Genomic DNA, 129057 nt, shown 5'->3' with positions numbered 1-129057 from the left:
GTGGCATCAAAGTTCTAATTAAACTGCACCAGAAGTTGTACGTGATAAGTAAAGCTGTGATGAATTTTACAGATAAGCAAAACCTTCTTAATCCTTCCCTCCCTGCTCCAGGCGCTGCTCAGTTTTTATTTGTAAGGGTGTGTCGCAATCAATGGAATCGCGGATTGTTCCCTCTGTAAAATCGATGGAATTAGGGAAAAAAAAAAATTGGCACATTTTTCGCCGTTCAACAGTAGGGGACGCACCTGCATAAGGAAATATCCCACGGGAAGTGGGGTCTGGAATGGGACTTTTTCACACTTAAATCTATTAAATAAGAAACCCGAAGCTGCCACCTTAAATTATAGAATTTTTTAAATTTAAAAAATTTACTGACCAATCCTTGGATCATTTTGTTCAGGCTTCCAATCCAATCTTTCATATTTTGATTTTTTGTTTAAAGGCAGAGCTGTGTGTATCTCACACGTCCAACAGGTAAATTGTTAAGAAAAATACTGAACATATTTGTTGCCCTTTTGCTGAACTGGGTAGATGTGATTTTCTTATTTTATGGGTCAGGAAACCAAAGAAGAGCTCGAGAGGTTTTTTTTTCGCAAAGCTGAAATCCTGGCTAATGACCACTCAATTATTAGATTGGAAACCATTGATGAAGCTAAAGATCAGACTCTGCCAACAAGTGTTAAAACATTTGAAATGTGTAAGTTCTGTGTATATGCCCATTTTGACTTATTGTATGGATTTTATTATATTCTAAAAGTTGTTTTGTGATGTTTTGAAGGGTGGGTGTCCTGCCAGTGTGTTTTGAACTGAGGAGGTGCAGCATGCCAAGTAACCTTCCCATTTTGTGATACGCTTTCATACATATATTCATACATAGATAAAAACACACACATGCATAAATAAAATACATAGATAAAAACACACACATGTTGGCTGTTACACTAGGATCTGCCAGGAAAATCTGATTCAGACTCTTATTACAATTATTCAATCAGAATACAGATACTCCTCTGTATTCTGATTGATACTGGTGACTTCAGAAAACCACCATTATCTCTTAAAAAGTCATTGCTGTGTTTTTGATTAAGTTTTCGGGAGTTTTTCTTGATTTCCATGCCATGTTTCTCTGCTTTTCCGTCTAACACACCTGACAGGGGAGCGAGCTGCTTCGCTGACGTTACCACAAGGAAGTCCAAAATGTAAAAAACCCTCGGTGCTCGGCAATGATTAACCTTTCCTCCCACAGGCTACTTGTCTGCGCATCACAAAATCTGCTTTTTGCCTCTGCAGCCCTGCTGGGAGACACGAGGTTGGGAGCGCAGCTTTCCAGCAGGGCAGCGGGCAGATGCTTCAGCTCCCAACCTGCAGAACAGGTTCCGCCGATGCCAAAGGAGCGAAACGTCTGCTCGGCATCGTTACCACCCTCCCCTTCCCCCTGCCTCCTCCCACTCTGAACTTGTTACCCTGGAGCTGAACTGTTCGAGCCGGGGCTGTGAAGCTGCTTTGTGATCCGAGCCCTCCGCATGTGAGAGCGGGGCGGGATTTCGCTGCGGACTCCCCGGTCCCTCCCGGGTTTGTCCCGGGTAGGAAGGTTGGACACACAGGAGCAGGGACAGCCCGTCTGCACTGCCCGGCCGGGACAGACAAAGGTGTGTGTGTGTGTGTTTGCTTCGCTACTTTCATTGCAGCCGTCATTGGGGTGTCATTTTAACGCTTTTGTTTGCTCTTGGGTGTTAGAAACAAAGTTTAGAATACTCTACCCCAGCCTTTCAGCTGTAACAGAACTTGCTGCTACTTTTGCTCTTCTTTTTGGAGGAACAGGGAAAATAGAGCATCGTGTCTAATGCTTGTTTTATTTTGTCAAGCTTTCTCTCATTCATGAAAATGTTCAGGAACCTTGGAATTCTGTTAGTCCTAAATTCTTAGATTCTCTGAGCTTGTAGAGATGAAGCAAATCGCATCTGTGATTCAAGTTTAGATTTTTCTATCTGGACAACTGCTTTTTTTTTTAAATGAAAGATTACTGCATTCATTCAGAACTGATAACCTGAGCCTTCCCAGGTGTACGGAGCCAAAATGAAAACTGACTTGGATAAGAGAGGTTGGATGTAAAATAAACTTCAGGTATTTAAATAAAATACCAGTTTAGCAACAGAACGTGGCTGATTCTGGGACTGAACAGCCAAGTCTTAACTTGGGAGGAAAGACATGCACAACGCTTTGAAAAGGTATGCAAGTTTTTATTCTTGACAATTTTTAAATTTTAAAAAAAATCTAATTGTTTTGGGCTATAGAGAAATATTTTTCAGTTATTTCCTGGCATAAAAATGTGGGTAATGATTGCAGAGATGTGGCAAATAATAAGGATGGCTGGATTGCTGGGGCTGTGTATGCTCCAAATGCCTCAGGCCTCAGGGTTCAGATGTAGGTCTTAAATATACCCTGAATCCTCAGGGTGATAATTTCTAGAATCATGCTCTGTTTCATGGTAGGTTGTCTGTTATAAAATAAAACAGAAGCAGAGTAAGAGTTACTGTGGTTGGTTTGAGGTAGGAAATTGATGCCGTGTTCAGAACGGAGCTCAAAGTTAACTTATTGTTTCAAAGATTGTGGTGAAAGTTTTGTCTACTGGGAGAGATTTTCCTGTCCTTACTGAGGGTGCAGAAGGAGAATTCCTTCTTGCCCAGTGAGATTAGAGTGAGAAACTATTCAGTGCGAGTGAGGGGAGGTCAGCGAGTGCCGAGGACGCTGAGTTATCTGAGTGCTGTCAGTGTCACTGTGTTCTGGTGGCCCCAGGACTGCTGTGGGGACAGCGAGAAATGTCAGCTCGGCTCTGAGCACTTCAGCAGCAGCACTGCTTGTCACAGCCTCTCTGCTTGGGGCACCAAGGGTTCATTACAGAGAGCACAGGCCACGGCCAGATACAGAAACATTTGTCATAACAGACGAATATTAACTGCAGGCTTTTTTATTCAATAAGCAATATTTCACCAGAACTGCTTCTTTTTATAATATAAACCTGTATAACTGAATCTGGAAACACTCAGGGCTCACTGAATCTTATATTTAATGACTCTGTTGGCAGGATGATCTCCTATAATGCAGCGTATTTTGATTATTCTCAGCCAAAGAACAAGTTTATTCTGGCTTTGTAAAAAAGAATGATAGCATTCCATTTTATAGCCAAGCTCCTTCTACATTGTCTGAAGAGGCTTTTGTTTTCATTCATCATTTCTGTAATTTTTCTGAATTAAAAGCTACTCCATACTTAAATCAAAGTGGCTGAAAGTATTTTAGTGAAAGGTCCTGCAGAAATAACAGAACAATAAAATATGTGGTGTGCAAGGCTTTTCTAAAGTCCTGTTCTCATAGTTTCAAAACAACACAATCTCAGTTTGGTTTTGAAATCAATGGTACAGACCCCTCAGTTCCTAGATATAGCTCAAAGGGGACAACATACTTGTGAATATCAGTAGAATTTGTTTTTGTTAATTTGTCCAGAGCTGAGAAAATTACTGTATAAATGAATTTGAGTGGGTTAGAGGATGAGGCTGAAGAGATTTTTCAGCAAAGATAGTCTTGCAGTTACTAAGGACCATTTGAATTTACTGCAATACAATTTTCATGGACCCAGATATCTCAGTTCTGCATTATCTTTAAAATGACCCACTTCTTCCCTTGATAAGCTTAAATTGATCTGATCTTAATATTGAAATAGGTTCTCCAGTGTTGTGCCTGAATCTTCTTTCTCTTCCACTGTCTTGACCTCATTTTTGAGTTCACCTCTGCTTCCATTGCTCCCTTTGGGCTCATTTGATGAGGGCAAACCTTGTGTCCATCCCTTGTGACAACTGCTGGTGGCAGCTGTGACATGAGCAGTAGGTGCTGGCCATGCATCCAGGCTCAGCTGGCAGAGAAGGAAATGCATGACACGAGCCAAACCCTGTTCTGAGGGGAACTATCCATGGCCACAGTGTGCAGCCCCTCAGCTACTGAAATTCTGCTCTCCACATCACTGCTTAGGGCACAGACTCCAAATCCGTGGGGAATTTCCAACCTTTAGATTCATTGTTTAATCTGCCTTCATTTTGTGGGGTGGAGCAGTTCCCCTCCGCAGACAGAGTCAGTGGATAGGTACCTGCACACGGCAGGCTGTGACAAACCTTCACACATGCTGGGACAAAGTCCTCTGCTTCCTTCCTGCTCTTTGCCATCTGGCACATGAGACTGTGCAGTCCTGAGAGAAATGCTGGGTGCAGACCCCAAGGCAAGCATAGCCTGAGTGAGGATTTCAGATCCATTGGCATCACAAATACAGCATGAATCTTGAGAGACTGATTTTGGTGTACCTGGTTCTGGTCTTGGTCCTCATTTTTTATAGTTCATCACAGCCTCACTTGTTTCCATTTAATTAGGGAATGGCTCCTGTAGGATCTTCTGACATCTTAATAGTTGTTAGGGAGCTCTGGATTGCTTCAGACATGACAAGGGAGTTCAGGTGGGAAGGTGAGGGATCTTTCCATGTTAGCATTCCTGCGAGGGATTAAAAGTGCTGCACAAGCTCTGTAGTTCCCATTCCCTGAGGTGTTTGCCAAGGGCTTTTAGGTAAAAACTTATAACAGCACTTTTTGTGTTCACTCTGGTGTTCAGAGGATGTAATTTTTTGTGTTCAGTCTGGTGTTCAGAGGATGTCTCCTCTCAGCTCTCCTTGCAGGATTAGTTACTGTAAGGTAACTTGAAAGAATCTTCTCCCTGCCTCTTCAATATAACCCCCCTCACCACCCCTATACCTTGTTATTCCAGATTTCCTACTGCCCTTAGATGCTGGAATGGATTCTCTGGAAGTTTTCTCTGCCCTTAACTGAAAACATGTAATTTGTGCTTTATTTAATAATAATAATAATAATAATAATAAAAAACCCAAACACACACAATAAAACAACAACAAAAACCAGCTAAGGAATGGAGCCTGAGGAAACAATGGCAGCTCCAGTTGAGGTGCCTGGAAGAAGTTGTATGGCCTGCAGAGAACCTCAAAAACACAACTTTGGGATAAGTTATAATGGCATTATTTGGTAGGATTTCTTCAAGGACTATGTGAAATATTTTCTATTTAAACAACTTAACAGGTTTTTGTCTCCTACAGTGTAAAGTGACCTATCCCACTTCTTCCCCTCCTGTGAGTTCAGACTGAGATGAGGTTATTGAAGTAATGTTATTTATTGACTAACCAGGTGCTAAAGTCCATGATAAGGTGAAGAGCAAAGCAGAGCTGTACTTTGAAATTTATTGGATCAGGCCTAAAGACTTGGTGCCTTGTAATTCCCACGTGTGCACGTCACTGCCCTGTGTTTGACAAAATGAGGATGGATTGAGTGGTTCCCAGACCCATTCCTGCTAATAGAGAAGGGGATTCGTAATTTAAGAAATTGGTTTGGATTAAAAATTTAAACTGCAGTGTCCTCTTGAAGTTGCCAAGCAAAGCATGTTTTTCTTGTTTGCAATATTCTCTTAGTGTCTGTCTGCCTGTGCTTGGGCTCTTGTGCTTGGCCCTACCAGGCATCCTCAGGAGAAAGCTGATGTTTGGCTTGTGAAAGGTGACAAGTTTCCACTTTTTCTCTATCTCCCCCAGCATAAATTATTCCTTAATATCCAAGAGATTCATCAGTGCAGCACTAAGCTGCTGTACAGAATCAAAGCAGTTTGATTATTCTTAAAAGAAATTCCTGCTCATTTACATGAAACTGAAGAAAAAACTTTCTCAAAAATCAGACTGGTGGGGAGTGACCAAGCCTGCCAGCACAACTGACAGCATGAACATCATTGGAATTATAGATCTGATGACAAGTGGCATTGGAGCCCACAGTCTGTCTCTCCTCAGCATGACTCACAAATTCCCAAGTGCAGCAGAACCTTTTCCTGCAGCCCTCACTTTCCGTCTGTCTCCTAACAAGGAGATCTTCCTCCCTCCTTTCTTCTCTGAGGCTTTTTGTTTTTTGTGGTCTAGAGTATGAAACTTTCATTTTCAAAGTTCTTTTGAGCCGAGCCATTGGATGAGATTTAGAACTTTGCTTAATTAGTTCCTTTTGCCTCCTAATAGAAATTGCTCGTTCTCCCTTGCTAATACAAAATGCAAATTTTCTTCAGAAGCAAGAGGCTGCTGTGTTTCCATTGTCACTTCAGACAGGTCTGGGAACTGGCTGGTGACAGGGAATGATGGTGAAACCAAGAGGAGTTTTGGCGATTCAGGATAAATAGGGCAAAGGAGTACAAACAAGATAAAAATTGTTACAAATTTCGCATTTTGTTTCATAAAGCGAATGCTAAAGTCGTATGACACGGCTCATACAAACCTGAAATAAATAATTTGGGTTTAATAATAAGTCTGCTTACTTGCATAAGGAATTTTCAGTTACATCATTCAACAAAAATGCAGGGCTCCAGCTCAGGCTGTGAGGAGAAGCTGACAAATGTTAAGTGGGATGTTCTGGGTGAAGGTGAACACAGAAAGGAATCCTGATGTCCCCTTGTGCTTTTTCTTCACTTTCTCCTTGTTAACCGAACTGTTTGCCACGGGCCTCGGTGGCACCCGGTGCTGTGAGTGTGCCCGGTGCCTTGGGAAGGAGGAGAATGCGGGATCACACCCTAAGGTGTGTGCTCAGCCCTTGTTCTCGGGGCTGGAGCAGCCTCCTCTCCTCTCCTCTCCTCTCTCCTCTCTCCTCTCTCCTCTCCTCTCCTCTCTCCTCTCCTCTCCTCTCTCCTCTCTCCTCTCTCCTCTCTCCTCTCCTCTCCTCTCCTCTCTCCTCTCCTCTCCTCTCTCCTCTCTCCTCTCTCCTCTCCTCCCTGGCTGTGCTCGGCATGCCTGGGCGTGCAGGTTATCTCCGTGCAATTCCTGCTGAATGTAGCTGCATTCCTTCAATGAGCAGCGTGTCAGTGGCAACCACACTGCAGCTTGAAAGTAAATCCCAGCTCTCGCATTTAAATTCTTTAAAGTATTATTTTTTTGCCTCCCATTTGATGGCGCTTTGATCTTTTATCCATTGATCTGCTTCCTGATCAAACCATTCAGGTTTAAGGGATGGCTTGGTTTTTGTGTGTTTCATCCGTGGTATCAGTGTATCTGTCCTGGGAGGATATCAGAGATTGTCTGAGCTCTGTGGGTGCCACACAAAACCTCCCTGAACAAAAGCAGGTCTTGTGGGGTTAAGCTTTAAATACTACAGTGATATAAAAATGGCTAGAGAATTGTTAATGGTGTACACAGCTTTTATTGTCTGTGAGTGATACAGATCCTGCCTCTGGGGTTTTAAGTCCTTTTTTCCAAGGGAATACAGAACCTCACACAATAATCTTAGGTAGGGCTCTTAGCCTGAGCAGACAGCTTAAATCTTGTTCATGCGGTCTGAACAGATAGAGCTGCTCTCTTTTGGCTGTTTGATGTGTTCTGCCAGGGAGCAGAACTGTGCTGTTCTTAGAGCCACTGTGGTTCCTACTATAACAGAGGTGAGGCATTTCCAGACAGTGCAACTGAGATTTTCCATCATCCAACCTTCTCAACAAATTTTCCAGGAAAGCCAACGGAGCTTCTTTCATTTACTTTAATAGGAATTCAGGCCCCTGAATGTTGTTCTGAGATACCAGTCTGTAGTTTTAGGGATTCATTGTGTACTTTTCCATTGGCTGCGTAGGATTTGTGGGGATTGGTTTGGGAAGACACAGGTATGCTGAAGAGAGAGAGGGGAGGAAGGGAACTCTGAGGAAGCTGTGAAAGGTGGGACTGAGTGCAGGAAGAATTTTGCACGGAAGGTGAAGACATTCAGAGATCAGCCGCCTCAAAGCAGCTTCACTTTCAGATCATAACAAAGCATAAGAACATGAATTTGACATAACTCGAGACAATAAAATATTTAATAAGCCACATCAATGTAAAGCTCAGCTGCTTTCAGTGGAATGATGCTGCTCTGGCACCAGCAGGAGCACCCGTGCCCATTCAGTTCTTCCTCACCCTCGTGGTCATGTTCTTTGGTGGCTAATTAGTCACACTGATTGAACTTCCTCCAGAGGAAATGGCCTTTCAAATAAGCCCTGAAGCAAAGAGGTGAGAGAGTCAGCAAAGTAAATACCCACCAGCTCAGCTTTCCCAAAGGAAATGGGCTGATCTTGTCTTGGTGTTAGCACAGTTCCATCTGTCCTGTGAGCCTGGATTGATCCCAGGGTTAAACATTCAGTGCACAGGTACCAGAATTGGCAATTTGTGGCTGGTGGATATAAAACTGTGGTCAGGAGTTGCCCAGATGACCAAAGCAGATGATAACTGAGGCAGTGCCTGTCATCTGCAGTACCTATCCAGAGCATGCAATTGGGCAGCTTCAGAAATGCTGCTGGATGCAGTTTTGGCTTTTTCTCTGGACAAGTTGATTTAAACTCTGACATACCCCCTAACATCTACTTTAGGTTCCATTCTAAATAAAACAAGTCAGCTTTTTATATGTAAGTGTATTTTTGATATTGATTCAAGGATTAACCTAAAGAAAAAAAAAACCCATTTATTTTTGGATGCATAAAATGAAAACATGAAATGTATTAAATGAATACCTGAAAGTGTATGAATTGATTTTGCTCAGTCTAAAGCAGAATGCCAGCTCTGTGTTCTTTTACCTAATTATGTATATGCCAAGGGTCAATGAAGGAAGACAATGACAGGGACAGGTGACAGCATGTACAAGAATAAGTATATGGGGAGCACAGGATGTATCTTTGACAATCTATTATCTTCCTCCCCTCTCAATCCAGTCAGCTTTGAATCTGCCCTAAGTTCATAATTTGGGTTTTGATTCCTCCAGCTGTGCTCTGTAATACAGCTATTCTTTGCCAAATGAATGTCACTCTCTGAGATGTCCATAACGATTGCAGAGCCATAGGATGCCCTGTGAGATATTTCCCATTTAAATGTGGAAACAAATGATTGTAATGATGCTGATTTTTTACAGGGTAATTATTGCCAAGCACTGCTGTCCCTTAGACGAAGTTGCCATGCATTTGGCTCCACATAAGGGTGTTACTTCACTGTGATGCTCCCTCTGAACAGAGGAGTTTTAACAGCATGAGAATGGAGAAGGTGGGGCTTGGTGAAAAGATAATGGCAGGGAGGAAGTGACTTCCCAAAGAAGCTGAATGAGGGACCAGAGACAAGGAGAGAGGCACAGCTTCAAACAGGCAGATGCTCTGGCAGGGCATTTTCTTCCTCATTTTTTGCTACAAATGTCTCAAACCCCCTCCTCTATTTCTGATCACTGTAATTAATAGTGAGCTCCATTGCCCTCTCTCTTTAAAATAATGTCAAACTGGATCTGTGCTTTCACAACAAAACATGTTAGGGCAATGTTTCAGAGCTCAGCTTGTAATTACAAACTGAAGGAGACTCCCAGAGATTCAAACAGTTACCAGCAGCAGGTAGGATCCCAGGTTTCTGTCTGCTGTGGTTGCTGTTTTGGAGGGAGCCTTCTTTGACCCTCTTCCTCTGAGGAAGGTGTCCACTGAAAGCTTTGGAAAGGTGAGTCTTGTGTAGAAGATGGGGAAGGAAAGGGAAAGGGAAAATGCCAGACAATGCCAGAGATACAGGATGGAGACAGCTGACAACAGGTAAGAGGAGCAAAGAGCTTCAAGGGTTGGAGATGGAAGTGGATCAGGGAGCCATGCACCCAGTCCATGCACTTGTTGTGCAGAGTGACTGAGCTAAGTGTGTATGCACACGCTACACCTCTGTGTGTCTGTGTGTATAAATTAATTAACCCCAGCATGAGTACTTTAGCTTCTGAAGAAGTTGCTGCTGGCAAAAACGGAGCTTTGTGTGTGGAAAATCCTGGGGTGAGGGAAGGAAGAGTTGGTGCCTCTGTCTGCTGAGGTCAGTGCATTGCACATCACCTAAGTATGTTCCTGTGGTAAATATCTCACAGTTAAAGTAACTTCCACTGTTTTAAAAAAATGTCTTCTCCAGGGTATCCACATGCAAGAAGATCCAGGGAATGTTTGTAACTCCTGTGCTGCTGGGAAGGGCCCTCACACCCATCCTGTCAATACTGAGCTCCATGGTTCTTTCTCCACACTGATGCTGCAAATCCTGTTGTTCAATGAGTGGAATATGTGGCAAAAGAATTAAACCAGGACAGTCTCCTGAATGTGGAATTCCAGAGAAGGCACTCACTGGCACTTCCAAAGCAAGCAAAGCAGCAACATCCTGAAATTGTTGCTTTTTCTCGGATATTTTCATTGCTTGGCTGAAACTTTCTGCAGATATCAGCACTGAAGTGCTTTATTTGACTTGGAGCAAGCTGTTGCTAGGCCGCTCTGAAAGATTGAGATGGCTCTGACTTCTCCAAAATCTCTAGCAGGGGATTTGACACAAAGAGAAGAATCCAGCCTCCATGAGGGAAACTGCTGCCATTTCCTCTCTGCAAACATCCTCCCAGTAGGTGAGTGGAAGGTCCCATCCTTTAATCTCATGGTTTGGTATTGAAAATGCACTCTTTTCTTTTTCTCCAAATTTACTTTTATTGTGTTGATATTTCATATGGGACAGCTATTTTTCCTTAAATTTGAGGGAACTCTGCTTGCATATTCCTCAGTCCCTTTTTTTGGTATTGAGACTAGAGTTTGGGTAAAGTGTATTAAAAAATCCCCAAAACAACCATTGCCCTGTGCATTGAGGATAACTTAGAATCAATCTTTCCTCTGTCCTTGCTGTGCAGTCTGTGAGATTTCAGCTGTGTGAACAGACCTTCATGTGCAGGATTTGTAAAACCTGTAAAAAAATGTAGATGAGTATCCTGGGATGAGACTGTCAAGAGATTGCAACTTTTTTCCTTGATCCTTTCCAATGCTTCTGGAAAATGTTTCTTGAAGTTGATGAGGCTGGGATTTATAGTGCCTGAGGTTGTGGCTCTGTGCCATGGAGTTGTCTGAACTGAGCTGGGAGATGCAGGGCTCAAAGAATAACTATGGTTGGCTGCTGCTCTTTTTTCAGTGTTGACAGCTCGCACAGGGGAAAATGAGCTCTTCTCTTAGGAAGCTCTGGAGATTACAGATGTGATTGTGCACATCAAGTGTAGACTGGAGATTGGGTAGGAGGGGGGGAATTGTGTAACTGATGTCTGTGGCAGATGAATTTCTGCTATGGGAGACATCTGAGGGAGGAGGGACTGGGGTTTTTTTGCATTTAAAATAAATAATAAAAATATTATTTAGCCTAATATTTAAATCAAAACTTCATTTATTCAACACAGGACTCATTTGCTTGAAATGCATTTAATTTACTGCCTACAATCATGAAGTAGACAGCACTGAAAGTTTTGGCTGGGTTTTCATAGGACCTAATTTTGTAATTTTGATTAAATATCCAGCAATAGTGAGATCAATTTTGTTTTTTGTTGGCTTCCAATTTGTGCTGATAAGTATATTTTTTACTAGCTGAATGTATTTATATTGTAGGTGTACTAAACATAGCCTGTCAGTGAAATAACTAATCCATGATTGATTGTCATTATCCTAGTTCTTATCTTTCTTACACGTTTACTGATGTTACTTTTCCTGGTAGAGCCATCAAGCCATTATCATTGTCCCAGTGTGCTCCTTATATTGATTTGCAAGGAGTTTGAAAAAGTAAAGAGCAGAAATTCAGATGTGGAATGGGTGTATTGCATCATTTGTGTGTTCTGGCACGACAGAAGTGAGGTGATCCATTCCAGTTATGGCTATATCTCACAAACTGTTGGGGAGCTCATTTTTATTTGCAGGGTGATGACTCTGGATGAAGCTGTGTCAGTGTGCAGACCTAGGACAAAGTGCAAAGAGAAGGCAGAAATAGCTGGAGGGAGAGAAGGTCTGCATTGTGCACTTGCAGCATTCCAATGCAAGTGGGTCTGGACCTAAACAAAAGCTGGGCTCAGGAATCCCTTTGCAGGCTGCTTCAGAACACCCACTTGAGCCTGGCCTTGTCTCCCTGTTTAACTCTTTCCATGGCTCTGCTGAAGTGCAGCTCTGATGTGGCTTTGCCTCTGTCCAGTGACAGACACTGAGCCACCTGCACAGAGGTGACAGTGACAGTGCTGAGCTGCTCTGGAGCCTTCAGAAACAACATTGCAGCTTTGTCAGGCCAGCCTGCCAAGTGCAACGCCTCTCTTTTCATGTTTGGGTGAGTTTATCTGCCAGAAAACTTAGGGAAGGATGGAGCTGGAGTTAAACCACTGGTTGCAATTGCTCCACAAAGTTAATTAGTGCCCCTCAATTGATCCTTTGGCCCCACAGTATCACAGTTACCACAATCTCCTTCTCTGCTCACTCATCTTGGAGCTCTTGTGCAGCTTTCTGATGTTTCATTAACTGGGACACTTTTCAAAACCTGTTGCTTTTTTGCAGTAAAATCTCCACTTTTCTGTGTAGGCTGTACATGGATGAGGAAGCAGATTGCTATGTAAAAAGGAAATCTGAGTGGAATGCAATTAACTTTTACGTAATTTGGTTATATATAATGTCATTAGTCCTTATTACAGCAGCATTGGGAGAGTCCAAAATCAAGGAGGGATATGGCAAATTCAGTAATCCTCTATTTTTCAAATATGTTCTGGCATGTCTAGACTCACTTTTCCCTTGTAATCTGATGAAAGAGTGCTGTGCACAGACATGCAAAAATCCTGTTTGCTGAGATATGTGGTACATCAGATTAGCCTGGAGAAGCACTTGAGCTGCCCTTCAGCTGGGGCTCCAACATCTGCCTGGCTGTGAGCAGCTGCTGCCATGGCAGGGCTTGGGCTGGGGCATTACAGAGCTCCCCTCAACCCAAACCCCTCCATGACACAAACTGAGCTGAAGGACAGACAGACAGGTGACATTTTGTGAATTGGCACCAGCTGTCTGACAGGAACTTCAATTTGAGTTAGATTTCTGTGAAACTGCCCCGTTTCACTGGTTTTTCAGCCAAAAATAAAATGTGACCTGATGCTGCAGTTCTGCTTGTACAAGGCAGTGAGGGAAGGATGGGACCTGGTTTGGGTTTGGGTTTTGTTGGTCAGGTTGAATCCAATCTGAGCAGACACACTGTTATTTGTGCCTACAATGATTGAGCTCAAACATGTCATTCTCCTCAGTGTGCTGTGACACAGACAGTGGTGCTGCACAGCTGTGACACCAAATCCTGAAGGTTTTGCACAGTGTCAGCTGAGAGCTCTGTTTTCAACACCTTTTTTCCTTTCTGAATGGAGGGCAAGGCTGTAGTGTAAGGAACACTGAGAGCTGCTGTTTGTCCTCCCTTTTGCTGCAGAGGCAGAAATGCACAAGTGAGGGTTGCAGAATGCACAATTGTTTCCTTTGTTGGCAGTGTCAGCTTTTACTAATTTATGTTAATGAGTCCACAGACTGTTGTAATGAAGATATGAACCTAAGGACACAATACTGGACTGCTCAGATCCAGATTCTAGTTCTGATTCTGTTACTGCCTTCTTGTTCGGCTCTTTTTGTAATTTCATTTTATCCTTTTTCTGTCTCTTATTCTGATTACAAATGGGAGCTGCTGTTCCTGCACAACAGACACTTCTCAGTCATGTTTAGGTCTTTTTTTATGTGTTCTGAAATACAAATAATCATAATGTCCAACCTCAGCAATTCAGAACTGAAATAGCTGTGGTAAGATCTAGAGAGTGGCAATAGTGGGTGCTGATATCAGCTGCTTGGGAGCTATTCTGCAACATGCAGACCACAAAGGAGTCTGAGCCCTGGAGGTTTTTAATCTTGGTTGGTGGTGGCCTGGAGTAGATCTGAGGACTGGTGGAACAGTGAAACTGAATCCATTTTCATTTTGTGAAAAAGCCTGGTTTTGGACGTCCAGGCTCATGTAGAATTCTTTAATACTGTTCAGGTCTTAGAAGGAAAATTGTTTGAACGCATTCAGTCTTTGAGAATTTTTGTATCACATTAAGAGATGAAAAATTATAAGAAGGTGTCCCTTTGTGTGAAGCAGAGTGCATTGTAAAGGGTGGGGAAATGTCTTGGGGTCGCTGCAGGCAGAGGTGACCTTGGCTGGGGCTCGGCACCCAAGGGCAGCTCTCAGCTCTGCCCATTCTTTCACACTCCATAAATAATTCTCCTGCACCTGATGGAGGGCAGGGATTTGGGAACCATGTGTGGCACACGGTGCCTGGAGGATGTCTGGCTCCTCGCTGCCAGCAAAGGGCTGAGCAGGAAGATCAGGAGTCCAGGATGAACCACTGAGCCCAGGACCTTGAACTTCATTATGACTGTAATACTGCTTAAGTGTTTTGTCTTTCAGCTGATGTGACTCGGATTCCTTTTTCCTGTCTCTGAGGAATGTATATTTGTTCCCTCAATGACTTTAGTTTCAATCAAGTGACCATTTCAAGCCTTGCCATTTAGCCCATAGAGATTCAACAGGTAATGAAAATCTCTAAGGCTTTCTACAGTAACTTCTTTCTTAGATTTTTTTGGTTGGGATTTTTGTTTGCCTGTGCTTTTGGTAAAGTGCATTGTAATGTAGTTTTTGGAGGCTCTGTGCCAAGATGCCTAAAGGTGTTTAGTCTCCTAACTCCTATTCAGGCTCAGACATTCCTGCTGCAATCTCTTGGAAGGCAGGAGCCTAAATAGCAATGAATTGACACCTGCTATGGAGCAGGGAGGAATCTGCTTTGTCCCCAGCTCACACAGCCTCTGCCCTTGGTGGTGATTTTGTTTTAGAATCAGGAAATAACTCATAACCACCTGTCTGTGCCTCAGTGAGGTTTGTTAGGATAAAGGTGGTAAATGTGACACGAAAAGGAATGTGCCCCATAAAGGTGCTTCTGACAGAGCTCTGCTTTGTTCTCCTTCTCCATGGTCCACAGGAATATTGCAGTTTGGCCTCACCTTTCTTTGCTCTGTGCTGGTGAATCATGAGGCTGTAATAAAAAGGGCAGCGTTACCTGGATACTCAATTTATGTAGCAGCTCTGCTTTTCCTGTAAAAGTTAACTGGGGAAAAGGAGATAAAAGGCACTGACTGAACTCTGCTGCAGAATCAGGTTTTTTTTCCTGGATAAGAAACTCAATCACCTGAATGTTACCATCTGCTCCTTCTTTCTCCTCTGCCTCCCTAAGCGTTGCTGCCCTATCTGATGTACCTCTCCCTGCCTGTGAGGATTTTGTGTAGTGGCAAAGGGACAAACCCAGCAGAACAAACCGCACCGTGTGCGCTCCATCCCCGGTTCGGGACACCGCTCGTGCCGAGGCTGTGTCGCGGTTGCCATCTGCTGGGTGAGCAGTCTCACAGCTCCATCCTGCCAGACCCCAGCCTGGGACCTTCCCGCTGCCTCAGAACCACCTGGGTGCCGCTGCCCCTGGAGCTTTTGTACCTGGCATCCCTTGAGAGTCATTAACCAGGCTAACTTCTACTTGTAGCCACTGCTCCTTGCAGGGCTGAGTGAGAGTTCTTGATAGGTGTACCTGATAGCAGGGAAGTTACCCTGGTTTGACCCTAATAACAGTGAATTAGGTAAAAATCATGCTCAGTCAGATGGCTGGAATAAGTGCAGCATGTTTAGAGGTAGTAAACCAACTTCTGGGTTGACTGAAGCAGTGCTGGAACAATTAAAAATGAGGTCTTTATTACGCTGCAAGAGGAAAAATCTGTTCCTTTCATTCATTCATATGAGTGCTCAGCCTGTGTGTTGTCAGGGATGGGAGGGGTGGAAATGCAATATTGTTTAACAGAGTGCAACGATATTGGCATTATCTGTGGGAAGTTCTGGAGATGCTGCCATTAGCTGTGAATAATCCTGTCAGTCAAAGCCACTCACAGGGATGCTGCTCTGAGGCTCTGTAAACAAGAGCTGAGCCTCTCCCTCTTACACTTTCTCACAAGCAAATTATTTGTATCTGCTGATAGTTCTGGTGAACTTAACCCCCCTGAAAGCCACCAAAAGCAGGTCCAGCCAAGTGGTTACTAACCTGTGTGTCTTACAGCATGGCTGGCTTCGGTTTGCATTTGGAGTTTGGCAAATTGTGTTTTAAAATCATGACTGTGATACTGTGAACCTCCCGGGGTTTTGGTGTTACCTCCCCAAACATTTCAATGCCCTTCATCTCCAAGCAGTTTTCTATTTATCTTCACATCAGAATCTTATCTGTCAGTTTGATCTGAGGTTAAATGCTTCATCAGAGAGAGGAATGCTTTGTTTCTTGAGAGAACAAATAACTCCAGTTGTCTTCTGAAGCAAACCATGGTGGTTTTCTCCAGTTATCAAACTATGAGGAACCACTTGATGTGTGGCTGCTGCCATCTCCCAGGCAAATCCAGGATCCTTCAGCTGCACTGCTGGCTCTGTGGAGAAGAAATGAGAATATTCTTGAACTCATGATCTCAGAAGTACAAACCACGAGTTAAACCTGTGTAGCCACTGTGAAGGGAGGCTGTCCTATTATGGCCCTTTTGTGCTGAAAATGCTCTGCACACAACAGAAGAGCTGTGAATAGTTTAGAGGAGAGTGAGTGAGATTGTTTCTGACAATATCAGAACCACTGATGTTTCCCTGAAGTAATAATCTTTTTCCCTGCTGAAATGCTGCAGTTCCAGGCAATTGGCTCAGTGAAGAAGACAAAAGGTTCTAAACCTGTTTAGAGACGATTTTAATCCCCTTTACTGGTGTCTCTCTCCCTGAACTGAAAGGGAGGATGTTGGTTCCCAGGAGACCAGCAGGATTTGTGACTGGATCTGAGCAAGAAAAAGCTTGAGCTGGTGTCACAGTGAATGAGCTGTGTGTTGACATAGGCAGGAACTTAGAATGAGTGGGACAATCAGTGAAAATCAGAGGAAAGTAATTCCTCCACACAAAGGAAGTGTGCTCCAGCACCAGGCAAGTCTTTGGGACAGTGGCAGATACAGGAGCTGGGTTGCTGTCAAGATAATGCTCAAAAATCAAGGAATGAAACTTAATGAAAGTACAAAATGCTCATTTGCTAGAATTAAGTATGAAAATAGAAATGCATTAGAATCACTAGCATTCAGATCTATGATTGCAGAACAGGTTTTGTCCCCATTTACCAGCAGAAAAAAGGAAGAGATGGACTACAAAGTGCTGTTTGAAGTAAGGGGGAAAAAAGGTTTGTGCTTAATCCTGCATGGTGTTCTCTGGAGGAAAATGGGTAGTGTGGAAAATCTAGTTAATTTGACTAGTTTTTCTCATAGACCTCTAAGTAAAAATTTGCATCAGAGAGGTTTTACTGTGGGCAGGGATTAAAAAGTTAAAACTCTCTCAAGAGATGCAAATATCTACCGAGTTTTATATATATATACATACATATATTCATATATTTATATTTATGTAATAGTTCTCCCAGGAAAACACTAAACTTGGGGAAACCTTTGCAGACCTGGCTGAACGTGGAACTGGCTATGGGGTGGTGTTACTGAACTCTGTTTCTTTTTTAGAACAGGTGGTTGAGAAAGTGAAGCAAGATCATTTGTTGTTGCCTCACTGAAAATTCACTGCAGAGGAATGAACAGGATTCTGTTCTGTTACCTTGAAAATGAAAGTGTTTGGGGTGAACATGGTATACACAGGTGCATCCACATTTCATTCTTCTAGCAGCAGTGAACTTGGTTTTATTGCAAATAATTCCATTCAGTTTTGGATATTCAGGGTTAGAAGTGTTAAATGTAAACCTGAAGAAGCAGCAAGCATTAGTTGGTGGAGAATAAATCCCTACTGGAGACCTTTGTAAGTTTTAGAAGCTGTAGGGACTGAAGAACGACTTTGTGACCCTTAGTCCTTCTGGCATTATTGAACAGGGGCACCTTGTGTGGTTGTAGGAGATCATGGCTGTGCTGGAGTCTGAATGGAGTTCCAAGTGGAAGAGAAAAGCAGAGAAAACCTTAAAAGAAGCAACATGAGCATTTAACAGCTGTCAGAGAGAATCCCCTGTAGAAGACCACACATTTCAGTGTCATTTCAGTGACAGGAGACACACCAGCAAGGAGCTGTCAGCCAGGAAAGAGTTAATTGTTCCAGCAAAAAGTAGTTTAGATCAAATCCTACCTCTCCTCTCTCCCCCCCCCCGCTTCCTCGGTGTTGTGTAGGGGAAAGGAGCTTGTACATCACAAACTGACAGTGATTCCTCAGTGCCTGAGCTAATAAATGGGATGAAATTCAAACTGCCTTCTCACACAGACACAGACTTGCAGAAGAGGGAGCAAGACGGAGGGAAAATGCAGAGTATTTTTACTTCCTAACATAGGAAATTGAGAAAAACCCTCTTATCTCTACAAGATGATGGATTTAGGAAGCCCATCGCAGAAACACAGTAGGTGGATTTATTCTTTTTACCTCATCCACTAGAATTTTTGCTAGAAGGTAAATTGTACTTGTGCTTATGGGCTCAGTTGTTGTTCAGTAGTACTTTCATAGCATCACATTACTCTTCCTTTTCCTCACTTGCTCAGAGATATTCAGCCATTTGACCCTGTTTGTTAGAGGATAGTATTTTTTAGATCTCATCAGCTCACTGTCATTTCAAAAGATCTTTTATCTTTAAGAAGGCATGTTTTATTAATTATGGCCATAGTATCTAGATAAATACAAAGACTGCTAAGTAAATGAAAATCCATTCCACTTACAGCAAATGAAACATGCATTGCTTCGGAGAAATCATAATGCTGAGGACAGAGCAATTCCCAATTCTCTGAATGAATTGTTTACTCCAGAGCACTTTCAGCAGCTGTAGACATTGCATTTGAGTGTGCCTTGCAAAGTTTACTGATGGAGGAAGGGAAGGTTGGCTCTTAAACAGCAGAAACTCCACCACAATGCACTGTGCTAAACTCTGCCCATCATTTCTTGGTGTCATTACTCACTGCTGTGTGTATAGAATGATTTCTGCTGGCACGCAGTGCTGCATTCCTGCGCTCTCTCAGTGATTTTACAGGAGTTCTGCTGGTGTAGATTATGCTGCTCAGGTTGGACTGTGCAGTCATCTCATCTTTACCTGTGGTGCACAGTTCATTAGAGCCATTCCCATGTGCATTCTCAGGCGGTTCTGCAGTGCTCTGTACACACGTTTGTCAGCTGCGTGTCTCGTGGCAAAGTGTGTTTGTGCAGAGGGGGCTGTTCCCTGGCTCTGTGGCTGCTGGAGGATCACACCACTGCACCTCTAATGATGGTTGTAACACTTCAGCTACCCTGGGTAATGAGCTATTTGGAGGAGATAATTAATCAACTAAATGACTGACAAGTAAATTACAATCAGCGCTCGGAATGCATCTCTGTTAGAAGCACCTGCAGGCATTCAGGTGCTGTGCAAGCCAGGTCTTCAGCTCTATTCTGCATTTTCCTTCTCTCTGTGGGCTTTATATAACCTTCCCCACTCATCTCACATGCATTTGCACAGTCCTACTGAGATGATTAATCCTCAGCTGGAAGAGCTTTTTTAATAGTACAAGTACCAGATTTTAGACTCAAGCTTCTTACAGACAGTTTAGGGATAAAGTCTGGATGCTCTGCACTGCAAATTGTAGTTGTGACATCCTGTAGATGTGGCTGTGAGATCAGAGAGACTTTGCCAACAACCATCACCAGAGGGTCTCTGAGTTCTTCACTGCCTGCTTCAGAGCCTGATTTGCTCTCCTGCCCTGAGTTCAGGTGGCTGGACAGGGTGTGCTCTGAGCACATTTCTGTTTGCTTCTCAGTCTAAGTTGTGAACTGACTGCAAGCACCACACAAGATGTGCAGATTTCCTACCTTGGTCAGAGTAAAATTTAAGGCAATAATAAAAGTTAGAATTGTGAAGACTGAGATTGTTGTGAAGATTCTGGGCTAAGATTGAGATTGCTGTGAAGATTCCGTGCTTCCTTTTTATTGTGAAAGGTGCAGCATAAGCGGGTAATTTAGGGACAAGAAGCAATGCAGTGACAGACTGTGCCATTCATTTCTATAGCAGAAAAACAGCTTTTCTATCAGTCTCCAGCACCTGAACAGGTGATGCTTATCTCAATGGATGAGCTGCACTTACTTGTGAGAGGAGGAGGCTCAGTCATTTCTCTGGAAGATGCTGCCTGGCTTGGCACAGCTCTTTGCGTCTAAGACTTGTTGTTCATGCAGCGCCCTGTGCACTGAATTCTTGTGCCCATCAGCCCGGTGGGATACGTGCAGGTCTGTTTGCAGTTTCTGTGAGGATGGAACAGCCGGGGCTGCGCTGCTGTCAGTATCCCCTGGTGCCCTGGGCAGGGGCTGTGCTGCTCTCGGTGTCTCCTGTCCCCCTGTCCCCAGGGTTTGTGCTGCTCTCAGTGTCCCCCTGTCCCCAGGGTTTGTGCTGCTCTCGGTGTCCCCTGTCCCCAGGGTTTGCGCTGCTCGGGCCGGTCCAGCTCCGCCCGCCCGCTCCCCGCGCTCCGATGCCCGCAGCGCATCCCGGCGGCAGCGAGCGGTACCCGCGGGATGGGGACACCGCTGTCCCCTCCTGGAGCCGCTCCTGGGCCACACCGAGCGCTGTTTCCCAGCTGGGGCTGCTCAACACGCTCTCATGTTTCCAGCCTGAGAGTCAGCAGCGCTTGGAACCAAGTTGCAGTTCTGGAGAATGTGATGCACAAGCTCACTATAAACGCAGAAACTTCTTCAGCAGCCTTTCTTCACCTTTTTTCTTATTTGCAGGCTTTGTATTTTCAAATAGCATCTGTTGCCCTGACTGAGAACTCTATTAGTGAGAATTAACAGTGTATTTCTGGTGATAATTATCAATTCACTTGTGACCTTCACTCCCAGTTCAGGCTGACACAAGATAGCAAAGACGTTTGATACCCCGTGTGCCTCTGGCAAGATTTTCATTTGGTGTTTCGTTCTTTGCCCGCGTTTCTGGGCCAGCTTTCATGCCATGCCCCTGCTGTTCAGCCATTCATGTTCATAAGGTGCTCGCTCTAACCCTCTTAAAAAAGAAAACCCAGCTGAGGTCAAGCCTGGCAGTACAGCTTTGATGCTTGCTGCTGTAGCAGAGAATTCAAAGTTTAGTCCCCCACAGCTCTCTCCCCTCAGAGCAGTCTCTCCATTTATTCATACATTATTAACTGGTGATTTGAGTAACAGATGTGTATGGGGGGGCATCCATAATTTATTACAAGGATGAACAAACCCTGTGGACAGTGAGGACAGGCTGAGCTCCCTGCTCTGGTGGGGGCAGGGGGTTCCCTTAAGGACAGACAGGAGGGTTTATGCACCTTTGGGAGGAAAATCAGCTTTGAGGGAAAATTCTGATCCTGGAAATACCCTCTGAGAGGGCAGAGCAAGCATAAAGTGGGTGCAGGGTGTCACTAAGAGCAGTGAAGCTGCTGCTTGCAGGGTAATTTTTTGCTGCTCAGGCTGGCTAATCAGATAAACTGAGTCCTGTGCTTTCATTTAATCAGTGCAAACAGCTGAAAGGGGTGACTGTAATTGTAATTTAGCAGTGACAGGCAGAGATATGTGCAGAGAATTGACTTGCAACAAGCTCCTGTGCCAAGGCAAGACCTGCAGCGCCTCTGTGCTGCTTGTGGGACAGCCCTGGGATGTGACAAGGCCTGGGCTTGTGTCTCTTGAACCCTCTGATTTGCTCTGCTGGATTTTGGGTCAGGTTTATGTGATTTTTCTGTCTCCAGTCAGAAAACCTCATCTTTTAACTGCAAGACTCAGGTCCAGAAAAATTTTATACTGAACATCTTAACCAGAGGTGCCTGGAGCAACTTGAATGAAATCACTTACTTTGGCTCTATGGGGTTTCACCAAATGGGAAATGCTTTGTAGAATAGAATTTTTTTAGATTTTTTTTCTAAAAAAAGGTCAGATTAAAACTAAAAAAAGTATTTTACTAAAGGTTCAAATAAACCTATTCTGTCGGTTTTAGAACAAAATATGCTGATTTTAAAATTGATTTAAACCATGATGTCATGTCATGTCATGTCATGTCATGTCATGTCATGTCATCTCATCTCATCTCATTTAAATTTATATATATCTAATCTATACTACACACTACCAGGTACATCTAGTCTATAATATATATATAAATAACATATACTATGTACTATCTTATGTGCTTTTTAAGCCAGTAACTATTTTGATGAACCAAAACATGTTGATTCAAAATACATGGATTATTTTGGGAACTTTCCTTTGTAGAAATCCTTAAACCTTCCCATTTCCTTTCACAGATTTCTGCTGTAACACTGCCCACTGATGCTTGCAATACCTGAAAGAAATCTAAGCATATATAGTTGTTATGAGACATGAACTGTGACTTGTAATAGCAGTAGAATAAATATAATTGCTAAAAGAAGAAAAAGGACTTTTGGAACAAACCCTTCTGGTCCCATATGTTTTAATTCTGCCTGTGCCAGTCTGCATTTGTGTCATGGCTGAGTCTTTGGTTCCTTCACAAGGTGATCCAAAGGAAGACTTTGGCACCCTTAGTGGTTCTTGGAAAGAAACTTGAGTTTTATTCTTGAGTCTCTTCCATGTCTAACTTCAAGCCCATCTGTGAAAGCCCAGTATTCTGGGTTGGATTTTTCAGCACAGGTCTGGTGTAATATTCTGCTGTTTCTGTGCAGAACAAATGGCAATGGAGGCATTGAAGGAACTGGGGCACAGTCAGTTCTTTCACTGTTGGGTTTTATAAATAAACAGCAAAGACCGAAATGTCACTTTCCATGGCGTTCTCATGGCAGTGTGTGTGTGTGGTAAAACCAACACAGCTGAGTCTGGAACTGGAGCAATCCTGGCTCTATCCACACACAATATATGGCACAGCAGCTCCTGCATCAGGCTCTGCAAGGAATGTTCGCATCCCACACTGGAGAAGGACATAACACATCCCCTGAGCAGGGCTTTACCTGCTCCTGAGCACCAAAACACCTGAGGGGACAAAATCAGTGAGCAGGACACAACACATCCCCTGAGCAGGGCTTTACCTGCTACCTGAGCACCAAAACACCTGAGGGGACAAAATCAGAGAGCAGGACACAACACATCCCCTGAGCAGGGCTTTACCTGAGCACCAAAACACCTCAGCTGAGGGGAGAAAATCAGTGAGCAGGACACAACACATCCCCTGAGCAGGGCTTTACCTGAGCACCAAAACACCTCAGCTGAGGGAGGAAAATCAGAGAGCGGGGAACTGCAGTCCCCCAGAGGCTGTGACCTGGAACAGGGAACCAGTCTGTGGCTCCATGGGCTGGCTCCTGGGCATGGCAGGGCACAAGAAAGCAATTCCATTTACAATAAAATGCACTGGGTGTTTTGTAACAGTCTCTAAGTGACAGCTGGGAGAAGGAGGATGAAAGGGAAGGCAGGTGAACTGGCTTGCAGGTATGAAACAGAGCTCAAGGATTTGAGCTGCGTAACGCAGTTTAAATTCCACATCTCTTCGCATCTTGCAGAGAAACCTAATTTTTTTAAATCTCCACAGGCTTCTCGGAGACAGAAGATGCTAATTTTAGAAATGTGGCAGCTCGTCTTCTTCCCCACCCCCTTCCATTTGCTGCCAGAATGCTTAACAATCCAGTAAACAAGCTGTAGGAAAAGGGGGAATAACCTCAAGAGCTGAGGTTGGTGTTGGCCCCTTGTCCGTGGCATTTTTGGGGAAGGATTTGCCCCCTGCCCGTGGGTCTTGAGTTTGAAACCGATTTAAAAATAGAAGAGTAACAGCTGAAGTGACGGCGAAAAGAAGTATTTAAAGGTGCAGTAATCGTGGCTGGCAGGCCCTTTGCTGACCTGATTAATTCTGCACCAGTACTCAGGATAGTCTAAATTAAAGCATTGCATAAGGAGAGTGCTGGGAAGTAAAGGAACAAGCCTGAAAATTTCATGTAGAACTCGGATATCTCATTTTTGGTTTCTCCACACGCCGAAAACGTGACACAGAAATCTCACGTACCTGCTATGGGAGTTTGTTCTAATTACAAAATACAAATACACCACAAAAAGGTCTGATTTGAGATACCTTTCTACTGTGCAGAAAGGTTCCTCTTAATGAGTACCCAGAGTCCTAATTAGTGCAGATAGAGACTGATAATTTCCATACTCTGTTCTGCATCTTCATCCTCTGCTTCAATCTTGTGTGGGCAAACAAAGTTTGGACAATGTTTATCCAAACCCAAATGCATTAGGGTTGCAACCCTAATTATCTAATTATCAAGCCTTAGAGTGCAAAATGTTTTGTCCTCATTTTGGCAACAGGTGGAGTGATCTGAGTGTTTCATGATGAAACTTTTTTATTTAGGAGCTTCTGATGCAAAGCACCCAATATTCCTTTGGCTTAGGAAGACCCAACACTTCTCCACTATTATTATTATGCAAGTCTTTTATTGTACCTGCTCTTGTGGGCACTTGAAGCTGTGTGTGCATAAATAGATGGGGAAATGTTTAAAATTAGGCATTAATTGCTGCTTCAGAGCATCTGTATGACTGGAAGTTTTGTGTTAGACCTACACAAGACACACTTGTGTGCTCAGTCTACAAAATCTGCTATTTTTAAAGTAGGAAATGTGAGGCACTGAAGTGTTCATTGCATTTGGAACACGTGGATAATAAATCTGCTTAAATTTAACATGCATCATAATTTCAAACACCCTCAAGTGCCTGGAAAGTTTAACAAAGCATGAATGCCTCATCTACTTTGTGCCTCACAGAGCAATGCATTTATCTTTTCCAATTTATTTGGGACAATGGAGCAGAGTGCAGCACAGCTGTTTTCTATGGATGCAAGCATATGTGTCTTCTATTGCTAATTAGTAATCAATTCCACCCCACCGTGCCTTTTTCATGGCTCAACTGTCTGAGAACTGTGTCTGTGCTCAGAAATCCATGTCACAGTTGTGACTGAATGAATTGCAAGTTTTGATTTTGGGAGAAAATTAGCTCAGGAGATTTTGTCATATGTGTCAGAGTGCTGTCTGCTGAAAAATGAAATGATTAATTTATTTCTTGGCTCCATTCCTGTCTTGGGTATCTCATATCTTGTCCTCAGCACACACCAAAGATGTGATTTACCCTGAAGCAGGTTATTATCTGTTCACAGGGACAATCCATGTAGTTCAGCAGCCATGATTCTGCTCTGGTTGTGGCTTTTTGTGCTTTTTGCACAGCTCTCCCACAGTGCTGACATTGGATTCTCAGAGGCAGACAATGGGCTGCAGGCTGGAAATGTGTCACAAGCAGAGACAGGACCAGGAGCAGGGAGCTGTGAGCAGGATCCCTGACTGCCGACATGGAAACATGGAATAAAGCAACTGTGCAGGGCTGCACCTGAGCAAGAATGTGAATGCAGAAACATGGAATAAAGCAACTGTGCAGGGCTGCACCCGAGCAAGAATATGAATGCATTTCTGTTTCTAAGGGGAGAAAAAAGATTGCATGGAGCAACAAAGGGATCTGAGGTAATTGAATGTTAATCTTTGTGAACTGTGTCTCTGTTGCTTGGATGCCTCTGGGATAACCAGACTCACTGGAGTGACTGAGGTTTAGCACCTCACTGGAGGAGTTGACAAAACCAAGTAGAAAAGGCAGGGAAAGTATTGTGAGGGAGGAACTACAGTCACAGGGAGGGGAAATGATCTCCAGGATCATAATTCCAACACAACTCCTTGCTAGGACACCTGGAAGATCTCCTGCCTAAGGAGTCCAGCTCCCAGCTGTTTGCCTGCCAGCTGTGGCTGTACAGAATTCCTGCACTCTGCAGGGCAGCTCACACTGCTGCCTGTGGGCTGCCTGCAGCTTGTCACATATTCCATGACACCACAATGAGAGCAATTGTGCAGCAAGATATAACACAGGGTTTGACTTTTCAGTTATAAACCTCGGAGGGACAAAGAGCAGCAGCAAGCCAAGGGATTTTTATGTTTTCCTTTTAGTGATCTGAAAAGAGGTAGCAGGAATTCCAGCAGCAAGCACATCTGTCTGCAGCTGTCACTGCAGCACCTCCAGATTTTATCACCTGCACACAGCATAGCCACTTACTGAAGGGTTTTTGTCTAAACAAAGCAGTCCAGCCAATGATCTTTCCCTCATTTTCAGATTGTTAATCAGAAGTTTGAAAACACATTGAAAATTTGTTTATAAAACAGTGCAGGAAACAGAAGTGCTGCATGCAGAGAGCTGGTGGTGTGTGTGGGGCTGGGGTTGTGGTGCTGAGGAGTGTTCTTGTCACTGAGGTGGTTGAGAACTCAGGACTAGCTCAGTCTGGTTGGTAGCTGAGCTTTACTCCTGAAGGGTTTATAAGACCCCAGGATCTATTTGGAACTGGTTTTGCCTTCTTTCATTATTGCCTTTCCCCCTTTCCTGCTAGACACGAGCATCTTCCCATCTTATGTAACACAGATTTTCTTGGAAGAATGTGTGTTCCCTAAAAACCTCAAACAGCCAAGATGATTTATGGGTCTATAAGAAAATAGGCCACCAAAACACTTCAGTTCTTCCAATCTCCAAATCAGAAAAAAAGATCTAAGACTGAAATAATAAAGATTGTAAATGTTGTTTATTCCGAAACTGCGCGGTGAAAAAAAAATCAGGTTAAACCAGCTCAGTTCAACCAACTTTCTCAGTGTTCTCTTTCCTTCTGGTGCTCCGTAGAAGTTTGGGAGAAGGGGGGTGAAAGGGAGAGCCAAAGGAATGGTTGATACCTGTAAAAGCCAAAGGATGGTTGATACCTCTGAGAGCCAAAGGAATGGTTATTATCTCTGTGTTATAAACAGACTGGTAAGCCCAGGGAGGTGAGCTGGTCACTGGCAGAGGGTTTCAGGAGCAGGTCATTACCTTTATTCCTCTGCCTGAGGAGCAGCACAAGGCAATGGACAGCACACAGTCCCACAGTGTCTGATTTTATTACAGAAAGAATCACGAAACTTATTTATGCAAAGCATCTCTTTGGTATTTACAGCACATTCAATGCCAGTCATTTTGCCCTCTATTTGTGTTGACAATGGAGAAGTCATTACTTTCAAGCTGTGAGAGTTTTGATAGCAGCCTTCAAGTCAATGGTTGTTTTAGTTGAACAGACTGTTGGTGGTTGTTTTTACTGTTTCTATCCCACAAAGATAATTTTATTTGGAGAAATCTGTCTTGTATACAGTGTGCTGGGCCTCTTCACCTTTCCTCTGCAGAAAGTACATGGGAAGGTATCAAGGGGACCTAGGGAGAATTTCGAATTACAAAGACAAAACTATTGCAGCAGTAGATTGTGCAATCCCATGGCATCATCTGATGCAGGGCTGGAAATTGATCATCCCACTGGATGCTGAATTTTTTGTTAACTCAGGATTAAATGTATGGAAGGATCTTCAAGTTTTCTAATCTGATAGTGTCCATCTTGGTTACTGTCTGTAAACATTTTGCAATAAAGCCTTAATTTGAAACTTCCCAACTCTTCATATGATAAGAGAATGGAGATTTTGTTCTATGTCTTGCCACCTGCTGTTCTCTTCTGTGGTAAAGTACATTGGTAACTATGGGAACAAAAACTTAAGAACAGACACCCACATGTGTTGAAGTTGATTTATAGAAGGTCTTGAAGTGATGCCACGGATTGTGAGAGATGGAGCTCTCTGGATGAAGTTTAATGGCTTTCAAGGAGGGCTCAGTGTTTGACTTTCAGAAGTTATTTAGGACGTCCCTGATGTTGTGGATGTTCCATTCTCCACTTAACCATGGTGTAACGTGGTGGTGCTGCATTTCCCAGCTGGCTCATTCAGTGCCCAGCAGTGCTAACACCCCTCCCCTGTGCTGGGCAACGAGATCTCTGTTATTTCTGTCAGGAAATAGGTCTCAGAATGTGACAAAATGAGGCAGCTGCAGCCTAGGGATGAAGGATGTATGTGTAGGTGAATGTGTAGCCAAATTATAATGTAGCTGTGCCATCAGCTTGGGTGCTTTGGGCTGTTTCTCTGGAAGTGCCCTGCTCCTTTCCAGGCAGCCAGGATGGGGCTGGGCCCTGGCAGAGGGCTGGGACAGCTCAGGATCCTCTGTGGAAATGCAGCCACACAGCAAGGGCAGAGCTTTGTCAGGCCATGGCCCAGCTCCCCTAACCAGGGCCAGCTGCTCAGTGCCATCACTCTGGGCTTCCTCTGCACATCCTGGAAAGAGGGAATTGAGAGAAGTCCTGGAAAGAAGGAATTGAGAGAAGTCCTGGCCCCTTTTAGTCCCTTCTTAGGACTTTAAACCTTAGTGAAGTGACAGCATCACTCCACAAGTCACTCTTCTGCTCTGCTTGGTAGAGCTGGAGAGCGGGGGATGGAGGATGAAGGAATTAGGGCATGCCATGCTCTGTGTGATATGGAACTGACAACAGGGCAGGTTTGCTCCATGCCAGCACTGTGCTCTCCAAACTGGAGTGCTGGTGACCTTTCCCAGCCATGAATAAACTTCTGCTGTGAATCAGAGCCCACAAATACAGATAAAAGTTTGTCATTGGTTTCAAGAGTCAGCAGATTGTCTTTGCACAGAGAAATTTCCTGGTTTAGACAAGACATTACTTGGAATAAGAGAATCTTTTAATGTAAAATGCTTTGGTCTCGATGATAGCACAGTCTGTGTTCTCTTTATTTCAAAAAATTTGCATGTGTTGTGAAGGCATTCAAATGTTTCTCTGACGTTTGTTCTGTGACCCTGTTCTAACTGCACAGCAAAAAACTCCCAGAGAAACAAAACATTTCATTTTATGGAATTTATGTCATACAGTAATTAGCTACTGATTCTGAATCTCTAATAGTCTCAGATGGGATTATATTTTTCTTCTAAAGAAAGCATAGCCTGGTGAAGCCACAAGCTTTGCTCAGTTTGATGGGGTAATTAGTGAATTAGTTGATAATTCTTAGCTGTAATCTTTAAATTTGCTCTGTCTCTTGATCAGGCTGTGAGGAATAGGTGGTGTTGAATGGGAGGTTTGTGTCTAGCAGTGAATTGAGTGTGAAGATTTCCTGCCCTGGGATTCCCCAGAGGAATTGTCTGACAGACACTTTCTGGGCCTCAGCACTTGCCCATCTTCTCCCTTCTGATATGAGATGGAGATTTGTTGATAACCTGCACTTGCCAACAGGAAATGAGAACAGAAATGAGAGTTTTAGGATAAACCCGGCACATTGTGTGCAGTGCTCACCCTGATAAGCCTGTGTTAAAGCTGCAAGAGGAATTACCCAAATGAAAGTGGTGTAAATACAGGAGGCCCCAGAGGCTGCTGCAGTAAGTGCTCCTCAAGTGCTCCTGGATGGGTTGCTCAGGAGATGGGACCTCAGGGGACACAGCTAGTGCTGAAAGCCGCTAAGCAAATAGGATAATGTTTTATTGAAAGTAAACTTGAGCCAAGTCCTGGAGCCATTCCTTAGATGGCAATGACCATGGATTCGTGCCTAAATGAAAATTGCAGGGGGTTGTGTCAGATCTTGCAAAGATCTTGATCTTTCTGCAATAGTGACTGATATCTAAAAAGCAAAGTTGATGTGGGATGGAAGCAGCAGGAGAATGCAGCTGCAGCAGCTGGGAATATGAAGGAGAGTCAACATTCCCAGTGTGGAGAACTTGAGTGGGGTGGGAGAAAGGGACTCTGTGAGCATTCCTGTGCTGAAGCGGGTCAGGATGGGGAGGTGCAAGGCAAGAGGGCAACACCAAACAGCACAACCAGATTGGCTTCAGCTCCTGCAGTCAGGGGGGAGAGGATCCAGAGCTGCACTGCCTGATGGACCTGTGTGGGGTCACTGGTGTGCCCTGGCTGTTGGGCAGGATGCTGTGACCCTGCCTACCCTGCCCAACCCCAGCAGCAGATTCCTTTCCCAGAGGGGATTCTAACTTTTCCCAATCCTTTTCCCCTTTATCCTTTATCATTCCCGTTTAATTAGACTTCAGGCCCTCAAAGGAACAAATTGTTTTATCCTTCGTATTTCAGTGGCATGTAGGAGGGGCAGGAACTATTCCTGGTCGGAGTTTTTAGGCAGCACCCTCACACCAAGATGCTGAAATTTTCCTCCAGGATTTAGACAGACCTCAAAGGTTGGTGTCTGTCTCCTCCTGCACTGTGCTTTGGGACACAGGCTACAATAATGTGCATTGTTTCCTAGCCATATCCCATCAATTCTGCATTAATATTTCCTTGCAAGTTAAAAAGGTGGGAAATTTGTCATCTTTGCCAAGAAAAGGAGTTAGAAAGAAATCCAAAAAGAGCGGCTTGCCTATTTTTATCAGTAGCTGCAGACTTGCTTTCTAAACTTAAGCAAGTCTGGGAGGATCCCATAACAATCTGTAGGATGCTGAATGGACACAGGGGAGGCATTAACATAAAAAAGAGGTTGGATTTTTTTTCCCCTTCTTAAATGAAGTAGCACCTCACTGATGTTTGCTGCCTACTGCAGCACATCCCAGAGGAATTAAAAGTGAATTATCCTCCGTGCTGCTTTGCTGACATCCACAAGTTTTCCCTTCAGTAAAAGGGAAAGGAGTAAAGCAAAAAATCCATCCCCAGGTCCTGCCTGGGAGCAGGGAGGCAAAGAGTTAAGGACCAGTTATCCCAGGTGGCTGAACACTTGAGTTGCAGGGAAAGGCTGGGAACGTTCATTGAGCTCCTGCACTGGCTCCTACCTGGCAGCAGCTCCTGCACAGGGAATAAAGGATGAGGCTGCTCGGAGCACAGGCAGCAGGCATCCCCAGGAGCCCTCGGATGCTGCAGTGAAACAACGGGCAGGGCTCCTCTCCTCGTTCTTTGCAAGAGTCTTTTCAAAGATCAGGGATGTGCATATGGTCTGTGCTGCTTCCTCTGGTGTTTTCACTTGAATCTCTCACTGGAATATGGATGATGCAAGCACAATTAAATGCCTCAGTCCTGAAAAAGGTAAGGGGGAAAAAAATGTTGATTTTTACCACCTTTCTGAGGGAAATTAGTTTTGCTGTAAAGTGTAGTTGACAAAGCTTCCTTGGACACTTCTTTTCTGTTATTCAAACTTAAATGCCTTAAACAAATACAGCAGGTTCTTAAGGGAGCTTTTGCTGCACCTTTGCCTCCTACTATCACTAAAGCTTAAATAATAAATGTATCTCTAATGGCTGTTTCCTCCTGCATAAAGTGTGCAACGAAGGAGTGCACCAGGTATGTTCATGTTCCTTTTCTGCTCGCTTCACTAGCTGCTGTCACCATAAGAAAGGCTTTCTATTTTTAACCTGAGACCTTCTGCTACCCACATTAGAAGAGAGAAAAGAGACTCTAGTACTGTTGTGAGTCAGCTGTATTGTTTTAATTTTTCAAAACAGGTGATTTGCTACTCGTTAGATGTAGTTTCTTTACATCCATCCAGCAAGAAGAGTGCACAGAATCAGTTGGGGCTGAAGTTTTCCCTGGTGGGATTAAACCAGGGGTGAAGTCAGGGAAGTGCCTCGAGCTGGGAAAACTGTGCTGCAGTGTCCTGCATGCTGAACTTGGAGCTCATCCCTCCTGGGCTGATGGCTGATGAATCTATGAACCCAAGACCAATTCTCAAAAGCCCAATTTTTATTTTTAAAAGCTTTATTTCCTCCTTGATTAACTCAGGAAAAGCCCAGAGAGAGAAACCCTTCCCTGTGATGTAAATTAATTGACTCCAGTGCCTGGCTGCTTGTCTGTATGCATTCTGTTATTTTATGCCTGTTAGGCTTGTGGTTTTACAGGAGTTATGCAACAAGTCAAGGAGGATGTCTTGGGTTCTGTGTGCTCAAAAAAGCTGCTCTGGACACTGGTCTCACACCTTGGTGTCTTTGGGAAGCAGAGCATATCCCTCACTCAGCTAATCCATGCTTAGTGCCTGTTCCTCAATGCCTTTTGAAGGAAGCACTCCTTAAAGTTCTCTCTTCTTTTCTAAAAATCATTCCTAGAGGAAAACTTTACCAAAGTGGAAAAATGCTTGGCTCTGACTTGGTGTTTGGCTGTCAGAATCAAACCTCATACCTGTGAGCTCTGGTTTGGGTTTGCCTTGTCTTTGTTATTAAAATACCACAAATAAGTTCCAGTAATGCCATTCACTGAGAAAAGGACAGCAGGTAACTCAGGTGTGGCTGCTCCTGTGCAGTCACTCATCACTGCAGCAAATACTGCTCCAGAATCTGAAGAAGGATGTGGAGGTGAGAATTACAGCAAATTGACTTTAAAGGGCCCATTCTAGAGCAGAACTGTAATTAAAAAAAGAAAAGGGTGACCATAGAACATCACATAGGAAAAGCTTCTATTGTACATAGAATTTGCCATTGTTTTTTCCATAGTTTTATGACCATTTTGGAAATTGTTTTGTTTATTGGTGAAATTAATATACAATCCAATAATGCTTCTAGGCTGCAACAGATTTAATGAATCTGAGAAGTATGCAAACAATTCAGGTAATAATGAGAGAGTCTCCATGTGCATCACAACAACAGATAAATGTTACCCAATTTCCTTGGAGATTTGTTCAGAATGAAGCAGAGATGATGAGGTGCATTTGGGCATTGTCAATATTTATTTTAAAAGCAAAAAAACAGATTTTAATACTTGGCATAAGAATTTATTTACCTGTACCATATTGCTGGCATAGAGGCTGGAGATTTGGGAGCGTGGAAGCTTTAATTGAGCAATGTGCTAAATAGGGAGAAACTATTTCCTATAAGCAAGAATTTTTTTTTGTTTGAAGGAAAGAAGGTGGTTTTCTTAAATCTTCAGAATGTGCAAATCCTCAAGTTTTGGATGAGTTGGCTGAAGTAGTATATTATAGAATCCAGGAATGGTTTGGGTTTTGTTTTGTTTCATCCCTCTGCCATGGCAGGGACAACTTCCACCATCCCAGGGTGCTCCAAGCCCTGTCCAAGCTGGTCTTGGGCACTGCCTGGGATCCAGGGGCAGCCACAGCTGCTCTGGGCACCCTGTGCACCCTCACAGGGAGCAATTCCATCCCAATATCCCTTCTCACCTTGCCCTCTGCCAGTGGAGAGCCTTTACACACTTTTAATGATTGCATTTTCTAACAGAAGTGTTCAGGACTGAAAACCAGAACAGTTTGGTTTTGAAAAGGTCACGATGGGACAGCCTGAGTATTCCTGGTCCAGTTATTGTTCTCTGAAAATGCACCAGTGTGCATTTGTACTTTAAACAGACAAGGTCCTCAGGGAAGGTGTGATGGAGCAGGAATAGTGCCACCCAAGTCCTTTTGGCTTCTTCCTACTGGGTTCAGCTTCCAACTTCTGAAAACAGGAATGAGAGGGGGGCTCTCACCTGAGGATCTCCCTGGAGATCACCCAGGTAGCAGCTACCCAGGGTGATTCAAGGAGGACACTGCTGAGGCTGAGATTGACTCTGTGTTTGTCATTAAACCAGCTCGGTGCTCCTGCCAGATGGTGTCCTTCTAAGCCAGGGAGTGGAAACACCTGGAAAACAAATGGGCTCACTGAAAAGAGCAGGGCTTCCATGGGCTGAAGCACAGGCAGGGGGTGGCATGAAGATTCTTTTTAAGGGTTCCACTTCTTGCTGTCATCTGCAGCATTAAAAGGAAATGGGATTCTCTTCCCACTTAGATATAAACCAGTCATGATGCAACTGAAGCCAGTAATTCCCCAGTGTATGGAAGCCTCCAGAAGCCTTCACATGATGGTCTGTTCAAACATTCGTAGTGAGAGGCACCAACATCCAGGGTCTCAAGGCTTTGGTGTTCCACTGACTTGCCACTCCTTTTTTCAAGGGGTTCTGGCTGACTAGAGGCTGAGGAGTCATTGATGATGATCCAAAGTATTTCTTGTTCCCAGTAATTCTGAAATATTCAGCTATCAGTAAACAAACAGCTGATACTGTCAGTGCTGTTGGGAGGAGAATGGGCCATGTCCTGAGAGAAGCATCTTTTCAGGGGAAATCCTTTAAAAACGTGGCAGCTGGCAAAAATCTTCCAGTGGAACAGCTCATGGGATGTGGCTGCAGAATTTCAGCCTCCAAACTGCTCCAGACTCCCAGGAACATCATTTGCACAAAGTCTCTCACTGGGGAAGATCAATACTCAGGTGTTCTCTGGTTCTCCACATCACTGCTCCTGATTTTGCCTTTTACTGAAGATGTTTCTGCTGATCTAACCCTCAAGCAGAGATGGTTTCCAGATGCCTTATCTTCAACTAGATTTAAAAAATTAGGGAAACATTGCAAAGAAAATGTCATGTTAATGCTAAGTGCACATCTCCAAATTAACTGGTAGCATACGTGCAGATTGCTGATTCATATCCCTTCTGTCCCTGACAATCATTGGTGGGGGGAATGTGAATCCAGTCCAGCTAAATGGGAAAGCTTTCCCACTTCAGGGAATTACAGTGGGATAATCAATATTGGCCTCTGTAGGTCTAAAGACATTATGTGGCAGAGAGGAACTAAATTTTTGACATGATGTGATCTGCCATGGAGTGAATGTGGACCTGCCAGTACTGAACAAAGTCCAGAACTGCTGTTAAATGTGGCTCTCTGTAAAATATTTTCCTGAAAGCCCATTTTTCCAGTTCAGCCAGCGAGCTGACACTTACATCAGCCTTCAAATGCCTGCTTATCTTCTGGCTCTAAGCCCCGGGGAGAAATGAATCTGTCAGGATGCTTTGTTTCGGGCTGAGGTGGATATTGGAGGCCATAGCAAAAGATAGAAACAGATTTCCTGTAAGAGCTCAGGAGCAATTATTTTGCTTCCTGTACATTTACCTGAGCCCTGCTGAATGCAGGACCAGATGAAATTGGGGATCAGCTGTGAGGCTGCAGCCCCTGAGCTTGCTGTGGGCTCCAGCTCAGCACCCTGCACTCTCTGTGCTGCTTTCTGCTGGTGATTTTCCCCCCTGGGATTGCAGCAGGTGGTTCCTGCTCAAAGGAAACCACAATTATGGTCATCTTTCAACCTTCCAGAAGGACCTGCTGTTGGTTTCTGAGATTTACAGATGCTGGGTTCTGTTGAGTGATAAGTTTTTGGTGAGTTAAGGGAGATTTAAAGAACAGCCTGATAAGGCTGTCTCTTGGATGTCGCAAAAGCTGAGAAAAGCACTGAATGAAGACAGAGACTGAGTTATTCCTAGAGCCATTGCAACTCCTTTTTTTTCCCCATCTTTCATGAAACTGGTCTATATTTGAAGAAATAGGGAGTCTGTCACATATTTCAAAATGTACATGGCTCAAAAGGAAGGTCTGGAACAGTTCTCCATTTATACAGACAGAATACATTAAAATTCATCCCAAATACAGAAGTAAAATTTGTGAGTTAAAATCACTTTTTGGTGATGCATTTCAGTATTAGGTCTTTCAACATATCTTGCATTCCTGTGCCCATTTTTCCTTGGATTCTTGCATTCTTAGAGGGGTTTTCCTAGAAGGAGTAATCATATTGATGGATTGCTTTTGTCCCAACCTGCCCTAATCTCCCTCTCTGTGTTTATGCCCCATGGCCCTGAACAGATGGTCAAGCACTGAAAGACCTTTAAATGTAAAGGGTTTATGATCTTACTTCAATTAAGTGTGTAGGGACGTTTTCTTACACGAGTTGGTGGTTGGAGACAAGGTGACCTTAGAGCACCATTTATAGTCTTAAAATCCTCATTTTATGCTGACATTTTTCTACAACTGACAAAATTTGTTTGTCACAGCTTTGCAGAGAAAATACTTCAGCAGCTCAAATCACTGTTCTCACTTAATTAAAATAATTGCATCATTTTTGTCCAGATGAGCCCAAGAGAACTAAACATCATGGCAGGAGGCAGAGTAATTGTCATTAAATTAGTGCCGTTGTTGCTAATGGGTCCCCATTCCACAAACACTCCTTCAAGTGAATGAAGTCATTTAAGGGATTTCACAACTGGTTCATTTTAATGATGGGACTTTCCAAACGGTTTTGGGGAGTTCATGGTTGTGGTTGCCTAAAGCAGCTGCGCCAGGGTTTGCCCACTGTGAACTCCAGCATGGAAAGGAGCACCAGGAAAATGTGATTTACAGCCTCTCCCAGTGGATGGATGCTGAAGAGAGGAGGATTTCAGATAAGCTAAATAACTTGCTGAATATGCAGTGCACAAATATTACACATGGAGACCTGGTGGGTGAGGCACAGGGGCCATGGAATAACCTGAATTCCACTTGATCTGGGCAAGATGTGCAGTGTTAATCTCGAGGGGGGATTACTGTGCTTAGAGGTGCTGTCCAGATGGTCGGGCAGGCTCTGCCCGTGCCCATGGCAGAGGGTGGAGCTGGAACAGAATTAGGGAAAAGGCAGCTTATGCACAGTTGGGATAAGGCTGTGGCCCCAGAGCAGGTGCTCTGGCCTTTCTGAGCCAAAACCATCTGAAAGTGATTGATTCGGTCAATTCTTGATAGAACTAATACAGAAGTTTTCAGCTGAAAGACAAAAATAGAAAATGTAACCGTGAATGTGTTTTTTCCATCAGCATCTGCTCCCCAAATCCCTTTTCTTGGGAAGAGCCCACACTAAAAGCAGTGGGCAGCTGTTGCATGCAGGCACAGCTGTGAAAATGCAGAGTGCATTGGAAACACAAAGGCAAATGACTCCAGCAAGGAGAAGAGAAGCTGCAGCTGAGCTGGCTGGCCTGGCTGCCCAGTTCATGCTGCTTTAACCCTCTGGGAAGCAGCATTTCTGGGGGAAAGGGAAGGAACATAAATCACATGTTTAAAAGTAGTGAATGGGCATCATTCACCTTTGGTTCCTCAAGTGCAGTCATCTCTTGCTGCTTGAGTTGCCCATGTATGTGGGGTTTTGACCCTTTACCATAACTGAGAGTATTTCTGACTTTTATTTAGTGATGTTCACTTCAGTGAGATGTTTTTGCTTTTGGTATTTCACAAACATCTTTGCATTTAGTGCTTCACAAGGTGGTAACAGGCTGGCTAACTCCTATGAAGATCTTGGGCTGGGGTAGCTGAGATGTAGCTGTAAATGGAGTTTCTGCAGTTTTTACAGGGTTTTTTGACTGGTGAAAGTGCAACAGGAAGGGTAAAAGTGAGAGAGAGGTGTGCCAGAAGGAACTGATATCTTCTGTTTCCTCCTTGTATTTTATGACTGTCTTGCTGTTAATAATTCTCTTGTGATTCTACAACCATTAGGAGCGAGATTTCCCTGGGTGGGAAGTGGGGAATGGGAGCAGCTGTATCAAAGTTTTTGTGTGTATCACTAAAGCTGCCCATGAGCAGCTCAGTGTTTCAGAATCAGCCTCCTGTGACGAGGTCAGCTTGTCAATCTGGTGAACTGGGTCTGTAGTGTGTCCATGCAAAGGCAAAGGGAGTGCAGGGCTGGGAAGGCACAGGTCTGCTCCTGGTGGATTTGCAGGTCAAACACACTGCCAGCTCTGTAACATTTCATGTCTTTGGCAGTCAGGATATCGAAATTTCTAGTTTTGGCTTTTCTACTTTGAGGTCTGCAGCTGTTTCCTTTTGTATTACATAACTGTTCACACTTTTCCCACCCCTCAGCCGTCAAGTGAATCCCTCCATCCTGAAGGATTGCATTTATGAGAAACCCATTTGTCTTGGGAGGATCTCCATCCTGTTCCCTTTTCTCCATCTCCCAAACCATATGTGTGTTGTGCTCCTGTGTCTTCCTCAAGATGTTCTTTCTGTGGGCTGGAGTCTGGCTCCTCTGGCACTCTCCAAGAGACTTTCTTCCTCTGCAAGATTCTGACATCCCAGCATTGTTCAAGTGCTCCGAGTTCCATTTTTAGCCTGGAGACTCAGACAATGTTGGTTTTAAAATCCATTTTGTGGCGTGAAGAGCCTTTGTTGCACTCAGACAATAATAAGTTCCTGAAGCGCTGTGGAAAGAAGTCTTTAATCTCCCCGTTGGGTCAGGTGAGCAAGATTGCTCTGAGGATGTCAAGAGAGGCAAGAATAGAAACCCATTTCAGTAGGCTTAGATCCTAAGTCCTCAGCTCAGTGTGCTTAAGAGTTGGGAGAGGGATTGTGTCCAATTTAACCCTTCATTGTTCCCTGCTGCTTTTCCAGTGTTATCCAGTATAACAAATGGAGGAGCCTTCTAAAAGATTTTATTTTCCACAAGGATTTTCTTAGGAGGCCTGAAGGGGTGTATGGATAGTGAACTGAAATAATTTAAATTAACCTTCTCTGCGTGCTCTTAGGATTAAAAATCTAACTTTAACTTGAATATTGTAATAGTTCTTTTCCAGTGCTATAAATCACTGGCATTTCTATCTACTCAAATAAAACCAAATCCATATTTGAAGCCCTGCATTTGCAGAATTCTAATTATGAACCATGAAACCAATATCTTGAGCAATGCTGCAATGGGAGTTACATTTCCCTCTTCTCCTCCCTTCCCCTTGTCCCCAGGCTGATAACACATAAATGGTGAATGCAGACTCTGGGATGTCCTGGCAGAGCTGATATTTGAATTTTGAAAGGATCACCTTTAGCATTCTGTGCCAGCCACTGATTTTTTTGCATGCACAGCCTGGAAAACTGCAAGGAAAACCTGATTAGTACTGCAAGAGGGGAAAAAAGGAGCTGAACAGCTGCAATACTTTTGGTTTATGCAGAAATTTGCCTTAACTCTGTCTCCTTGTAATTGAGAGCCTCTAAAATCTCTCTCCTTTCCTAGGAGGAAAGTGACATTCTCACCATTTAAAGTGGTGTTTCTAAAGCATGGACATTACACAAAGATGTTTATGGGTTTATTTGGGGAATTCAGAGAAGCAGGTGATAGAGAAGACAATGAAACTCACAGATCCCAGCTCTCATCCTGGCCCAGGCTTCACGTGAAGGAAGGATTAGGATCTTTAGAACAAAGTTTCCTTTGTTCTTCCCTTCAGGGCAGAGTTTTCTGTGGGATGCATACATCCTTCTGAGCATTTTGCAGGAGAAGTTGCTCTTTCCCTGATGACAGTTTGCAGTCATCTCACTAAATTGCTCCTGAAAGATGCCTTAGGAGGGTGGAAGGCTGTGGTTGAAATGTTTAAATAAATAGTGGCAAGAGTGTACATAGCATCACTGCCTCCCGTGGTGCAGACCCAGTTTGGTTCTAGTTTGGAATTAATCTGTGGTTAAACTCTGAGTCAAGCCCAGTATAAGAACTCTGGGCATTGGAGGTGAAATAAACAACTTGTAATTGAGAGTGAATCATCTCCAGAATTAACTACTCCAAAGCTTTTTTCAAACTGTGAAAGGAAGAGTAGGAAGCACTTAATGAATGTGTTTTTAAATGGGCAATTTGTGTTTAGCTCATCAGGGTAGAAGCATATGAGGCTCCTTGTACAGATCACAGATGGCAAGAGAGATTGTCTATTGTACTTAAAACTTAATGTAGCTTAAGTGCTAACCTATGTGACAGATTTCTGTATTTGCAGCTCAACGGGTGCATTTCAAATGGAATGAGGTAGTGACTTAGTGCTCTTTAAAAATTCATCCTCACCTGCTTTTATCTGTCAGTCCTGGAGCCCCCTCAGTGCTCCTGGTTCTGTTCCAGCAGCTCTGGGCACAGGAGCTGCCTGGTTGTGCCCTGAGCAAGATCCTCTGTGGCTGTGTCAGCCTGCAAAGACATCCCTAAATAGAGGGTGACATGGGAAGATACTGGGGAGGAAGGAGAAGAAGGTAAAAGAGGAGAAGAAGATGAAGAAGAGAAGCAGAAGAAAGAAGGAGAGAAGAAGAAGATGAAGAAGAGAAGCAGAAGAAAAATGCAATTATTTGAAACCTTTTTTTTTTTTTTTTCAGTTGTAACATGTCACCTAAATCCCTTGACTGGATAGGGCAGGAGCACAGCTTTAGGATTAGTGCCTGTGATGGATTTAGGATTTGAAGCAAACATGTGTTGCTGTGTTTCCATCGTATCTAGTTTTTGCCGCCTAGAGAGAAATATTCTTTCTTTTATCAGAAATGCCCATTAAAATAGTGAGGAGAACCTTCAGAGAAGAGAAGAAGATTGGCACAATGATATTTTGAGGAGCTGTATGAGAAGAAAATGTGATTATTCTTTTTTTTCCAGCCCTGGAAAGAGACTGAAGAGCTTATGCACCTGGGCAGATCCACAGTGAGAGGCAAGGGTGGCTCAGGAGGGCAGAGAGGGGAATGGATTGTGCTGTTAACTGTGCATTATTTACTGCAGGGGATGTTTCTGGCTGGTTTTGAAGAGCAGGTAGAGCCCCAGAAAGAGTGGAACCTGCAAATCTGTTTGTGACCAAAGAAAGGAAAGGGTTTTCTCCTTGTGGGAATCTCTGTCAGGAGGAGGAAGTGGTGGAGGAGCCAACAACTATAAATTGCTGTAATGTCTTGATGATGCCAAGCAGTTGGGAAAGTACCAAAGGAAAAAGAAAATCAGCAGGAGGAAAAGAATATCATCAGGAGGCCTTGCTGTCCAGAAATGGTTTCATCTACATGCCAAATTGCCTCATGCTCCATCATGTGTCTTCTTTAAAATCTTGAACTGAAGCCCACCCAAGCCTCCAAAGTAGTCACAGGTAGATCACAATAAAAAGGATTTTATTGGGATCTTAATGTTCTAAATCTGGATTGTGAAAGAGGCTTAATTTAGCTAAGAAACTTTTCTGAAACAACCTGGAAAATACCTGAAAAATACCACTGGATTTTGGAAATCAATGGCTATTTTCTATTTTTCTGATAACATTTTTGTTCTGCTACATGGAGAATGTGTACTATAAAATTTTGATACCTCCCAAGGCCATCAGTGCTTGTTTCCAGTCCAGCTCAGAGATGGATATCTCCAAATCTCCCTTGCTTCAGAATAAGTTCTCAGTGGCTCGTCTGGCTGAAGACTTTTTCTGGGTTGGTGGCAGCATCGTCGCCTCTCCGAGATGGAAAATTGGCCACTTTGGTAAGACGCCAAACCCGTGCATTCTCTGAAATGGTGACACCTTTAAATCTTTCATGCTGAAATCTTAGTTAGTGGCACCTTTGTGTAGCAGCAGCGTGGGGAGCAGAAAAGAAGGAAGGAGGAGGCAGCCCTGGTCTGATGTTAGTGCAGTTCTTTTTGTCTTCAGCAAGCCCCCACTTATAATTTCATGATTGATTTATGTTCTTCAGGACAAGCTAGAGCAAAATTGTACATTTTGAAACTTGCTGACCCTTTTAAATATTCTGTTGCATAGACTCTGTCTCCTTCTCCTTACCCACAGCACGACAGTTTTGCTATCTGCCAGTACTGCACACCTCAACTCTTTAATTTTATTTGTAGTTAAGAGCTTTAAAAATGAGCATTTGGCAGTATCTGTGCTGTCTTGATCCACACCTCCTGCACTGTTTAGAGGCTGTTTTCTGAATACAGATACACAAAACTCTCAAGCTTCACTGGCTCTGTGAGAAGGATCCCCTTTGGGTGCTCACAGCAGACTTTCATTTAAATGGCTAATAAACCCAGCAAACCTAATTAGAGATGGCCAGAGAAAACAGCTGTTCTAGTAAAAGCACTTTAATAACAATCTTCTTGGGCCACTTCTGCATGGCCAGTGAGGAAATCTGCAGCCTGACCAGAGCCACCCATTCCTTGAGCACTTTTTTGTCCTATTTATCTGTCAGCTTCATCGATCAAAGATTTTTTTTTTTAGCAAGAAAGTTGGACACATAGATAGCTCAGCAAGCACTGGGAATTTTTGCAGAGGAGAAACACCATCCTACTCTGCTTCTGCATTTCCCTGGATGCTGGTGGCTGATGGAGGGATGGAGAACTGACAGCCTGACCTCAAATCAAGCCCCTAATTTCCACAGGATTAAGAACATCTCCCATTAACACCTCATTTATTAGTGGTGTTTCTTAAAGATGGGTTCAGTCTTACATCATCTCTTGACATAGTAAACATTGTCCCAACCATTGCTGGCAGAATCATAGAGAAATGTTCTTTTCCAAAGACACTTCCAGATTTTTTGGCCAATGAGCAGAACAGGAAAAGTCCTGGACTTCAGTGAAGCTTGAGCCACTGAGCCAACAAGGGGAACAAAGCTGTGCTGGGAATGAGATGGTTGGTTTAAAAGGTGAGAGGGACCTGTTCATTAGGCTGGGAGATGCAAAATGAAACAAATGAAGATTAATGAGTTTGGATGTGATCTGGTTTTTAACTGGATCCAATGGAGTGATGTGAGTGAGCCTCATGTACCTGGGCCAGGAGCTCCACAGCCAGTTGCCAGTTTGCAGGACTGGCAAAATATCTTCTGGACAGAATTCCCAACACACTCTGCTGGATAGGTACTTGGATACATTACATATTTTATATCATTATATTGATATATTGATTTTTAAAAAGATTTTATGCCTCCTGTCTAGAAAGCAAGCGATATTCCTGGCAGGAATAGCTGGAGCCAGCTCTTTGGTTTACATATTGATGAGCCACTTATAGCTGTGAAACCATTTCCAGTGAGACTTTAAAAAAATGGGGCAGTCATTATAATGTCTTCAATGGATTGGCAGTGCTGAATGTGTGACAAGTGTGGGAGTCCTCTGGTTGTGTGTGGGAAGGCTGTTTTGGTTTGGTGATATTTTAAGGGGATATTTTTCTTGCCCTTCTGGTGCACGTGTACTGGGGGGTTTCTCTGGGCTCACAAACATCTCCTGGACAGAAATGAGCTGCTGGCATCTGCTCTCCTCTCCTGATGTTGTTGAGGTGAGGCACACAATTGGGATTCACCCCTCCACGATCTGTTTTTGGGGCAGAGGGGTTTGATGCTCTCTGTCCCTAAGCCTGGATGGAGCAAAGGTGTGTGACACAACCTGCCTTGAGCCCAGGGATGGGAATATTTGACAAAGCTGGTCCATGTACAAAAATACTCAATGACTCAATCTCCTGACTTCTTTTCATCCCCACATGCTAAAATACTCCCACTCCTTCACATATTTATATCAAACTCAGAGACTCCTAAAAGACAATAATGCTACTGAACCATAAATAATTAATTTGCAGACACTAGAACATCTTGCTAACAATAGGAATGATATCAGTCTCCTTTTCCCCCCTTGTTTCAGGACAAATTGTAGGGTTTATGGTTTGTTTAGTTTTGCTATTTATTGTTACCTTAACACTTTGTGTAGTAAATATAAATGTTATTAAGAAGCATGAGAAATCACTGGGAGTCTTTTTGCTGCATCAGTCCCATGTGGAACTGGGTGTTCCACGTTTCTATTCCCTGCTCCTTTCTGCTCTGACAGTGCTCTGTGCTGCAGTATACAGAGATCCATCTTCTCTGCACAATTTTTTTTGTTCTGATGCAAATTGAGGCAACTCATTAGATCAGAAGAGAGCTGAACATAAGCTGAATTCTGAAAAAAAAAAAAGGAACTAATGAAGTGAAAAACAGAAAAGCTGTAATTCAGCCTTAATTGAAGATAGTTAAGAGTCATTTCTTCAAAAACCTGATTCATTGCAAGACTGGGGGATTTTTATCTGAAGTATAAGAATGAATCCTTAAAGAAGGAATGTGAACAATGGCAGGGAGAAGCAGTTCTACTTCTCAGCAGTGTGCCCTTTTCACTTACATGCTGTGAAAGACTTCAGGGAAAAAACCATATCATTTTCTGTTTGATAGAAGTACCACTAGGATTTCTTTTTTCTTTTTTTATTTTTTTCTTTCTTCCAGTCTCTGTAGTGCTCTAAACTTTCAGTCTCCAGAAGGGACAGGTGGGGAAATGTCCCTGCTCCATGTCCTGGCCCTTGCAAACACCTCTGCATTCCCTTTGGGGTTTTCCTTACACAAAATCTGCTCTCACAGGGGAAGGGAGAGATTTCTTGTGCCCTCCTGTGTCACCATCCCCAAAAACTGAACAACACTGAAATATTTGGGCTGGCCATGGATCACCCAAGCTCAGTCCAGAGGAGCTGGAACTGCAGCAGGCAGCTGTGAGGTGCTCAGGGTGGCTTTGGGGGAGAAATCCTGCAGCAAAATAAACAGCAGCATGGAAAAAGCAATCTAAGGATGCTTATTAAAATTTTAACAGCAGACAACGTGTTCCTGCTTCATGCAAAAGCAAAGTAAATGGGTGTTGCAGAAAGTGTGGTTTTATTTTGGTACTTTTATTTTGGTACTATTATCTTCTGCTTTGTAACAGGTGTGATCTTTGATACTTTCCCATTTCTACTCTTCTGATTTCTTCCAATAAGATTATTTACTGCTATAATTCCCAAAGAGGAAGTTGGAAATTTAATGTGATTTGAAAATTAATGTGATTTAATGTGATTTGAAGTGATTTGAACAGTGTGTGATTACTGTTCAGAGAAATTCTTTCATTAGATATTTTGACTGAATTTTTTTTTTCCAAAAACCCTATGAACCTTGTGAAATCAAAATAAGTTCAAGCTTCCCATAATTATTATTTCAGTAAATCTGAGAAACATTTCTCTTCTTCTGAATCAGAATGAAAGCAGATATTGAAAAGATTGAGTCTGGGAGAGGGCTGGGCTGAGTTTGGATCTGATGTTGCAGTGGATGTTTCTGGCACAGCTCTTGCCTTTATGGTGATACCTGCTGAATATTGATTTTCTCTAAAGGTATCTGTGCCTGAAGACAAGGGTCCAGCTTTAAGAAGTAAAATGTTACACCAGGGATTATCTTGCTCTCAATTCCACACCTTCTCTCCATGAATATTTTATTAACATGGACAATGAACTCAACAGAATTGTGCCTTCAAATTAAAATTTTCTTGTACCATAGAGGTCTGCTTTCAAATGAGTCTATTTTGCTGAACCTTTTCCAGAGTGAATTAATTGACTTTATCTGAACATGAGCTCTAAAGCACAGGGACATCAAAGCTTTTTCCCATTTCTTTTTACCTATCTTGTTTTGCCTCTGCCTGAGAGGTGGACTTGAATCACCCAAGTTGTTGTGTTGGTGTTGATGCATTTTGGAACACGTGAAATCAGTGTTTTCATCTGGACACTGTTTCATCTTTTATCTTGATGGCAGAAGATTGATAAAAGAGAGCTGACCTCAGAATCTCCTTGCATTTATTTCTGAATTAGAATGTGTACTGCATGTATTAATTTTCATTCTTCGATCCAGAATCTCAGCAGTAATTTTCACTTCTCATCTCTAGGGCTGAAAAAAAAAAGAATGTTGAACACAGTAATAGTTTTAATTTTACTTAAACGGATCAGGCAGAAAGTCAGAGGAAAATCAGGTCACAGGCTCTGCTCTGTCATCAGGGGAAATAAATGGGAGACTTGGCAGAAAATGTGAGTCTGCATTTATTGCTGGGACAGAGCCAGCCACTCACAGTCGGATGGAAGTTGTTGAGCTCAGTCCTTGCAGCAGCTGGATTCCAGAAAGGCCCAGCCTGGCTCCCAGGAAAGGGCAGGGTCCCTGCAGGGGCAGAGCAGACCCTTGCAGGGAGCTTCTCCCAGCACTCGTGGCTTTTAAGGCTGCACTGTCTGGGATTCTGCCAAACCCTCAGGAATGGAACAGGTCCTGAGGCACAGAGGCAAAGTACAACACAGGTGAGAAACCTCCTGCTAGGAAAATGGGGGTTTGGGAGATGAAAAGTTTGTGAGGTTCTTGCTAAGCAAATCTATAGGATCAGTGACTAAATCCATAGAAGCAGTAGGACCTTGCTGGCCAAGGATTCCAGTTTCCAGGTGAAATTTCACCCTGCGCCCAGCACAAGGTTTACATGTTGTAGGAGATCAGATTTGAGATGGTCTTGAGAAAGGCACATACCTTGTGCTGGTCCCAACATATGATCATTTCCTATAAATCAATATGGGAATGAAAACTTTCACGTTTACAGGTAAGTCCACAGCCACCAAGAATCTTCCTGATTTTTTTGATCTTTACACCTAACCTCTTACTACAGGAACCCTTCTCCTTTGACTTGAGCTGTTCATTTGGCAGCTGCTTGATGTGTTTTCATCCTGTAAAGACAATTCCAGAGGGAGCAAGGTCTGGCTCACTGCTCTCTCTTCATTCCCTCTCAGTGGAAAGATGTATGAGCTCCATGCAGGCGGGCACCCAGATGATCAAACTCCGAGGAGGCTCCAAGGGGCTCGTCCGCTTCTACTACTTGGATGACCACAGGTCCTGCATTCGCTGGAGACCCTCTCGGAAGAATGAGAAAGCCAAAAGTGAGTGTCAGCCACAGAACCTCCCCTCTGACCCCTCCTGGGGCCTTGTAAACAAAGGAGAATGAAGGGTCTGGCTCAGTGAGAGATGTTGTGTGGCAGTGTGGGGTTTAGATGGTGGATGGTGTTACCTATTTCCCAGCAAGCATTTCCTGTGGAAAAGCTTATTGGGAAATAGGTAACAGCATCCATTATCTTGGGTAAGCATTCAGGGAAAGCAGTCAAGTCCACACAGCACACTCACCACAGCTAGCTCAGCAAAGAGAGGCAGAAGGGCCTTTTGTATGATAAATTCCAGTGAAGTTTTTCTCCAGCACACTGAAGGGAAATCAGAGACAAAAGACAGGAGCATGTGCTGTGCACAGACTTAAGTACGGGGTCAGTGGCCAATAACCTGAGGGAAAAGGGCTTGGGCAAAGGGCAGCAACCTGTAGGGGCAATGAGGGATGAATAATTGGGGTGGGCAGGGTCATCTGGCCAATGGGGGAAGCAATCTACATTAATTGGCAATAGTGCTGCAGAGCACTATGGGGAAGGTCCTCTCTTTCAGCCTAGGTGGGGAAAACTCTATCTATGGTACCTGCTTCACAGGCAAGGCCCTTGGGGTTTTCCTGAAGGGTTCAAAGGATTCCACAGTGTTGTAGTTGACTTTAAAGGGCAGTAAATGATTTAATGATGGGTTGTTTATGAAGCTGAAGGTGCTGCGGTTGGCTGTGCAGGTTCCAGGGGTGTAGGGTGCTGTAAATGAGTCAGAGGCAACCCCTGTATGAACTGGGGCCTTGCAGGGTGGGGTTTGGGCTTTCCCTCCCTGGGATGTCTCTGGGCCTGCTCCCAGCCATTGCTGTCCCTGCAGTTTCCATCGACTCCATCCAGGAGGTGTGTGAGGGGAAGCAGTCGGAGATCTTCCAGCGCTATGCCGACGGCAGCTTCGACCCCAACTGCTGCTTCAGCATCTACTACGGGGACCACATGGAGTCCCTGGACCTGGTGTCCTCCAGCGCCGAGGAGGCACGCACCTGGATCACAGGGCTGAAGTACCTGATGGCAGGCATCAGTGACGAGGACAGCCTCTCCAAACGCCAAAGGACCAGAGACCAATATCCTTCCTGTGCTGCCTGGGACAAGCTCAGGATTCCTTACAGTGTTTGCTTTGCTACAAGTAAGCACTAGGCTCAGAGCTTCAGAGCAGTTCCCACTGTATTCCCTGGTTCCAGAGACAGAGTTCCTGAAGAGGATTGCTCTGGAGATGGAGATGACTGAGTGCAGTGGACTGAAAAAGACACAGGTACATTCTTCAGTCTCACTCCCAGTGTAAAACCATCCATTTAATTTGATGATGTAATGTAGCCATGATATTTTCTGAAAAATCCTTAAGATTTTTTCTCCTGAGAAGCTGAGACGCCTCAGGAACAAAATGTAAACAATGGTTATCTGCTGCTGTGGAATGCAACAGGTGCATCTGGGATTGGTCTCATGTGGTTACTTCTAATTAATGGCCAATCACAGTCAGTTGGCTCAGACAGAGTTCGAGCCACAAGCTTTTGTTATCATTCCATTCTTTTTCTATTCTTAGCTAGCCTTCTGATGAAATCTTTTCTTCTATTCTTTTAGTATAGTTTTAATAAAATATATATCATAAAATAATAAGTCAAGCCTTCTGAAACATAGAATCAGATCCTCATCTCTTCCCTCATCCTAAGACTCCTGCAAACACCATCACAATGTAACACTGAGATTCACTCAGAAATTTTTCTTCTGTGTTGTCAAATAGGCACAGAGCACATGTGGCATGTTGAGCACAGCAAGCCTAGAAGCTCTTCCTGAACTAACACAAGGAGAGTTAGATATTAGCTTGACCCTTCATTCCCAGTCTCATTTGCAGGGTTTCCTAATGTGAAAAAAATCATATGTCCATGATGTTCAGTAATATTCTTCAATATTCCGTGCTGTTCCTTAACTCCTGTTCAATGTGGTTGAAGCAGACATTTGATGAGGCAGATAAAAATGGGGATGGCAGTCTGAGTATTAGTGAAGTGCTCCAGCTCATGCACAAACTGAATGTGAACCTACCCCGACAGAAAGTCAAGCAAATGTTTAAGGTAAGAATTATGTTTTTTCCTGAAAAAGTAAGGATTTAACATGAAATCCAGTAGGAGAGATAGCAAATACTTCAGCAGCTGGTTTATTTCCACTGTACTGAGAGATACTACACAGTCCATTTGGTAAATTGGAAAGAGCTCCAGAAACACGTCACAGATAAGTTGTTATGCACAGAAAAAGGCAACACACCAGGTACCTTCTGGTGTTACATAACATGAAGCACACAGTTCCAAGATTGCCCTTTTGCTAGACTTTTTAGGTCAGAAACCCAGTCATGTTTCCTCCTCCAATAATGTTCTCTCTAAAATTATTATCAAATAAAGCATCCAATATCTTCTGGTAGCTGGTACTAATAAAATACCCAGCATGCAAACTTCTGTATCAGTCAGATTTTTGCACTGCTGAGAGCTGTTTGTTTAACATTGTGTTCTGCTGACCTTGGCCCAATTTAGTGAGCAACAATGGAGATGTGTAGCTTTTGTTATCACAAAGTCCCTGCAGGGACCAGCAAGCCTTTATGTGAAATCCCTGATGATTTTTTTCTTTGCTTGCAAAATTAGTATTCTTCCAGATCTTATTAGTTTATGGCCATGGATTTTACAGATATCCTCTCAAATCCTGGATATAAAATTAATTTCAAGATGACTTGGGCTCCAATGATATTCTGAAGATGTGAGTGGGTAATTCTGCCAGACACACACGTATTGTTGGAGGGGAACTTGCCTTCACTTAATTGCCATAGACAGAAGAAATCCTTCAGCAGGGTTCCCTGTGGAACAATTAAAACCTCCAAAGTTGTTTTTGGCATGGATGTGTCCATGGGAGAGGTTCAAAGCTGTGCAGGGGATTCCTGTGACAAGGCTGATAGATCAGTCAGTTCCAGCAGCCACATCACGCAGCTTCAACCTGCACTTAATTCCAGTGCTTCACTCTCACACACGGGTTTATTTATCTAAAATTGGTGCAGTCAGTTGGGTTGTGACTGTGTGGTTGCTGTGTGCTGCAGGAGGCTGACACAGATGACAACCAGGGCACGTTGGACTTCGAGGAGTTCTGTGCCTTCTACAAGATGATGTCGACGCGGCGCGATCTGTACCTGCTGATGCTCACCTACAGCAACCACAAGGACTACCTGGACACAGATGACCTGAAACGCTTCTTGGAGACTGAGCAGAAGGTAGGCCCAAGCCAGGAGCAGGATTCCAGCTGCAGGACTTCCCAGGGAATGAATTTAAAAAGGATTTGGGGACTTCAATGCTGTGCATGTGAAAAAGAGACAGATGTCTCTTGATTTTCATCTAGGACTATTTCTTGAATTTTCTTGCTCTCCCTACCATTTTTTTTCCTGTAGAGTCTTTTAATGTGCCTCTAAATATAATCTCTAGAATTGCTTTCTTTTTTCATGTGTTTCCCTTGAGCAATCCCATCAGCATCTGTCTGTTCCCAGTATTCAGTACCTTGGAGCAAAGCTGGTGTTCCTGGCTCTGCTTGTGAAACAGCGCCCAGCCCATGATGAAACTCTGAATTACTTTGTCACACTATCTCAGTGTGTAAACTGGAAGATTATCTTTCAAGGAGCAGTTGAGAGGATGATTAATGTATAGGAGAGTTTTTGAAACACATTGTAGTACCTAAGGAATTTTCTCAGAGTGATTTAAGTCCAGTGCTGCAGGAACAAATGTTTTGACTTTTCTTTGCCCTTTTCCTCTCAAGGTCTTCTCTGAAGCTTCCTGCCTGTAAGCCATAAATGTCCATGATTTTCAGTCATTGTCCATGGAAGGAATGAATAAAAAATCCACCTCTCTGGCAGTTATCTTCTTAGATAAGTGGGCTGTGTTTCCATTTCATTGGTCAATTGATCCTCCAGATGCTGAAGGGAAAATGAACACTCACCACAGGACAGAAATCAACTCAGCTAATTACTGACATGGCCAAATCCTGCCTGGGGGAATTCTCTCCCTTGCCACCCTTTCTCATACAACATGGACAGGGAAAACATCTTTACTCCATTCCAGGCAAACCTGGTGTTCCAGAGCTTCATCTTTTGAACCCAGGATCATCGATGTTCAAATCCAGAGTTAGAGATTTTTGTCTTCTTCTTTTACTTTTATTTAGTAGGTTTTAAATTACCCCCAGAAAAGCCATTGATCTTGCAGCAGATGTGCTGGTGGTTTCATTTTCCCCCAGGCAAAGATTCTGTGTTGCCAAATTGATGGTCACTTTATTGCACTCTGATGACAAGGGCTGTGTTTTCATGTACAGCATCTAATAGAAAGGATTTGCTGGACCATTCAGGGCAGGAATGTTAAATAATATCAGGATAATAGAGAATACATCAACAGTTAATAGCAGGAGTATTAATTGTGTTAAAATTAAGTCACTAAAACACTGCATTATGTAAAGAAAGTTACAGCTCAGCATTAATGACCCTGGTTTCATAAATGACAACATTTACAGACAAATATTTCCCTTTGTAGTCTTTTCTTTTCCAGTTGAGAATGCAGAGCAACCTTGAAGTTAGCAGATTCCCTGAGAACATTATGTCCTGTTTCTCTGTTTCCCTGCTACTAACAGATTTTTCTGTCTGCTGCATAAAGATGAGACATTTTCTTGTTTTATTTTAAAGGAAAAAAAACCCTTTGATAATGCAAACTAATCCTCTAATCCTACAAGAGAAGAGATCCCATTGGTTTGTGGCAAAGCTCATTCTGTTTGGACGCTCTGTGGTGCCTAACAACAGATCTGACCTACAAAGCAGAACTCTGGCATCAGGCAGCTGCCAATAGCACAGAAACTTTTCACAGAGAGCTCCCCTTCTGATCTGACCTGACACTGATTGACAGGAGTGAGAATCCCTCTGGGGAACTGGAAATCCTCAGTCCCACCGTGGACAATCTGCCCAGTTGTTGGATGGAGATGGAGAGAGCTCAGAGGAGCTGTGATTAATGGTTAACACTGCATTTCTGCTGCTTTTCCAGATGACAAATGTGACTAAAGAACATTGCCTGGAAATCATCAGCAAGTTTGAGCCATGCCCAGAGAACAAGAAGGAGGGAGCCCTGGGAATTGATGGTAAGCTGGCTGGTGCAGCTTTTGTGGGGAAAAGGGAACTGGCTCAATGCTCAGGAGAATATTGCTGCTGCTTGCAGAATATAGAGATGTAGAATTTTGTCATGTTGTATAAAGTATGTTTCCAGCCTTTTTGCTTTTTTAAAAATATCTACCATTTACTGAGAAACCAAAAAAGCCCAGATCTTTTTGGAGGAGTTTTGAAAGGTACATATCAGGATGAAGAAGCAGTCATTGAAAGTCAGCTGGAACTGGAGGTGTCTCTATTTGTGCTTTTGGAAAATACAGTTGAATTTAGTTGCATCATTCCTGCAGGTATTTTTGGAAATCAAATCAATTTGAAAATCAAATTAAGTCTTAATATAAGAGGAGTGATGTGATCCAGAGTAAATGTCTGAGTGGGATGATAGATGAAATTGGTCCTGCCTTCCTGACCTTTGCTGCTGAAGCCTTCTCTCTAAATATACCAATGCTGCACCACCAGGGTGGTAGCTGTTATTTTGGGGGCTGGCTGTAAGTCCTTTCCCCTAAATAGTAAATCTTCAGCCAGATTTATTGGCCCCAAGAAGGGAGCACTTTCCTGAGGAATTAGGTTCTGTGCAAAAGTTCTTGGACGTTTAGAAAATCAGCCTTGTCCATTTCTGTGGGTGTGTTGTCATCCTGAAAAGTGGCAGAACAGAAGTTGTTTGGTTTCCTGCAGGAAGAAGTGGGTAGTTTCTGGTACAATGTGTAAGGTGGTTGCTTAGGATGGGTCAAGGTCTGTTCTACTTCCAGACTAAATTTTCAATTTATTTTAAAGCTTATGCTAATGCCAGTGAGGGAGCAGATGACATTCTTTTCATTTTCTGGTCTTTACAGACAGTTGCAGTCACATAAATAATGAATAAGCAAGTTCATTATCTTTCTTTCCTCATACCTAAAAAAGTAAAGAGTAGGCTTTTCAAAGTATTGTAAGTTTCCATAGAGAAAAACAATAACAACAACAACAAAATCTGTACACTTTCTTTGCCTCAGAATGGGTAATAAAACATTAGAGAATTTATGGGTTAAGGTAAGAGAGAGTCCAGCATGGTGACATTGTGCTGGTGTCTGCTCCTGATCAAGGGGAAGGAGAAGGTGAGATAATTTGGAGACAACTGGAAAAGGTTTTGTGATCTTAACCCCTCCAGTAACTTGCTGCAAGTGCAGCAGAACAAAGCAGACCTTATCTAGAGCTTAATTAATGCAGGACATTTCTGGTAACGCCCAAACAGAGGTGACTGAGGAGCTGACAGGGGCTCACTGCTGGACTGGTGCTCACAAAGGAGGAAGAGCTGCTTAAAAATCATAAATCTGTGCAGGTACACCATGTATGAACATATGTGCACACACACAGAGGAGTTATTCCTCTCTTGTTTTTGTGTGGAGTTGAGACTTGAGATGTCTCCTGTCTCCCAGAAAACAAGTCCAGTGCTGCCCTGGGGACTGAAATGCAGCCATGGAAGCTGAAGCTGCCTGATTATTCCTCAGATTGGTGCAGCCCTGACAGAAGCATCCTGCCCACACCTGGCTGCACCTCAACAGTAGTGAGATAACAGAACAGTGCTCTTTGTCCTTTCCTGTTCATTCACGTGCCTGCCCTCAGCTGTGCTGGCTTTTGTCATGGAGCACCTTGGACTGGCCTGTGACCATGGGCTCATTCACAGTCTCTAAAGAAACCCTTTACCTTTGTGTGCTGATCAAAGTGCCACCGTGCACTTCCCTGAGTGCAGTCCTATGGGGCTCACTGCCACCAGCACCTTCCTCCATTCCTGTTTCTTCCTTGTAGGACTGATAAATCCAGTCAGTGTGAACTCATTGCAACCATCATATTTTACCAAGAGCTTAAAGCAAACAACGGTGCTGCTGCAGCAGCTGCCCTCCCAGTGCTGGGTGGAATTAACCTTGCAGCAGCTGAATGGTTTGCAGGAAGAGCTGATTGCCTGCCACCAGTGGTGGCTGTGTGTTTGCTGACACACTCTGTGCTCTGTCCATTTGCCACAGTGGCTGCTCTGCCTTGGTTCATCTTTTGTTTTCCTGCTCTATCACTGATGTGCTCATTGATCATTGGTGCTCCAAGAGATTCAATATTCAGCTGGGCTGGGTTGAATTCCTTGGCACTGTGTCCCAGTGTGCTGTTCAAAATGTTTTGGCTGCTGTTTGTGTTTATCAGCTCTTTTCCTTCAATAAAACTTTCATCAACACCAAATGTGTAGCCCAGAAGGACCATCATAAAGGTGACATTTTCTCTTGTCACAGTCAAAGTGTGTTAAGACCTTTGGAAGCCTGGCAGCATTTTTGCAGGGGCACTGATTCATTTATGGAATGAGTGAAATGTCAGCAGAATTGGAAGTCTTGAAGCAGAAACCTACTGACCAAAGGCATCAGCACTGTCAGCAAAGCCAGGGTGTGAATGGGAGTCTGAGTCTTTCCCTTGGTGGTGAAAGAAAAACCTTTGGGGGAGATCTGAAGTGGAAGTTACAGTGTTTTATGTCAGTCTGAATTGTGAAAGTGGCTGTGATATGTGCACAAATGTCTGCTGCAGGTCTGAGAGCAGCAATTTCACACAAAGATTAAATCATAACTTGCTAAAACTTTGCTTCTGAACAAGAGTAGTGATTGCAATACACAGAGGGCCCAGGTGATGATGCCTGCAGGATATACAAGCATCCCGCTGCTCTGGAAAATAAATTCTCCTGGTAGCATCAGTGAAAGCCCCACAGATAATTGATATTTCAGTGTCAATTCTGGAGTGACATTAGTGCAGTACTGCAGAGCTCCCCACTCCACAGGTTTGCGGTGTCATTTCCAAATTAGAGAGTGTAGCTTGTACAAGCCAATGTGCACTGTCATTATTTTGGTGTTTTTTTGGGAAAATACTGCAAGAGGAGAGGAGACTTTCTTCTTTTGGGCCATCAAAAACTGTCTCTATGTATCGCAGTACTGTAGATCTTACAAGATTTCATGAGGAGCAGCTCCAGGATATGCCTGCAGATCTCTGGAGGCTTTTATATGCCATGTGACCCAATGTCCTAGCAGAATCTTTTGACACAAGTTATAAGTAATTTGGATTAAATAGACATATTTTTCTCAGGAAAGGCAGACCAGGAAAATGTACAAAGCAATGAGAAAAGCAATAATTACACTTGGTCATGGTGACAGTTTGGGTGTAGTGATGCTATTTATTTATCTTAAACATGCTGGTGAATATAGGGATGCATTTCAGGCTGGATTTAGGAATGTTACAGCAACAAAAAGGATGAAACTGTGAAACATTAATGAAACCTTATTTAAAGTGTTGTTTGTTGACAGGTTTCACCAATTACATGCGGAGTCCATCGGGGGACATCTTCAACCCAGAGCATTACCAAGTGAACCAGGACATGAGCTACCCCCTGAGTCACTACTTCATTACCTCCTCACACAACACCTACCTCATGGGAGATCAGCTGATGTCCCAGTCCAGGGTGGACATGTATGCATGGGTGCTGCAGTCTGGCTGTCGCTGTGTGGAAGGTAAAGAGCAAAAAGGAGCTGCCAGTGCGCTCTGTGGTCTTGGTTCTCCTCTATGAAGAAAGATTTGTGACTTCTGCAGAAGCATGGTAGCTGGGGAGAGGAAAAATCCTGGGGAAATGGTGTTTTCCTTTCATAAGGAACAACAAAATAATGTTGTGATAGAATGGACAAATTTTCTTGAGACAGACATTTAAGGAGTGGTATTGTTGTAGTGAGGAAAATAAATTGTAAAGCTCCTGTTGTAGAGAGGATGCTGATGTCCCAGTCCAGGGTGGACATGTATGCATGGGTGCTACAGTCTGGCTGTCGCTGTGTGGAAGGTAAAGAGCAAAAAGGAGCTGCCAGTGGCCTCTGTAATTTTGTTTCTCCTCTCTGAAGAAAGATTTGTGGCTTCTGCAGAAGGCATGGTAGCTGAGGTGAGGAAAAGGCCAGGGAAAATGGTGTTTTCCTTTCATAGGGAACAACAAAATAATGTGATAGAATGGACAAATTTTCTTGAGACAAACATTTGAGGAGTGGTTTGTTGGTAGTGAGGAAAAAAACCTGTAAAACTGTTGTAGAGAGGATGCTGATGTTGGGCAGAGTGCACTGGTGCTTGTTCTGCCTTAGCCAAGTCTGTGACATCCAGACTGGCAAATATGGCAGAGTTCCTGCCACACCTGAGAGGAAAGTGGGTATTTCTGCCCAGAGAAGCATTCTGTGAAATGGTGACAGTGTCTGCAGTGACCAGGGGACCTTTTTGTGCAATCCCTTCTTGTGCTGCCTTTCTGAGACATTGCCTCTTTCATAACCATCTTTAATGTTCTCACCATTAAAGTGTTTGCACAGTTTTTCAAAAGGCAGATATGGTTTGCTTAGATTGTGGATGTGCCATTGGGTGCTTCAGGGGAGTAAAACATTCCATGGAAATATGATAATAGACAAATAATATAGACAAAGGCAGAATCCAGGCCGGGCTGGGGATGGGCAGGTCCTGGCTTGGCCTGTGGTGTGAGCAGCCTGGCTGAGAGTCTCTGCTTTCCTTTTCAGGTTCAGCAGGAGCACAATGACAGCAATGCTTTTCTCTGTCACCTCTCTCCTGTCATAAAGCCCTCAGCAATTTTTAAAAGAGTTTCTTTGCTTGGGGCTCTCTCAGACAGTGGGAACAGTCACCTGGTGCCAGCACGAGGCCTAGTTCAGAAATTCCTTCCCAGGAGGGATGTTCAGCACAGAGAGGAGGGAGGGCAGGGTGGGAATGAACCTGGCTGGGCTGCTGAAGGGAATTTCAGGGTTTTATTGTCCCCCACAGAGGCTAGCCCAGCTGCTCCTGCTCTGATGGTGTCTCTGTTTCTGTCCTGCAGTTGACTGCTGGGACGGGCCGGACGGGGAACCAATTGTCCACCATGGATACACCCTGACTTCCAAAATCCTCTTCAAAGATGTGATTGAAACTATCAACAAATATGCCTTTATCAAGAATGAGTATGTATCCAGCCTGCCAACCTCTCAGTCTCAGGGCTAGGAATTGGATCCTTGTGCATCCCTGACCAGAATTCCAGTCAGAATTTGGAGTTGTTTTGTGGTGGAAATCCTTCAGAAAAGAAACACCAAGGCAAAGCTGAGTAGGGACACTCTGCACAGAGGTGTGGAGCTGGATTTACTGAGCTTGTACAACACCTGAGGAACAGCAGGTTTTGCCAGTGAAAGCTTTTAGTGGCAGTTAAACCACTTTGTCTCTCTGCATGAGCACTCTGGTGCTGCCAAGGCTACACCTGGGTGCTCCAGGGATAGGAAACAAGTCAGGGAATAAAGGATCCAAAGAGAGAGTAACCTGATTGTGGACAAAGCAGAGTGTTCATCAGAAAGAGGTTATTTTCCCTACAGGTACATTGTTCAGAAAATCAGCATTATTCATGGGAAGTTTCATATACCTTGGCAGTTGCTGTTCTCCTCCTCCACACAGTCAAAATGTGTGTGGCAAAAAAACCTTTGGTTTTTTTTAAATAGAAATTACTTTATCACTGTAAAAAATTTCCAGTAGATCCCCCAAAGCAGCCCATCTGCCTTTACAAATAGAAAATAAACTTGCACTAAATTTTCAGACCAGGTAAACTTCTTGTGAGCCTGATACTTTTTGCAGTTTGCCTGAAGTCATGGTAAACAAATCAAAGGCAGTGCTTCTGAAATGGTTCAGCTTTTAAACCTTTGCAAAAAGGGTAACTGGGACCACAGAATCAACGGGGAAAGTTTGGTCCTGGTGTGGCTCAAATCCTGATGAGGAGCTAATGAAGGCCAGATGTCAGGATTGAAATAATTGATTTTTAATGAATGAATCCCTGATAGTTTGATCCTGCAAAACTCCTTTATAAAAGGCTGTTGTGCTGATCTTAAAAAAGCATCACCTCTAAAGAGAAATCCACCATCAGTGTGGTTTTACTGGCACTGACCACACTGGAGTAGATCCTCCACAAGTCTTATCTTCAACCAGGCATTGTTGTTCCTTGGCCTTGGTCTGGATAATCAACAATAAATGAGAAAAGTGAAATTAAAACTGGAAACAACACTTGCTGTCTTTGTAGAAGAGGCTTTGTCTGCAGGTTTATCTGTATGACAGTGCTCTGTTGTTAGTGGGAAAAGCCCTCATGGTGTAAAAGCCAAATTTGCAGCTGGTGCTTTCTGCAGGTACCCTGTGATCCTGTCAATTGAGAACCACTGCAGCATCGTGCAGCAGAAGAAGATGGCTCAGTATCTTACAGAAATCCTGGGAGACAAACTGGATCTGTCTTCTGTGCACAACGATGACTCCACAAAGCTCCCCTCACCAGCAAGTCTTAAAGGGAAGATCCTGGTTAAGGTAAATTCCTGCTTCATGTGTGCTTCCCCTCCTCTTGTTTGTGGTGATGATTTCTGCCTGGTTATCACTGTTCCCTAACTTAAATCACTTCACAAAAAGCAGACCTTAGGAAACTGCTACTTAAGGTTCATAAAAAATGTCTTCTCCGTCAACAAGAACCTGGAAATAACATGCTTTGAATAATTTTGGGGTTTTTTTTAGAATATGACATAGCAAGAGCTGCATGCTCCCCTGCCTCTGTAATAAATTTATCTTCTAGGGCAAGAAACTTCCAGCCAACATCAGTGAGGATGCAGAGGAAGGAGAAGTTTCTGATGAGGACAGTGCTGATGAGATTGACGATGACTGTAAACTAATGAATGGAGATGTAAGTGAAGTGAGTGTAAATGTCTGTCAAGGCTTCCCATCCCAGTGAGGGGAAACCTTGGAGGAGCTCTCTGGATTTTGGGTGTGGTCTGATCTTTGGGGTTCATCACAAGGGGTTCAGGTTCTAAACCTTCATGGGGGCAGATTGACAAAAGTGCACAGGAAGCAGCACCTGCTCTAGGGGCTATGTTTCAAGTTTAAAGTTTAGAGTATTAATATCTCATGATTCTTCAGTGCATCACAGTGTGCTTCCCCTAAAATGCAAACAAAAAAAAAAGAAAATAAAACATTCTATTTACATCAAATTGTGGTCATTTTTACAGAGCATCCCTTTGCTTTGCTGAATGCTGAGCTTGATTGATTTTTACTGTAAGAAAAATCTCTGCTGGCTTCAATCTGAAAATCCCTTGTTTCTTCATCCTTTTTTAAAAGGTCTATTTTTTTGTCACTTTAATCTTTTGGCAAATTCCACTGCACCTTGCAGAAACAATACAAAACACAGCAAAACCATTTAATGACATAAACCAGATTGTCTTGGAGAGAGTTTGCATTCTCATTCTCTCTCCCTCAGGCTATTTCCTCATTTTGTATTATGGATCTGATCTAAAAGAGAAACTTCTCTGTGAATAAGACTACCAAAGGAGAAAAATAATTTCTTTGCTTTTTGGAAGTTATTACATGTCAGCATATCACTTTTCAGTATTTTACAGCACCATCTTTGTTATTAACAGTTCACTTTACTGAGATTTACTGATGCTTTGAATCTGAGATTTGCTACACCTGGTTTGCTTTCCAAAATGAAATTTTGAAGAGTTCAGAAAATCAGAGCTTGTTTCATGACAAATGGAACTGGGAATTCTTGGGGTCTACAGAGAGAACACAATCTGTCACCCCTTAAAAGACCTGAGTGGAAAAGAAAGCTCTTGATTTTTATTTTTAATTTTATTTCCTCACTTTCCCACATGGGCCATGGTGCACACAGAGCAGGGAACAGGAGTTCTCTTGCATTTTGCCTTTGATCTGCTGAAAGGAGGATTCTAAACCATCTCCCATCCCTTCCACCCAATAGATCTTGCACCTATTGCAGCTGCAGAATCAGCCTGATCATGACATGGGACTCACATGATGCTTTCTTCATCACTGCCTGGCTTAATGGTTTAATGTTTTGTTTGCAGGCATCTGCTAACAGGAAAAGAGTGGAGAATATAGCAAAGAAGAAACTTGACTCACTGATAAAAGAATCCAAAATCCGTGACTGTGAAGATCCAAACAATTTTACAGTTTCAACTCTCCCATCCTCAGGAAAGGCTGGGCTGAAGTCTGATAGTAAGAAGGTGAATTTGTGTTTAATTGTATTTGTGTTTCATTGTTTACTAAATATATCTTGTATTGACTTCAGCTTCATAGCTGAATTCATGCAGTTAATGATGATGCCAGGTGAACATCACTGTCAGATACACAAACTATTTATCTTGCTCACACAGCAATTGGAGCATGAAATGTACTCTGAAATGACTTTTCAACAGAAAGATTTTGATTTTCCATTATAAAAAAACTGCTTTTGAATGTTGGGCTCTTTTTGTTCCTTAGTTCTCTATGTTCTATGCATTTTCAGTATATTTTAATTTTATATTAACTCTAATTTATAAGAATGTACTCAGCCCACAGACTACACTTCATGAGGCATTTTCATTTTAGGCTTTGTAATAAGCCACAAAAACTTTGGGAAGATTGTTCCATGCAAATGAAAAAAACAGTGGAGATCTGCCAACAATAAGCAGGTGTAATAACCAGGGATTAAAACTAAATTAGGGATGAGAACTAAAAGTCAGCTTCCCAAAACATTCTGTGGGGTGAGTTTGGATGTATTTTAAACCCAATGCTTTACATGATGTATCAGAGAGTTCTTGTGAGAGCCACTACAAGGCCAAGCCTTGCCAAACCCTTTAGCAGAGATGTTACCCAGAATAGTCAGTGCTAAAATCCCCTCCTGTTTGTGCTGATATCCAGAGACTGCCTGAGCACTCTGTCTGAGCTCCTGTGTTCTTTCTCCTCTCTTTGGTTGCTTCAGAGTAAACTGGAGGATGATGCAGAATCCGGGGAAGATTTCAGTGCCAGCAAGAGGCACAGCAAGTCCCTCATGGGCAGCTTCTCCAAACGCAAGGTGAGCCCCTGCCAAGGTGAGGGCTGCACCACAGCTTGGATTCTTGGAGGGATTTTTATTTTTGCATGCAGTGGAGAGGAATTTCATAACTGCAACATCTGCAGCACCTCGCTGTGAGGCTGTTCACTGAACAGACAGGCTGGGGAGCTGCTTATCACTGTGCATAACAACACAGATTCAATCAACATGAAGGTCTGAGGGTGTCCAAGATCTAACTGAGAACTACAGAAATTAATTTACACCTTTTATCTGAGGATTTGTGCTTCCTGTGTAACAAGGCTCAGACCTTGGGCTGAGTTTTCCCCATGTGCAGATTTTGCTGCAGAGCTGAGTGTTACGAAAGCTGTCATTTTCCATTTTCTCTAAGTAACACACTCATTGGCATAACAAAGCAGAATTGTAGCCAGCTGCTCAAACTTTGATCACACACTTATGATATTATGGTTTTATTTCCTTCTGGCACAGAAAAAAGGAAGCAAATTGAAAAAGGCATCAAGCCTGGAAGAGGGTGAAGATGATTCGGATTCTCAAGGGAATTTAGCCAGGAGCTCTGTACATTACAGCAGGTTTGTTAAATGATTTGTTGCTAAAATATGCCTGCATAAATGCACTCACTAAATAGGTTTGCTTCTGGTCTAGATGCCAGTTTGTTAGTGGCTGCAGTGGGGAGATGTCAATGTCTGCCACAAAATCACCAGAATGATCTCTTGGTGCTGTTCAGATTCATTAGCCAAGCACAGTGGACCTTTTACGCATTTTGACCTCTTACTGCCTCATCCATTTCTTTACCCTGATTTATTTTTAAATATGAAAGATAACATTTACCCCTGAATTGGTGGGAAGTTAATTTGTTCTGTTAATTTGTTACCTTCCTAGGGTAAGCCGACAGAAGAAGACAATGAAGCTGTCCAGGGCCCTGTCTGACCTGGTGAAATACACAAAGTCTGTTGGCATCCATGATGTTGAAACTGAAAGTAAGTTGAACTAAAAGTTTTTTAGCTAAAATAATTGCTACCCAAAGAAATGGAAAGGTTTATGTTCTTAAATATCTTTTCATTAAAAGAAGAGTTCTTAATGAAGAATGAGGTCATCATCGTATTCAGCTTCACTTTCCCAACCATAACTGCCCCAATAAGCAGTGTCTGCTGTAATTTAGGGAAAACAGAGTTCCCTCTGAGTGGCATGCACTGAAATGATGCTTGATAGCTAAAAAGGAACTAATGCTATGTACTTTTGAAAGCTTTATCTAGATAATAAATAAATGAATAAGGAGATTACCTCCAATCTCCTCTGCAGTCTCTTCCAGCTGGCAGGTTTCATCTTTCAGTGAAACCAAAGCCCACCAGATCCTGCAGCAGAAGCCGGCCCAGTACCTGCGCTTCAACCAGCACCAGCTGTCCCGCATCTACCCCTCCTCCTACAGGGTGGACTCCAGCAACTACAACCCCCAGCCCTTCTGGAATGCTGGCTGCCAGCTTGGTCAGCTCAAACTTCTCTGTTTTTTGGGTTTATTTTGGGAGGGATGCTGTGGGAAATGGATTTGTAGAGGATTCTGTCCGTGGAATAGGAGAGATGTTGTTAGGAGAGAAATGGAACCAGAAAGAAGTTTCAAAGGATGGCCTTGCAAATAAGACTGGATACTTTGGAGAAATAGAACTATGAAAGATGCATTGTAGTAAGGCTTACAAGGGGTAATTTTAGATGATTTGCTTTAAAACATTTACAACACAGTGTAACAAAAGCTGAAAGGCCAAGAAATGCTTATAGATTATTGTAATTAGGAAACAGTTGGCTTCTGATTCTGCTGGTGTGATTAATTACATCTGTATTGTCTCACCCTTCACATGAGACTAAAAACAGAATAGAAGTTTTTGAAACACCTCTCAGCTGCCCCATCTCTGGGTCAAAAAAGAGCTTAATCCAAGGGGATGTTTGAATAGGAGCACTGGAATCACCCCTTAGGACACTCTGAGTCCTCTGCTTATCCAGCTTTGCTGACCATGGAGTCCTCCTTGGTACTATCCTTGCATTGATTACCTTGAACATGTGTCTTACATGCCAGGAGCTGTCTGGTAAATGGAAATAAATGAACTTCTCAAATGCAAGAGGGCTTCAGAGTTCAGCTCTTCTGGAGAGCCTCCCTCCCTGAAGCTGTAATATAACAGAATAATTTTCCATAAGATATCTGATTTTTTTTTGCATCTAAGAAGTCAAATTTGAATCTGATTTTTTTTTTTTTTTAATAGTTGCACTAAACTACCAGTCAGAGGGGAGAATGCTGCAACTGAACCGGGCCAAATTCAGTGCCAATGGGAACTGTGGCTATGTCCTCAAACCCAACTGCATGTGTCAAGGTAAGGAAAACATTAATTAAACCAGGGGAACACTGATTGCAGAACAGGACTGAGTGTGAGGATTGGTACAGTTTGTTTAAAGATTCATTTCTGAAGCCAGAAGCAAAAGAGCCAGGAGGTATCTGTAATTAAAGTCATGCTGCACTTTCACATTATGGGATTCTCTATTCTTACAGGTGTCTTTAACCCAAATTCTGAAGACCCACTGCCTGGTCAGTTGAAGAAACAGCTGGTTCTGAGAATTATCAGTGGTCAACAACTCCCCAAACCACGTGATTCCATGCTGGGAGACAGAGGAGAGGTATGGGACAGCTGTAATTGTTATTTTGTGGTGCAGAAAGTTTATTTCCATTCTGGCTGGGCTAAGGATGAGGATTTCACACCCTGCAGTTACTTGTCAGGAGACACAGACCATGAATAAATTAGGTCATGAATATCCTACATCTTCAGGTGATTTTTTTTACTTTTAAGCATCACAGCAGTGCTTTGATGATTTTCCTCAGTTTCCAACACAATACTTCCAGGAGAAGCAAAAAAAAGGCAGAGAGACCATATCAATTTAATAATCCACTCCATAAGGCTCAGGGGCAATAATTACCCAGACATTCATGTATAGTGCCCATATTGTAAAAGCCATTTGCTTAGGTTTCATTTGTCACTATTTCTTTTCAATATTTGTTGTTTTTTTGTTTTTCAGATCATAGATCCATTTGTTGAAGTAGAAGTTATAGGCTTACCTGTTGATTGCTTCAAAGAACAAACCAGAGTAGTTGATGATAATGGTAAGAAAATCTGAGATTTTTATGGCTGAAATATCCTCTTTTAGTCAAGTTTTTCATAAAAATAAGAGTAGATAAGATTTGGTGCCTATTATGCCAAAGCACAGAAAATTGGATTTCAGCATTTTAATGTTGATTAGACTTGGAATTTGACTTGTTTGGTTGAGTTGGTATAAATATGCTGCAGGTCTTGGTATGAAACAAAACATTTGTTTTCTCATTATGTGTGAGAGGAGGGTGTTTTGACCTTGCTGTGGTCAAAAGGCAGGGCCAAATTTAGGCGAGACCCAACTCTCTTCCTTGTGGGAACATTGGATTTTCCAAGAACAATCAATCCATCAGGAAAACCAGAATGACACCACAGCTTAGGCAGACTTGTTGTTTGCTGTGAATGAGATTCCTGAAGCTGACTCCCCCTTTGGAAGGTTTTAACCCCATGTGGGAGGAGACCTTGGTGTTCACAGTGCACATGCCAGAGATCGCCCTGATCCGGTTCCTGGTGTGGGACCACGACCCCATCGGGAGGGATTTCATCGGCCAGAGGACAATTGCCTTCAGCAGCATGATGCCAGGTGAGAGAAAGAGTCATCCCAAATTAATGGGCTGGGATTTTTCCTGGGAAAAATCAAAATTAATGTCTCTGCTGCAGAAATTTCTAGTTAGAACAAGAGGCTGGAGTTTGGGCTCTGAGTTCTCTGCCTCAGTCAGCTCCTGACTGATATGGTGATGAAGACTAAATCAATTAACTCCACATTTTTGGGACTAGATTTTGATAAAATGGGTAAGATTGCTAAGCAGGGTGGGTAAATCTTGAGGGTTTGAAATACTTTACTCCTTTAGCGCTTTGTCCTCTCTTTCTTCACACCAGTTTTTGAAAAATCTCTAGGGTTTTGCTTGGTTTTGTGACTATGAGTAGTAGTTTAACACAGAACAGAAAGTTACCTATTCTAATGATGGGATCCAGGCCATTAAATGCCATTTTCAGACAATTTCCTCTGTTTTCATTTCAGTCTTCCTTCTCATTAAAACTTCTTGTGTGTGTATTTTTCTTTCCTTTCAAAGTCAAGAAAAAAGTTTCTCTTTAAGATTGAAGAAACCCATCCAGTCTTGCTAAACTGACCTTGGATGAAAGCTTTGCAGTCTCAATAATGAACTAAAAGTCCAGAGGAGAGAATGTGGTCAAGCTTAAATCATGGCTTGACAGCAGCAATAACAGAGCCTGGATGAAACAGGACAGGGCTGTTTTATGAGATCATGACAAAAAATGGGGGTGAAGTTTGCAGGTGTTGTGGCTCAGCCACACCTGAGTGTGGAAAGGTGATGGATCCTCACTGTGAGGAGGAGGAGGAGCTGGGAGAATCCTCCTTGATCTTTGATCTCTTCTGCTGCTCACAAAAGGAAAATCTCCAGCTGCTCCTCCTGTCCCAGCCCTGTTCCAGCTCTGCTCCCTCTGTTTCAGGTTACAGACACGTGTACCTGGAGGGCATAGAAGAGGCTTCCATCTTTGTGCATGTGGCAATAAATGACATCTGTGGTAAGGTGAGTGTCTCTGTGGTGTGCAACACCCCCACAGGAGCTGCCAGCATCTTGTATCACACCAGGGAAGATCAGGGGGTGAAGGGCCAGGCTGACATTTTTGTTCTTTTAGAGTAAAATTGATCTCTGTGCTTGTCATGGTAGCCTGAGATCTTTCTGAATATCCATGGAGATAAAGGCAAATCACAGGGAAAGTGATAAAAGAGATTCTTGCAGTGCCTTTTTGAGGAAGCCATAGGGGAAGGTTATTTCCTTGCAGCACACACATTTTTATATAAATAGTGTGATTATGAGTGCGCCTTGCTGAACCAAAGGTGACACATCTTAACCTTGAACACTTGTTCCCTGCAAAGCTGATGCTTTAGAGGCTCTGCCTGATGTTTCAGCATTTTATATTTAATTGAATTCCACAAGCTTATTTGCTTTGGGGTTTTTTTGCCATAATAACTCTTAAAATGCAGAGGAAGGGTGATGCTGGTAATAGCTGGACATATTTACACTCCTTGAGTGCTATTAGGGGTGTGATTTCTTCACACACAGGAAATAAACAACTCTCAATGTGCCACATCTCAATTTCCACGAAAGTAAAGCCCTAATTTCAGACTTGTTCTAGGCCAGATAAAAAGGAGGCAGCTCCTGTCCTCTGAGTGCAGTGATCTGTGCTGTTAATGCCAAGGAAATCAGGTACAGAGCTCCTTGCAGGATCCCAGTTTGTCCCGCAGCAGTGAAATGCAATATCAGCATTGTGACAGCAGGAGGAGGCATCCAGTGGCTGGGAATGCCCAGCTCCTCCTCCAGAGGGAAATTCGAGCATCCTGAACAGGAAAACAGCTTTTATAGACTTTAGACTTTATTTTTTAGACTTTATAATCACTTAGTTACTTAACTCCAGTCACTGCCCTTGCCAGCAGTGTTTAATGGAAGGGCCAATGTTCGTCCTCTTCATCACTGAAGTATTTTCAATTCAAACCTCCTCTGGCAAATTCTCTCTGTTTAGCCTTAATTTCCTAAGCCTTTCATAATTATTTGCTCTTCCTAACTTCTTCATGAGTGACTGGCTGTGATAGTTTGCGGAAGGGCAAATGCCCATTTAAACTTTGGCAGTTTATTGGGGACATAGATTTTTCTTGGTGTTCCCTGATTGCTTCTCATTGTCACTGCAGTCTCTCTGGGCTTGCTGGTGTTAGGAAGTGATTCTGTGCACTGAAAAAATACAAGGATTTGGAAGGAAAATGTGTGTGTTGTGGTTTTGTTTTGTTTTGTTTTTTTTTTAATTTATAATTTTTAGTAAAAACTACTGAAAATGTGGAACAAATATTGCACATCCCTTTCTGGTTTGGTCTGTCTGAATCACTTTTTGCTTTGATTTTTGGTTAACAGACTACTGTCCAAATTAGAATTTTTTCTTTTCTCCTCTCTTAATTATGGGAGGAAAAATCACCCCAGTTTTCAGCCTGGTTTGGTTTATACCCATTCTTTATTAATTGGTTTTACCCATCCTTTATTAATCCAGGGATTCTAATGCAAACATTTACATTTTGAGACTTTTTTATAAATGGAGATATTCCACCTGCTCAGTACCTTGGTATTACTAAAACAGTCTTAGGTGAAAAAAAAATCTTAACTTATGTGTGAAATCTCTTTCAGACTGCTCTGTTTCCTGGAAAGGCTTTTCTTTGTTTCTGTCTCTTCTGTGTTCTGCTGATGTAGTGCAGAATTTCTTGTGGTTTTTCTAGATGTGCCTATCTCTGAGCTCCTCCCTCACTGTTACTCTGCCTTTACTCTGTCTGTTTGTGATTTCAGTGGGCTTCTCTATGTCACAAAAGTCTCCTTTTAGAAGCAGAGCGTTTTTAGACGCCTTGAAGGTACCCCTCCTGTGCCAGGGAGGTGCAGACACCACCACACACCTGCATGCCTTGAGCTGGTGGCTTCATTAGCATCAACCTCTCCCTGGTAGCATCTTTGAGCTCTCCAACTCGTGGGACATGAGCTGTGACATTTGGCTGGGTCACCCCTGTGGGGTCGCTGACAGCCACAGAGTGAAGCAGATCCAGGATAAAATTCCTGCCACTCTCCCCCTTCTCTGAGCCTCTCCCTCTCCTGCCCTTTCTCTGGAGGGCTGCAATTCAAACCCTTTCTTTCACACAGAAAAGAACATTGACAGTGAATCATTTGCTAAATTTGGGGGAAAGCCTCTTGTGCTGTTTTTCAAGTCTGCTTTCCAGAGTGAAACAGCCCTGTAAAAGCTGGGCTGGGAGAGGAAAGCACAGTGTCCTGGATCTCCCTCAAAACTGCTCTCTTTTATTTTTTTCCTTCTTTTAAAACTTTTCTTTGCCCCCTAAGTTAATCAAATCTGCCCTTGTGTTCTTGAATCACTCCATTGATTCAAGCAACAGTGTCCAGCTTAACAAAGCTGCAGCAAACTAGCCAGAATGACACCTTGGGCCCTGCGCTGCGTGCCACCCATTCCATCAGTGCTTCCCCTTTCTTTTTGGTGGATATTATTTGTCTGTGTTGTTTGTATGACAATTTTTTCTGGGTTTTGCAAATATTTATATTGTCTGATTTTTATAGCAATAAATTCATGTACTTGCCAACTTGTCTCCCAGTAATCCAAGCAGACTGTTCAATAGTCTGGCTATCAAAGAAGATTTTCCAATATTTAATATTTGCCTTGCATGGGAAAAATCAAACCCCACTATCTTTTATCTTATCTAAAAGGTAATTTTTGATAATGTTCTACTCACACTGGAGATTGGCATGTGATAACTAAACTTCAGTCAATTATAATTGACTAAATATTGTATAAAAAATAATATTATAAACACTTTTACTGGTTCTTGTGTCAGCCAAATAAACCTTGGTCCCACATGGCAGCTTGGGGTAAAATCAGCTCTTGGCCCAGGCTCAGTGCACAGGGCAGCCAACATCTGCACTAAGTCCTGCACAGCAGCACTGGAAATGCACAAGCAGGCACTCAAATATTTATTTTGGGGTGAAAGCCCGTTGTAATTTAAATGAGACCCTTCTGTGCCGTTGTTTGGCACTGCAGAAATGTGACCTCATGTGACATCACAGGGCAGAACTGGAACCGACAGCGAGCGTGGCTGCTGGTCAGGTTCTGTCACAGCCTTCCTAAAATGCACTTCAGTCATGATCCACCCTGGGTTTATTCATTCTTGATGCTACAGCTGCTCAAAAGTCTGATCCAGCTGGGAAATAAAGAGAGCAAAGGGGGAGAAGCAGATTAAAAGAGAAATTCCTTTCTGTGCCTGAAGTGATGTCAGTGCTCAGAGCAAACCAGCGCTGAGTCAGGCATCAGCCTGGGCTTGGGAAGTTGGCAAATACACCTGGAATGTCTGCAGGAATGCTGGAACTCTGTCTCATTGAAATGTAAATCAGTTGTATGGTGGTGGGAGATTTATGATGGTGAATTTGTGTGTTCAATGCTTAAATAACTACTGAAGGCTGTGGAGAACTGTGATGTGACACTGACTAACTTCCCTTGTTTATAGTGTGTTTCCTCAGTGCTGAACACATACACCAGTGTCTTGGGATAAGTGTTGTATGGTAGGAAAAATTACCCCAAAATGTAATCACACAGGTAGAAAATGAAATACTCCATGATCTTTTGTGTGTGTATACTTAACTGCTATTCATGACAGAGCTCAATTCAATTCGAGTGTAGATCTCCTTTATAGTGAAAAAAATATTCTATTTTATGGTCAGTGTTTATTTCCCAACAGTTCCTAGAAAATGCATTTACAGCAGGAATTTTAAATATATCTGCTTTGGGTGAAACTGAGAAACTCTTCAGCTTTCAGAATGAAAGCCTTGTAGACAGAAGTATTTCCTTTTTTTTTTTGGTTGTCTTTTCAATAGCTCTAATGTTTATGTAGATGTTGTAAGTAATTACATGCTAGAAAGAAAACGATGACAAATACAGAGATAAGTGTGGCTGCAAAATGTTATCTAAAAACATAGCTGAGAAAAAAAAAAGAGATGTGTTATTTTGCAAGGCTGCTGTTAGTGACTTTTTTTTTTTCATTTTTAATGCCTGTCCTATTTAGTTCTCATGCTGATGGGAGGAATATATCAGGAAAGTGTGTGTGAGCGATATTTGCTCATGAGTTCCTGTGCTCAGAGGAAGAGACTTGTATTTTTTATGAGGGACCTTTATATATATTTTTTATTTTTTTTAAAAATATATTTTTTTTTCTTATTTCTTTTGCAGGCCAAACAAGCTCTAGGTCTAAAAGGGCTGTTTCTCAGAAATCCAAAGCAGGCCTCTCTGGACAGTCATGCTGCTGGGCAGCTCCATCGCAAACATTCCTTTAGCAGCCACATCCTGAGACGGACGGCCAGTGCACCCACCAAGAGCCAGAAGAAGAACAAGAAGGGCTTTCCAGAAATTGCTTTTGACACAAAGGACAGCAGCTCTGCAGGGGCTGGAGAAGGGAGGGAAGTGGAAGCTGCCTCCCAGCCTCGCTTTGTGCAAGAGCCAGAAAGCGCTTCCCCGTCCCCAGCTCCCCGAGACGCTGCCGGTGGGGAGGCACCTGGCAAGGGCTTGAAAGGTAAGGCCCAGGGCTGTGCCCAGGGGCCAGGGCAGAGCTGTGCCCACCCCGGGGCTCCCTTCAGCGAGCCCTTGCCCAGGGCACACAGGGTGAGGCTGCAGGAGCCCCTGGGCGAGAAGCCGAGCGTCTTCGCCCGCTGTGCCATCAACAGCTCGGGCAGGATCGGAGTGGCCACCAACTGCATGAAATGCATGATTGGCTCCAAGGAGAGCCCTGACCCCGAGGGGCCGTGGAGTGACCACCCTGGCAGGCCCAGAGAGCCCCTGCAGGCCGGGCAGGGCAGCAGTGCGGAGGAGAGGGTAGAGCTGCACACCTGGGTGGTCAGGGGGCAGCCCAGGCCGCTGTCAGATTTGCAGCCTTGCAGCAGCCCTGGACCTGCAGGTGACCTGAGGAGGAGCAGCCAGGCCTTTGTGAGCCCAGGGAAGACGAGTGGTGACTCTAAGGGCCACGGGATAAAGGCTCAGCCCTGGCAGCGCTGGCAGTGCCACTCTGGTGGCAAGTATGGAAGCACTGTCAACCTGGTTGCAGCCAGCAATGGCTCTGTGTCCTCCAACTCCAGCAGTCTAGAAAGCCTTGGAAGCCCAGAGTTCCCCAAGCACTGGGCTGAACCTTCTCGAAGGCAAGTGGGCACCCTCCAGAGGGAAATGAACGCCTTGTTCGTTCAAAAATTGGAGGAAATTCGAAGTAAATCCCCTATATTCTTTACTGGTAAGACCAGATTTTCTTCACCCTTCTCCACTGTAGATCACAACATTGTCTCAGCTTCTGCATAGCATCCTTACTTAGAAGCTCCTCCATGTTGTTTGGCTGTCAAGAAGTCTTTTTTTTTTTAATTTTGGCAATGACAGAAGAAAAAAAATCTGCATAAATATTTTTATTTTCATTTTTGTAGACGTGTCTGGTTTAGCTTAGTCCTTGCCATGCCTAGTTAACCATCTGCAGTAGTGGCACTGTCAGTAGTCCATAAATGTTGGGGTTGTTTGTTCAGGGCTTTTTGTTTCCTTGATTTTCGTAGTGATTGTGGTATGATACTAAGTAAATTTTAAGATCCAAACCAGAGCATTAAGTGAGATTGAATATGGAAAACCCACATCAACAAACAATATTTCCATTATCAACCTTTGTGTTCCACTGAGGGATAACCACATCAGGAATGATGTCTAATGTGCTCTCTGATAACAATAATCCTGCTCCCTCCTCAAAGATCTTGCAAAATCACTGCTGTCAGTCCAGGAATTACTGGATGTATTTCTCTGCTCTCTTCAGGAGATTTTATTTTATTTTATTTTATAAACAGAGCAGCTCATTCTGCTCCTAAATGTGTGTGCAAACATTTCTGCTGTGCTGTGCTGTTCCTGGCCTGAGGGCAGGGTGTGTGATCTGCTGCTCCCTGGCATAGCCAGGCTGGGGCACTCCTGCCATTCCCTGCTGCCACCCAAAATGTGCCCAAAACTTAGAGGGAAGTTCCTAAAGCTGCAGCATTTTGTGGTTGTTTCAAACTGGGGCTGTGTGGCTGCCCCTGTACCATGGACTGGGGGTTTGTAGAGATGGGAAATCAAAGCAGAGGCAAAGGATGCATTTTAGTAAGAAAAATGGCATTTTTCCTCCTGATTTGGCAGGAATGGGACGGAAGGAAAGAGATTTTGATAAGAATGTTCTGCTTCACAGAACTGTAAGGAGAAAGTAGGAGATGCAGCTTTTGGCTGTGACTGCAAGAGCTCCTTCTCAAATCCATCACCCTCCTTGTTAATTGTCCAAGAAATCTGGACACTGATGATTACATGTTCAGGAGCAGTGAAGTGATTTTGGTGCTTTTCCCTTTTTTAATAACAGATTTTGACTGCCCACCTGTAGTGGGCTTCTTTGAAAACCTCATACAGAAATCTGAGATATTTTATTTATTTGACCAATTTCATATGGTTGGGTGTCTCTGAAATTTATCTTCTATTTTTTATACCATTTTTTTTAAAACATATTTTTCCAATATCTGCTTCAGGCTTTTAGGAAAATACCAGGACAATGGGAGGGGAGAAATTTGCTGGTTCCCTTGACTTGCAGTTAATCCAAAGCAGCAGAACTCTTTCTATGCCTAAGTTATTGGCATTGGGCTTTTCACAAACTCTGAGGACTGTGACATATGAAACCATTTCCCATTACCAGTGCCAGCTCCCCTGCCAGCCCCCCAAGTCACAAAACAAATATTGTGATATGCTTGAAATTTGATTAAATCCATCTGACTTCCCAAGCATGGAATCAGCAAACCCTTAAAATGGTGAAATGGTGCCTTGGACTGGCTGCTGCTGGTCCAGTGACAGCCCCTCTGTTTGCACAAACAGCTCCCTTTCCCAAACTCCTGCAAGGCCATGCCTTGGGCCAGGAAACCAGGGAAACCAGGGAAACCAGCACTTGGGAATTGGCATTCTGCTGGGGGAAGTGCCCTGGGATAGGGCAGGGAACTATAGCTGGCCCTTTATTATACATTAAATAAATATATTTAATAACCATTATTTATATAATATAAATATATAACAATATAAATATGTGTTATATATAAATATACACCATATAAATAAATATAAACATATAAATCTATATTTTAAAGTAATATATAATATGAATATATTTTATAATATTTATTATTACTATAGCTGGCCCAAAATTACATTTTTCAGGGATTTCCCTTCCCAGTGTGCCCCAATCCATGCTGCTGGATGGGCAGAAGGAGAATTTATAAATCTGATCAGCTCTGGGCCCTTCCTGACACTTCTCCAGGCACTGAGAGTCTGGAATGTTGGATTTGGGTTATGGGATGTTGGATTTGGGTTATGGAATGTTGGATTTGGGTTATGGGCACAGGTGCCTGGTTCCCTTCCAGCACTCCCAGCTAATGCAGGACAGGGCAGAGCTGCTCCCACCCTTAGTTCTGCACTGGGCTGGAAATCCTGGTATTCTCTGGGCAGGTTCTGGGAGTGATGCTTTCCATTAGGAGAGGGCTTTGGAAGAGTTTAGATTCCTCTGAGCAGCCTGGAAGATGTCCTTGCCTATGTCAGGGTACTTGAAATTTGATGATTTTTAGGGTTCTTTCCATTACAAACCACTCTGTGATTCTGTGATTCCATTGCCCCATCCAGTTGAGTGTGTTCCTTCAACACCAACAAATATTTCCATCCTTCTATGATTAAAAAAATTAAACTTAATATCTGTCCATGTGTGGATTCCATTGAGTGCTCTGGTTGGTCAGAAATTCTTAGGATCCTACAACCATGTGTGAATATTCCTGTATGTCTCCCATCCCTCCCTCAGCACTAATTTATCCTGTTATCTGCACCTGCCTTCCCTACATTAATTGGATTTTTCCTCTGTTCTGTCCTATTATTCTACATGCACACTCTCTCTCTCTAGTTAAGAACTGAAAGGACAAGCAAGTCAAAGGTAATGTCTGCTGATGTCCCTGATTCCAGCACCTTGTTGCCTGTACTCCTGTTTTTTCCCTGTTTGCTGCCCCATAATTACCTGCTCCTGTATCCTTGAGGTTGTGGTCTGGCTTGGTGGTGCTTTGTTAGTTCTGGGATGCATGTCTGCACTGTGCTTTGGAGATATGGGGAATCATCTTTTTGGCATGATTGCTTTGGCTCCTGGGGTGCAGGTGATAAACACTGCAGAGAATGGAGCATTTTCTCCAGGTAATTGGTGGCTGCAGTGATTCTCCAGGGTTGCACTCACAGCCTGCTGTTCATCTGTCTGCAGAGTTGGTTTTTTTTTGAAATAGAAATTATCAAGTTTTTTTAGGAAGAACAAAGTCTGTTTAAAGCTTTTGTTTTGTTTTTAAAAGTCCCATTGCCAACATTCCACTGTCTGCAGATCATTTGTAATCTGCTCCACAAGTCCTGTGCTGCTTCTCTTCTGAGTGGTTGGTCACTGGGATCACATCTGCTGGTCAAAGTGCTGTTTGATCATTGTACATGCTCTGGTTGTGCTCTGATACCCTGACCTGTCTGAGTGCTGGAAGGAAGGAAAACTGAAAATCAAGTGGTGCTGGATGGTGGAGGAAGAAAAGCTGGTTTACAAAAGGGGTCATAAAGGGCAGAACTTGCTGGGTACTGTTGTTGTTTGATAAGAAAACCAGAACAGTCACATGGTGCTGCTGTGCATGGACTGAGATTTCTTGAAGCAACAGGGCTTTGTGCAGCTAAAACTGAATGTGCAAAATGTCTTGCTGCCTTTGGCCAGGCATTTGAAATCTCAAGTTATTTTTAAAATCATTATTAACATGAACAACTTGTACCTTGAGAACAAAATGGTAACGCATAACGCATTTGTAAGAGATAACTAACCCTGTATCTCTGTTTTTCTTGTTTCTTTTTCTTTTCGTGCCTCCCGAGCAGATGTCTGCCACTTCTCCATGCAGAGGTCAGTCACTTCTTTATGCAGCCTAGAAACGATCACAGAAGAGCCTGTCCTTGCCAATGAGGGCCATGACTGCAGCCTTCTCTTCCCCCTGCCCGTTGCCCCTTACAGTGACTCTGAGGAAGGATCTGGCTCTGACCATTCCACTGCAGCTCCATCAGAGAGAAGCAGAACACCCAACCAGCCTCAAGAGCCCCTACCCTCCAGAGAACAAGGAACCAATCTGGCTGCAGAAGACCAAGGGCAGGATGTCCCAAGAGCAGCTGACACAGGTTTGGTAGCCCCAGAGGATGAGAGGACAAGCGTGGCAGGATGTCCCACAGAAGGAAATGGCTGGACACAGAGCAGTGAGGCTGAAGATCAGGGTGGATCAGCAGCACATCCCAAAAAAGCCAGGCTGGTGGAGGCAGCAGATCACGGTGCTGGCCAACCTGTAGGAAACTGCCAGAAGCAAAACCAACCAGGTCAGGTATCAGCAGACACAAAAAGCACCTCTGAATGCAAAGGGCAAAACCCGGGTGCAGCAGCTGTTCCACCCCAGCAAAGCAGTGTCAGTAACAGCCCCCAGGCAGATTCTCCCCAGAAAGTCTGGGCTGCACAGCCTCTCCCTGTCTCTGTTTCCCAGACAAGTTCTTACACATTGGCAAGAAGTGTAAAGAGTGAAGGACTGAAGACATCAGACTCCTCAGCCTTAATAAAAATCCCAAGCAGCCAGTCTCCAGCAGCTGAAGTGTACTTTGATGCCACTGTCAATGACCGGATCTGGAGCAAGCTGGACTGTGCCAGCCACCGTGACAGCATGTCCTCCTCGTCCAGCATGTCCTCCAACGACACCGTCATCGACCTCTCCCTCCCCAGCCTGGCCCGCAAGAGCCTCCCGGACCTGGGCATCCGCCAGGACAGCCTGGAGCCCCTGGCCATCAGGAAGGGCATGCGGCCCCGCTCCGCCACCACCTGCAGCAATGAGATGCCAATGGTCAGCAAGAGCAAGTCCAACCCCAACCTGAGGTCTGGCCAGCTGCCGGCCGACGAGCTGTGCCCCCGGCCCCTGGCCAGGAGCCCTCAGGACGCCTTCTCGTCCATCCCTCGAAGGCACACCTGGAGCAGGCTCTACATGGAGAGTCTCAGGCAGTCCTCTAACAAATCCAAAGCGCATGATACGGTCGGGAATAACCAGGCAAAGTCCAAAAGCCTCGGGGACCTCACCTCTGACGACATCGTGTGCACTTTTGAAAGCAAATACCGCAGCATCAGCAGGAGCTTCGTCACGCGCTCCATGCGGGAGCAGCGCCGCTCCACCAGCCTGCGGTCCTCAGCAAAGTCCCGGGACGAGCTGACGGAGCAGCTGAAGAAGCTGACGGCCTTCCAGCAGGAAAACGACATTACCTCCCCCATCAGCCTGGAGCCCAGCGAGTCGGAGGAGGAGGGCGAGAGCGTGGGGTTGCTGCGCCGCTCGTCCTCGCGCAGCCAGAGCCGCGTGCGCTACATCGCCAACAGGGCGCGGCAGGCCCAGGAGAGGCAGCGCCTGCAGGGCCGGGCACAGCTTGGGGGCAGCCCCATCGAGGAGAGGGGCAACCCCGAGGGTGCCTGCAGCGTGGGCAGGGCTGGCTGCACCGACCCCGCTGCCCACGCGGCCCTGGCGGCCTCGCCCAAGGCCCAGCCCGACTGCGCGGCCGACACCGAGGTGTTCTTCATGCTCAAACTGTGACCCTGACAGCAAAGCACAGCAAAACCTGAGAGGCCCAAAACATCCTGTGCTTCCTGGCATTCCCCTGAGCCAAGGGTGCTTGATGTCACAACTCCAAAGGAAATGGCCCTGGTGGCCTCGCCCAAAGGCCCAGCCCGACTGTGCCTCCGACACCGAGGTGTTCTTCATGCTCAAACTGTGACCCTGGGCACTGCTGGCACTCCTGGCACAGCAAAACACAGCAAAACCTGAGAGGCCCAAAACATCCTGAGCTTCCTGGCCTTTCCTTGAGCCAAGGATGCTTGATATCACAACTCCAAAGGAGCTGGCCCTGGCTGGGCCCGACTGCATGGCCGACACCGAGGTGTTCTTTGTGCTCAAACTGTGACCCTGGCAGCGCTGGGCACTGCTGGCACTCCTGGCACAGCAAAACCTGAGAGGCCCAAAATAATCCTGTGCTTCCTGGCCTTCCCTTGAGCCAAGGGTGCTTGATATCACAACTCCAAAGGAACTGATGAGGATTCATTTTTAATTGAGCTTTGCCCAGCCTCCGATCAGGCCTCCTCTGTGTGTGAGCACTTCTTGGGTTTGCAGTTTGCTCTTGGTCTTTACTAATTTCAATAATTCTTCTGACAATAGTAACCTTGATGTGTAATAGCTAAATGTGATGCTAACGACAGCTAAGGCGAATTTTGCTCTTACAAATCATGGATCCATGTAAGGCGGCTGGACTTAAAATCACATTTTATTTTCTGGAAGAGTTTGAGGCCTCTGAGGGTGTGAATTAATAATGCAGTAGATACAGTCCATCTTCCATCGTGGACCTGCTTATTTCAGTGAAAATCCATATTTTCTCTTTGGAGAAAAGCTCTCCTGTTCCAAAGCAATGCTTTTATAAACCCAGCCTGTTTATATATCTATATATATATATATATAAATATCTAAATATATACACCTGTGTGTATGCAAAGATATGTCTGCACATGTATGTACACATGCACACCCTGGACCTGAACTGTGACTGCTCCTTGTCTCAAGGCATTGTCTGAGGGAATTGAGACAGGAGAGAGAAGGGAATGGCTAAAAATAGAAATATCTTCTGACTTTACTTCAGAAATGACTGGGAAGCATGTTAGTCTTTTCTTGAAACAGCACTGTCCCTTCTTATGTTATTTTAACAATGCTGCTGTACATAGCACTTTTTGGATGAATTTTACTATTTCTGTATTGCACTGCCATGCAAAATTTTCAATGATATGTTAAAAAAAAAAAGAGATATTTAATTTTTTTAGATGGACATATTTAGAATTAAATAACAACCTAAACAGAGTAATAATTTTTCCTCCCCCCTTTTTTTTACTTTTTATTTTTAGGGATGTTGTCATGTGTCCCTCCCCATCCCCAGTTATGATGTCATTTATTATAGATGTACAGTTTATCAGTGATGGATAAGAATGTTTACTGAGATGCATTTTAAAGAGAAACAGAGGTTTAATTTTATTTGAGGCTGCATAGAGTCCCTATTATTGAGAAGATATTTTGCCTTTGTAATGATTCTTTTGTGTATATTGCGAAATTTAAGAATTTGTTTGTAAAACCACCTTACACTACTAAAATAAACATATTTAACCTCCCAGCTGGTGACTCTTTAGCTATAACACAACACTGGGGTCTGTGATACACAAACATGGTTCATTCTGTCTGCTTTGTTTTTCAGCTTCCTTTGTGGATAACATTTAATTTTACTCTTTTTCAGAGGGGCAGCCAGAGCAGACCCACTCAGATTTTCTCAGGTCCTCCAGAATTTGTGCAAGAGACTGACATTGTGTGGTGTGAGACACAGCACAGAGGCTGGGGCAGGATGAAAATTCTGGGGCAACTGGTGGAATTAGTAACCAAACAAACAGAAGGAGCTGATCCATCCTGGAGCAGCTGTACAAGTAACACAGATGGCCCTGTCTCATCACTGAGGGGGTTTAAAGTCTGCCTGAAAATGCTGCAGCTCAATTTTTGCTCTTCACCTGTCACTGGATTGAAAAATCACTTCTATTCCTGTCCCAGCAAAGTGCACAGTGAAAGTGCATTTTGCTTCCTTCACACTCCTCCTGGAAGGGTTGTCACTTGTGCAGGTGGGAAGGGGCTCTTGGTTCTAATTTTAGAATCCCTTGGCCACAAGAATTTAAACTCTGAGCTACCAAAACAAAATTGAAACTCTGAGATACCAAAATGCAAGGCTGACTGTGTTATCACCATAACACAGCAATGGGGCTGGAGGGGTTAAATTTCCTGATTAAATCTTTTAAAATTCCCTTCAGCATGAAAATATTCCCTCAGTTTTCCAGGCTGGCTCAGATCTGCCCAGCTTGTCTGCAGGATATGCAAAATTTTCAATTATATTTTTTAAAAAAAGAGATATTTAATTTTTTTAGATGGACATAATTAGAATTAAATAACAACCTAAACGGAGTAATATTTTTTTATTCCATTATCAGATCCCAGGGCAGCTTTGTGCAGCAGAACTTTGGGATGTGCACTGAGGTGACCCCACAGCATCACTGCAGGCTCTGAAGGGAGGGAGGTGAAGCTGCAGCAGAACATGGGATCTGCCAAGAGGAGCCTCCCATTGTGTCCCAGCACAAAGCAAGTTTCATTAACATTCTCTGGATGAAAAAAATCATTCATGTAATACTTTAATTTCGGGCTGAAAAGCTGCAGGGAATCGCTGCTTTTGTAACTTTAATGCTTTTGCAGCTTTAATGTCGAGTACATGCAACTTGACAGCTTTGGAAAGTTAATGTTTAAAACTATTTGTGTCTTCTCAAAGGCTGAGTCTCACAATCAGATTATTTTCATCTTTAATTGATTAAGCACTTGTTAAATTAATGCCCCTCACAGGAGGCAGCATCACTTTAAAACATTTACCTTCATTCAGAATTTTAACCAACAGTGTCTGGATTTAAATCATTAGGGTACAAGTGAAATTTGCCCTCTTGCTTCCAAATTAATAGCAACCACTTTTACAGCTTATTTTGTGACACTAGGTAAGACTGACTATTCATCATGTATTTATTTATTCCTATAAGTGGAATTTATCCCAGCATCTAAGAATTATTTGGAATTTAAGTCAGCACAAGGTCACAGATTTGCTCTTCATTCTTCTGCTCTTCCTGTGCACCCTGAGACTCCAGGATGTGCATTTCAGTTCATTAAATGGTAAAATCTGAAATCCAAAGTCTCCAGATCACAAGCAGTGTACTGGCCATGACTGGATGTGGATTTATGGTCTGATAATGAACATTCAATTGTGATAATGAACATTCAATTGTGTTTCTCAAAGCTGATTTTGTCTGTGTGACCAACAGGCAGGAAAACGGGCACAGCTGCTGGGGACAGCTCCAAAGGGAGGAATTTTACAGCAACTCCACAGGACAGAGAGAGAATTCCCTGAGTCCTGATGCAGCATCCAGCTGTGGGACCCAGCTGCTTCCAGAGCTCCTTTGGTGAGGTCTCCTCCTTCCCCCGAAGGTGTCCCCTGGTCCAGCTGGCACCTTTAGAGCCACTCCTCCTCCTCCTCCTCCTCCTCTCCCGGGTATTTAACCCAGCACGGGATGCCCAAACCTGCAGGATCCTCGCTCCTGTGCCAGGCATCCCGAACGGACGGACAGACAGACGGACAGACAGACGGCCCCAGGGAGTCGCTGTAAGTGAGAAACCGCCTTCAGTTCGTGCTCTGCTTCTGGCAAGGGGCAAAGCCCGCTGCCACCGGCTCCTTCATGGCTTTTTAACCCACATTTGTACCCTGTTTGTGCTTTTAGATAAGCAGCGTGTTTAACAACTTTCTGTGCGAGGTGATGCCATCAGTACCAGCTCTGATAGTTCGGGTTTTTTAGAGGAGGCCACTTGAAACAGAAGTTAATTTTGTTGCATATACCAAATTGTAAGAGGAAAGGAGCAGGAATTTAGAGGCTAAACCTACCAGGAAAAGCACAGCTCTGCCTGAAGGCTGCTGCTTCTTTTCAATTTTTATATTTTTTTCCCCGTGGTTGAAGCTGCTCAGTTTTTGTGCTGCTGTGGCAACAGCCAAGAGCAGCAACTACTTTGTCTAAAAAGCAGTTGTAGGATAAAGTGAGCGTTTGTTGGTTTTCTCAGCTTTTACAGAGATGGGGCAACTGAGAGGTGTTTTAAAAGTTTTTATTCCATTATCAGTCTCTTGTGAGACACAGGAGATGTAAAACTCAACACCATTCCATCAGAAGCCAGCCCAATTCCTGGTTACAATACAATGCATCTCTCACAGCCCTAATTCTCTAAAATATCTGGTCTTTTTGCAAGGCTGTATTTTGAAACTTGTTGAAATTTATTTCTAGTTCACTCTCTCAACAACGTCATCTCTATTCCATTCCTAAATCAGCACACCTCATCTCAGTATTTGCATACAGATATACAAGACTGTGTAAGCTTTCTATCAGGTTTTGAGAATTCCTTACAAATCCATTTCCCACAAGTGTTGTGGGATCAGATCAGATCTCAGCCCTCTCCTCTGGGATCCTTTCACAAGGATCAACATTTTCCCATTTGGCAGAAAATTTTAACAGCAGCAACAACAAAATCAGCATTGAAATTTAACCTGGAGAGAGCCTCCTGTGGAGGTTTGAGTTATTTCTCTCATTAGGGGAAATGAATGAGGGAAAGTGCTGAGCTGTAATGCTGAGTTTTCATGGGATGCAGGATTGGGAAATTTCCTAAAAGCTGTTGAGGTAAAATCACTAAATCCAGTGTTTGCCAGTAATGCCACATGTAGTATATTTTTGCCTACACACTGTCATGAGTGATAAGTTTTCTTGGGCATTTTTAATTTATTTTTTATAATTTCTGGTGTAATGGTGTCCTGTATCTTGTTGGACAACAAATACCATTAAAAATATTGCTACTGCTTCCTCTCCTGCCCATTCCCTGAGGGAAAACCCACAGGGAGAGAACCACCAGTGGGTAAATGCCCTTTTTTAGGTTTGTCACATCCTTTTTGCTGCAGTGGGGACTTCACCAGAGCCTTTCTTTAATGTTTGTTCTGGCTGAGCTCAGCAGTGACTGTTTTCAGCTGGAGACTTCATTTGGAATTGTGGCTCCACAGAAAAAGGAGCAGAAAATCCAGCACAAAGTGCTCTCAGCCAGGTGATGGGGAACTGTAGAACCAGGTTTAACTGCTTGCCTTTCACCTCCAGCAGGAATTTCTGCTCCCATGGATAAATCACTTCACATCACAATCTGTGTGCTCACAGTCCTGCTGCTCCTGAGGGAATCAAGCCAGGCAGGTGAGGAAAACCATCCAAAAGTGTTGCCTGCACCCAAACCTGCTTTTATTCTTCTTTAAATCATTAATCCTTCAGTTTTTACCTGCCAGTGCTTGCAGGATTTTGTCCTAATCTCAGAATTTGCTTTCAAATGGGTTATTAAGAAATTCCCCAGGGCTCGCCTGGTGGCTGGGACTTTGTGAGTGCCACTAAGTGTCTTTGATGTCCCCAAGTGTCTTTGATGTCCCCAAGTGTCTTTGCTGCTAAAAGATGGCAGAGATGGGGGAAGATGAAAAAAGACAAGGAAAAGGGGTGTGTTTAGGTGTGGTTATTGTGGTTAAAGCTGCATTTATGTGAGTTTATGCTCCCTTGAACTGCAGCAAGGTGTGCTGAGGATGGAGGGGAAAAGGAGGTGGCCAGTCCTGAGCAGTGCCAGGAGCTTTTCCCTCAGGAATCCAGCAGGAGCCTCCCTTTGGAAGGCTGGGCAAGCCCAGGGTAGCAGGAGCAGAGAAAAATCTGATTTTTTACAGCCACAGTCTCTTCCTACAACCAATGGGGAAGGGAGGGATGAACCTTTCCCTTGTCCTGTGCTGCTGCAGCCTCCCAGGAGGATTTCCAGGAGGATTCCAGGAGGATTCCCAGGATTTCCAGGAGGATTCCCAGCAGAATCCTTGATGCTGGGCTCTGTCCCTGCCATGACCTAGGGTTGGTGCTGCAGCCCCATCACCCCTGAGCCTTTCAGGAGGGCTCACAAAGGGGCTTTGAGCTGGGAGTTGGAGCCCTCAGAAGGCCCTGCTGCCTTCCAAGGAACCCCACGGGGCCTCCAAAAGCTGCTGCTGGCTTTAAAGGGTTTCTAAAGGGAGACAAGAGAAGTCCTTTGTGGAGATTTCCAGCCCCCATGGAGAAGTGTAGTGGAGAGGGAAAAAACAGGTTTTGTTTTACAATAATGTGGAGTTCAGCGCAAGGCCAGAAAATTCAACACCAAAGAAGGAGAAATAAATACATAATGAATGAATATGCTGTTATATTTAGAGAAAAACTCACAGCTTTTGCTGGAAAGAGTGAAAACATCCTGCATTTTTAAATTTGTCTTGAGGGATTTTTGGCTTTTGTGCTGTGAATTCTCTAAGTCCAAGGAGCAATGCTAAGCAGATTCTAGAAAAATCATCCTGGGCAATTAATGAGCAATATATTGACAAAATTGTGGTTTAAATTCTGCATCTCAGATGCAAAACCTGCCAGCAGCAGGGGAAAGGAAGGGTAAGAAAAATCAGTGTGTGGGAAGTGGGTGGTGAGGAACTTTTGGCTTCTCCTGAGGGAAAGATGGGGCTGGGCAGGAAAGGGGGAAGGTCTGGGCTGTGTGAGGAAGAGGAGCTGGTGCTGCCCCTCCTCAGGGATGGACTGGCTGTGCAGGAGCCCCTCAGAGGGTGAGGGACATCAATGACACCATTAAGTGACACCAGAACCTCCTGAGCCCCTCTCTGCTGTCTCTGCCTTCTTTTGTGTCCTGGGGGAGGACACAAAGGGAGTTTGGGAGTTGGGGGTGACTGTTCTGATTATTTCAGTGCACTGTGGAATGAGGAGCTGTGAATACAAACCCCACACCAATCTGATTTTGTTGTGTTTTTCCAGGAGCTGGGAGGAATGATGATGCTATGAGTAAGGTATGTCTGAGTTCATTAGTGCAGAGCCACTAACGAAGGCGTGGGGCTGATGATTTTACATATTTAATTCAGAAATAGTGATCAGAATGTAAAATATTTTAATCTTTGAAGAGTTATTATTTTAAGTACACTGTTCATGGCTGGCTGTGTCTCTGTGCTGTTTTCCTTTGTTTGTTTCTGTGGGGTTTTTTTTGACTGAATTTTTTATCCAGAGCTCAGAATTCAGTTGTGCCCCAGGGAAAAACCTGCCAGCAGCCCTTGTCTTCATGGCTGGTAGAGTTGGGGAACTTGTGATCACAGCTTTCCACTCAAAGCTCATCCCTCAAACCCTTCCATTGCACAGAGAGAATTAAACAAGATCCTTTGGAAGGACAGAGTTTTCTTTTGCACGTTTTGTACTGCATATTTATATATTTACGTATTCACACACGCATACATACATCCTTTCTCTGTCTAGAAAAATCACCCTGTAATTTCCAATAAGCAGACACATTTAAGACCAACAAACCCCACAAAATCTGACACTTCACTAGAAAAAACTTCAATTGCCCTGCAGTGCCTTTGATGAGGAATCCTCTGGAGTGGGTGAATGTAAAATTGGAAGATGTATCTTTAACTCACACAAATGAATCCACTTTTCCTCTCCTCCTCCTCCTCCTCTCAGCTTTCCAACTGTTCTGTGTCTCCTGGAATTGCTCTCTAATGAGACCTTAATTGGCTGCTAATTCTTTTGTCTGCAGCAGGAATTGGTCTCTTGGGGAGGCTGCACGCACCATCCGAAGATGTGCAGCAGCATTTGCAGCGATTTTTGTTTGCAGCAGGCAATGAAGTGAAACGCTGTGATTTATTAATTAGGAGACAGCAGCAGCCCCTGCAGGTTTAGGGCTGGTTTAACCCCCCTGCACCTCCCAGGTCACCCTAAAATAACTTTGAAAAACCTTGAAACCCAACAGTTCCTCAATTTCTGCTTTTTAGGGCACGGACCCTCGGGGAACAGGAGAGGGACTTCCAACCCTGACTGTCACAACCATCCTGGTAAGGCCCTGACAGGGCAGGGAGCAGCTTTTTTTTGGGCTAATTCCCCTTTTCCCACCCAAAACCGTGTCAGGACACTAATTTCACTAAAGGGGGGGGGTGGAGAATTTTTTGGGAATTCCGAGAATTTTGAGAATTCTGGAATTTTCTTTGGAGGGGGCCGGTGATGAGAACCCCCTGGTTCGAGGCAACCCTGGGAATTTCCATGGATTTCGCATCTCAAAAATCCCCAATACCCAAAAAATCCTTCTGGGATTCTGGAAAACTTTAGGAATTTGAGAATTTTGAGGGAGAAAAAATCTTGGAAAATGTTGATATCAATTTTAAAAAAAAGAAAAAAAAAGTAAAGGGGGGGGGTCAGGAATTTTTGGGAATTCTGGAATTTTTTTGGGGGACGCTGTGATGAGAACTGAACCCCCGGTTTGAGGCCACCATGGGAATTTCCATGGATTTCACGTCTCAAAAGTTCCCAAAATCCAAAAAAATCCTTGCAGAATTCTGGGAAACTTTGGGAATTTGAGAATTTTGGGAGGGAAAAAATCTTGGAAAATGTTGATATCAATAACATAAAAAGTAAAAAAAAAAGAAAAAAAAGGAAAAAAAAAAGGGAAAAATATTTAAAAATAGAAAAGTGGAGAGGAATATCGAGACAGTTTTACCAAGGCCGGGTTGAATCCCCCTGGGCTGACCTGGCTGTGTGTCCGTCCCTCCATCCCAGGAGGATCCCTACGTGATGGTGCGGGGAGCAGAGCTGGAGGGGTACTGCATGGAGCTGCTGGCGGCCCTGGCGGGGATGCTGCGCTTCCAGTACCGGGTCCGGGTGGTGGGCGACGGCCAGTACGGGGCCGTGGCGGCCGGGGGCAACTGGAGCGGCATGATCGGCGAGATCCTCCGCAGGGTAAGGGCAGCCTGGGCCCAGGCACCTGCAGGGGTGGGGTATTCAATATAGGGGTGTTGGGCTAGTACCCGTATCCAACTGTGGTTTATTGAAAATAGGGATGCTGATCTAGTGCCCATATCCAACTGTGGTTTATTGAAAATATGGATGCTGATCTGGTACCCATATCCAACTGTGGTTTATTGAAAATATGGATGCTGATCTGGTACCCATATCCAACCATTTATTCAAAATAAGGGGTGTTGGTCTAGTACCCATATCCAACTGTGGTTTATTGAAAATATGGATGCTGATCTAGTGCCCATATCCAACTGTGGTTTATTGAAAATATGGATGCTGATCTAGTGCCCATATCTAACTGTGGTTTATTGAAAATATGGATGCTGATCTGGTACCCATATCCAACCATTTATTCAAAATAAGGGGTGTTGGTCTAGTACCCATATCCAACTGTGGTTTATTGAAAATATGGATGCTGATCTAGTACCGATATCCAGCTGTGATTTATTGAAGATATGGATGTTTATCTAGTACTCAGATTCAACAGTGATTTATTAAAAATATGGCTATTGATCTAGTACCCATATCCAACTGTGATGGACAAAAACTTTCTAACTGTTTAAAGTTAGAAAGTGTACGTTTATTGTGGGACAGCTCCCAAATACACACCTCAATTTAGAGGTGATTACAGAGTCCTTTTATCTATACAAGTATTGAATAACTAGAATATAAATGCATATTCATAACTTTGGTACATCCCATTTGCAATATGGACATTGATCTAGTACCAATATCCAAAAACTCTCTGACAGTTTAAAGTTAGAAAGGGTTTGTTTATTGTGGGATAACTCCCAAACACACACTGCAATTTATAGGTGATTACAGAGTCCTTTTATCTATAAGTATATAAGAGTATTGAATACCCAAAAATACAAGTACATATTAATGGAAAACCTGTCCTGTTCCTTGGGGGTCACATCCCAAGGCTGTTGACCTGGAGATGTGATGCCATTCCTGTGGGAATCTTTAAAATTAAAGGGTTTTGTGAAAGCTGCAAAAGGCAGGCTTTAGAGCCAGTAGAACTATGATTAGAGCTAAGCTGTAACTGTAAGATTTGTCAGTAGAAAAAATGTATAAGAAATCGAAAAGTAAGGACAATTAGAATAATGGTTTGTGTATTAATGCTTGTTTAAAATAACTCTCTAAGTTACAAAAAAGTATATCTAGTAAAATATTAGGAAATTCTAAGTGTAATAATGGAGCTCTGTAATAATGGAGCATCTGCCTACACAGCCAGGGGAGCACCTGCTCGAGGGACAGAAATGATTGAGGGACAGAAATGTTCCCTGGGCTGGTGGCTGACTGTTTTTGTCTCCTTGGCAGGAAGCTGACATTGCAGTGGCTCCCCTGACTGTCACCTCAGCCAGGGAGGAGGTGGTGTCCTTCACCACCCCCTTCCTGCAGACCGGCATCGGGATCCTGCTCCGCAAGGACACGGCCTCGCAGGACATGTCCTTCTTCCACTTCCTGTCCCCTTTCAGCAAGGAGACCTGGACAGCTCTTTTGTTTGCTTACCTGCTCACCTGCTTCTGCCTCTTCCTTGTCGCCAGGTACAAATGCATTTCTGTGGCTGTGATATTTTCTGAAAAATCCTTTCCTTAGGATTTTTCCTCCTGAGCAGCTGAGAAGCCTCAGGAACAAAAGGTAAACATTGATTATCTGCTGCTGTGGAATGCAACAGGTGCATCTGGGATTGGTCTCATGTGGTTGTTTCTAATTAATAGCCAATCACAGTCAACTGGCTTGGACTCTCTGTCAGAGCCACATACCTTTGTTATCATTCTTTCTTTTTCTATTCTTAGCCAGCCTTCTGATGAAGTCCTTTCTTCTATTCTTTTAGTATAGTTTTAATATAATATATATCATAAAATAATAAATCAAGCCTTCTGAAACATGGAGTCAGATCCTCATCTCTTCCCTCATCCTCAGACCCCTGTGAACACCATCACACATTTCTGTCACAGATTGTGTTCAAGTCAGTGCCTTTCTCACCTATGAACATCTCAGAAAATCCCAGGATTTTTGCTTTTTTTTTTTTTCCTTTTGCTCTGAGGAACCTCCTGTACAGCTCTAGTACAAGGGCTAAGAATGCTTAAACCCTGTCAGATTAAGCCAGCATTATGAATGGGATCTCCCCGTGAGGAACACCAGATCTCTTGATGGGGATTATTTTTATTTTTTTCCTTCTGAATGTCTTTTACCCTGTCATTTTCCCACAGACTGAGCCCCTGTGAGTGGAACGAGCCAAAGAATGAAGAGAACCACTTCACCTTCCTGAACAGCCTCTGGTTTGGAGCAGGAGCACTGGCCCTGCAGGGTGAGCTGGGAGGATGATGATGGTGCACCCAGCTCCTTCTGTGACACTGGGGTGGAAAGGTGTCCTAGCAGGGACACTTGGAGCAGTAAAGCAGGTTGGGAAGGTGTGAGTACAGACCCGCTGGGCTTGTACAGGTCATTGATTCTGGTTGGGGAATATTTTCTGCTCAGGGCAACTATTGCTTGGGGCAATGCCCAGCTGAGCATGGCAGGGCTGCTTGGTACAGAGGAGCTGTTTGTGCAGCTTTGTGCCACTGCTGCTGCTCCAGCCCTGCCCAGAGCAGCACAGAGGGACCCTCCAGGTTCAGACTCTGTGTAGCTACAGGCAGGGTGTGCAATTTGCCTTTATTTCAAGTGAACTCTGTAACCCATGCTGGTGGATCTGCAGTTCTTGGTGTGTCTCTGGCCCCACATCCCCTCCTGTGTGGTTTATGTGATTTTTTGGCTCCCTGTGGTGCAGGTGCCACCCCCAGGCCCCAGGCACTGTCGGTGAGGGTCATTGCTGTGGTCTGGTGGCTCTTCACCCTGGCCCTGCTGGCCGCCTACATCGCCAACTTCACGGCCCTGCTGAGCTCCGGCAGCGAGCAGCTCCCCATCCAGACCTTCGAGGACCTGGTCAAGCAGAGGAACCTGGAGTTTGGGACCCTGGAGGGCTCCTCAACCTTCTACTACTTCAAGGTGCAGAGAAATCTCCTTGTGCCCACACACAGGGGCTGTAGGAGTGCTGAGCTGGGGCTGTCTCACAGCTCAGGGCTTATAACCCCTACAGCACCCTCGTCACAGTTGGCTCCCTCAGTTTTCCTGGGATACTTCAAATAATATTGTTTATTATTATTGATTATTGTTCTGTTCAGCACTTCCTCCACCTCTTCTCACAGGAAAGCAGGCACAGAATTCTTATTTTTATTCTGAATTCTCCTTTGAAAATCTCTCTACCCTTCAGGGGCTGCCCTTGTGCCCCTTAGTGCCATCTGTGACACTTGTGTTGTGCATGTCCCCAGTGTTGGGGACAATCTGTTCTTGCAGGGGTTCACACATGGTTTAAATGCTCTTCTTCTCCAAACTGTTTTACAACCCTTGCACATACAAGCAGATTTTAATTTTTTTGGTGGTTGTCTCACCCTTGAGTTTGACCCTTGGATTTTTTGACACTTGGGCTCGATGTTTGAGTTTGACACTTGGATTTTTGTGCTGCAGAACTCCAAGAACCCCATCCACCAGATGATCTACGAGTACATGGAGAAGAGGAGGGAGCACGTGCTGGTCAAGACCTACCAGGAGGCCGTGCAGCGCGTGATGGACTCCAACTACGCCTTCATCGGCGAGTCCATCTCGCAGGACCTGGCGGCCGCGCGCCACTGCAACCTCATCAGGGCCCCCGAGGTCATCGGGGCCCGTGGCTTTGGCATTGCCACCACCCAGGGTGAGTCCCTGTCCCCTCTGCTCTCTGGGATACCAACAGGGAGAGGCTGCACTGCTGTCAGGGTGACCAGACTGAGAACGCTGCGTGGCGGGGTCACTGCTCTGTGGGGAGTTACACTGGCTCTCATTTTGGACTTTAATCCACAAATATTCCATCTCCTGGTGGCCTTGGCCCCAGGAATGCGGAGCAGGGGACAGTCTGCTCATGTTCTTCCCAAAGCACCTTTGTTCTGCCCCTATCCCACAGGTGGATAGGGCAGGGTCTGTGGCCAGGGCAGGATTGTTGTTAGCCAGGAGAAGCCTTTGGCAGGCAGGGCTGTGTTCAGTGACACCTCTGCCCCCTTTAGCAATGTTTAACTAAACCATGGCTGGGGGCTCTGCCATCCTCCCCTCTCTCCTGTCTCCCCAAGCATCCCCCTGGACCAAGCCCCTGTCCATCGCCGTGCTCAAGCTGCGCGAGTCGGGGGACCTGGACTACCTGAGGAACAAATGGTGGGAGAGCAGCTGCCTGCGCCAGAGCCGGGAGCGCTGGGGGCCCCTGGAGCCGCCGGCCCTGGGGGGGCTCTTCCTCACGCTGGGCATCGGCCTCGCCCTCGGCATCCTCGCCGCCCTGGCCGAGCTCTCCAGCAGCAGCCGCCGCACGGCCGCGCATGCCAAGGTGGGCCCTGCACCTTGTCCTGTGTTCCTGTGTCCCCCTTCTGCCACCAAGGTGGGCCCTGCACCTTGTCCTGTGTTCCTGTGTCCCCCTTCTGCCACCAAGGTGGGCCCTGCACCTTGTCCTGTGTTCCTCTATCCCTCCTTCCACCAAAATGAGCCCTGGCTCCTGCTCCAGGTCCTATCCTGCCTCCCTGTGTCCCCCTTCCACCAAGGTGGGCCCTGCACCTTGTCCTGCCTCCCTGTGTCCCCCTTCTGCCAAGGTGGGCCCTGGCTCCTCCTCTGAGCCCCATCCTCTGTCCCTCCTTTCTCCAAGGTGGGGCCTGCACCTTTCTCCTGCACCTTGTCCTGCCTCCCTGTGTCCCCCTTCTGCCAAGGTGGGCCCTGGCTCCTGCTCCAGGTCCTGTCCTGTCCCCTGAGTCCCTCCTTACACCTAAGTGGGCCCTGCACCTTGTCCCGTCCCGTGTCCCTCCCTTCCCCAAGGCGGGCCCTGGTTCCTCCTCCAAGCCCCATCCTGTGTCCCCGTGTCCCTCCTTCCTCCAAAGGGGGCCCTGGCTCCTGCTCTGAGTCCCATCCTGCCCCACGTCCCTCCTTTCTCCAAGGTGGGCCCTGCACCTTCTCCTGTGTTCCTCTATCACCCCTTCCACCAAAATGAGCCCTGGCTCCTGCTCCAGGTCCTGTCCTGCCTTCTGTGCCCCTCTTCCTCCAAGGTGGGCCCTGGCTCCTGTATTTAACCCTGTCCTGTCTCCCTGTGTCCCTCCTTTCCCCAAGGCGGGCCCTAGTTCCTGTCCTGCCTCCCCACGTCCCTCCTGCACCAGCATTTCCACCCTGACCTTGGTTTTCTAAGGAAAGCTGTGCAAGGGGTGAGGGGAGGCAGTGCAGTTACTCCTTAAAGTGCTAAAATCTCACAGTTTGGGCTGTGGGACGAGCTTGTGACCTGAACAGCATAAATGTAATATACAGAAATAAAATAAACCCCTAGCACCCCTTTCCCCCCCCCCACAAAAACCAAATTAAATCACATTCTCTGAACTCCCAAGTCAGCCAACCTGCATTGCACTGCCCTGGGTGTTAGGGAGGACAGTAAATGATCCTTAATGAGTTTATTCCCAGGGCTGGCTGTTCTTTAGTCATTAGACAAGGAAAACACACACACAGTGAAACTGCACCAGTGCCCCTTGGTGCTCCTGCTCTCCAGCCCTCCCAACGTGCACTTGGAAAGGATGGCTCCACAGAACAACCACCCACAGCCTTCCCTCCCATTTCTCTTTCAGAAATCTTGTTGCTCTGTTTTCACAGAAGAAATCTGCACTCGTCTACGCATAAAAGGAGCTGCCAGACAAAGCCAGGACACGCCAGGGAAGGCAAATGCTTGAGGGTTTTTGCTGTGCTAGGGTTGTGCCATGTCCTAGGAGCTGTATCAGTGTAGGAAGACGTTTTTCTGCTAGCCTAGAGTGTTAGTTTGCTAATTACAGACACACGCAGCACTTCTGGAGTGGTGGTGGAGCTGCAGACACAGGAAATTAAGTGGCTTGGAAGAATTTAAATTGCTAAGGGGTAGAGTGGAGCTGTGACAAATGGATAAACTGGAGCAGAGCTGGCCAGGATGGTGGATCCATGTTTAGGTTTGAAGTTCACCCTGTAAGTCCATGACGGCCTGGAGGAGGAAGTGACTGGGGACAGGTTAATGTGAAGCCTCTGCCACTAATTCCTGTGTGAGGAACAGTCGTGGAACGTTAAAGCTCTTGTCTGTCTCATAATCAGGAACAGCAGCTTAAGCATTGCAGCCCTTAATAGCCTCACCCTGCCCTGCCTGAGCAGCAGGGCTGGTCCCTGGAAGGCAATTCCTGGATCAGAACTGACAGTGCTGCTGTGTAACCCCAAACAGGCCCTGCCTGCACCCCAAAACAGGAGCTCCTGCCACCAAGGTGGCACCTGAGCTAAGAAATGCCAGGAGGGCTTGTCCTTTGTCCCATCCCAGCACAGGAGTGACAATGTTTTGTTCTTGTTGCCCAAGAATTGACAGTGGAAATCCATCAGTCCCAGAGCAGGGAAGGAATGTGGGGATGAGTCAAACACAGCAGAGCCCCAGCTCCCCTGCAAGGGGAGATGTGAGGGTGTTTTGCATCATTCTCCTGCTCTCAAACAATGCTGAAGTTCAGGGGAACAGTTTTCTCAGCTGCATGTTAAACACCTTCCTCATTAAGCTGCTTTCCCTTTCAGAGCTGGGATGACTGAGGCATTTAAGTGTCAGGGCAAATTGGTGGTGAAATCACTCCATGTATCAACTGCACAGCTGAAGGAGGGAAAAAACAAACTGGGTTCCTTGGGAATGGCTGCAATTGCGCTGCAGGAACAAAACCACCAATCCTTGTCAGTCCCAGGAGGGAAAACTGAAAGGAACAGAAACCAGGGGAGTTCAGGATAGGGAGTTATGGGTGATCCTGAACCCAGCACTGCTCATTCCCTGGGAGAGAATTCAGTGAGACTCAGCTTCAGCTGCTGTGAGGGAATTCAGTGCAGCTGCAGGACTCCCTCATCCCTCCAGGATTCCCTCCCTCATCCTTCCAGGACTCCCTCCATGGTCCCTCCTCCTAATGGCAACAAACAAGGGGTTAGGAATTCCAGGTGTTGGGAAACCAGGGCTGGTCCTTAACTCAGACTGCAACAGCCCTGGCTCAGTCACAGCCTGAGCAGTGTTTGTGGGGTGAGAAGGTGGATCAGCCCTTCCATCAGCTGAGCTGCACAGAGCAGGAGAGATTTAGGTAAGTCTAAAAGCTGAAAATGCAACATCAGGAAATGCAACAACAGGTTCACTTAGCAGTTAAAAACGATGTGGTAGGTGCTGTGTCACTGCTGGCAGAGTAGGCAGAGATGTATAAAAAAAGGTTTCATTGACATTTAAATATATTTCTATATGAATGTCTCACAGAACAAAAAAATAAAGTCTTTTCATCACAAGTACTGCAGCATTAAAATAAACACTTACCAAAATAAACAATGAGTGATATACATATATATATTTGAATGTGTAGACTATAGAGTGAATCATATTGTCGCTTTTTAAGTCACAAAAGCACAATATAAATACGGAATTTCCTGTGAACTCTTGTCCCTGTTGTAATAAAAATACATTCTTTACAGTTAAAGTAAAACTAGTGCAAGTCCGTGGGCCGTGCCAGCTCCATCATTTACAGGGCACTTCGTACTTGAAGATGACGCTGAAGATTTTGCCCCCGAGGCGGTCGGCGAGCCACGAGTTCTTGATGACGGCCAGCTTGAGGCTCTCACACCTGAGCACGGCGTAGTAGTTGGTGTGGATGGCCCTGCCCATGCCCTCGATGACCACCAGGTCCGTCTGCCGCTCCCGCACCAGCACGGCCAGGCCCTGGTCCAGGCGGCTGCAACGCAGAGCGGAGGCACTGAGGCCACACCATGGCCACACTCTGGTCACATCTCAGCCAACCTTAGCTCCACCTGCAGCCACACCATGGCCACCACTGCGGCCACACCTCAGCCACACCTCAGCTCCACCAACAGCCACACCTCAACCACACCTTAGCTCCAACTACAGCCACACCATGGCCACCACTGCGGCCACACCTGCAGCCACACCTTAGCTCCACCTGCAGCCACACCATGGCCACCACACCTCAGCCACACCTCAGCTCCACCAACAGCCACACCTTAGCTCCAACTACAGCCACACCATGGCCACATCTGCAGCCACATCTGCAGCCACACCTTAGCTCCATCTGCAGCCACACCACGGCCGCACTTGGTCACATCTCAGCCAACCTTAGCTCCAACTACAGCCACACCATGGCCAGCACTGCGGCCACACCTGCAGCCACACTTTTGCTCTATCTGCAGCCACATCTTAGCTCCACCTGCAGCCACACCATGGCCACACCTGCAGTCACACCTCAGCTCCATCTGCAGCCTCACTGCAGCCACACCTTAACTCCACCTGCAGCCATACCATGGTCACACGGCAGCCACCCCTTGGCCACCACTGCAGTCACACTTTGGTCACACCTCAGCCACACCCCAGCTCCATCTGCAGCCTCACCACGGCCACACCTCAGCCACCACTGCAGCCACACTTTGGTCACACTCCAGCTCCATCTGCAGCCCCACTATGGCCACACCTTAGCTCAACCTACAGCCACACCATGGCCACACTGTGGCCACCACCACAGCCACACTTTGGCTCCACCTGCAGCCACACCACAGCCACACCTGCAGCTGCACCCCAGAGCTGCCCTGAGCTGCCCACTGGGATTCTCCATGGAGTTTCTGGTGCCCACAAACAGCGGCCCCTGAAAGCCAAGGGGATTGACTGAAATGTTGTTTAGATGCACCCAAGTTGGGATTTTGGATTCTGGATAGAGGAACTGATCAGAAAAGGTTAAACAAGGTGAAATGGTGCTTCTGTCCCAGGGGTTTGGCCACCTGCAGTATCTGGCACCAGCCATAACCAGAGCTCCTGACCCAGCTGTGTCCGGCACAGACACCTCACCAAGGGCTGTAAGGCCTGAGCAGTGTCACAGCTCTGTAAACCCACACTAAGCACCTCCTGATGGGTGTGCAGAAATGATTCCCAGTGGGAAGGGTGCCTGGGATGCTCCACAGCCAAACCTCTGACCATCCTGCAGCTGAGGGACACCAATCACACAGTGGGGCTTTGCCCACGTACCTCAGATCCAAGCATGGAGAACTGGAGCCCGTCTGAACCAACAGCAGCTTCTCATCCCTCAGTGCAGAGCTGTTTAAAAAGACAAAAATATTAAACAGCTGCTTCAGCAGGACCTTGCACATCTGGGAATAAGCCAGAGAAGCAGGAATATCAAACCCTCTTTTATAAAGGCTTCCTTTGCTGCAGGGACCTCACCAGGAAACACAATGTTTCCTTGAGCATCCTCTCCTGGGGACACTCTGTGTGTGACAAACATGGCTTTGCCTCTATTAACACAGAAAATTCCTGGCAGAGCAGCTGGAGTGCTTGTCAGGGGAAGACACAACAAGAAATGTAACCACGGGCGCGCCAGAAAGACCCAATTTCTAAATTTTTCACTTTAACGAAAGCAAACGCTCTGCCTTGGGCTGAGGCTGGAGTTTGAGAGAGATGCAAAGCCAGGCTGGGCTGCCCCCAGGGACGGTGACAGGGACAGGGGTGCTGCTTACTGGATCACGGGGTCCATGGCCGCGATGCGCTCGGTCACGATCAGGGACTCGCTGTAGGTGACGTCGTTGAGGGCAGGGCCAGAGTTACAGGCCAGAATCACCTGGGGGAGGTCACACAGTCAGGCTCTGGCATTCCAGGTGCTTGGATCATTCCCAGTTTGGCAGAGGAGTGTCCTGCTGGTGGGCAGTGACACCTGCCAGCAGTTACCAAAAGTCCAGAGGAATTGGCAGGGAGAAGCACTCACCTCTGTCCCTCTAGAAAGGAGCTCTCGGACAAAAGGAAAGACTCCTAAAATTATGTCTATCCCACTGTTATCTGCGAAAATTAAGGCACATTTATGAGGGGGACCATCCTGCAAGAGAAAACCAATGCATTCAGGATGGAGCACCACTCACCTCAGGGCAGTTTGTTATTCACAGCTACTCCTCCCACATTTTATAGCCTCAAACACCTGAGCCTTGGGGTCTGGATTGCAGCAAACCCCCAGCACACAAACAGGAGGAATGGGGCTCCCTGATGGTGCCTTTGCACAGGGTTTAAACAGTTCCTGTTTTAAAATACCCCTCAAGCTCCTGTGCTGTGTTTGAGACAGGGCTCTCAAACTCCAGCAGTAAAACCTCCACCTGCCAACTCAAGCGAGGCCTAACTCCAGAGCCAGGCTTTGATCCTGAACGTGCTGGGTGCCAGCTGGACCTACCTTGGAGGGTGTTTTAAGCCAGCCTGGTGCTGGCTGCACAGCATTCCCTTCTGCCAGGAAAGGGCAGCATGGACTGTGGGGGCAGTGACATCCTAAAATGAAAAGATAGTGCCTATTCTCCATTAACCTCTTCATTTGTTCTCAACCTGGTGTTATGAAACTTAGTTCACTCCAGTTCAGACCAGCAGAAGAACTGAAAAATGCTGAATTCCTAATAAAAACTGACAGGACAGTGCCTGTAGTTCCCTAATTATCCCTGTTACACAAGATTAGCTGGTGCTTTGTTTTAGGATGGAGCATGTAATGATTTGCTATAGTCTGCTCATCCCCAACCTTTAAATGCCATTTTCAACAGAGAGATTTACACAGAGACACAAAAGCTTTTTAATTAATCTTAATTAAATGGTAAAAGAGATCACATGGGAAAAAAGAAAAAAAACCCTTTCCTAATTGGTAAGTTCATTAATTCCATCAAGCTCCTACATTAATGCCAGTTTTAGCTTGGCTACTCAGGGGGAGGAACAACTCAAACACTACATTTGGCCCCAGGGTTTTAAATTCAGGGCTCTGGGTGTATGGAAATAAGAGCCCTGATAGGGAGGGGAGGCTCTGGAGCTCCAGTGGGAATTCAGGGAAGTAACCACATTTTTAATTCCTTTATTCCTGTCTTTATGGGGAATTACTGGGATTTGTTTTGGGCTGTCTGAACAGAGCTCTGCTCAAACCCCACAAGTACCAAGGTGATTTGATGATTAAGGGGGTTAATTAGTGGGTTTAGGGCCACCCAGGGTCGTACCTTCAGTCGCTCCAGCCACTGGCTGTAGGAATCTTCCAACCAGGGACGTTCTGTGGCACAGACAGAGCAGTGTCAGCATTTCTTATCAGCAGCCACTCACTCTTATCAGCAGTCACTCTGCACATGGTACAAGCAGGAGGCTCATGCTGCACTCACTGAAGCATTGAAACATTTGAGCTCAGGTTTCCAAAGTTAAATGTGTGGTCTGGCAGAGTTCCTGAGCTCTCTGTTATGGGAATGGCTCCATGACAGGAGGCCTGAAGTGGAATTTTCACACTAAAGCTCTGTGTGAGTGGTGTGAGCTGGGTGTGAACCCCACAGGACTCTGTTCCCTGGCAGGGACACAGCAGTGAGTGCCCATCTCTGTGTTTAAGGAGAGAGTCTGAAGGTTTAATTAAAACTCTGCATTTATATAACCCTAAACAAGCCCGAATGATTTTTTGAACCCCACTCCATTCCCTCATTAACATCCAACCACCAGCAGGGATCTCCCCTTACCTTGGAGCTTTGACTTGGCTTCTTCAAACCCAAACTGTGGCTCAGACTCCAGAACACTGGGACAGGAGAGAGACAAAGGGCACAGCTCAACACCTCCACCTCACACCAGTGGAATTCAAACATTTCTTTAGCTGGGGCCCAGCAATTTTACTGCCCTGCTTGTACTGGGGGTGGCTGTGGGTCCCAAAACTGGGAAATGTATTTTGTGATCATGTTAAAAAGAAAAGGCTCATCAGGAATTAAATCAGAGTTCTGATGCTAAAAGAAAACAGCCTCAGCAATGTACAGAGGTTTGCAGGCAGTAGGATACAGGCAAAAAAGACATTTTGGGGTCTGCAAACCACCATGAAATGTAATGACTTAAACCAGCTGCAGGCTGTAACAGTGGTGATGGGGAGATTGAGGAACTTTTGAGGAATTTTTTACATTCTGTAGCTTAGAGGGTGCTGTTAAAGGATGTAACACCTACTCTGAGACTGCCTTTGCTCCCCAGTCAAAGACATTCCCTGCCAGGAGTCCTTTCACCAGTGCAAACTGCCTCTCCTCCCAGCCCAGGGAGTCCAGGGACTCGATCACACTCTGGAAACACTTCAAGGCTATTCCATTTTCTTTCTGCTTTACCTGTAAAACAGACAGAAAACACTGGATTTACACACCAACATTTCTTACCCAGCTTTGGTTGTCTCAAGGCCACTTTTAAACATCTCCTCTGTGTTCACGGCCTCTCATGGACCAACCAATTATTGTCAGTGTGCTTAGGAGCAAGGAAAAACTTTCCTGGATTCTCACAAAAAGTGTCACGAGTGCCAGATATGATCTATAGCCCAAGAATTCCTTTTCTTAGCAAGTTAGAGGTGCAACAGACCTTGAGCAGATTGGGAAATGGGAGAGTGGCCACACAAAACCCTTGTGGCAGTAAAATGATGCATCAACCCCAGGAAACCATCACCAGCAGTCCCACAAAATCTGAAGGGTGTTTATCTATTTTTCTTTTGAATCATCCCAAATTCTCAGCAGCTCTGAGGTTTTTTTCCCTTCTGTGTCTCCAGTGAGATCAGTGTTACAGAATGAGGTCCCTTAGAAAATTTAAAATGATTCTGGGTACCAAAATATTGTTCTGGCAGTAAACTTGTCTGAATTACAAGAAGCAAACAGAAGCAAAAGCCACCTCCCTTTTATCCCTTTCTCAGAGTGAAGGTAGCACCTGACAGTGCAGCCAGGGAGAACTTTCTCTGTATTTTGCACAAATATGTCAACAGTCAGGAAAAGAGTCTTGGATCAGCCACCAGCACTGTTGTTATTTATATGTCACACAAACAAGTGGAGAGGAATGGACATACAGAAAGTTGTTTTTTGAGAAATAATGACTCGAATGTCCTTTCCCCAATCATTTCATGTCACAGAACAAAACACAGAGAGAAAACAGCTGCATAGGGGTAATGAATGGAAAAGTGTCTTGAACTCACCTTGGAATAGGGGTCTGGAAAACTGAACTCGTTCAAACAGTGTTCCCTTGTATCCAAGAGACTTCTGACTGTTAAGGTACCATATGCACTTTAAAAAGGGAGAAAGGGGGGAAAACAAATCAATTACTTCAAATAGAAAAAGTTCTTTTTCCCTCTGTTTCCACTGTAAGTCACAGCCCCTCACATGAAGCTGAAAGTCCCAGGTGCTAAACCCTGGTTTTACCATAAGATTATTGAATCTACAATTAAGATTATTTATTGTAGATTCAATAATCTTAAATCTACAATAAGATTATTTAAATACAGGGAGGGAGAATGTTCAGATTTAACTTGCTGCTATTTTTAATAACCACATACAAATTTTTAATAACAATTTTTCTGCCAAGATGGAGTTGAGCAGAGAAATTTTAAGACATGAAATCCAAAATCTCTGTGCCGAGGATGTTTGGCACATCTGAGCCTTCAGCCTGCTTGCCTTTGTTTGCTCTGCTTCACAACCTGGTTAGCTTTTGGTGGGCTTTCAGTGCTCAAAAGAAGCAGCAAGTAATGCAAAAAGGAAAATAAAAACTTACAAGGGCTGCTGCCTGAGTGTCTGGAGCTTATTCCAGTATTTCTGGCGGAATTTCTCAGCTCTCTCCTGTGCATCCACAGAGTCTGGCTGGCTGGCTGCAGCTCGCTTTGCCACCTGGCAGAGGAGAGAGGCAACACTTTTGGAGTTACCAAATTAACTCTTCTTCCTGGAATTGATGTGAAGTTCAGTCTGAGCAATAACCCCTCCATCTGCCTGCCTGTTCTGTGCCTGCTCCCTCCCACACAGCACCTCCCAGCTCCCTGCATTCCAAACAGTGAATAACAATTTTAATGGCTCTTTTCATCCCAAAAGAGTTAAAGTTTGATTTCCAGACTGTACTGTCAGAAATTAAGCACAAGTTCTAACTACTTAGAGGAGGGGAAAAAATGTAACAATGCTCATACACTAAAGCAGAAGCAGAAATTTAATGGTGCACATCGACCCCTTGTGTTCTCTTTTTGTTTACTCCAGTGAACTGCCTGAATCAGCTTCAGAGCAGGAAAAAATAATTTATAATTTGTGTCTGGTTCAATTGTGCCCTTCCCATGGAAAAGTGTCTGTGAGGCAGCAGGACTGCTCCCAGAGGAGGAACAACCCAAGGATCTGTGGCCTTAGGTTGTGTAACTGTCCTGCTTCAGCTCTGTACAGAGAGGTCTAAGTGCCATTGAAGAGAGAAATGCTTTGAAAACACCTTTCAGGAGCTAAAAAAAAAGCACCACAAAAGAACATTTCTGCCTTTGAAGGGGTCAAGCCCTTCCTTAAGGGACTGGGACAATGCCAGGTGCCTCTGTCACAGGGAAAGAGGGGCTGGCCTTCCAGAGGGGTGCCACAGCAGGAACATTTTCCAGGACAAACATGCTGCTCCACAGAAGATTTGTTTCCTAAATAGCTGTGTCACTCACACAGGACTGCTCTGTGACACTCACCCCATCCAGTGCCTCCTCAAAGCAGGTGAGCCAGTATTTTCTGGCCATGGCATCATCTGTGAGGTCAACAGTGTCTGGGATATAGGTGGAGGGGTCTTTCAGCAGTGGCAGGTTAACAAGAGGTCTCTCCAATCTGTCCATTTCCAGCATGTCAAACTAGGGGAGAAATGAAAGAGATGGAAATTAATTCATAATGAATTAAATTAGCACAAGGGCTGCAGAAGTCCAGCCACTGTAAAGACTGACAGATTTACAGATAATTATAGGTCATCATAAATAATCCAGTTCCCTCTGTGGATTATTTTATCCATGCCCACCCTAGAGACAGAAATTCCAGTGTGAAAATAATCCACTGTGGAATCAGAACTGCTGTACTGTCAGTGACTTTAAGAGATGACTGGGCTTGTGCTTTTCTGTCCAATCTTGTATTTTTCTTCTCACAGGAAGCAAATTAACACTGCTTAAAGATGGTTGAACATGACATTCCAAATTCTGAGCTATTTCAGCTGCAGCAAAATCCAGCTGAGACACAAACATTCCCCCAGCTTTGGTGAAGAGAACAAGACAAAACAGCAGCCAGTCTGTATTGCAGTGACTTGTGAGGGTTCCTCAGGGTGAGAGAGATGGATGAGAATCTTGGTTCATGATCAGAAGGCTGGATTTATTAATATATGATATATAATACATTATGACTATACTAATAGGAATAGAGAGAAAAGTTGCAGAAGCTGCTAAGCTCAGAATAGAATAGAATCTAAAAACAAGAGAGCTCTCTGTGAATCTGCTCCAGAGCTTGGTCCTGTGATTGGCCCTTAATTGTAAACATGGAACATGAGCCAATCACAGGTGCACCTATTGCACTCCACATCAGCAGATAATAATTGTTTACATTTTTCTTCTGGGGCCTCAGCTTCCCAGAAAGGACAAACCCTAAAAGAAAGGATTTTTATGAAAAGATGTCTGTGACAAGTCTGTTTCATGAAACATTCCATCCAGCACCACACAGGACAGGGGACAACACCACACCAACAGCACACTGGGCACTTCTCTGGGAAGCAGGAGAACGATCAGCCATGTCCAGGTGAGCAGTGCTGAGAGAACACACACAGGGCAAGGAAAGACAGCACATACTGTACCACTGCGTGTTCTCTGCAAGGGGGAAACATCAGGGGATGTGCTCATGAGCCCAGAACTCCCAGCATAATTCTCTCCCCAGCTGTACTGGTTTGGATCTAGAAAAGAGAAAGACACAGACACACATAATCTGAAAATAAAACTGAGAATAGTGCTGTGAGTGAGTCTAGAGCCAGCATCCCTCTGAGCAGCTGCTGCACTACACAAGCCAGCTCCCCTTGTCTTTAAAAGCAAACAGAATTTTTCCCTCTAACCCCCAAGAGATGTTTCAACCACTCAATGAATTACCTGCTCCAAGGAGCTTCAACCTGAATGAGACAAGAGACAATTTAAGCTCTAAAATCATTATTTTTAACCCCATTTCCTTGTCATTAATCAGCATGCCTTCAAAGCACTATCACTGAGCATTTATTTCTAAATCTAGATCCATTATTAACAAAATAGTATTACAGAACTCCCAAAGCACAATGTAAGCTTCAGAGAAACACTAAAGTTATTTCCAGATTTGCTTTATTTGAGGAAAGTTTAATGAGCTCAGATGTACAGTTCATGCTGCAGAAGCAATGTCTTTAATTCCTCAGTAGCTGCTTCCTTGCCCAGCTCTGTGAAATGGGCAGGAAAAGAATTCCACATCCATTTTTTGGAGGTGTGTTTGGTATTTGCTGAGCTAAGGACCATCAGTGGCTGTGCCACTGTGACCAATGTACTGCCTGCCTTGCCAGTACACCCACAGGGGAAAAGGAAAACTGAACAGGCAGAATTCCACCAAAGCAGCCTGGATCCAAGGGATGTGGACAGAAGGGTCTCCTCTGGGAGGCTTTTCACTCTCAGACAAACAGTTTGGAGATGCTGGTCTTCCTCAGCACATTAAAGGAATTCAGAAGTGGCCTCTTAAAGAGGGGGAGGTTCTCCAAACCCACATTTCTCCAGCTGGATTTAGAGCTGTGACTGCTCTTTGTAGAAGTGCAGAGAAGAGAAAGGCCCAGTCCTGCTGTCCTCTCAAGGGTGAGCAGGAAATCCAGTGAGAAATTAAGATGTCCCTGCCAGAATGTATCAAACCAAAGCCCAGCATCTGTGTTTATTAGTGCCAAATGGATTTATTTAGGCAACAGCTTACATGCAGCCTCTTAAGAGAAACTTGGACAGTACACTGACATTTCAGAACACAGCATATACAGAACAGAGCAGTGCTGTACTTACTGTCTTGTTCAGCTCCTTTTAAAAATGCCCCAATGGCTCCCAGGTAGCCTTCATGTCTCAGGAACAATGCCTGAACCTCTCCCTGCCACAATATGAAACATTGCAATTGGATGGTCCCTGAGGGCTAACAGGCACTTCTTTGTCACTAGTTTCACACTTTAATTTAATAGAAACAACTAGAAGATGGTAATAGTCATTTGTGCTACATTCTCACACATTCAGCAATTTTTAATGGTGCTTCTGGAGCAGCTCAGGGAGGAACTGCTCACACACCTCATCCCCCAGTTATCACCCAGCTGGAAAACACCCATGCACCAGTGGTGTGAGGTCTATGGCCTTCCCTGGAACATCAATCCATGAATATTCAACTCCTCTTGCTTCAAACAGGCTGGAAATGGGATTGCCAAGGTGAGTGTGTGCCACCTTTGGGACGCTGCTCCTCGTGTTTATTTTATTGCACTGCTCTTCAACACCACACAGACACCGGGTACTACCCACAGGCAAGCATTCCCCCATCAAATAATCCAATTATTAATGCAAAATACAGGAATGCTGGGGAGGAGAGGGCTCCATCCTCACAGCAGGGCCCCTCAGCTTTCTCAGGCTGGGTTAGACGTGGCCTTTTCCAAGGAATTCCTTTTCCAAGGAATTCAGCAGTGACTGGGGAACAGCAGCTCCAGCTCACAGGGAGATCTGCATTTCAATCCCTGGCAAAGTGTCTCTTACCACAACCTAAAGCTGCAGTTTTGCAATGGCTTTCTTGGAACAGAAAGGGACAACAGTGGTGAAATAAAGAGGGGAAAAGGCAGCACACAGGAGTCTCTTGCATAAAGCACTGAGATGAGAAAAAATTGCTGTCATCTACTCCATAAAATTCCCAAAGTGCAGGACTAATCTACCTGTAACAACCATTAACAAGCTTGTGGATTGGACCTTTCTCCTAGTCCAAAATCTTCAGTATTTTCCACAGCTTCAAAACCTGCAAAGAACTTCAGCTTGGTTGGTTTGAGGTTTGATTTTCTCTTTAGTAACAAAACCCCTCTGATGCCAAGTGCCTCAGCACAACAACCCCACACTGCATGGCCTGGGGGAAAGATGCAAATCAGCAAGAGGAATTGAATAATGATGGTGACTATCTAAGAACACAGTGGAAACTCATTACTTGGAGCTACAAGACAGATTGTCAGTCAAAAAATAATAATAAAAAGAGAAAGAGGGAGAGAGAAAAAGGGCCAGACACAACTCCCAGACATTTCACATTGATTTCACCCCTCCCACAACACATCCCTGCCTTACCTACCTAAGGAGCAGCACTCTAAGCTTACTTCATGTACAAATTCATTTATTAAGGTATCCCAACAGCCTAGAAAAACACCTAAAATGTGATTTTGCTGTGGGGAAGCCTGTGTTTTCCTTACCTTGGAGAAGAAGTTGATGCTGTAGGTGATTGTGCGCATGGTGACGGGGTGGCCCCGGATAAAAAACCCTCCAAAATAAATTTTATCCAGGTTGTGCAGTTTGGCATGCAGGCAGGCCAGCTGGCCAATGTCATTGCTGATCATGTGCAGCAAACTTTTGGCCATATCTTCTTTGGAAAACTCTGGAAGGCAAAGGAGAGTAAAGCAAATGTGAGGAAGCTCTGCAGTGGACTGTGCTTTTCTAACTGAACCTGCAGCTGGGGAAAGAAAAATCCAGGGTTGGAGCAGTTTTCTTTATGTGTGGAGAAGAAAATAAAAATCTCACATATATAATGTACTTCTAACAAGGAGCAGTGTGATTTGATTTTTAAAAAGCCCTCACTAAGCCTATGTGAAATATTTCTTGAAAAGAAACTTCTGGATGGCAGGAATCCATTTCTTCTCTCTAGCAATCATGAGTGAGGGTTCATCCATCCCTCCTGGCCTGAAATCACTGCAAGTATTTCATTAAGATACTGCAAATTGTAATAAATCACTGCCAAAGGGCCTTTCTGCAGCCCAGAAAGCCACATCTATTTCCCACAGGAATGAATTAACCCCAGGCTAACCAGACAGCTATTTTTAAATTTTCCCTTGGCTTAGGCGATCCCAGATTGAAAATTTAAATGTCTGCTTAGAAAGCAGTACTGAATAATACTTTAAATCAATATTGTGCAGGCAAACCACAAGATCATGAAAGAAGCTGGCGATTATTTTCAGCTCTATTTGTTAGATCAGGATAAAGTGAATTCCCAAAAGCCAGAGGAGATGTTTGGGGAGATCTTTTTTGATCCCAGTACCTTTGTCTGCTGTGGTGGACTTCCCAAAGCTGCTGGCAATGAGATTCCCACTGAGCCCCAGGGTCTGGTAGGCACCTCCATACACATCCTTCACCAGCATGTCCACGTTGGTGTGCTGGCCCTTCGAGGCCAGCTGCAGCAGTTCATCAAATTTCTGAGGGTGAGAAGCACAGGCAAATTTACAGGAAAATCTCTGACCTGAGCCAGAGCTCTGCAGCATCTTCACTGCCCAAAACCAGCCTTAGAATGAACCCTGCCAGCCAAAGACAGGGTTCTAATTACAAGGAATGTAATTGTTTCTAATTACAAGGATGTATCCACAGTGATCAAACACACAGATCTCAAGTGGAGCTCCTTTAAAGATGAAAACCACAATCAACCTTTCTTATTTGCAGGTATTTTCTTGAATTTCCCCTGAAGACTAGGGTGGGTCAGCACATATAAAACAGTCAGAAGCCTCAGGGCATCCCTTATCTTGGAATTCAGAAACACAGGAACTAAGAGGAAACAGAATTTTGTCTTCCTGGAGCACATTAAAAAAGAAGTTTGAGAAAAAAGTCTCAGTGTGCCTTTACTGTCCCTGAAATTAAACTTGCAGGCAAGCTCCATTATGCCAATACTTAATTTATAACCCTGTTAACTTGAATTTCTTCTACAAAAGCAAGAGAGAATTGAGAGCAGGCACTGTCATGGTCTAAGATCTCTTCTTTAGGAGCATCAACCCAAAAGCCCAGCCCAGGCTGTGCCCTCCCTTTGACATTTTCCTGTCTGGTGCATTTGTAACTCAAGCTTTTCCCACACTGCTGACATTTAGGACACTCCTTTAAGCCAGGTGGCTCTTTGGGAAGCCCAGCATGAGCAGGACTAAGCCAGGCCTTGCTCATCAGCCCAGGATTTAAATTTGAATTGGCAACCAAAGAACCAACCATGAGGCAAAATTTCTCCTCTCAGCTCCCAGACATTTTGCAGCAATTCTGTGCTCCCTGTTTTCTTCTGCAGACAGTATTGCAGGAACTGGGTTGGCATTTTAAATTGAAAAGAAATAAAAAATTACTTTGGAGAGGCTCTTGTCCATCACTTGTCCTTGATTGCTTTTAGTCACAATAAGCATCTTCTAATTCTTGTCCCTATATTCCACCAGTATCTTCTTTTCATGTAAAACTTCCTTTTATGCATCAGAAGTGTCAAAAATATGAACACAAGCCCAGGACTGAGCCTTCTTACCTAATAATTAAGCATTTCAGGCTTCCTCCCAGCATTTAATTTAATCTCATCCCCATTAAAAGAGACACTTGGGTACCTTTGTTTTGGTGAGCAGAGCTCCCAGACCCCAGAAGGTTCCACCTCCAATTGAGCTGCCCCCAATCCATTCAAATTTGTCTTCTGATTCTACCTGTGAGTCAAAAAGGGCAGATTTATTCAGAAAGTCCTTTTATAATGTTGAACAGAGATTTAAATGTCAGAGTGAGTGTGCAGGGTTTTGGAGGAGTGGGATCAGTGGAGATGGAATCCTTCCACTGTGGAAGGGGCAGGTGAGAAGGGTACATTGCACATACACCAAAAGCAGTTTTGGAAATGTTTGTATTTAATTCTTGGCAAATAATGCTAAATATAGGCATTAAACTTGGTCCTTTCAACAGTGTGACAAAACAAACAAAAATCACTTTGATCTGACAGCCTTTGTCCTCATTGAGTAATCACTTCTCCAAACATCACATGAAATGTAATTTTAAAAATTAGTGAATAGAAAAGCATTCAAAACTCTGCAATTAATAGAAATAACCTAATAAACTTTAAAAAGGGCAAAATTTTATTTTTAAACCTCGCACTACCCAGGAACAAATCTGAACCAGGGAGAGGTTTCAGATCACCTTTATCACAGGTGGCCAGCACTCACCTTGACTATGGAGACCCCTGAGCCAATGTTGACCAGCAAATAAGGGAAAATGTTGGGGTGGTTGGTCTGGAAGCGGAATTCTGTGTCCGAGTCCTTCTGGTAAGCAAACACCTCGTGGGGGATGTTCCTCAGCACAAAGTTGCACCCCTTAATTAGGCAGGTCATTACATCTTCCTTATCAACTCTGAGAGGGAGGAAAAAGCCTTAAATAACTGTGCCAGCCCTCCTGATAAGGCAGTTTGGTTTTGGAGCAGGATTTTTGCACAGACTTTGCAGAGGGGAATTTTCACAGCAGCTGGCACAAGCCCAGCTCCATGGAAACATGAAACCTCCATCTGCACACGGCCTGGTGCTCCCCTCCCATGCCAGGAGTCCAGGCTGGGGTTCTGTTACACAGTAACTTTAATCATGTTGTCATTAAAAATAATCCTGTTTGCTTGTTTACACTGCTCCTTTCCTGGGCTGTGCACCCCTGCCATAAAGTAGGTCAGGAAGCTCAGCTGGAAATTAACCTCAAAAAACAATTTCCAAACATGGAATAACTGTCTGTTGCTCTTCCCCTGACTCTAATAAAGCACAAAAGGCCCCCTCAACATTTCAGCACTTGTTTAGGACAGATTCAAGGGGCTGGGAGGAGGCTACAAGTGGGATTAGCAAACACAGCAAAAGAGACTTCTCACAAGAGTAGCAGGATTCACAACAGGATATCCCCAGTGTGGGGTCTGGGAATGTGATACAAAACTTAGAGAAGATGATTGATAAGTCAGCTAACACACACTGATTTCTGTGAACTTCTGTGTCTCTGTAGGGAAATTCCTACAGGAAATATCCTGAGGCTTGTTGGAAACACAAACAAGGCACAAACTCAATTACTGCAGAATGATTTGTGTGTTCCACGGTGGAGATGCTGCTCTGGTTTGGAGCTGGGGAAAAGCTGAGTGTGTCAGAACCAAATTAAAACCTAAACCAGAGGCACCACATGAGATAAGAGGGGAAAGTGGCTCCTTATCTTGATCAATTGATCTTTAGTACAGCCAATAAGGCACTAAAGGGGGCTGGTGTGAAATAAAGAGATAACAGAGCCCATCTTATCAGGAGAAAAGTAATTTGCAAAGACAATCTAAAAGATGAGCACAGGCCCTCAGGGGCTGAGGAATCTCCTACACAGATCACAGCAGAGGTGCCTTGAAGCTCTCCCCAGTGATGTTTAATATTGGGGTAAATGAATGTTTTTCCACATTTACAGCATAGAAAGTGTGAATTTATAGGCACCATCATCTGTGGCTTTGATGGCTTTTGTCTCTGTATTGATAAGATGGCCTTTGGTGACAACTAGGCAGATTTCAGTGTAAACTTTTTAGGATTTGGTGTTTGATAATGGTGCAGGAACAGCAAATTTATGAGGCTGTAAATTTATTCATTGTTCTGCTGCAAGCCTTTGCATGAAGTCTAGGTAGGAGCTGTACAATAAATAAATGACTGTCACATGAATTCCCTCTGAGCATGCCCAGGAAAATGACAGAATTTTTGGAGTAGGTGTAAGTTAATTCCTCACAGAAGAAAAAGCAGTTCCACTTACTTCAACCCCAGTTTCTTCTCAATAAGGTCTTTGAATTTATAGGCACCACCACCTGTGGCTTTGATGACTTTTGTCTCTGTATTGACAAGATGGTCTTTGATGAAATCTAGGCAGGTTTCAATGTAAGTGTTTTCAAATTTAATGAAATGAAGTCGAGCTGTAATCTCCTCCTGGACAGATATTTCATACAAAGGTTCATTGTCTATGTCCTTAAAAAGAGAAAAGGATTTCTTAGAGAACATCAAGGTTAAATGCTGAACTACTGAACATCAATACTTGTGCTTTTCTTGCCCTTGGAACTGTGTTAATGCCATTAAACATAACACCTCAAGCTGTGGCAAAGAAGAATAAAGTTTCACAGCTCTTAATTCTCCTTAAGCTGAGATAATCAATTCTCCCATGCAGCTGACGTGCAGGAAATCCCTCTGCATGAGGAAACTTATTTCTGCACAGGAGCAGGGATTTTTAACAAAACTACCACACTTACTGTCTTATTAAATATTTATTTAATATTATAAATAAATATTTTAATCAATTAAATATAAATAATAAAACTAAATATAAATAGTACCTGGCAATACAAACACTTCTCAGAAAGTTTTATATAAGCAAGTTATTAGATGGGTTTGGATATAATTTCTGTTCTAGCCAGTCCAGAACCTCACTCCTGTGAGTCAATCCCTGATGGAATTCTCACCTTTCCAGAATGATCAAAGGATCTCACTCTTGCCACTTTATGCTGTACAGTTGAGTAATAAGCCAGCTTGGTTAATGAACCACCTGTTCATAAAAAGATGACAAGTTATGATTAATGCCTCACCTTGGAGCAAACAACAGAATTTGTGTTTATGTCAGCTCTTGGTTCTCCAGGTTTCCTCAGGTAAAGCCAGAGGAAATTAATGGGAAAGCAGAAAGAATCCTTGCAGAAAGAATTCTTTGCTGAGGAACTTCTTGGCCTGGTTAACCCCCAGAGCATCACAGGAGGGAAAAGCCCCATAAATTCAGTTTGTGCCTGGCTGATGTGGGATGAGGATGAGGAGTGGAAATTCTCAATTAGCCAGGCCAGTGCATGTACTGCTGTTATTCAAATTGTTTGGGAACTTTATGAAACCCCAAATCTGTACCAGGATTTCTCAGCTGGTTTGCCACCACTGAGCAATGCCCCTCATGTGCACAGAGTGTTTCAGAACAACACCTAAATAACATTCTCACCCTGCTTTTAGGGACAAATCTGCAAACTCCTGGCTGGCTAGAAAATGACCCTCTGTACTGAGTAATTATTTTGCAAGACTCATCTTGGCTTTGGGGTAAAGAATGCTCAGAGTGCTGTTTCTCAAGCACACAAAAGTGGAGATGTTAGCAATGTGCAAGTCTGAGCAGAGCAGCCTCATCACCCCCTTCAGGCCTCCAGTCTGCTCATGGCAATAAAACTTTCAAACTTTCAACTCTCCCCTTGAAAAAGAGTTCAACCCCTTGCCCTGTCTTTGCATCTGACCTGCAGAAGTGGATTTCTGGGGTTACACTGAATAACTTCAATGTTTTCCAGCACAGTGCTCCAGGTCTGAGGGTAACTGTGATCCACTACTGGGTTAACATTAAAGTCCTGAAAGTAAATAAAAACCTGGCAATGTTAGATCCTAAATAATGGCTAAGTTCAGTGGCACTGCACTCTGCTGCCTAATAAAAACAAAGAAATGAAGCAGCAGAGGTGAAAGACACTGTCAGCTCTTCCACAGCTCAAACATTTTTGTTAGGAAAATATTTGCAACCTGTAGGAGAAAAATAGGCAGTTTACTCCAGGAAAATCTAAGTGAGGTTAATGTAGTGACCACGGACAGACACCTACAGTAACAAAAGCAATAAAGCTCCCCTGACCTTGGATCTGATTTCAGTGTCCCAGGCAGTGCTTTGAAGTCTCTGGTAAACAAAACCCTCGGTCTGTTCTGCTAAAAGGTGAGGGCTGGCACAGTTTTTATGGCAAAGTTTCCCTCCACAGCTCCAAGCTGAGGCTCAGTGTTGGAATGTCACTTTCTTTACACCCACAATGACACAGGTGCTGCAGGAATTCCCCACCAGCCCCACGGGATGCAGAGCCATGGCTTTGCGCGTTATCCCCTTGCTCTCCCAGTTTTTAAAGACTTAAATCCATTCAGAACACCAGCTGAGACATGTAACTAGGTTTTATAACTAATCCCAGGACTCTAATTCCGAGCTGACCCGCACAAAGGGCCAGCTCCAGCTGTTATTTTCACAGGCGTGGAACCAGCAGCTCCCGAGGGGCTGAAGTGACACAACAACATTTTCTATTATGGTGTGGGTTTTATTCCCACTCTCCCTGAGTCTCCAGCACACAGAGCAGTGTTCACCTGAGCTTGCTTTTCTTTTCCCTGGCTTTTCTCGTAAAAAGTTCTGCTGATCTTGAGGCAGTAAAAAGGAAAATGTGTGAAACGGCACTTGCGGCTTAGTGGGTGTCCGCAGAACCACTGCTGATCCCTGCACGGAGGAACTGGGAGCAAGCTCAGCCTGTCCCTGCACAGTTCCCTGTGTCACCCTGACAAGTGTCACCCTGTCGTGTGTCACCCTGTCCCCCATAGGGAAATCGCCAATGTTGGCTGCTCGGATGTACGCACAGGGCAGCGCGTGGTTCGGGGGTGACTGAGGCAGCAATAACAGACCCCGACACCCTGCCCTGCCCAGGCAGTGCCACAGCCGCCGTCCCCGGCTCTTTTTGCTTTTTCCAGGCCGGTTTTGGGAGCCGGAGGAGCGCCCGCAGCATCCCGCGGGCCGCGGCCTGGGCCGGGGGGCGGCTGAGGGGCTCCGCACTCGGGCCTGGCGCACTGGGGCAGGGCCCGGCGCGCTCTGAGGGGGTGCAGCCGATGTTCCCCAGCCCCGCCGCCCCCCGGCCGGTCCGGCCGAGCCCTCCGGGCTCTCCCCCGTCCCCTCTTGGCCGCCAAGGGCAGCCCCGACCGGGCCACCCCGCCCGGCTCCCCGCAGCCCGTTACCCGCGCGGGGCCCGCCGGGATTTGTAGTGCCGCTCCTCGCCCGCGCCGCGCCGGTACCCGGCGGCAGGACTACAACTCCCGTAGTGCCCCGCGCTGCCCCCCATACCGCGCAACCCGCCGGGAGCTGTAGTGAGCCCGCGCCCACCCGCGCTGGCCCGCGTTTCGTAGGGGACTACACTTTCCAGCGTGCCTCGCGCGCGCCCGGCCCGGCCCACAGCGGGGCCCCTCACCGGGGCCGGAGCCGCCGCCCGTTCCCCGCCGCCGCCCCCTCCTCTCAGGCCTCCCCCGCCCGGTTACCGATGTCTATGGCGAAGCGCTTGGCGTTCTCCAGGTTGCGGAATATCTCGTCGGGCGGAAGGGTGATGCTCTTGTCCAGGCTGCCGTGACCGCTGCCGCGCCCGCCCCGCTCCGCCATTTTGAACGCGACCCGCTCCCTCCCTCACCCCGGCCTCATCGGCATGCAAATGTATGCGCATAAATCTGCATACGAACGAGGGGAGGCGCGGGGGAATCAGGCGGGGAGAGCGCGCTGGCCCCGCCCATCGGCGGGGGGCGTGGCCTGAGGGACTCCGTCGTGAGGGGGCGGAAAAACCGGGAGGGGACGCGGGGAGAATGGGGGCAAATATCGGGGAGGGGTCGGTGAGACCCGGGGGAGAACGGGGGTAGAACAGGGGGAGACCCCGCGGGGAACGGGGGGATACCCCGGGGAGGGGTCCCTGAGACTCCAGGGGTGGAAATTGGAAAGAAACCCTCGGCGAGGGCAAAGAGATCCCCGGGGAAAACTGAGGGGGAAAAGGGCGGAGAGACTCCCGGGGGAAATTGAAGGGGGACCTCAGGGAAGGGGCGAGGAGACCCCCGGGGACGGGGAGAGACCGATACACGGAGCAGCCCCACGCGTGTCCCCTCTAGCCAAACCCCTGAATTTTAACCTCCCGCGTGTTTCCAGGTGATTTATGACCCGGATACGTCCCCAGGAATGTGAATTTGTGCCCTGGAAAACTTTATTTAAATTAAATAAAAGTACTTTCTGTGTTTGGTGTCCCTGCCTGTCACAAGGGGTTAGAGTTAGGTGATATTTAAGGTGCCTCCCAACCAAACTGTTCCATGATTTTTTTCACCCTCGCAGTGACCTTTCTTGCTCTGAATTCCCAGAAAATTGGCTGCTCGGGCGTGCTGTTATTTTTGTCTCACATTGAGAGAGCTGGGGTTTGATATTCCCGAGCTGTGGAAAACAGCATTGCAGAGGTCCTGATGGGAAATTTGGTGTTAAATATGAATATCTCTGCTTTCACTGGAATCTGTCTCGTGTCAGTTGACCACAGGGAAACCAGCTGTAAAAACTACTTAAAAAAAAAAAAGGCTTTGTTTTGATTAAGCAGATTTTTATTTATTTTTGACCTTTAAAAGTTTCTGCAACTTCTGATGTTCAAGACAACTCTGGCACAGGTCATACATTGGTGCAGCTTGCACAGAACACATCATAACATCCTCCAAGGACAGTAACAAATTCCCATTTTCCCCTGGCAAAAGGGTACCAAAAATTAAATATAATTTATACACTCGCCTTTCATGAAAGACTTAAATAAATATTTCTTTTACAATGGACAGCACAGCTGTAACTTGCAGTCCTATAAGGACACAAAAACGAGCTCCTGCCTTTACAAAAGGCACACACACATCCTGAACCTCACAAACAGCCCTGGCTCGTGAGCAAGACATCCCGAGGAATTTCCTCTACACAGTTTTGGGATATGGTTTAACCATTCTCAGAGCATGCTCAGTACACACTATAAATATTATAGATTATACATATTATCGATGATAAATATTATAAATATTATAGAACCCCTCGTGGCGCCGTGGGAAGGCCAGATTCCCCAATGTGTCCTGTGAGACACATTCCAGGCGTGGATGCCCTGGGAGGAACAGGAAAGAGGAAAATTGGGAATTCTGACCATCCCAGGGGTTACAGCTTTCCCAGCAGAGGTACAGGGACAACCTCACAGAGGCTGTGAACAGCCAAGCCCTCCCAGCAGGAGGATCCAGCTCACATTCATTCCCTCAGAACAACTTTCTCTCCACGCCATGGGATGGCTGCGGTCCTCCTGGGCAAGGGGAGGAGAGCAATGACCTGCTCAAAAAAGGGGGAAACATTCTTCCCTACTCGTGAGAGGAGCAAGGGTGACTTGTACAGCAAGTCATGGGCTCCTCTGGAATATGAGAAAAGTCCAAAAGTCACGGAATTGGGAAATGCTGTTGCCTCCCGAGGCTGTGGCATCGCTTCAGTGCTGGAGGAAGAGGCAGAGTCCCCAAGTGCCACCTGTGACCTCCAGGAGTGGCAGTTCAGCTCCTCCATGGGATGGGGGGATGGGAATTGCAGAGGAGCCCATCGGGATTATCCTGCTGAGGGCTTCTGGAATGAGCTGCAAGGGCAGGAGAGGAGGAAATGTTACACGGAGAGATGCTTTTCCTAAAGGGAAAGGGAGTGAGAGGAATAGGGGATGGGATGAATGGGATCAATGGGATGGGATCAGTGGAATAGGATGGGATCAATGGGATGGGATAAGATGGGATGAGTGGGATGGGGTGGGATGGGACGGGATCAGTGGGATGGGATGGGATCAGTGGGATACGATGGGATCGATGGGATGAGATGGGATCAATGGGATCGATGCAATGGGATGGGATGGGCAGCACTCACCTCGTCGGCATCTCGGCTCGCTCACAGCCATTCCTCCCAGGATTTCTCCTTTTCCCCTTTCAGAGCTGGGCTGGTCCCTCTGAAATCCCTTCTCCAGACAGTTCCAGGTGCTGTAAATCCCACCCGGGGTTCCGGAGCTGAAAACACAGAAGAGAAGGTGAGGCAAGGTGAGGGAAGGCGAGGGCAGGTGAGGGCAGGTGAGGGAAAGTGAGCGGCGATTCTTCCCCCTCCCCATCTCCCAGCCCCGCACAGGTGTGTCCCTTCCCTTCTCAGGTACTCACCCTCCGGGCCATGGGATGCTGTCCTGGCTTAGGACAGACGTCCAGGGACAGAGCAGCGTTATCCCAAGGGCTGCTCCCAGCTCGGAGTGCGGAAAGCAGCCGGGATCTGCCCTATTTATACCCAGCAGCCGCATTACCAAGTCTGGGTCCGGAGCGAGCCGCAGTTTCCCACAGTCTCCAGCCAATCCGTGCGTGCCCGGGACAATGGGAAAGCATCCATTACAGCATGGCAAATTGACTGTGAATCGCCTGGGGATAATACCCCGCTCCCAAAGGAGCAGGTGGGCCGGGGAGCGGGGGACACAATGGGGTTTGGCATCGCGGAGCTGGGCAGGGAACGTGGGAAAGCGTTGCCCGTCTTTATCATCCGGCTTCTGCCTGATGTTGGGAGCCGCGACAGCTCAATGTGCTGCCTTTTCCCAGGCTGGGCTGAAATGCGGCACAGAACACTGATCCCAGGAGGAGATAATGCTCTGCGCCCCAAAGAGAGGCTGAAAAGGGAAAGATGCAGAATTAGAGGGGCTAAAGCCTTTCATTGACATTAAACCGTGCTTAGATGAATACAGTACCAGATAATTTTCAGGCTAAAATCGAGGGGAGAGCCCTTCAAACAGTTAGCTTGGAATATTTTCCTGTGGATTGCTGAAAGTCCCTCTGTAAGTTATACCCAGAGCTCTTCCTTGCTTTTGTTTGGGTAATCTGGGCTTTCCTACATGTGACATGTCCTGATTGTGATGTCTTTCCCAAACGCGTCCTGTTTAATTTCATGCCACTTTGTAAATGCCTCGCTGTTCCTGAGCCTCCACCTCAATATATTTCCCGTTTACAGACATCTGAGAGGGAGTGAAAAGTCAATTCCTGACTGTTATTTTGCTCTGTTATCCCATTTGCAGGTTGTTCCACAGGTGTGAGGCCCTCCTGTGACTCTGCTCAGTTTTGGGATTTCTCTGCAATGAGAAAGGACCAGGCAGGATCCTGGATTGGAGCTGCCTTGGAGCAATATTTAATATTTTTTTCCAGGCTTTTTTAAGCTGCCAGCTCAGGTTTGCTGCCCCCTTCCAGCACAACCCTGTACAAACTCAGTCATGTTCAAGGTTTTGTCAGGCATGGGAGGCCTCATGCTGTTTTTGAACACCTTTTTCTTGCAACATTGATGAAAACCCTGCTTATTTCCTGTGTCTGCCTTTCAAAATCAGACAGGAAACCTCTGATTTAATAATCAGAGCATCCCTCCCCTGGCCAAACCTGTGTCTGTGGATACCTGGATAGCAAAGTGTCCCATCACACGGTGAATAAAAGGATATAATTCTGCTAAAGGTGATCCTGTACTTTTAATTATTAACCTGAAGATTTTAAAGCCTTTTCCACAATTTCCACAAGCCAGGTGTGTTCTCTTCCCAGCCCAAAGACACTTTATGTTTAGATGGATCACTTAGGGCACAACAATTTTAATTCTTGGTTATCAAAATGGTTTGATGGTTGTCAAAAACTATAACTGAACACCACGAGTCTCATTCAAAATCAGCTCACTGAATTTTTTTGTCAGCTTGTAATCTGCAGTATTTCTTGGTGCTGGGGCTATCCCTGGCTGCAGGTGTGGTAAAGTGATTTGTAAAAAATTCTCAAAATTTGATAGAAAGTTTATATAGGATGTATTTGTATGTAAATTTTGAGATGAGAAATATTGATTTAGAAATAGAATAGGATAGACATTGTTGAGAAAGAAATTGAATTAGAAATAAGTTTTAGAGGATGGTTTTGTAAATAAGATTAGATATTTTAGAGAAATAGACTGATGAAAAATGTATTATAGTAGGCCTTATGAGGGGTAATTTTAAATGATTCATTTTAAGGTATTTATGGTATGGTGTAGTTAAAGCTGGTAGGCCAAGAAACACTTATAGTGTATTGTAATTTAAAAATAGCTAACTTCTAATATTATAACAAAATATTATTACAATTTTATGAATTATATTATTACAATTTTATAAATTATATTATTATAATTTTATACATTAAAATAACAAATTATAATATCTGTAGCATCTCACCCTTCTCATAAGACTAAAAATTGAATAAAAATTTTTAAAACACATCTCAGTTGCCCCATCTCTGAGTAAAAAAAAAAAAAAAAGTTAAATCCAAAAAAAGTTAAAAGTTAAAAGTGTTAAGAGAATTAATCCTGGAGTTGCTCCTCAGCTCACAGCAATCCCACAGGTTCCCCTCTGGAACCAATCAAAGATGCACCTGTTGCTAAACCATCTCTAGACCACGTTCCAAAGCAGCAAAAACAGGGGAAGCAATCAGATAATTATTGTTTTTATTCTTTTCTGAGGCTTCTCAGCTTCCCAGGAGAACAAATCCTGGCAAAGGTATCTTTCAGAAAATGTAATGGAATTTTCAGAAAATATCATGGAAAATACAGAAGAACTCCGGAATTTGGGGGGGTTGGGAGCAGAGGGCTGCTGTGTGCCTGGCTCAGCATTCCCATCGGATGGAGGGAGCTGCCAGGATTTCCCATTTTGCTGCCCAACAATGGAAGTGTGCCTGGGAGGGTCCTGGGGAGAGCCCCCGCCTGCAGCACCATCTGCCCGGCCCTTGCAGGAAGGGATCAGCCTTTAATCACCCCCAGCCCTCTGGAGCATTGTGCTGGGCACAGCGTGGCATTCCTTAAACCCGCTCATTCCATATTTCCAGCGCTGGAAATTGGGTCAGAGCTTCCCTCCCGTCTCCCAGCATCCTCCCATGTCCAGCATCCTCCTTCCTCCCCATCCACTGCTGTCCCGTCATCCCTGGAGGGATCCAAAAAATCCCAGGATGGGATCCAGAAAATCCCATTCTTCACTTCCCTCTGCAGCAACAGCACAAGCACATGCATGGATTCAACTTTTAACTTTTAATTTTTGAGAGGAATGGTGGATTTGTCTTGCCAAACAAGCTGTGGGGCCTGCTGGTAGATAAAAGCAGCACTGGGAGAGAAAAGAAACAATGGGGAGGGTTCCACTGGTTGATGAATGGAAAAAGATATTCGCTTTTACAAATTAACTTCAGGTTTGCTGATAAATTAAATTAGGCATTGAGAGATGAAAGAAACAATGGGGAAGAAAAACCTCTGAATTCCATAAGAATTAAAAATGAAAAGGGAGGGTTGTACATTAGAGGGGAATCTTTGGTATTAGGGAAGTCTGAACCTCTCAAGTACCTCAGAAATGGGGAAAGAGAGAAGGGAAATGTGTCTGGAAATTGGGGTAAAAAAGAGGCTGGGTCCTCCAAAAATTGGAGAGACCCCAGGGAATGCCCCATGGCCTCTCCCTTTATTCAAATAAAGCAAAAAGGGACTCCTCAGTCTCCTTTTTGGACATAAACCTCTGATGTTTGTGGGTTAATTTTCTTAACAAGGGGAGCTCAGTGTCCTGCAATGGAGCAACAGGTCTGGAGGAGGGTGGGCTACCAGCAAAGAGCTTGGAAAACCAGAATTTCCTTGCCAAGCCCAGAATTTCCTTGTCAAACCCATGATTTCCTTGTCTGTGCCACACAGATTTAAAAAGCAGTGCCATGTACCTCTGTGGCTACCAGCACACAACTCATTGCTCACACCAATTTCAGAGCATTTTCATTTTAGACCATTTCCTACATCCATGCCAGCCTCTCTCCCAGATGCCACTGACGGCGTTTTTTAAGAAATAATTACGATTTTAAAACGTTTTTTTTTGCTTCCCTTAAATGGTTTAAAATCTTTCTGACAACCCCTCTTGAGACACCTATTTAGTGTCAAAGAGCATAACGTTCCCAAGTTTTAAAAGGGCCTTGGCATAATACTGATCGATCAATGTGCTCCTTGGGAAAAAGAGCTCTCCAGATGGTCCATCGGGACAGGAATTGCTGCTCCTCACAATGAGGAGCCAAAAAAGCGTCACTAATGTGGGCTGTTGTGAGGCACGCTTCCTTTGTGGGCCTCTGAATGCCCTAAATAGGGAGGAAAGTGTGGGAAACTCCGAGAAACTCAGGCCCACACTCTGAGGTTAATAGGGGCTTTGTCAGCAGAGTATTCCTGAGCTGTGGGATCAGCATAATAAACAACATTTTCCCTAAGGGTGGGAATGTGTTGGGAGCAGGGGAGAGTCACCCCAGGGGCAGGAGGAGGCCTAAGAGGCTTTGAGTTCAATTATGAGAAGTGATAATAATTAATAAATTGTAAACATAACCTTTGGTGCGCAGGGGCTGGGCAGGTTGGAGGTCTGGCTTTTAGCTCGGGGGTAATTGGTAAATTAAAGCCCAGAGGGGCAAGGCTGGGCTTGGTGGTGAGAGGAATGGTGGATTTGTCTTTATGAACAAGCTGTGGGGCTGCTGGTAGATAAAACCAGCACTGGGAGAGGAAAGAAACGATGGGGAAGATTCCACTGGTTTGTGAATGGGAAAAGATATTTGCTTTTTGCAAATAAACTTTAGGTTTGCTGATAAACGAAATTAGACATCGAACTATGAAAGAAACAATGGGGAAGAAAAATCCCTAAATTATGTAAGAATTAAAAATTAAAAGAGAGGGTTGTATATTAGAGGGAAGTCTTTGGTATCAGGTGTATCAGGAAGTCTGAACCTCTCAAGTACCTCAGAAACGGGGAAAGACCCCTAAATTCTGTAAGAATTAAAAATTAAAGGGAGAGTTATACAGTAGAGGGAAATCTTTGGGAAACCTTTGGTATCAGGTGTATCAGGAATTCTGTGCCTCTCAAGTACCTCAGAAATGGGGAAAGAGAGAAGGGAAATGTGGCTGGGAAATTGGGATAAAAAGGAGACTGGGTCCTCCAAAAATTAGAGAGATCCCAGGGGGATATCCCATGGCTTCTCCCTTTATTTGAATAAAGTAAAAGGGATTCCTCTGCCTCCTTTTTGGACATAAACCTCTGGTGTTTGTGGGTTAATTTTCCTAACAATAGAAAGCAGAAGGAAAAAAACCAGTTTTTTTCTGTGGGGTTTGGTCCCTTCCCAGCGCCCAGGGAGGAAAAATTCACTTTTCTCTCCATCACACTCATTTTATACCCAACCTGCAGAGCTGCTGCCAGCTGTGACCCTCAAATGTGCTTTCCTTGTGTGGAATCCCATGCCCAGAAGAGCAGCAGCCTGTTCTGTGGCTGTAGTTCCAGCAGTGCACATCAGGCTGGGCTGGGCTTGAACTCCCCCAAAATGCCCTAATTAGGCTTGATTTAAATCCCCCCAGGCATGGACAACAGCTGGAGCTTTGCTGGGGTGCAGGAGCCTGTGCTAATTGGCGAGGACAAGTCGAGCACAAGGAGGTTGGAGTGACTTCTTCAAGCTCGCTAAGCAACCATAAAGCCCAAAAATATCTCTTGTGAATTATTTAACAGCTCATTAGGAAGAATAAATCTGGAGCACTGGTAGAGACCTGTACCAAACCCTCACCTTGAAGAGCACTCAACCAGCCTGTGCACAAATAAAACTGTTAGGAAAATTAATCCACAAAAAAAAGAGGTTTATGTCCATAAAGGAGACAGAGGAGTCATTTTTGGCTTTATTTATTCAAATGCCCACCTTGAAGAGCCTTCAACCAGCCTGTGAAAAATAAAACTGTTAGGAAAATTAATCCACAAAAACCAGAGGTTTATGTCCAAAAAGGAGACAGAGGGGTCATTTTTGGCTTAGTTTGAATAAAGGGAGAGGCTCCTCTGTCTCCTTTTTGGACATAAACCTCTGGTGTTTGTGGATTAATTTTCCTAACGAAACCAAAATGATCCACGGCCCAAAATGAGGCAGAGCAGCACATCCCTGTTTGGTTTGTGGGGCATTTCTGTGTGGTTAACAGAGGATTTCACCACAAACCCAAGGAGGACTGGGCAGGCTTAGGTGCAGTTTGATCTGTCAGATCTCAGGTTGCTTTTGACAAGATCAGGTATTCAGTGTTTGCTTTTGTTAGGGAGCAAGCCCTGAGTGCTTGAAATGCAGCTTTTCAAGGGCACCTCTCCCAGGGAGTCTGAGGAAAGTTGGATTTTTGTCCAAAATTTGTGTTTTGTGCTGTTCCTGTATCTCTGGAAGAAGGAGAGTGTCCCCTATCATACACCCAAACCAGTGAATTACTGTGGTTAGAGAATCCTTTTGTGAAATGAATATTTGTGCAGATTTATTTCGGAGAGAAGGTAAAATAAAAGGAAATAATTTAGGAGAGGAAATGCTTCCTCAGCCTCTCCTAATTATACTTTTAGCCAGATGTGGGCTAATTTCACTTCAGTAAAGGGAGCCTAACAGCATTTGTGTCATAAAATTAAACCAGCAAAATTAGTTCACCCCATTGCAGGTTGCTTCAAAGATCCCCAAGCTGAGGCAGGTGCCAAACCCTTTGGAAGTTATTGGGAAATTTGCACAGGCAGAAAGCAGAATGCTGATCTCAGCTTGGTGGTAAAATTAGTGGGGGAAATGAAGTTGGCTGTGGAATTAGTGATTTGTTGGAGGCTGAATAGGTCACTGTTAAATCTGAAAGGTTGCCACTTTTCAGCACCCCACTTCAATTTCACTTCCATTTTGATGTTTGATAATTTTTCCAGATGTTGCTTCCTTAGAGGATCTGAAATCCAGCTCTGCCAAAGGGATTTCCCAGGTGTAATTCATGTACATTATTCATGTACATTATTCATGTATTGGAGTGAAGGGCTCAGAACTGACACCTCCTGATGGTTTCCCCACCCCAGCAGTGCCAGCCCTTTTAATCATCCCAAAGCAAAGCATTAATGACTAAAACCATTTTTATTGTACTGTACAGCGAAGACATGCAGGTTGAACATCACACAGGATGAATACATCACAACTTTATAAAAGCTTTTTAAGCTCCTTAGCAGTGAATGATTATAACGTACTTATTGCCTCCTTATTGCCTCCCTTCCTCCCCCTTTTCCTTAAGGTATAGCAGAGGTATTTCCTTTACAAAAGGCACCAAGTTTCCCTCAAATGAGAGCAGCACAAAGTGAATTGTCCCCAGAGCTCTCTGTGATCATCACAACTCTCTGTAAGAAGGACACTAAAAACGGCAGAGGAGCTTCAGCAGAATCAGCGTTTCTTAATGATATCTTTCACTCAAAAGGGAAAGGCTCAATCCCCTCTTTATGATACAAAATACATTCTCCAAAGGGCTCCTTCTTGGAGGAAGGTCAATACATTATCAGGAGACAATGGAGCACTTGAACTGTGACCCAGGCAGTCAGCAGAAAGATTTCCACTGACAGCCCAGTGATGGAAACCAAAGGTCACCTGCTCTCTAAATCACCACAGAACTTGGTCCTGCCTTTGGCCAGGAGCCACCAATAAAAGCAACAAATTTGCTGCAAGATACACCCAAAATCCTTCACTATGAAGGGAAACCACCCAGCGACCCTCATTTCTGCTGACAGAAAAAACACCACAATAACCACCCCCTCCTCCCACCTTTGGAAAGCAACGTTTCCTACTTCGAAGAGGAACTAACAAACCACAGGTCCCTCTGGTTTTTTTTGGAGCAAAAACGTGGGAATAAAGTTCGGCATCTCTACCAGGGTCTCCAGATGGTGGGAGCAGCAGGCAGGCTCTTCTGGGCAGGCTGTTTTCTGGGGGGCACGCAGGGGGACAGGGGGGAGCCACGCAGAGCTGCAGGGTGGGAGGCATCTGCAGCCAGCTGGGCCTTGCAGAAGTGCTTGATCAGCTGCACCTGGGTCTCCTTCTTGGGCTCGTAGTAGGACAGAAAGTGCATGGCCTCCTTGAGGCACCGCAGGTAGCCGCTGTTAAAGTCCTGCTCTGGGCTCTTGGGGATGAAACCTGAGAGAGAAAGAAAAGCAAATGCAGAGGGTTAAAATCATGACCAAAACATGACCAAATCATGACCAAAACATGACTAAATCATGACTAAATCATCACCAAATCATGACCAAAACATCACCAAAACATGGGGCATGACCCAACACCCTTCATCACCCAGTGACCCTGGCATCAGTGGCATTCCTGAGCCTGGCACGTGCTGGGCACAGCCACACTTTTGGGGGAAGGTGGGAAAGGGAGGGAAACCCTGCTGGAGCTCAAATCAACAATTTGTGCAGTGACTTTCACGTGCCTGGGGTGCTCCATCCCCTGCCTGGCTGGATCTGCTAGAGAGCTGCTCCAGGTGAGCAATACCTGCCCTGCTCTCACCTTTCTGGTCCTGCAGCTGGCTCTGCTGCTTCAGGTAGCTGACAGCCACTTCCAGGATGTCGGCTTTCTCCAGCTTGGAGTTGGGCTGGTGCCTCTGGAACTCCTTCTCCAGGAGCAGCTTCAGCTGCTCGATGCTGCTGTTAATGCGGTCCCGGCGCATCTTCTCCACCACCGGCTTCCTCAGCTGCAAAAAGCAAAGGGAGAGAGCCCTGTGATTAAAGGATCCTCTCCCTGACCCTCCACCGGCTTCCTCAGCTGTGGGAGAGGGAGCAGATCCTCAGGGGTTTGGTGAGACCTGACCCAATTTCCCCTCTGATGCTCTGATGTCTTACACGATCCTTATTTTTGGCAGGAGAGCTGTGTGATGCTGCCGACCCATTCCCCACTCGTTTTAATTTTTAAAAATCTATACAATCCTCCTTATCTCTCTTTAACATATTTGCTCTCCCCCAGACCTCTTCTCCCACGTTATATTTCTTTTCTACGAGCAGGCCAACCCTTCCAATCCCCTCCGGGGCTCTACTTACTTTATTCTTTTCCTTTGGCAGCAGCTTCTCCTCCACGTGGATCATGAGAGCATTGCTGGGAGCCATTCCGAGCGCTCAGCCCTGGGCACAGACCCCAGGCAGCTGCTGTGCCGAGTGTGATGCGATGCTCGGGCAGCTCCCAAATCCCTCTATTTATACCCGGGGAGCCGGGGCAGATACGTGAGTGTGGGGATGGCCGGTGTTTCCCACAGCCCCGCAGCCAATCCAGCCCCGCACAGGGACAATAGGGGAAGCATCCATTAGTGCATGGTACATTGATTGCCAATGCCCCCGGGGAGAATAACCTTCTGCCCACGCTGCTGGTGGAGCGTGGGGCTGGGAAAGCACCGAGCCTCCAGCTGGTTGGGCTGGCAGCAGTGGCATTCCTGAGCCTGGCATGTGCCTGGCACGGTGCAGCAGGCACGCTTTTGGGGAAGGTGGGAAAGGGAGGGAAACCCTGCTGGAGTTCAAATTAACAGCCCCAGGGACATCTCTGCCCTTCCTAGAGACTGGAGGAGCTCTGTGTGTTTGTGTCTGTGTGTTGGGTTTGTGAGATTCCCCAGGACGAGGAGAGAGATGAGAATCTGGCTCCATGTTCTTGGAAGGCTGATTTGTTATTCTATTCTATTCTATTCTATTCTATTCTATTCTATTCTATTCTATTCTATTCTATGCTATTCTATTCTATTCCATTCCATTCCATTCCTTTCTATTTCTATTTCTATTTCTATTTCTATTTCTATTTCTATTTCTATTCTCTCCCTATCCTATCCTATCCTATCCTATCCTATCCTATCCTATCCTATCCTATCCTATCCTATCCTATCCTATCCTATCCTTATCCCTCTACTAAAACTATACTGAGAAAGAGAAAGCTTTAACAAGAATGAGTAATAAAAACTCGTGACTCAATCCTCAGAGTCCGGCACAGCTAGGCCATGATTGGTCATTAATTAAAAACAATTCACATGTTTGGACAAACAATCTCCAGGCCACATTCCAGAGCAGCAAAACGTGGACAAGCTGAGGCTTCTCATCTTGCCAGGAGGAGAAGTCCTGGCTAAGGGATTTTTCAGAAAATATCCCGGTGACAGTCGAGTGTGGAGCTGGGGAAGCAACCATTTATTTTGTGATAAAGGCGAGATAAAGAATGAAGCTTTGAGGGCACTGGAGGTCAGTTCTGATTTTGTGTTTTGAGTAAAAAGGAGGGTTATAATATAAAAGCAGAGTAAATATCATATAAAAGCAGAGTAAAATACCTCCTTGGGTACAGCCCTTGAGACAGCACCAAAAATGACCCAGGAGCTACCTGGGGAAAGCTGTGCTGCATCCTGCCATGTGTGCCCCAGGCAGAGGTGTGCTCCTCCCCTGAGCATCTGGGCATGGCAAGGGAGGAGGGAAATGTGCAGTGAGCTAAGAAAACCAAAGAATTCCTTGCTTGGGAATGCTGCAATGGAGCCCTGGGGGTAACGGGCAGTTGGCAGGAAGGAGGGAGGTGTCTCTGCTGCGGGACTCATTGTGGCAGCCTGAATGCACCCAGCTCTTTGTGGAGGGCAGATGTTGTCCTCGGAGCCCTTTATTCCCCGCCTTGTGGGAAAGCCAGGAGACAAGACATCTCATGAGCACTTTGAAGCAGTCAAAGGATTACGGTACAAAATAAGACACAGCTCAGAGACCAAGCCCCGGCTTCTGCCAGCTTTAATGAGGTGTTGCCTGTTTTCCTGTGTTCTTTGCTGGCCTTTTTCCAGGACCTGCTATCCCGGGTTATCCCTTTCCGTGCTGGCACACAGGTAGGCACGGACCAAGCTGGTTGAAGACACTTGAGTGTCAAAAACCATCTTTTCCCCCGCTCCTGAGAAGCCCTGACCTTTATTGCTGTATTAGCACTGATAGCCAGATGGCCTTTTGGGAGTTGGATTCCTTCCCTTTAAATCATTCAGGCTCAAGCACCGTCACTAATGCCGGGAGGAGTCGCAAGGCACACTTCCATTGTCCCGGCGAGAAATGTTATCAATGGGGGAAGAGTCTGGGAAAGGCAGAGAAACCCAAACCCACACAGCCTGCTGCTAATAACCCCTTTGTGGGGCTGTGCTGCTGCTGGGGCACCGTGAACTCTGTGGCTTTTTCACCCAGCAAGGCTGAAACGGGCGCGTTTCACCATCCAAGGGGGAAAGGGTGACAAGGGCAGGGACAGAGGTTCATGCAGGGGTGGCTGCAGGATGCTGAGCTGCAGTTTAGGCTATGCTGAGGCTCTGGTTTGTTGTTTTCCCTCAGTTTGCCCTTTTGGGGAATGGGAGAGTGGTGCTGAGCTCTTCCAAAAAACCCTTGGGGAGATGGGAGCTGCTCTGTGCCCGTGGTAGGAGGCAGGGATGGGGCTCATGTGGCCCTTGTGCTCTTCTGGCATCACCTGGGAGCACCTCAGGGTGTCACAGACATGTTTTATGGAAAATCCTTTCCTTAGGATTTTTTCTCCTGAGAAGCTGAGAGGCCTCAGAAACAAAATGTAAATAATAATTACCTGCTGCTGTGGAATGCAACAGGTGGGTCTGTGATTGGTCTCATGTGGTTGTTTCTAATTAATGGCCAATCACAGCCCAGCTGTCCAGACTGTCTCAGTCAGTCACAAACATTTGTTATCATTCCTTTTCTATTCTTAGCTAACCTTCTGATAAAATCCTTTCTTCTATTCTTTTAGTATAGTTTTAATATAATATATATCACAAAATAATAAATCAAACCTTCTTAAACGTGGAGTCAACATTCTCATCTCTTCCCTCATCCTGAGACTCCTGCAAACACCACCACACCAGGGAGCAGAGTGGAGGAGCAGCAGTGCTGGGGATGCTGAGAGATCCTCTTCTCCTGGTCTGTTGGAAAGCTTTTATAGCCAGGGAAATGGAGGGAGGTGAGGATGGAGCCAGCTCTGATCTAAATTTAATGGGAAATGTGCTGGTGGCAGCAGTAACTCTGCCAGAGTCCCAGGCAGACACACCTGGGGGAGAAATCTTTGGATTATTTTTGGATTATCTTTGTATGATATTCAAAATTATGAACCCTGGTGAGCTGCTGGGTCTGTGTGTCACTGCTGGGTGCACCTGGTCTAATGGTGAAGGTTCACAGATTTCAGCACCACAAATCCTTGCAATGTTGGCACATCCCTTCATCACCCTCCTGTTCTCACACTTTCCTTCCTGGAGGTTCTTGGCCAAGGAATTACCTGTTTGAGGTGATCACTAATTATCTCTGAAAGCTCTTAATTGAGGATTCTGCTTCCTTTGGTATCTCAGCTGAAATTCCCTTCTCCCAGCCCTAACCCTGCCCTTAACCCCAACCCAACCCTAATCCTGCCTGTCATGCTCTGCTCAGGGTCTTCAGTGACATGAAACACAGAAAATAATATAAAAATTGTTTGGCTGGAAGGAAATATTTAAAGAAATAACCATGAAAAACTGAGGACTGGCCTCTGTTCCCACAGGGAAATCTGCATGTGAACCAGTGGAGTGGGAGTCAAGGGAAATCTGCTTCTTCCAGGGGAAAAGGTTATGTTGTTATTAGAACCGTTGTATGAAATATTCCATTAAATGTCATTAACGTGGCATTAGCTTGCCTCCTTGAGACACCAGAACCCACTCAAAAAGGGATCTTAATACTGTAAAGTCCATTCTTCACAGATTTAACCTTTTTTAATTAGTTTTCCTTTGGATCCAGAATGTTTAATATACTGCCATTCCCAGGTGCATGAGTGAAGGGAAGTGGACTTTGATCATTAAGAAAAAACATGTAAGAGACAACTTGATCTGCATTTTTAGGGTTGTTAGAGGCAAAAGCAATTTTCTGTAGCTGCTTGTGTGGTGACCCCCAAGCAGCCACATAGTCCTTCTACAGTGAGCATCGCAAATAATTAAAAATTAAGGAGAATTTATTATTTTTCTGCCCAGCTGAAATTCCCACAAGTCACCTCTCGGCACATTCAAGAGTGCACAAGAGGGATTTATTATTTCCTGGTATATTGACTCTGAAAGGTCTGGGGATTACAGCTGCTTTGCACATGAATGGCTGGAGTGTGTTGTACAAAAGGCATGGTCTGTGGGATAATGGGCTTGGATGTGGGAAAGAGCTGACCCTGGGGGAGAGCAGGCTGGTGCCTGATGGCAGGAATCAATTATGGCTCAAAGGAACACATTGCCCTGGGAGCAGGCTTGGCGGGAGCCACCACGGGCTGTGTTCGTCACCCTGCTCCTTCCCAACCTGGAGAAAACAACCTTGGGATGGATTCTGTCCTTCTGCTCCTTCCTGGCTCCCAGGGCCGATTTACTGAGGAGTTTGGGAATGCTGCTGTTCCCCATCTCTAGGATGGGGCTCAGGGATCTCCTGTCACCCTGATTTTTTAAGATTTTCCAAGCCTTCTGATGTTTACATTCCTATAATGAACTTTCAGGCTTCGCATGAGCCACCATGGGCTGTGTTTGTCACCCTGCTCCTTCCAAACCTGGAAGGATGGATTCTGTCCTTCTGCTCCTTCCTGGGGCTCAGGGCTGGGTTACTGAGGAGTTTGGGAATGTTCCTGTTCCCCATCTCTGGGATGGGGCTCAGGGATGTCACCCTGATATTTTTTTAGGTTTTCTAAGCCTTCTGATGTTTACATTCTTATAACAAACTTTCAGGCTCAGTGAGAGCCACCATGGCCTGTGTTCATCACTCTCCTCCTTCCAAACCTGGAAAAAACAACCTTGGGATGGATTCTGTCCTTCTTCTCCTTCCTGGGGCTCAGGGCTGTGTTACTGAGGAGTTTGGGAATGCTGCTGTTCCCCATCTCTAGGATGGGGCTCAGGGATGCCACTCTGATTTTTTTTTTTTTTTTAGTTTTTCTAAGCCTTCTTATATTTACAATCTTATAATGTACTTTCAGGCCTTGGGCTGTGTTTATCTCCTCCTCCTTCTTCCAAACCTGAAAAAAACAACCAGGGGATGGATTCTGTCCTTCTGCTCCTTCCTGGCTCTCAGGGCTGGGTTACTGAGGAGTTTGGGAATGCTGCTGTTCCCCATCTCTGGGATGGGGCTCAGGGATCTCCTGTCACCCTGATTTTTTAGGATGGGATGTGTGTCTGGGGAAAGTGTCCCAGGGCTCCTGTGGGGTCCTGCCCTGCCAGCAGCCTTCAGCAGCAGCATCCTTAAGGCTTTCTCCAGGGCTAACATCTGGCAAGGATTCTGGGGCAAGGATGTTGTTGGTGCCCTGTTTCAGACATCCAGATCTGTGGTGGTCCCAGGAGGAGGCAAGAGATGAAAATCCTGACTCCGTGTTTCAGAAGGCTGATTTATTATTTTATGATATATATTATATGAAAAGAAAATTATCTGCTAAAACTACACTAAAAGAATAGAAGAAAGGATTCCATCACAAGGCTTGCAAGGAATAGAAAGGAATGATAATAAAATCTTGTGACTGACCAGAGAGTCTGAGACAGCTGGACTGTGATTGGCCATTAATTAAAAAAACTACATAAAACCAATCAAAGATGCACCTGTTGCATTCCACAGCAGCAGATGATTATTATTTATATTTCATTTCTGAGGCCTCTCAGCTTCTCAGGAGAAAAAAATCCGAGCAAAAGGGATTGTTCAGAAAATACGTCCGTGCCATTTTGGCCACTCTCAGCTGGCGGCAGAATGAAGAGAGGGTGTCTGATCAAAGCAAGAAAGGTTTTCAGGAGGTGGCAAATCTGCTCCTGAGCCATGCTAAGAACTGGCAGAGGGGCACACACAGGAGCTGCCAGGCCATGGGCAGGGTTGGGTGCTCTTATTTCCATCCACAGGGCAAAGCACGTTGTCAGATTTCCCTCAAGAGAGAAAATTCAGAAATTCAGAAATTTCAGAATGTTCAGAAATTCCCTCAGGAGTCCATTCAGGGCCCACTGCATCCCGTCCCTGAGGAGCTCCAATTCCAGGATAACCACCCCTGTTGGAAGCAGCTGAGCAGAATTCCCTGGTGCTGACAGACAGACAGACAGACAGACTTGCCCAGGCACTAAGCACAGCTGCAGGGGTATGAATAAGCAAATGAAAACTTAGTTTACTTTCTGGAGAGACTGAGTTATTTTCTGTTGAGCACAACAATAAGTATTTCCTGATTGGGGATTTATCTTCCTTTCCAGCTGTTTCATGGGCTTAGAAAAATTACACTAAATAACATTTTCAAAGCCCACTGCTGCTCTTGAGGGCAAAGGAGAACTTTGGTATCTGCTTATCTGGGTGGTGCATGGCTGTGAGTGTGGTCCAGCCTGGAAATCCAATTCCTCCCACAAGCAAGGGAGCTGCCCCCATTCACAGATGCCAAAGCTAATTAAAACAAAAGTTGGTGCTGGGCATTTTTGCAAGCCAGATGTCTCAAACAACCTCTCGGCCATAGAAGCCTGCGACCTGCAGGCTGTTTGAAATCTTGAAATCTTGGTTTTTCTCCTCTCAGCCTCATTTTCCCTCCTTTGTAACACCACTGTGCTAATAATACATCCTCACCCACGGAGGAGGTCGCTGAGAATTCATTAGCTGGTATTTGTAAAGCACTCTGAAAAAATGCAAAGCCCAGTGCATTATTCCCACTCTTCTGGATGCTTTCCATGTTATTAAAATCAGGATTTCAGAAAGGCTTATCTGGGATCAAAACAGCATCCCAAACTTGAAAGGGAGCACGACTGTTAAACCATCAAGTGTCGCCTCCCCCTCCAGCCAGATGTTAAGCCCCAAAGAAGTGAAGTGGCACAAGGAATTACTTTCCCAAGTTCCCCCAGCTGGGCTGACAGGCCCTGATCAATGGTTTTCTCCACGGTGAGGGCTATGCAGATGGTCTGCCCAGAGCAAGGTTTCTGTGCGGCACAAAGGGAAGTCAAACACCATTTCTAATTCAGCTTGTAGCATGGCACACTTCCTTTATGCTGAGCCTGAATGGCCTGAATGGGAGAGCAGTGTGGGAAACTGGAGGGAACTCCACACTCACCAGGGCTTGTGGGGGCTCTGAGACACCCCTGTCCCCAAACCACATCTGCCTGTGACAGCCAGGGGGGGGAAAGGAGTGACAGATCGAAAAATCAGATTATAAAACCTGCACGGAGGGAAAGCAAGCCATGAGGAAAAAGGAAAAAATAATAAAAAAGGGAAGGAAGCTGTGAAGGCAGACAGAAATTGCACCAGCCAAGCAGCAGGACAGGGAAGGGCAGGGAGGAAATGTAGGGAAGGGTTAGGAGGAAAAGCAGGGAGGAAATGACAGGGAAAGGAGTTGCAGAGCAGAATCTTGCTCATCCACCAAAGCCAATTATTCCACTGGAGGTGGCATGGGTGGGTCAGATTGCTCTGAGAATTCTGAGCCACATCCCCTGTCTGCCTCTT

The 129057-nt window shown here is 44.9% G+C and overlaps 4 protein-coding genes across 5 annotated transcripts; 2 read left to right on the top strand and 2 right to left on the bottom strand.

Annotated features, from left to right (window-relative positions):
- Nucleotides 1–30538: 30538 nt before the first annotated feature.
- Nucleotides 30539–77087, top strand: PLCH2 (phospholipase C eta 2). Its single transcript, XM_054291915.1, has 22 exons — nt 30539–30866; nt 45905–46051; nt 46902–47145; nt 48018–48147; nt 49155–49325; nt 51127–51220; nt 54548–54751; nt 56092–56212; nt 57413–57584; nt 57844–57951; nt 59126–59284; nt 60022–60114; nt 60580–60680; nt 60991–61088; nt 61411–61593; nt 62361–62468; nt 62645–62769; nt 63166–63250; nt 63673–63819; nt 64707–64786; nt 69018–70065; nt 73743–77087. The coding sequence occupies exons 1-22, from the start codon at nt 30824–30826 to the stop codon at nt 75470–75472; spliced, it is 5391 nt and encodes a 1796-aa protein (XP_054147890.1). The 5' UTR covers nt 30539–30823; the 3' UTR covers nt 75473–77087.
- Nucleotides 77088–79056: 1969 nt separating this feature from the next.
- Nucleotides 79057–91538, top strand: LOC128947633 (probable glutamate receptor). Of its 2 annotated transcripts, none has more exons than XM_054291973.1 (11): nt 79057–79151; nt 80674–80763; nt 82375–82406; nt 83382–83441; nt 84160–84339; nt 85723–85949; nt 86619–86716; nt 87176–87393; nt 87913–88138; nt 88548–88795; nt 90066–91538. In XM_054291973.1, exons 2-11 carry the CDS (start codon nt 80691–80693, stop codon nt 90165–90167), a joined length of 1464 nt encoding a protein of 487 aa, XP_054147948.1. In that variant the 5' UTR covers nt 79057–79151; nt 80674–80690; the 3' UTR covers nt 90168–91538. The 2 variants fall into 2 exon arrangements, with proteins under 2 accessions (XP_054147948.1, XP_054147949.1); XM_054291974.1 differs by having other exon boundaries at nt 79065–79151; nt 80677–80763.
- Nucleotides 91539–91680: 142 nt separating this feature from the next.
- PANK4 (pantothenate kinase 4 (inactive)) lies at nt 91681–110489 on the bottom strand. The gene is made up of 19 exons (XM_054291971.1): nt 110300–110489; nt 107698–107780; nt 107001–107209; nt 105422–105605; nt 104825–104917; nt 103525–103678; nt 102686–102867; nt 101268–101349; nt 100065–100165; nt 98934–99089; nt 98009–98121; nt 97437–97524; nt 96440–96591; nt 95971–96026; nt 95473–95522; nt 94224–94331; nt 93979–94079; nt 93491–93559; nt 91681–92192 (listed from the first exon to the last, which is right to left on the bottom strand). The coding sequence occupies exons 1-19, from the start codon at nt 110415–110417 to the stop codon at nt 91979–91981; spliced, it is 2313 nt and encodes a 770-aa protein (XP_054147946.1). The 5' UTR covers nt 110418–110489; the 3' UTR covers nt 91681–91978.
- Nucleotides 110490–120515: 10026 nt separating this feature from the next.
- Nucleotides 120516–121743, bottom strand: LOC128947719 (transcription factor HES-5-like). The gene is made up of 3 exons (XM_054292122.1): nt 121678–121743; nt 121151–121334; nt 120516–120781 (listed from the first exon to the last, which is right to left on the bottom strand). Exons 1-3 carry the CDS (start codon nt 121741–121743, stop codon nt 120516–120518), a joined length of 516 nt encoding a protein of 171 aa, XP_054148097.1.
- Nucleotides 121744–129057: the final 7314 nt, after the last annotated feature.

This window comes from Melozone crissalis, unplaced genomic scaffold (assembly GCF_028551555.1).
Source record: "Melozone crissalis strain CALT ecotype California unplaced genomic scaffold, PUWL_Pcris_2 ptg000107l_1, whole genome shotgun sequence".
NCBI lineage: Eukaryota > Metazoa > Chordata > Aves > Passeriformes > Passerellidae > Melozone > Melozone crissalis.
The sequence above is the reverse complement of the archived record's forward strand: the minus strand, read 5'-3'. Positions and strand labels throughout refer to the sequence as shown.

Coding starts and splice junctions, on each gene's coding strand:
- PLCH2 (XM_054291915.1), top strand. CDS start 30,824: ATGGATGATGCAAGCACAATTAAATGCCTCAGTCCTGAAAAAG. Junction 51,221..54,547: donor GGGAGCCCTGGGAATTGATG/GTAAGCTGGCTG, acceptor GTTTGTTGACAG/GTTTCACCAATTACATGCGG. Junction 62,770..63,165: donor TGCTGGGAGACAGAGGAGAG/GTATGGGACAGC, acceptor TTTGTTTTTCAG/ATCATAGATCCATTTGTTGA.
- LOC128947633 (XM_054291973.1), top strand. CDS start 80,691: ATGGATAAATCACTTCACATCACAATCTGTGTGCTCACAGTCCTGCTG. Junction 82,407..83,381: donor ATGATGATGCTATGAGTAAG/GTATGTCTGAGT, acceptor TCTGCTTTTTAG/GGCACGGACCCTCGGGGAAC. Junction 87,394..87,912: donor CAACCTTCTACTACTTCAAG/GTGCAGAGAAAT, acceptor TTTGTGCTGCAG/AACTCCAAGAACCCCATCCA.
- PANK4 (XM_054291971.1), bottom strand. CDS start 110,417: ATGGCGGAGCGGGGCGGGCGCGGCAGCGGTCACGGCAGCCTGGACAAG. Junction 105,606..107,000: donor GAGAAGAAACTGGGGTTGAA/GTAAGTGGAACT, acceptor CCTCCCTCTCAG/AGTTGATAAGGAAGATGTAA. Junction 95,523..95,970: donor AGCCAAGTCAAAGCTCCAAG/GTAAGGGGAGAT, acceptor TCTGTGCCACAG/AACGTCCCTGGTTGGAAGAT.
- LOC128947719 (XM_054292122.1), bottom strand. CDS start 121,743: ATGGCTCCCAGCAATGCTCTCATGATCCACGTGGAGGAGAAGCTGCTG. Junction 121,335..121,677: donor TGCCAAAGGAAAAGAATAAA/GTAAGTAGAGCC, acceptor TGCTTTTTGCAG/CTGAGGAAGCCGGTGGTGGA. Junction 120,782..121,150: donor CCAGCTGCAGGACCAGAAAG/GTGAGAGCAGGG, acceptor TTTCTCTCTCAG/GTTTCATCCCCAAGAGCCCA.